The following is a 144,179-nucleotide window of genomic DNA, read 5'->3' as shown; positions in this document are numbered from 1 at the left end:
CAGTCCCTGCTGTGGGTTGGACTCCCCGGTCAGACTTGGTTTCCCCTGACGCTTTGTGGCCATGTGACTGCTGTGAAGCACCCCTTCCCCTCACACAGGGCAGGGGCTGTGGCCCAGCATGGCAGACGGAGTCTAAGCCGGGAGCCTGGCATCTCGAGGAGACTGGAAGCCTGCAGCGCTGTGGCTGCCTGTCAGATTCCAAACTTTTTTGGTTTTCAGCCGAAAAAATTCAGGTTTTGATTTTTTGTTTCTGCCAAAAACTCAAAATGTCCCCTGGGGGTGTAACTCCCTTTTCCAACCAGCTCTCACACCAGGGTCTTTGTCTCCCGAGTGTCCAGGCTTGTTTTATGAACCATGTGCAATGCCGCAGTCGAATTTTTGTCTCCCACCTTTTATTCCTGGTTTTCAGCATCCCTCTGTCTCCTAAACCTGCAGAAATGGAGGTGGAGCTGGAAGGGAAGGAGGAAGAGGAGGAGATGACAGCGGAGGAAGAGGAGGAAGCCAAAATCTCAGAGGAAGAGAAACCACGGTTGGAAAACGGAGACAACCCCGAGGATAACGAGTCAGGGGGCACAGACTCCGGGCAGGAGAACTCCGGGGAAGCCAGGCTGCTGCGATCAGGCACCTACAGCGACAGGACTGAGTCGAAAGCCTACGGCTCGGTGACTCACAAGTGTGAGGTAAGGCGAGAGCAGCTTCCTCCGGGGCCTCAGTTCCCCTGGACCACTGCGGGGCTGGTTCTTTACTTCGTGTGTCTTTGTCCATAGGACTGCGGAAAGGAATTCACGCACACCGGTAACTTCAAGCGGCACATCCGGATCCACACCGGAGAAAAGCCTTTTTCTTGCAGGGAATGTAACAAAGCGTTCTCCGACCCGGCGGCCTGCAAAGCCCACGAGAAGACACACAGGTACGGCTTGCTGCCAACCGAGAACAACGTGCCAGTGAGCGCCTGCTCTTCGCTGCAGCTGAGGTCAGTGCCGGCCTGCACTGCAGCCAGGTGTGTGAGCTGCAGCTCATGTAGACGTACCCGTGCTAGCTTTAATCTAGCTAGCTCAGTGAAAACAGAAGTGTGCTGTGGGCTGCCCAAGCCCACCTGATGCCCCCCACATACGTACTGGCTGGGCAGCCTGCACTGCTGCATTCTCACTTTTATTTTTATCAAGTTAGCTAGATTCACCCTAGCTTGGGGATGCCTGGACGGGCTGCAGATCCCATCACTGCGTGCCAGCAGCTGGGAGGTTGAAAGGGCTTAGTAGGTGGAGTGAGGGGCTGCTAACGGAGTGAACTCCGCTCCAGCCAGGTTGATGCACTGTCTAATTCTTCCTCTGCCTGCTTTCGCCCCTGGCTCACTATAATGCTTCTAAAGGGGTGAAGTCTCTTTGACCCAGGGAACAATCCATCTCTGCTGCCTGGCTACAGCAGAGCTCACCCATTACTGCCCACTGGAGTCCTAGTTTCTGGTGCTGACGTCTTGATGCAGGGAGGTATTCCAGAACATGCCTATGTTGACTCTCTAGGCAGGTGTCTTGTGTGAGAGTTGATCTTAGAGCTCCCAAAAGGAGAAGGATCAGAAAAGTCTGTCCTGAACAGACAAGTCACCTGGCTGCCGTGTGGAGTCCCTCAGTCCCTTCTGAATCTCTCTTTCAGCCCTCTGAAGCCCTATGGCTGCGAAGAGTGCGGCAAGAGCTACCGGCTCATCAGCCTGCTGAACCTGCACAAGAAGCGGCATACGGGAGAGGCCAAGTACCGGTGTGACGACTGCGGCAAGCTCTTCACCACCTCGGGCAACCTCAAACGGCACCAGCTGGTGCACAGCGGGGAAAAGCCCTACCAGTGTGACTACTGCGGGCGCTCCTTCTCTGATCCCACCTCCAAGATGCGCCACCTGGAGACCCACGACACAGACAAGGAGCACAAGTGTCCTCACTGTGACAAGAAATTCAATCAGGTGAGTGGACGGTGGCTGGGGAGCTTCTCCGGCAGCTTGCCAGGACCTCCAGGGGCACCCCCAGCGCCTGGGGGCAGCAAGCACCCCCACCACAGACTTGCTTGTCCTTCTGTCTGTTAGGGGGCTTATTCCTTCACCCACTTACTTCCCTGGTCCTTCTCGCATGAACAGAGAGCAACAATACCCGAAGTCCAAAGGTGCAAACAATTTGATGTTTATTGGGGTGAACTTCCAGCAAGCATGATTCCAGTTTCCTTCCTTAGTATCCTCCTTCCCAGCTCTGACACCACAGAGCCTTACATCTGTGTCCCTGTTCCCATTCCTGCCCTTAGCCAAACATGATTCCAACTTCCTCACTCCCATTCCCTGTTCCCATTTCCCCCTTTAGCAAAACATGATTCCAATTTTCTTACCCCCATTCCCTGTTCCCATTTCCCTCACCCGCATGCCCACCCCCACCCCCCTAATTCCTGATTGACTGCAGACTATATAGTAAAACTTGAGTTCTGCTTTGCTATACCTTAACCAATCATGTTCCTGAAATTTAACTAACCAATCCTAACATATTGTAACATGATTATGTACCCAATTATATCCCACCACCTTAATTAGTTTACACCCAGCAAAATTAATTATACAGCAGACAGAAACAATCACAGAACCAGACAGAGATTATACAGACAAACAACAGCAAAGTGGGAACTATAATGACAAAACAATACAAAAGTGAAAAGAAAAGGAGTACTTGTGGCACCTTAGAGACTAACCAATTTATTTGAGCATGAGCTTTCGTGAGCTACAGCTCACTTCATCGGATGCATACCGTGGAAACTGCAGCAGACTTTATATATACACAGAGAATATGAAACAATACCTCCTCCCACCCCACTGTCCTGCTGGTAATATTACCAGCAGGACAGTGGGGTGGGAGGAGGTATTGTTTCATATTCTCTGTGTATATATAAAGTCTGCTGCAGTTTCCACGGTATGCATCCGATGAAGTGAGCTGTAGCTCACGAAAGCTCATGCTCAAATAAATTGGTTAGTCTCTAAGGTGCCACAAGTACTCCTTTTCTTTTTGCGAATACAGACTAACACGGCTGTTACTCTGAATACAGAAGTGAGGATTTCACATCCCAGCTATTGATAAGTGAGTTCTTGCCAGACAGGATGCTATCAAACTAAGTTTCCTTTTACATTTTCTAGGCACTTCCCTTTCTCTGGAGGTGATAGGAATACAATCCTGTCCTGATAGTGCCTAACAGCCCAATAACACCTTATTTCAATGTGGCTGGTTTGGAATGTGAGGATGTGACTGTTCGCTTCCTAGCTTATGGCTGCCTCTGCTGCTTAGCCAAAGGCCTTAGCCTAAGAACAGGGCCTCAGATTGTCACAGTAAGAGAAGGCCCTTACACCAGCAGACAGTGATTTTGATTCTTCTTTTATACTTCTAGAACTAGCCAAGTGATAAGAATACACCTAAATTCTTAAAGTACAGGCCTTTGCAGATAGGCCTGAATATCTTTATCCTAACACTGTCTGCCAGAGAAGTTGCTGGTTGGGTTGCATTCACCAGCCTCGAATCCAGAGCCGCTGGAGGGAGGCCGATCGCGGTAAATGGGTCTCTCTGGGGTGCATCTCCTGTTTGCTATGGGGTCTGAAGTGAGCTGTAGTCTCTAAGGTGCCACAAGTACTCCTTTTCTTTCTATGGTGCCAGCTTCTGATTTCAGCACAGGCTAGTGCCCCGTGTCTGGGTGGCTTCTGGTTTTGACATCGGACTGCCTGAGCTCAGCCAGAACCAAAGACAATCAGCCCCTTGATGTTTCCTCTCGGACCAGGATGATGGTTCTTGATATCCTGCCAAGTCTGTGTGAAGGAAGCACCGTACCAAAGCGGGCACCTTTGCCAGGCTTTGGTCTAGGTAGCAATGCTGGATTGCTGGGCTGCACTGGCTCACAGCTGTGCGGACACCTTAACCAGACCTCCAGGGGTATTTTATTATGGAGCTGATATTTCAGCGTCCTCTTTGATATCAGGTTCTCTTCGCCATGCCCTTGAGTTTCCTGAGTACAGGAGGTGAAGATTCAGCTTCTAGTTAGGTGCTGAGTGGGGCTGGATGTGCTGGGCACCCAGTGTGTTCCTAGGGAGCCAGTCCCCTGCTCAGGTCGGTCGTACGTCAGGACTAGCAACGGGATCGTTTCCAGCGAACGCTGCATCCTCTGCCTTTCTCCATCTCGCTCCCGAAGCTGTTGCTGTCCGCGAGGCCGCAGCACCCTCTTCTCGAGAGAGCTGGAGCTGAACCTGTGCCCCCGGTCCAGCACCTGAACCCCAAGGCCAGATTTGGGTACAGCACGAATGCCGGTTTCCCACGAGTATGCAGCACAAACCCAGGACGAAGCAGTGGCGGATTAACAGATTTCACACATCTGTGCTACGCTAACATTGTCACTGCAGTGCTGCTAGGGTCACCAGGCGTCTGGTTTTTGACCGGAACGCCCAGTCGAAAAGGGACTCTGGCAGCTCCTATCAGCACCGCTGACTGGGCCATTGAAAGTCCGGTTGGCGGCGCAGTGGGGCTAAAGCAGGCTCCCTGTCTGCCCTGATTCCGCGTGGCTTCCGGAAGTGGCTGGCGTGTCCAACTCCTAGGCGCAGGGGCCAGGGAGGCTCCGTAGCTCCCACTGGCCAGGAACTACAGCCAATGGGAGCTGAGGGGGTGGTGTCTAGTTTCCTGGCCCCCTGCCTAGGAACCGGACATGGCGCTCACTTCCGGGAACGACCTGAGGTAAGCTCCACCCGGCCAGAACACGCACCCCTCCCACACCCCAACTCCCTACCCTAGCTTGGAACCCGCACCCAAACTCCCTCCCGGAGCCCACATCCCAACCCCCTGCCCCAGCCCAGAGCCCCCTCCTGCACCCCAAACCGCTCATCCCCGGTCCCACTCCAGAACCCAAACCCCCAGCCGGAATCTGCACCCCCAGCCAGAACCCGCACCCCAACCCTCTACCCCACGCCTGAGTCCCCTCCTGTACCCCAAACCCCTCATCCCTGGCCCCACCCCAGAGTCTACACCCCCAGCTGGAGCCTGCACCTCAACCCCTGTCCCCAGCCCTGAGTCCCCTCCTGCACCCCAAAGCCCTCATCTCCGGCCCCACTCCAAATTCTGCACCCCCAGCTAGAGCCCTAAGCGCCCCCCCCACACACATCCCTGCACTCCAACCCTCTGAGCCAGCCTGGTGAGAGTGAGTGGGGGAGAGGGTGCGGGAGAGTGAGTGACAGAGGGGAGATGGAGTGAGCTGGAGGTGGGGCCTTAGGGAAAGGGTGGGGCAAGGGCAGGGCCTCTGGGAAGAGGCAGGGCAGGGGGAAAGGGTGTTCGGTTTTGTGTGATTAGAAAGTTGGCAACCCTAAATGCTGCCCACCTACGTGCTTCTAATGTACACGGGGCTGCCCACAGCAATCCCTCTGTTCCCAGAGGGCAGCAAGGCTCAAAGGAGCTGTTTTGTCTCCCTGCAGGTGGGGAATTTAAAGGCGCACTTGAAGATTCACATCGCGGACGGGCCACTGAAGTGCCGGGAATGCGGCAAGCAGTTCACCACGTCAGGTACCACACGGGGCACAGGTGGTTGGGTACAAGCGTGTTCACGCTTGGCTGTCTCCTGGCATTTGCAGACAGCGCCACCTAGAGTAGAGGCCGCGGCTTTGCATGCTTAGGCCAGCTTGGGAAGAAGCATTAGGGGTGGGGTGAGCTACTCCTCAGTGAGACACCAGATACTCAGCATGGGCGCAGCATCCCTGAGGTCAAGATTTCCCAGGGGCACCCCCTGCTTGGAAAGAAAGCACTGCTTAGGTTAGCAAAAGGAACTTCTGGCACTGCTAGAAGCAAGCCTAGCTCCCTTGTAAGGTGGCAGAGGGACAGCTGGTACCCTATTCACTATCATCAGCCCCAAGACTTCAAGGATCATGAGTCAGGCCCCAAAAGATCATGAATTGGGCTTAAGACATGCATGATTTAAACAGAAATAAATAATGAAATTGTGGTGGTGGTTTGCCCTCAGGTGTCTGAGCCTTTAGGGGTCAGAGCTCCAGGCTTTTCTCTGTAGCCATGAAGGCTAGAAAATTTCTGGTTTTTAAAATGGAAGCCAAGATTCTTGTGTAATCACCTGACTCCAGGAGCTGGGGCTTTAAGAAGAACACCAAATATGGCGAGACCTGTGCTGCCAACCTGAGAGCTGACAACGCTGCCCATTAGCATTTAATACAGTGGGGGAGTTAAATCTAAAATCCTCTAAAGCCACTGCTAGGGTCAGGCAGTGAGAGTCACTTCTTGATCTGAGCCATTTCTGCCGCCCTGGATTGCTGTTTGCCAACGCAAAGCACCCCTCATGGCATAACATGGATCCCTCGCTTCCTGCTGCATTGCGTGTGGCTGAGAGCACACTAGCCAGTGTGTATTTGTGAAACAGGCTAGAAATCCCGGGGCCTCCCCGAATGTTGCACTCAGTAACTGAACAAAGCCCTGGCTGGGATGATTTAGTCGGGGATCGGTCCTGCTTTGAGCAGGGGGTTGGACTAGATGACCTCCTGAGGTTCCTTCCAACCCTGATATTCTATGATTCTATGAACAATACCCGTCCCTGTGGCCTCAGCAGAAATGGAAAGCTAAGGAGGCATGAGGCCATGGAAAGTGCCCGCTCTCGTTTGGTGCCGGCTGCTAGCTGGGCCCGTGGGCGTGGAGCAAGAGGATTTCTCACCGGCTGAGCACATACCGAGCGAGCCAGTCTGGAGGGGGTGCGGGGAGCGCTCATGCACGCAGAGCCCTCTGGGCTACTGACTCCCTCTTGTCTGGTCCTCCAAGGGAACTTGAAGAGGCACCTGCGGATCCACAGTGGAGAGAAGCCGTACGTGTGTGTGCATTGCCAGAGGCAGTTTGCAGACCCTGGGGCCCTGCAGCGGCACGTTCGCATTCACACAGGTAGGGAACCCCAGCCTGGGCCAGCGAGAGACCAGGCCCCGAGACCCCCATCCTCTTGCTCCGGGGGCTAGACTCAGCTCCAGCTCTGCTGATGAGACAGCAGGGGCTGGTGGGAAGCAAAGCAAGAAGCAGGACTGGGGCCGGGCTGACTTTGCAGGGCCACATTCCTCTCTGACCTCTGCCAAGTGCCAGCAGTAGCTGCCAAGAGGCTTTGGTTTTGCGTGTCTGTTGTGCAACAAACAGTGGGGTCTCCTGTGTGCACAAACACAACAGCTGTGTGTTTCCAGCCCTTCAGAACACTCCCCCTCCCGCCCCACGCCCAGGGGCCTGTGCTACCCCCTCCCGGGATTCCAGAGCATATGTATGTACTCGGCGTACCCCAGTGTAGTGGGACACCCAGGCCCGGGTCCTTCGGAGACCTGGTCTGCTGCCCATCATCGCAGTATCTGGGCGCTCTCCGTGTAAAATCAACAGCAAAAGCGAAATCTCTGGTGGATTCTTGGGGTCTCTGACACTCACCCCATTTTGGTGCCAGAGCTCTATTTGGGAGAGCGTAGAGCCGACCTGCCCAGCCAGGCTGTAACTCACCAGAGCACAAACTGGTGGCTGCCCAGGGTCAAGCAAGTGGCATAAGAAGCTGATGTGCTCAGTGTGACCGTAGTAATGACACACTGCTGATGAGCAACGCAACAGTGCTGTTGTGACAGACATGCCGAGGGCCTGGTCTCCTCTTTATACCCCTCCTGCCATACACTGGCCCATTCCTTTAGCTCGTTAAAATGACTCCAGATAATTAAGTCCAGAGCAGACTGCGAGGAGTTACAAAGGGATCTCACAAAACTGGGTGACAAAATGGCAGATTAAATTCAGTGTTGATAAATGCAAAGTAATGCACATTGGAAAACATCATCCCAACCATACATATAAAATGATGGAGTCTGAATTAGCTGTTCCCACTCAGGAAAGAGATCTTGGAGTCATCGTGGATAGTTTCCGAAAACATCCACACACTGTGCAGCGGCCGTCAAAAAAGCAAACAGATTATTAGGAAACATTAGGAAAGGGATAGATAATAAGACAAAAAATATCATATTGCCTCTGTATAAATCCATAGCATGCCCACGTCTGGAATACTGCGTGTAGATCTCCAAACAGAGATATTAGAATTGGAAAAGGTTCTGAGAAGGGCAACAGAAATGATTCAGGGTGTGGAACAGCTTCCGTGTGAGGGGAGAGTAAAAAGACGGGGACTTTTCAGCTTGGACAAGAGAGGACTAAGGGGGGAGTTGATTGAGGCCTATAAAATCATGACTGGAGTGGAAAAAGCGAATCAGGAAGTGTTATTTACCCACTCTCATAACACAAGAAGTAGGGGTCACCCAATGAAATTAAGAGACAGCAGGTTTAAAACAGACAAAAGGAAGTATTGTTTCACACAACGCACAGTCGATCTGTTGAACTCATTGCCAGAGGATGTTGTGAAGGCCAAGACTATAACAGGGTTCAAAAAAGCACTAGATAAGTTCATGGAGGATAGGTCCATCAATGGCTATTAACCAGGATGGGCAGAGATGCCCCTAGGCTCTTTTTGCCAGAAGCTGGGAATGGGTGACAGGGGATGGATCACTTGATGATTATCTGTTCTGTTCATTCCCTCTGGGGCACCTGGCATTGGCCACTGTCGGTAGACAGGACACTGGGCTAGATGGACCTTGGGTTTGACCCAGTCTGGCTATTCTTATGTTGTGCCATGTCTGAATGAGAGTCGGCTCCTCGGAGCGACTCATGTGTCCCTTTGGGCCTCCCAAGCACGTGTGAAGCGCCCATGTCCGTCCATCCCAGAGCTCTTCATTTCAGGCCCCTAGGGGTCAAGTGAGCTGCCTCTTTCCACCAGCTTGGGAAAGGCCTGAAGCAGCAGAGCCCCCAGGATCTCTAGACCGCTGCCCCTATGGCCATGTGTGGGACAGCTGGATGGGGTAGCACCCCACTGGCCGTAGGCATGGGTGGGGTTGGGGGCTGCTGCGTCTGGCTGCTGAGCTGTGTGAGCTCTCCCCGTCTCTCCCCAGGCGAGAAGCCCTGCCAATGCCTGATCTGTGGCAAGGCCTTCACGCAGGCCAGCTCCCTCATCGCCCACGTGCGCCAGCACACCGGAGAGAAACCCTACGTGTGTGAGCGCTGCGGCAAGAGGTGAGGCCCCGCCCCCCTTCCCAGGCTCCTGGCTGGGCCCCGCCTCCCTCCCAGGCAGCCCTGGATCTTAGCCCAGCAAATACAGCAATGGGGCTCAATTCTTGCCGCCCCGTGGGGATCCCCTGCTACCCACGTGTGCTCCTGCTTCCCTGCAGCCTGGGCACCTCGCCCGCTGCACAGGATCTAGCTCCGGCCTGGCAGAGGAACAGTTGCTTTCGTTGGTTTGGCGCTTTCTTTCCCTTATGGTCCTGGGGAGGAGCGGGGTGAGCGCCAGACTAGTCTGGGGAATCGCCAGTGAAGCACAAGGGTTGTTGTGCCCAGCTGAGGATGGGAGGGGTCTGCCAGTCTGGTGCCAAGGGACTGCTTCCATTCCCAGGGGGTGCCCGCAGTGGGGGAGAGCAGAGCTCTATGGTTGGGCCCTGGTTCTCTGGGAGCTGGTCTCCTCTCAGCCTTGCTGGTACCCCTTGGTCCTGAGATCAGCTGCGGGGTTGGGCTGCACATGGCAGGGGACGCAGGCGAAGGGTTCTCAGTGGGGCTCTTAGCTCCGAGGGACTAACCTTCAGAGCACAGTCCAGGCCCATCTCTGCTTGTGCCAGGACGTGCGCCACTTGGCACTGGACAAAATGCGGGGTGGGGGGGGTGTGATTTTGCCATTTCTTGGCCTGGCCCATGCTTGACTGCATGTTGTCAGAATGATTCTCTGTCCAGGGCTGGGGATTGTTACGATGGGGCTCCGCATTCGGGGGCCATTTGATGGGAGCCGAGCATGTGAGCTTATCCCGTCTCTTTCTGGTTTAAAGGGGCAGGGCTGGCGATGGGAACCTGGGGGCACAAGGTGCCCACCTGCCGCATGCTCCCAGCCGTTGCAGGCTGCACTGGGTCAGCTCAGTGAAGAGGCTGTAGGCTCTGAACCAGGCCTTCTCTCTGCTTTCAGGGGAGGCCCATGCGTCAGACTGATCTCTGTGCTGGGATCCTAGGACTGCACCCAGCTCCCTCGGCTCCCCACTAATGGCCTCCCCCTTCCTCCCCACTAGGTTCGTCCAGTCCAGTCAGCTGGCCAACCACATCCGTCACCACGACAACATCCGACCGCACAAATGCAACGTGTGCAACAAGGCCTTTGTGAATGTGGGCGACCTCTCCAAGCACATCATCATCCACACCGGTGGGTCCCACCTCCCCCTTCCGGCAGACACAGCATCTTCACCCACCTGGAAACTGCTGGGCCCCGCAGCCTGGAAAACCCATGGGGAGAAGGCCCTTCTTGCCGGGCACCTGCTTGCGACCCGACTGGAAAAGAATCATGTCCCACTCATTAGCAGCTCTGCCCCTGCACAGCCATGGGGAGATACCATGGGTCAGAGCCAGGCACACGCTGGGTTGGGAGAGGGAGGGGAGGGGGATCCCGGCAGTCCTGTTCCGCACCCATGTTTGGGGTCTTGATTATTCTGTGCTCTTGAAACGACCTGGGCGTCCATCCAACAGGCTGTGACCGACCCCCTGGCCCTGCCCCTGAGCCGTCTCCGCTCCCACCTCCTGTAGCGTTTCCCTGCAGAGTTAACCCAGGCCGGGGCTTGGTTCCGTGCAGGAGAGAAGCCGTTCCTCTGCGACAAGTGTGGCCGCGGCTTCAACCGCGTGGACAACCTGCGCTCCCACGTGAAAACCGTGCACCAGGGCAAGGCCGGCATCAAGATCCTGGAGCCGGAGGAAGGCGACGAGGTCAACATCGTCACCGTGGCCTCAGACGACATGGTCACCTTGGCCACGGAGGCGCTGGCAGCCACGGCGGTCACGCAGCTGACAGGTGAGCCTGGGAGTCTCCCTGCACGGTTAGCAGAGTGGGAGCCACCCTCCCTGCACTGGGCGTGGGGCGGGAGGGGCCTGCTGCACCAAAGGGAAACCTGGCTACGGGTCTCCGAGGATCTCGCCTCCCCCTGGGGTCCCAGGGCCCTTCCCCTTCTCGGTCTCTGGCTCAAGTCTGCTGCGCTGTGGAGCATGGCTGGGGGTCGTTACCATCTGAACACAGCTCGGCTGCCCTGTAGGTCCTTTGGCCAATTCACCCCCCGCATTGGCACTAACTGCCCACCTGTTGGCAGGCTCAGCAGCAGCCAAAGTCAGAACCGCCTGCCGAGGGAGTGCCGCTCTTGCTCCTAGGGCTGGCTCCATGCTCGTTGGCATGGGGCGGGACACCCGCCCTGCTGCTGAACCAGCTGCCCCTGCTCTCTAGGCCGGTGGAGCTGTCCCCTTCCGCCAGCACCTGCATGGAACAGGGGACTGGACTGGCAGGGACTGGACTGTACTTGTGGGCCCCACGTGGGCTCTTGAGCTAGATCAGCCGGCAGCCTGGCTGGAGAAGGGGGTGGCTGAGCACCGAGGTTCATTCAAGCCAAATCACCCTCCTTCTCCCCTCCTCAAACTGCAGTGGTCCCCGTGACAGCCGCCGTGACGGCAGACGAGACCGAAGCACTTAAGGCAGAGATAACCAAGGCTGTGAAGCAGGTGCAGGAAGCAGGTGAGGAGCAGCTGAAGGGCTGCGTTCTGGGGGAGGGGAGACGCCAGTCTGTGCACATGGGGGCTCCCCACTCCTGAGCCTATAGGGGGCATTTCCCGGCCACGTACCGATTGTTCCAAGGGGAGCAAACCTGGGACCTGCTTCAGTCCCAGAGAGGAGATACTGAACTCCAGTGGTCTAGTGGCGTTCTAGGAGCAGCCCATACGTTTGGGGAGCGTCCGTCAATGCACCCTCCCCACGCTGGCCGGGAGCCTCTGGGCTGACTCACTGCAGGGGTTTGCAGGGCTCCCTTTGTTCTCGGAGCAGGTCCTCGCAGCTTGGCGTTGCAGCTGTTCTCACTGATGCAGGGCTTAATGCTCCAGCACAGAGATGCCTGATCCCTCTGCAACATCCTTCCGCCTGCGCCTCATGTCTCCAGCCCCTCTCTGCTGGCCCCGCTCGTGCCAGGAGGCAGCCGCAGTTATTTCCCCGCTGAGCTCAGCAAAGTGAAGGCAGCTGTTTGCAGATCTGGGGTGACACAGAGCCCCACGCGGGCCGTTAAAGGATCAGAAGACTCAGGGTTCTCCACTCTCCTGTCTGCTGGGCCCATGGGGATGGGGTCCAGAGCAGAGCAAGTTGGCGCCTTCTGCCCTTGGAGTCTAGGCTTGATGGTGATGGAGGCTGGGCAACACCTTGGGCTGCACGGGATCCTCACAGGGTTTTTAACAGTTGGGGGGTAGGGGGGGCAAGCAATGCAGCACTCCTGCTGTCAAGGGTTCGTGGGGAACCCTGGCCTCTGGTTGGCTGGATTTGAACACTCTCCTCAGTCCTTCCATCCCTGCTAACTGTTTAGCCCATCCCCTGGGGACCGGGCAGGGTGGTTCCCTGGAGATTTCCAGGGCTATGGCCGGGCTAGTGTGTAAAGAACTCAGCCCTTTGGGTCCCTCCTGCACTCCCTGGATGGGGACTGTTCCCCTGGTAGGTGGATTTCTTCGTGAGAGGGTCGTGCTGTGTGTGAGCAGGGGCAGGGTCCCAGCCCTAGCTCCCAGGGCATCTGTCCGTCTGCACGGCCTTTGGGTGAGTCACTTCCCCCCTTTGTTACAGACCCCAACACCCAGATCCTCTACGCCTGCGACTCGTGTGGGGAGAAGTTCCTGGATGCCAACAGCCTGGCCCAGCACGTGCGGATCCACACGGCGCAGGCCCTGGTGATGTTCCAGGCAGACACGGACTTTTACCAGCAGTACGGAGCCGCCACCACGTGGCAGGCTGAGCAAGTGATTCAGTCAGGGGAGCTGCTCTTCCGAGCCCGTGATGGGGCGGAGGTGCAGACCCCCATGGCTGAGGAGTGCCAGAACCCTGCAGAGTGAATCAGCAGCACCGGGCCAGTCAGGATGCCCCCGGGAGTGGGGACCAGGAGAGGAGACCGATCATGCTACAGCATTTGGCTACTAATGGTCTGAAAAAGAAGCAGGAGCGCACATGGGGGCGCTGCCGAGTCAGCTGCTGGTCACGTCCTGACCAGTTATTTAAAGACAGATCCATGGAATGATGTAAAAAATGTATTTCTGTAATGAGAGAATCCGCACTAAGTTGTGTAATATCTAGAGAAAAATAAATCCCTTATTTTCTAAATCCTATTTAAAACCAACCCCTCTCCCCGGCCGATTGGTGCCGTCTCTGCTTTCTGCCTTTTGCACTCAAACCTCCCCGAGCACTTAGGGCCAGCTGCAGAGCTACACTTCTGCTTCCAGCCTCGGGCGAAGCCCGTGGCCCGGGGCTGAGCCATGTCCTGTGGCCAGGGGCCGTGCTACCCTCCTGAGACTGCCGGATGTTACTGGGTGTTTCTGGCCCAACAAAGGGGGATTGTAGGGTGAGAACTGTAGAAAAAGCTCTCTGCTCGGGTGGCTAGAGTTGGCCCAGCTTCACTGCAGCATAGCTGGGCTGAGAGAAGCTTGCGCAGCCCGAGAAGACGCTGGCCAGACAAAACTTCATCCCCATCTGCTGCCCACAAGCTCATTCGGTGTCGTGACACCTCCCATGGAGCCAGTTTCAGGCCCATCCGGATCGAAGGGCCGTCTAGGGGAGCCCCTGCTGCTGCGCCTTAGAATCATAGAAATGTGGGGCTGGGAGGGACCTCGATAGGCCATCTAGTCCAGCCCCTGCACTGCTGCGGGACAAGTATCCTCTAGACCAGTGGTTCTCAACATCTTTACCATTGTGGGCCACACATACAACCCTCTGTGTGTTATGTGGGCCGCATCCACACAATATATATACTATTTGTATGGCCCTGAGGATGTCACATGGGCCACAGCTGTGTGCTGATTGGGCCACCTGCAGGCTGTGGGTTGAGAACCACTGATCTAGCCCATCCCTGACTGGGGTTTGCTTTCCTGTTCTTAAAACCCTCCAGTGATGGGGATTCCACATCATCCCTCGGTGATTTGTACCTGTGGGTCACTGGCCCTACAAACTGGGCCTCGGGCAGGGCAGGGAGGGCTGATCACAAGGCAGTTAAATGGGGGGGGCTGAGCTAATTCATGGAATGAGAAACAGTGGAGAGGTGAAAGGGGGAACCAGCTGCTCAGCTGGCCCCCTCCCTGTGCAGGTGCATTCGCTCTGGCCAGTGACACTTGTTCAAGGACCCAGCAGCTAAGGCGAGGTACAGGGGGACGAGCGACCTGTCTGAGAGCCCAGGAAGAGGAAGGACGTTGTTATAAAACAACTTAGTTTGGGAGCGACTGCAGTGATCTCGCTCCGGAGCTATAGGGAGGCCTGTGCTGTCTCCCTTGTGCTGGGCTGTGTCCACCCTGGGTATTGCAGGTTCTGAAACCTGCTCCAGGGGGAGCTGTCTCAGCACAGGGGGCCCAGGTGAGATTGGGCCCTGCAGCTTGGCCTCCTCTCCAGCTGCCCTTTGCTTCCCCAAGGTGGGCACTGGCAGTTCACTGCCTCCACCTGGGCTGTGGAGTTTCATGCTGCAGGCCCATCGAGCCAGCACCTTCCCCCAGTAGGAAACCAGCTCCCCCTACTCCAGGCCCACCAGCCACACTTGATACCTACCTGCTCTCCAAGGGTTTCTGCCCAATCAGCGTGCAGCCCCCTGGCAAACTGCTCCAGTGATGGGGATTTCACGGGCGGGGCCCTGCCAGCCCCAGCTTCAACACTGCACAGCAAGGGCATGTGTCTGGCTGGGAGGGTTTCTGCACAAACTCAACCGCTGGCCCTGGCAGCTAGAGGGAGATGCATTAGCAGCAACGTATGTTCCCAATGCACCACTCCTCCCAAAGGGGCCCCGACAGGCACAGGGACGCGCCCTGTACAGTGCAGAATGGGACCCTGGGCCATGGATGTGGCCCCTGCTCTCAGGCACAGCACAATGTGTGCATGAGTAACGGGGCCATTGTCTGGCACCTACAGGAGCCCAGAGTCCCCTAAGGCCGTGCAAGGGCCAGTAAGCACAGACACCAAGGGCGAAGTGTGACCCTGGCTCCTTAGTAGTTTCCCATCCCCCACCTAGCTTGATGCCACTGAGTCGGTCAGCTAGTGTAGGAGGCTCAGTATCACGGGTGGGCAAAGCTGGGTTGGCGGCTCTCAGCATTTCAGCCTTGCAGGGCTGGCCTGTCACCTGCCCCCGCGAGTGGTGGTGGCAGGGAGCAGTTTGCACCAAACAACTGACCTGCCTGTGGCCAAGGTGCCAATCCCCAACCTGCCAGCTCGTCTCTGCAAGCAAATCAGGCAGTCAGTGCCTGCAGTTCCCTGTCTGTCCAGTAGGCTGCAGTACAGCACATGCAATCCCACTGCTGGGTCCAACCTCAGAGAGGGGCTAAATTGCAGGAACCTGATGCTACAACCGCAAATCTGGGTGCAGGAGCAAAGCCAGGTCTATTACTGGAGATAAGGCTGTGGGAGCAGGGGGCTGGCTGTGGTCCAGGCGCTCATGGGGACGGGGTGCAGAGAAGAGAGCAGCCCTCAGGGACACGCCTGTGGTTACCTGCACCGAGCTGTACAGGGGGCTCTAGTCCAAGATCAGCAGGGGGGCTTTGTAGGATTTGTAGGACGGGCTGAAGCAGGCAGGGGCCTTGTCTGCCATGACCTGGGGAGGGGGGTTCCACTGGTTGGCAGCAGAGGTAACAGTGCTGCAAAGGTCAATTGGAGATTTGCGGGGGAGGTAGGTGCTAGGGTGCAACCCGCCATTAAGGCGCTGGGCCCTGGCTGCAGGGGCATGGGAGGGAAGGTGTTGAGGCAAACGTGGCCTGTAGGATTGTACCCTGTGGGGCCTGGCTCACATGGGTGGGCTGCTCTGCTGCACGGGGCTCCAGTGGGCTACGGCTGCTGTTGGCTCTGGCCCGCGCACCTCTCAGTGCGCAGAGGAGGCCTGGCGAAGGGCAGGGACGTGTCCAGGAACACACAAGCTGGGCAGAGCAGAGCAGAGCGCTGCACATGGGGGTTGCTACCGAGGACCCTAACCACTGACTGCACCATTTGGCCTCCCTCCCCTGCAGGGCTAAGGTAAGACACCTCCACGGGGCCCTGGCCAGGATCGGGGGACTGAGAAAGAGCTTGGTTGGGGCAATGGGGAAGGCAGGGGGCTGAGAGCCCAGCCCCGGCCAGGACTGTAGCACCCCCCCAGCTCTTGGCCCCTCTCCATTCCGGCTCTGCCCCTAGACACATGAGCCAAAACCTGGGTGAAAAACCAGACAAGTGGCAACCCTCTTGAGCCAGCTAACAGCCCTGCTACAGACACGCTGGCAACTCAGCCGCTGTGCAAAAGTTCTCCAAAGACCCTGCACCGGGACGCTGTCACACAGAGCCCCCCACTTAGCTGCTCTAGGGTATTAAGTCCCTCAGCATTAACTCAACCGTCTTCATTCTAGCAGAAACGAGTGAGGATTTTATTTTTTTGTTAACATGGTAAAGATGCGCCACCCCCCACGTATCTTTTCACAACTAGCTCCCAGCCCAGCCCCACCTCACTCTGAGTCAGGGCACATGGACTGCCCAGAGCTGGCACCGGGCACTTCGCTGTCTGGGTAGGAGGGTGGCTGCATTGCTGGGATTGGGAACTATCAGAGAAGCAACTTTAATTCAGCCCCAGTAAAATCCCTCATCATTCAAGCTATTTTAAAAAGCTGACACAAGCAACCCCGTTAGGGTGGCTAGGAAGACGTATCAAGCAACTGTGTGAATTAAGCCTTTGATCTTCTGTCTATAGGGTGTGGGGGGGGCAGCTTTCCAGACAGATCATGTCTCAGCACTATGAACAAATCTCTTTAGAGCCCTGTAGCTGAGAGACGCTCCCCTCCCCGCAGCGGAACCAGCTGGTATTTGTGGGATATACATTTTGCAGCTTAAGTAGATTAGCCATGCTTTTTTACAGAACAAGTCCAAGGCACCTAGGGATTTTGCTGTTCACAGTACTGGCTGGGGGCTCTCGCTCTCACACACAAATTGCAGTTGGACCCTACTGCACGATCACATGCAGGCAGGGCTAGGGGAAACAATGGCCCAAGCACTCCAAAGAGCAGCTGCACAGGGCACTGGTTTCGGAATGATTCTCACTAAACCAATATCCACAAGGCAGATCAGAGGAGCTACTGGACTGGCCAATCCTGTTCTCTAAGGGATGCGCTGATATTCCTAGGCATTTAAATACAGCCGTGAGGGGGGTCACCCAGGAACCAAGACCGGCAGCTCAGTGGATTTTATGAGAGCTCTCCGGCCAAGTGGACCGTTTCAAGCTCGATGGAAGGTTGACGACGCCCACAAGAACTGAAATACAAATTTCTATTTAATTCCAGTGTAAAACTGACCAAAACCAGCCCTGGGATCGCTGCCCAGGGCATTACTGTTGTGCTGTGTAGGGAGAGCAAATCCCAAGGGCTGCGAGCTACGTTCTGACTGGCAGCAGGTCGGGTGAGCCATGGTGCACCCTCCTGCAAGGTGCGAGGGGTTGGCTGATGTAATGGAAGGGCTTTTTCCATCTTGCTGGGTGAAATTTACCCTGCTCCAGCAGGCCCCTGCACTGCTGCCACCTGCAGCTCCTTGGGGCAGGACCTCTCTCTGTTCTGGGGCAACGCAGAGCCTAGCCCAAGTGGGTCCTGGTCCACAACTGCAGCTCTTGGCTGCTACTTCGATAGCTGTAAGACTCACCGACGTTGCTCGCTGACCTGGATTTTCACAAGCACCTCCTCCCCCTTTTCAAAGGGCACCCTAATGAACTCCTGCTGGCACCGAGGCCCGAGAAGATTCTTCCCAGTTCTTTCACTGGAAAGATCCAGCAGCTTGAACAAGGAAGAGGCTGATTAGCAGCAAAGCCCAGGGTGAGCTAATGCTCAGGGACCCATTGCTGCTTTGCAGCAGCTTAGCGCAATCATCTCTGACAGGGTCTGTCAAGGGATTCTGGGGGTCTGATCATGGCCTGCTGTCCCTGAAAGCAGGGAAAAGCCAATGGCCCTGTTGGAGAGACAGGTGTCTCCAAGGCCCATCTAGGAGCTGACACTTCACCAGAATCGTACCAGGGGAATCCCACTCTGCTGAGCAAGAGAAACAGCATGCTGGAGAAAGGGGCTTGAGATAAAGGGGACCTTGCCTGGCCTCAACCTGGCACATTTTAAACAAGGATCTCAAGGCTCTTTATATCCACAGCTATTCATTGAGCAGGGCTTGCACCCTCCGGTTACCACACACCCTCCTTGTAAGACAACATGTGGAATAGTGCACAGCCCAGGACAGCACATGTAAGAGGACACATTCTGGGAGCAGCTCATGGGGTCAAACCAGGTCAGGAGTCAAAGCTAGTTCAGCAGAGGATAAGATGATGGTAGGAGCAGAGCCTTGCATTGCTGGATCACAATCCTAATCCACAGCATGGCAGAAGGGGGCCAGCGTGAGGCCTAGCCTAGTGGGTTTAAGTGATGCATGGGCCTAACTCCGGCCTAGGATAGACATGTGCGTGGCTGTCTTGGGCCAGCCATTCTTGAACCCAGCGAGCTGGGACACCAGCCGAAGTTTCAAAGAGGAGGGGTTTTTAAAAAAGCAAAGCCAAGATTTTACATTTAAAAAAATACATAGAAAATTCAGATGGCCCTTGCAGTGCTTCTGTATCTAATTTAGAGGATAAATTCAATCTTCACATGGGATACAAAGGAATTTTAATCCTGATGCAAATGTAAACTTCTCCATGGTGCTGGCTTCCTCCATTATCCACACCCCCCTCAACTCGCAGCTGAACCATAGCACCAAATTGTAATTTCTCCAAATTCCTTTATATGGATTATCTTGAATCAGGTTCTTTTTTCCCTTGGGTGTGAGTTAAATCACAAATCACTGAGCCTCTGTGTTCAGGGAGCCAAGTCTTCTGCTGCCTGTGTAATCAGGGTCAAAGTCTCAGGTTTCTTCTGTTTTCTAAGGAGAAACCAAATCCCAACCCCGCTTGTCTGCTGGGTTTCAACAAACAAAACACCTTTGACTTCCTCTTTGATCAGGCACAGACCCAGGGGAAAGCCCCAAACAGGCTTTGAGCAAATCTAGTCTTTGGAACAGCCTTTAAACAAACTCTTGTCACTGGCAGAGTTGTGGAGCTGTCCCTCTCAAGAGGTTAGAGAGACAGGGTGGGTGGGGTAAAAATCTTTTATTGGACCCACTTCTTGTGGTGAGAGAGAGAAGTTGGAGGCTTGTCTGTCTCACCAACAGCCGTGGGTTCAATAAAATATCACCTCACCCACCTTGTCTCTCCCCGATAGTAAGGTCAGTTAAGGGGGCAGGGGATTTTTTTTTTTATGATGTTTTTATAGCCACAACAGTCCTAGTGCAGATGCAATTATACCGGTTTAAAAATCCTTTTACCAGTGTAGTTTATTTCATTCAGGGAACTGGTATAAGTTAGAGCATCAAAATCACGTGTATGCTAGAAATTGGCCAATATAACTATATGGCAAAATTCACAGTATAGACCAGGCCTTCTTCTTCCCTTTACCCCCTCCACGCTGGTTTCCTGTGGGTCTAGTGGCCTCCAGCTGTTTCTGGGTCCTTTGCTGCCTAGAACTCTAGCTTGGAATCCTGGGGCTTTCTAACCCCCCCATGCTCCGAAGTGGGCAGGAGACAGCTGTCAGTCACGTCACTGAATTCATGAATGGAAGGAACTCGGCTACTCTTGTGTGAGCGCGGTCTAAGTACCCGAGTAGAACAGAAGATACCCCTCACACCTACCCCGAGCCCACAGCCTCTCTCCGCCCTGCAGCCTGCTGATATTACACCCACTAGAGCAGCAGCGCTCCAACGTTTGTCCTGGTGACCCCTTTCACACAGCAAGCCTCTGAGTGCGGACCCCCCCTATAAATTAAAAACATTTTTCTATATTTAACACCATTATAAATGCTGGAGGAAAAGCAGGGTTTGGGGTGCAAGAAAGTGCACGAAAGCTGTATGGCCCACAGCCCATAACATTGCATTTGGCTAGAGAAGAGAGCAGGTCACAGACCATCCAGGGAGCATGACAATTCCCACAGCCCCTCTCCCCTCTGCACAACAGATACTCCACTTCCTTCTTGTTAAACCCAATTATGGCTTTAAAAGGGCTGGTGAATCCCAGAAGCACCTGTGTACGGGGCAGGGTTCACACATCAGCAACATTCCCTCAGCCGTGCACTGGTTCTGGCTACAGGATCTTTCCATGCAACAGCCACAGCAGGAAAGCTCAGTCTCAAGAATTCTCAGCAAGGGGCTCAGCACAAGCAAACCCAAGGATGCAGAGATGCATGGATAGGCAGAGTCACAAAGCACCTCTAGCCACTTCTGCCCCAAAGATCAGCCAGCCAGCTAGCCCTTTGGCAGCGGTTTAGTTCTCAAGCAGATGAGGCTGGGAAACTGGCTACATCTAAGGCTCTGTCTAAAGTGGATAATGCAACGTAACTCACTTCTCTGCTGCCAGTTTCCCACCAAAAGCTTGAGCTAGGAACCTGCAGCAGACAGGGTGAAAGACAGTCAGTTTCAACCAGAATTGCATGACAGCAATGGGCCAAGGGAAGAACCAGGGTGCAGGCACCGGGACGGCCTGAAGGGAGGAAGTAGGCTGACTTGGGAGAATGCAGGGAGGGAAGGATTGGGTTTAAGGAGAGAAGATTGAGGAATTTAAACACAGAATTTGGGGTAGGACAGGAGAGAAAGTGGGTACTCATGTGGGGGTATTTTAATCCCTCCTCCAATGAATGCAAGTTCTGTCATGCGTATGCCAACTGCAATGCTGCATTACCATCAGACAGGCTCTAGTCACATGCTACCTCTGTGATGCTGGGTGTTCCCAGCCCCACTCTCTACCCTGTGCTGGGATGGCCTGGATTTCCCACTCCAGGGATCACGGTGTTTCACTCGGTTCCCATGCTAGGTTTAAAGAATCCGTCTTTTTATGCTTGTTGCCCATGGTGACTGTGGACTGGCAAAAGACATGTTGCCTACCCGTAGGCACAGAGGTCATTTAAACATCTGCTCTTCTCCCCAGATTCCTGCCTTGGGCATTGGTGGCACCTGGGCCTCCCCTGTCCTCTGCCTGTGCCCTGTGGCACAAAGACTAAAAATTTATAGTCCACAGGAGAGCTAACTAAAGTCCTTGGGTTTTATAGAGATATCAGATTAGATTTAATAGCCTATAATATACAGATAAGACTGGAGGACCTAATGGTCCTTTCTGGCCTTGAATGCTATGAAACCATAAATAAAGGGCAGTATCTGCCCCATTTCTCAGCAAAGGTTTGATAGTAGCTGCTTTAGTGAGGTCTCCTGATTCCATTATCTTTACAACATTATTACAGCATGTTCAGTAGTACATGATAAAATCGAATAATTTAAACCAAACTAAGGCTCCACGCCTATGACTGAACCCAGTGGTGCTATTCCTATAGGATCAGGGCTTAGTGTTATCAAACTAAACAGGGTACATTTCTCCTGTACATACACCCAAAGTACATTGATTGTAAGCTCTTCAGGGCAGGAGGGGTCTGTATTTTGTGACTTGTACAGTGTTAACACTGTCAGTGCTTCAGAAGTGCTACATAATTTGTAATGGATTATCCAATTTTTGAACAGTGCGCTCCATTTGCAAGATGCAGTCCTGCACACTGGGCCTCCCGGTCATTTGGGGGAATGAGCAAGCTATAGAGAATAGTATTAAGTGCAGTCGCAATGTCACAGTGGTGCTGCAAGAGTGGAAGGGGGCACAATGAAGTGAATACTCGTCTGAACGTGTTTACCTGCTTGTTACACACAAAACTACTACTCGTACAAACAGCACCCAAGAAACTGGAGAAAGAACATGTACTGTCTGCTTTCCTCCTGTTTGCTTTGTGCATGTGACAGCACCTTCACTGCTTCTCCTGTTTAGGCATCAGCCCCTGCTTGTGTGGGTCTTTCACGCAGCAATAAGGGGTGAAAACCATTTTTGAAAACTAAGGAAAGTGTGATTGCAAAACTACAATTGTCACAGGGGACTCGGGCCAATCACACTGAAAATACTTTTCACTAAAAACTATTATGTAGATTTCAAGCTGATTGTGCTACTTCAGAAGGAATTTGGGTTTCCCATTATGAAGTATTGCTGAAATTATCTCAGGATGTTTTGGATCACATCAGGAAAGCATTAGTGTGTGACATCCAATATACCTTGTCTCGTAAATGAGATTTCTGGTATTTATTAGGTTGCCGACTGAAGCATTCTGGGACCTCTTCTACCTAAGGAGACACACTCAATTGAGCAGTGCCCTGTGCCCTTGGATTGCTTTTTAACTGGGAAGGAGAGTACCAACTTTGTCCCCTTTCTATCACATCTGCAGGAGGTGAAAGAGCTGACTGCATTTCCCCACTCTCCTGAGGGTCCTTTGGGGTGAGAGAAAGGATAAATCTGGAAGCGGAACTGAATAGATCCAGTGCACACCCTTGCTGGAAAATTTGAGCCAACACTCTGCAAATGGTTGGGGATGATCACCTACACGCTGACAGCATGTTGGAGCCCCTGGTTCTTGCTGATTCCTGAAAGGCATCCCAAGAAGAGTCATAAATAAAGGGAGATATTTCTGAGCATGGCCTCCAACAAAGGCATTTCCAGTATTCGAAGGATAGGCCATCCGTACAGGCCAGTACTGCTTAGGCTAAGCATGTGGATGCATCAAGAGCTCACAGGGATGGAGGAAGCAAAGTTTCTCCTGAGTGTTGTGTCCCATCTCCTGTCTATGCAGCCCTTTGGTATCTCTGTGTCCTTAACTAAGGACATCATTGTCACACTGGCTTTTGGGAAACAAAATCTGATCAGGACTAGTGCACCTGGTGACACTTCTTAGCCACCTGGCTCTCCTGCTTTCCTGGGAACTCCCCTTCTCTCGTTGATCACATCCACTGTGGCTGAGTCCAGAGGAATTCCAAGTTCCACGTTTTATCCTGCGGGATACTACTAGGTGGCATCATTGCTCTTCTCAGCTGGTGCCTCTTCTCTGATCAAGAGGGTCCTCAGGAGGGGACTGTGAACTGGATACTCCACTCTGAAGCATGGATTCAAAGAATTCCAACTAGAGTTTTTCCTCCTATTCCTGCTTCCTGTTCGGAATCTGAAAGTTGCCCCTCCTCCCAGGGAGAGACAGAGACTCCTGGGCCTGCAGGGTCTGGATTTGTGCTTTGTGCCCCTTCCTGGAGTATCAGCATCAGAAGACAAACAAATGGAGATGAAGGACTTCTGTACCTGGGTTTAGCCTTCCTGAGTACTGCAACCTTTGTAGGGGTCTTTGCTTTTCCCATGAGGATATGGAGAAAAAGCACAAGTCCAATGACCACAGGAACTGGTACCTGTTCCTCCTTCCCCTATCTCTTCTCTCTATTTTGCCCCATGGATGCTTGCCATCAGATTCTCACAAGATCTCTTGTTGGGAGAGCTAAGGGGATCTCTTGACTGTGGGGGAACAACCAGATATCCTGGTCCTGACCCATCTGCTGCCCAGCATTGAATCCCTTGCCTGCACTTCCTGAGAGGAAGGCTTTGACCAAGTGTGCACAAAGGGACTATCCCTGGAGAAAAATCGCTGCCAGGTCTGGGTCCATGATAGTAAATCCTAGGATTCAACACACTGACTCCTCTGCTCAGGTGAAAACTTCCCAGAGAGATCAAGCTCCAGAGGCATGAAGCTCTGGAACAGCCTTCCAAGGGGAGCAGTGGGGGCACAAAACCTAGCTGGCTTCATGACTGAGCTTGGTAAGTTTATGGAGATGAGTTTGCCTGCAATGGCATGTAGCCGACCTGCAACTGCTAGTAGCAAATATCCTCAATGGCCAGTGATGGGAGGCTAGATGGGGAGGCTCTGAGTTATTACAGAGAATTCTTTCCCAGGTGTCTGGCTGGTGGGTTTGTCTATGTGCTCAGGACAACTGATAGCCATATTTGGGGTTGGGAAGGAATTTTTCCCTGGGTCAGATCAGCAGAGATCCTGGGTTTTTTTGTTTGTTTGTTTTTTGCCTTCCTCTGCAGCATAGAGCACGGGTCACTTGCAGGTTTAAAACTAGTGTAAATGGTGGATTCTCTGCAACATGAAGTCTTTAAATCATCATTTAAGGACTTCAGTGACTTAGCCAGAGGTTAGGAGTCAGTTACAGGAGTGGGTGGGTGAGGTTCTGTGGCCTGCAGTCTGCAGGAGGTCGGACTAGATGATCATGATGGTCTCTTCTGATTGAGTCTATATGCTGGGACTGAACACTGGAGGGGAAGCCCCATGGCAGTGGGCTGGGAACACAGGGGCTGAGGTATCCCATGCACAAACTAATAGCATGCTGCTGGGGAAGCCCACAGGGGGTTCAATGCTGTCTGGCCCCTGAGTCCTCTTCAGCCTTTTCTGCTTCTGAGGAGGAGAGGGAAGGACGGGAGGGGCTGTGTGGGCTACAGTGGAGCCACACTCACACACGCTGCGTGCGTGTTGTCCCATTCCTCAGAAGGGGAGCCTTCCTCCCTCCCTCTTTGTTTTGGGAGAAGGAACTGAAGCCTGCTTCAGGACTCTCCGTTCTTGCAGGTCTGGGTCCAGATTTGCTGCTCCTAGTTTGGCAAAGGGACTCCATCAAAGTCCCTGGCCCAGCTGAGATGTGCAGGGCTCCTGATCACAGAATAGGCAGAGATCCCATCCAGGCACTCCACAAGTGGGGTGGAGCAGATAGCACACATCTGTGCCTTTGCCTTCTCCTCCACGCTGCACTCTGCGAGGGAGAGCAGGGCCACCAATGAGGTCTCAGCAGAAGAGAGGAACTGGACCCTTAAATCCTCAGCATGGGGAAGGCTGGAGAAGGCAAACTTACAGCCAAAACCTCTTTCTTCTCTTTATAATGCTTTTGCTAGTAAGGTCCAAGAAAGCTTTCTGCAGCTGTTGAGGCAGAACAAAAAGTCAGCAGGCTCCTTAGTGTGGCTGGCCATGCCCTCTTCTATCAGTGACTTGCAGGTCTGGTTCTGCCTCATCAGCTGCATGCACACCAATAGTGCATTGATTAACAAATCTGAGGCTCATGTAGATTTAAAAATACCCTCATTTTATAGGTGATAAACTGAGACACAAAGACATTGGTTGTCTTGCCCAAGGTCACCCAAGAAACCTGCAGCAGAGCAGGGAATTGGAGCAGGATCTCCAGAGCCCCAGACTATCATCATAACCACTGGGCCAGCCTTCCTCGTTCCTCCGTGAGCCAGGAAGCACCGAGCAGGATTTCAGACACAGGAAAAATCAAATTTTAAAAAGCTCAGTTAAAATTTATTCCTGTGCTGAACACCCATCACCACCTGATTATTGGGAGATTTAGCACATAAATCTATGCTTAACTCAAAGGAGACGCAAGCTCCCTTTATCTTTTTTAAAGCAGACAAAACTGGAGCAGGCAATGGCAGTCCAGTCTGCATTTGTGGGCTGCTAACCATGTAGTGTGATCCTTTTCATAGCACTGGCTGCAATGCTCTCCACAGATTTTTCTTTTTAAACTGACCGTGCAACTGCAATGTTATTTCCATCATCAATTAGCTCGCCACCAGCACAAAGTTTAAAGGAAGACTCCAGCGCTTAATGATGATCTCTTCGAGAACTACAGAATTATTGAAAGAGACATTTGTGAAACTGTTTGCACAAGTCTGTCACTTGTCTTTATTTCCATTCTGTGGAATTGCTGTCTCACACTGGGACTGCTGTTGTAAAGAGACTTCCCAGGAAGGGCCTACTGATGCTAAGTAGGAATCAGAGAAGCAATGTCCCCATTAGAAAAGTATTGAAAACAGAAGTTCTATTTTTTTTTTATTTGAGTTAACGTTAAGAGTTGTTTAACCATTTAAAACATGGTCTGGGTTAATTTAACAGCTGGCTTTAAAGACTTGAATGCAGTTAGAAAAACACATTTAAAAACAGTTGCTTTAGAATGTCAAAGTGGCACCTTCCCTGCTTGATGGTTAAATACAATTCAACACTTTCTTTTAGTGCTTTCTTTTTAATAAGATGTCATGATTAAAATGTCTTATATCACACTGGAGTTTTCCTTTAACAAGACCAGTTCAGCTGAGGTTCGTCACATTGGAGAGAATCCAAACAGACAGTTTCTTACTGATGGGTTTCACAAATAGGAAGCCACATATAAATCTCATCACTGAAATCAGTTGTCCCAGCAGCCACTTTCCACTTAGGCCTTGATCCTGCAATTGGACACAGCCCCCACCAACCCAGTGCAGCTGGATCTGATGGCAGGATCAGAACCCTCGGCATCAGCTGTTTAAACCACTAAGGACTTTCTAGCTACAACTCCCGACACAAGTCTTCAAAAGTATTTCAGTGATGTGTGTTCTGAACACACACAAGATACAGTTGCTTAAAACAATAAACCAAGGCTTTTCTTAGAATGTGCTCATTTGTGCTGTTGAAGGTTTTGTAGTTTATTCTGTGTATCAAAATTAAAAGTGCCTTCGACATTACCCAGAAAAAAACCCATACTTTGGAGTTTTACAAATATTTACACCACAAAAAACAAAGGCTAAAGTTTGATTTGATCTTTGATAAAATTCTTTTTTTAAACAAGATAAACTCACCAACAAAAAAGAAAAATTTTAAAAAGCTCCTATGTACAAACACTTGGGAAACAGCAAATATCTGTAGGAGGAGACGTGACTTATTAGCAATGCTGGCTGGCCCAAACTTGCACACAAATTCTCAATCTCCTTGTGTTCTCCCTCCCCCTCCGGAGCAACTGATGGATCACATCCAGGCTCAACATGTTTTGTATTTTTTAATAAAGTTTGTAATCCAATGGACACACAAAACAAAACTGCGTTGAGAAAACAGTTCCATAAATTAATAAGTGTTAGGGTAGGTGAGGAGGAGGAAGGAAGGTAAAAAGTCTTTGTACAAGTGTATAACACTTCCACTTATTGTGAGACGAGGGACAAGGAAAGGTAATGTTTAAATGAAGCGCACTTACAAATGAGTGACAATACAAAGTCTGAGTATGAAAATAAGATTTTCTCTGAAAACACATTTTTGGCACAGATTAAAAAAAAATGTATGTTGTGGGGATTTGATTTTTTTAAAGTCAGTATTATATATATTTATATATATTATATATATATATTTATATATACACACACGCCCACTCAGTTCTGCATATCCCACTAGGAAGGAAAATAGCTCTCCCTTTTGTTTTATTTTTTTCAGTGTAAACTGTACATCCCAGATGAAGAGAAGATGACTGCAGCAGAGGGAAGTGGAGGAGAGGAAGGGTCACATCCAAAAAAAAAAAAAAAAGATAATGTGTGAAATGATCCTTGACCCACAGATTTCAGCAGAAGTTCCCAGGTCCTGCGTTTAGTCCACAACGCATGTTAATGTGTGTCAAGACATCCATAACGTCACAGCATGTCTTCAACTGTGCAAAGGTCCAAGTCACTAATTTAGTGCAAAGGCAGTTCAGGTTCTTTTTTTTTTTCTTTTCTTTTTTGATAAAAAATATAGCCATCCTTTATTTTCCCCAAAAGGAGGCACAGAAACCCAATACCAGTCCGCCTGTTGAGTGCATCAGTTGTCCATAACCTAAAGCAATATGTAAACATACAAGGTAGCAGAATCACTACCCAGCAACAGTTTGATCGAGGCCGGTTAGGGCAGGAGGCTGGTAGTCTGGCAGCATTTTCTTGTGTCATTAATTTCTCTCTCTCTTTTTTGCTGCAGGGCCTTGGAAAAGTCAGTAACCAACAAACAGCTCATACCGATGCGATGACAATCATAAGGTGAGGAGAGATGTTGGAGATGCTGGCTAGGAGGTCTGGAGCTAGACGGGACAGGTGGCTTTCAGAGAATTCACAGGGTGGGAATATCTGCAGAACATAGGCAGGCTGGGAAAGAATGAAAAAATAAAGACAAGGATGAAAAAACAGCTAGGAACCCCTGTATTTATTTGTTTTTCCTGTGAGCTCATTGGCAAGCACCCAGACAACTTATTTGGCACCATAATGAGGAAATCCTACCAAACAATGCCAAAAGTTTGGAAGGTGAACTGTGAATCGCAAATAGTGTGACAGAGAAAGCTTTGCCTTTTAAAAGCTTATATCCATTTTTAAAAAAGCCATCTTAAATACAGTTCTTACTTCCCTCTCTTTGCTGGATCTTTAGAGGACCTAGGTTGTGATATCACACAGTGATGTTACCTGAGCTGCAGCTCTTCATCCCTAAAACTGAGCTTCAGACATTCTAGGAATCAATATCACCCATCAATCTTAGGCTGTATTCACTAGCTGCATTGCTGGAACACTTCCTTGTAGACACTCACTACTGTGGTGGGAGAGGTTATCCCATCACTGTAGTTAATCCACCTCTCCAGGAAGCAGAAGTTGGAAGAATATGTCCATTGATCTATCGAGCTAGCGCTGGCTACACCAGGGGTAAGGTCAGCTTAACTACATCGCTCAGAGGTTTGGATGTTTCACATCCCTGAGTGACACAGCTAAGTGAGCTGTAGCTCATGAAAGCTTATGCTCAAATAAATTTGTTGGTCTCTAAGGCGCCACAAACACTCCTTTTCTTTTTTGCTAACTTTTTAGTGTAAACCTGACCTCAGTTGGTGGAGGATGGGGGAAGAGATATGAGAAGCTGCAGCTTAAGGTTACAGAGCCTTATGTAAAGTGATCAAAAACTGGGACACTGGTGGCAACATTTTCTAGGGTTGCAGAATAGTCACACAAAAGGGTATTTTTTGAAAGCACATGCTCACATTACTAAAGCCAGCTTCTGACACAGTAGCAACACGTCTCAGAGGGGAGGATTTTTTTCCCAGTAACCGAGTGTCTGAATGGGTTTATCATGAAACACTAAGCAAGTGTCATTGATATTCATTTTGAACAAAGGAGCAGCTATGTGTCTATATTTATCCGACTTTCCTCTTCCACATTGTTCACATTGAACACTCATTCTAATGGACAGTTTGTTCCTGTTAAACACAGAGCAAATCTAACTCAGTGCAGCAATACAAGCGTTTTGTAGTTATACAAAACACACTTTTTGATTGATGTAATGAAAACCATATTTCAGGTGTCCTGAAAAAAAGTTCCTGGGACATCACATGAAAAACAGGGAAGTGAGGACTTCAGATTTCTAATGTTCAAAAAGAGCAAAGATCAGTTTTGTTTTTAAAAAAACAGAAATTTATGAATCAAAGAAGCATGAAAGGGCAAAACAAACTTTTTTCTTTTGTCTTAGCAGTTCACCGATAAGAATTAAATGATTTACTCCATTATATTTTCACCAAAGAAATAAAAGGCTAGCATTTCACATGCTAATTCTTTCAAAGACACAAGCATGCACCTTGACAGTAACCACAAAAGGATTTTTTTGGTTTATATCCCATAACCATATAATGGTGTCATTTTAATTTCATTTTTAACTGCAAAGTTTCACTGTTTCCATGCAAATACCTGATTAGAGCCAGGGTTGGGAACATTGATGATTCCTGCAGCTTGTTTAGCCTGCAGGTAGCTGATGAATGCAGCCTTAAGTGACTCAGTCTGATTCACCACATCTTCCTGGTCTCGTCCACAAGGCAAGGCCAGTAATAGGCAGTAATCACTCTCCACCTGGGAAGAAAAGAGGACAATTAACAGTCAAGCATTTGCTAGGGACATGCCTGTTCTTGACACACATTCATTATCTTTAAACCTTTACTGGAAAATCCTTTCTTTGAACTCCTCGGGAATTAATTGGCTGTGGGTGTTGCGAAAGGCCACTGTAGACTTCTCAGCCAATTAAAAAAATAGAAGAGACGAGACTATGGAAACTTCTCAGCTTCCAATGTACAAACCTAACAACTTCCACTTCCCATGTTGCTTAGACACTTCTGAGCTAGTAAAAGTCTGTTACATTGGCAAAAGACAGGTTAGTTCCAAGTACTCTTAAGGGTAATGTCTGACAAGTCTGCTATTGCCATTCTACCTTTCCGTACAGTGCAGAGTAACGTAAGAGGTGTATGATCCCAAATCCACACCACTCCCTCACCTGAGCTAAGTGAAGACTAGACACCCATTAATGTTTGCATTTAATTCTTATGTCAAAGGAGACATATTTGCCCCTAGCAATATTTCAGAGGCCCCATCACTTTCTGCAGACCACAAGGCAGTATGAATATTACCCCTTACCATCATTCTGCGTGCCACACCCTCCAACTGCGAAGCCTCCAGTCGCATGCGCTGAGCAATTCTTAGTGGAGGTCCTCCTTCAGGTGCTGGCAGGGACCGGTGCGCCAAGACGTTGTTACCAGAGACAAAATGGAGCTGAACTGCAGCTGTGTCATTCTTTAGAGCCAAAAGGCCCTGCCACACGATTGGGTATTTCTGAAAATAAAGGATGAAAAAATCTTAATACAAACAAATGAAGGAGTCAAATAAAGATATAATGAAACATTGACAGGAAAGTGCTTCTACTTGTATTCAAAAGTGATCTTAATTGTGAGGCAAATCACATCTGTGCTGCTCATATGCTTTCAGCAGCAATTATGACACCAAGTATAGTGTTTTAAGAATGCAGTACATTTAATGCCTTCTCATAGTTGGTTCCCAACAAGGACTGATTTGGGCCACATCCTGCCAAATCATCAGTGCAACCCTTATTTCATCAAAGTGGCCATCTGTCTGTCTATCCAAGGTCCCCATTACCTTAATATCGGAGAACCCAAAAACTTTAATATTATTTACCCTCATAGACGTCCTGTGCAGCAGGACACTATATTACCCTCTTGTTACACTTAGTCTCTCTGTGCTCAGATCTCTAAGTGACTTGCCCAAGGACAAACAGGAAGTCTGTGGCTGAGCAGGGACTTGAACCTGGATTTCCCAATTCCCAGGCTGGCACTCTAACCACATCACCATTCTTCCTCTACCCACCTCTCTCTTCTCCTCATGCTCCAGAATCTAACATTTTTTTAAATAAATCATCTCTAGCCTTCATGGTTTGCAAAGATAATATTCCAAAATGTGAACAGAATGGAAAACAAGGCAGTGATGCCTGCCTGAGTCTATAGACAGTCAAACACTAACTCAGACTCATGGACTCTTCTCATTCATCTCAATGAGGTGGTAACTCTCATCACTGGACTCTAGGAACATCCATATAAATGGCAACATTGTTAACTAATTTCACTAGTGTCAAGGTTCCTCCCCCACTCTGAACTCTAGGGTACAGATGTGGGGACCTGCATGAAAAACCTCCTAAGCTTATCTTTACCAGCTTAGGTCAAAACTTCCCCAAGGTACAAAATATTCCACCCTTTGTCCTTGGATTGGCTGCTACCACCACCAAACTAATACTGGTTACTGGGGAAGAGCTGTTTGGACACGTCTTTCCCCCCAAAATACTTCCCAAAACCTTGCACCCCACTTCCTGGACAAGGTTTGGTAAAAAGCCTCACCAATTTGCCTAGGTGACTACAGACCCAGACCCTTGGATCTTAAGAACAATGAACAATCCTCCAAACACTTGCACCCGCCCTTTCCTGGGAAATGTTGGATAAAAAGCCTCACCAATTTGCATAGGTGACCACAGACCCAAACCCTTGGATCTGAGAACAATGAAAAAGCATTCAGTTTTCTTACAAGAAGACTTTTAATAAAAATAGAAGTAAATAGAAATAAAGAAATCCCCCCTGTAAAATCAGGATGGTAGATACCTTACAGGGTAATTAGATTCAAAACATAGAGAACCCCTCTAGGCAAAACCTTAAGTTACAAAAAAGATACACAGACAGAAATAGTTATTCTATTCAGCACAGTTCTTTTCTCAACCATTTAAAGAAATCATAATCTAACATGTACCTAAGGTAGATTACTTACTAAAAGTTCTAAGACTCCATTCCTGGTCTATCCCCGGCAAAGACAGAATATAGACAGACACACAGACCCTTTGTTTCTCTCCCTCCTCCCAGCTTTTGAAAGTATCTTGTCTCCTCATTGGTCATTTTGGTCAGGTGCCAGTGAGGTTACCTTTAGCTTCTTAACCCTTTACAGGTGAGAGGATTTTTTTCTCTGGCCAGGAGGGATTTTAAAGGGGTTTTAAAGGGGATATATTTATGACAACTAGTGATAGAAGCACCCAAGAAAGTAGAGGGATGGTCACATTATGAAGAGCTGCACTACCTAATGTGAGTGGCACACTACATTTTGGTGTCACAAGTGGGAGGAGCTTGGCAGAAGACTACTGCTTATTTTTCTCCTTGCCCTAGTCCTGGTTCAGGCATTAAAAAAACAAGCAGCACACAGCAGCTCAAGGAGAAAGAGTGTGATACTTACTGTTAGAAGCTGAACCATATCCACAGGTCTCTGAGAAACAGAGTGAGGAGATGGATCTTGTATTAGAGCAGACTGAGGTTCGGAGCGAGACAATGGCAGCCCCAGTGGGGCCCCAGGGCCTGAAGTTGTAGGGATAAACAAAGATTGCTTCTGAACTGCCTGAGGCTGGTGAGGTGATGGAAGCTCCTGTTTCATTGAAATGGCAACAGGGGAAGGATACGAAGTCTGGCCCGTATCTGCCTGTGTCCTCTGAAGATGTACATGAGGGTCTATCTGTGCTGCATGCCTATTTACAGTGGTGTGGTGGGTTTGTTCAGGTCCTACTGCCTGTGACCCCTTGGAGTCCTGGGAAATCTGAGGAGTTTTGCTGCGCACTGGCTGACTGGTATGTGAATGTTCACCTTCTGGCAGACCCTACAAAGCAATAATGGGAGAGAAAGGGAAAACTTTGGAGAATTCATGAATGGCACAAAACTTTCTCATTTAACAATTAGACTGTTGGGAAACAGTCAAATGATTTCTCCTGCTTAAATCCTTCTAGACAGCTATTTGGCTCTCAGTATGTTCCCTATCACTGTACTATCTGACTTCCTCATACCTGTTAATAAATTTATCCTCACCACAGTAATGGGAGTTATCACCCGTATTTTATAGATGAAGGAGGAGAAGCACAGAGACTATCAAGCACAGCTGGAAACTGAATCCAGACCTCCCAAGTCCCAATTCAGGACCTCAAACTGCAGGACCACACCATCCACCCAGTGGATCTCTCTCTCACTTCCATGCCATTGGTCTGTATAATACAGTAATTACTGGAGAGGAAAATAGCTACAAGTGAGATTAACTCAAACCATGTTCCAGCTTGCCTATGTCGGGAATTGTTCCTCTCTTATATCACTACAACTAGGAATTTATAAAAGATTTCAAGCACTCCCAGAATGGAGCCCTGTTATGATAAAAAGAAAATAAATTAGGGGATCCTCCCCCTTAATTCCTTCCCAGTAGCTTCAAAAAGGTGTTTATCCCATATGTCTCAAACAAAAATAACTGATTTTTAGCATTGTAGTACTTTAAAACACAACCCTAAATGGAGAGGGCACAGTGTATGAGGAATGAGCCAAACTCATCCCAGCTGTAACTCCCACTGCAGTCAAATGCAATTGCATTAGGACTATATTTATCATAGTATGTTTTAAACTCAGGTAAAGAAAACCAAACAGAGGAAATCATAATTTTCTCACCTGAGATGGGGTCATACTCCGTGAAGACAGACCAATTGGCGATGCTCCAGGGAACTGAGGATGACCAAGCTGGGCTGCTGCATGGTAATTTCTCATGTCGCCATACACAGATCTATAATCATGAAAGGAACTCCCTGCAGGATGCATGATCTGTACTCCATGAGGTACAACCACAGGCTGTGTCAAAGGCAGTCCAGGAAGCTGGCTGCTGGGAGGGACGCTGAGGAGCCGGGGCTCACTGTGGGGAGAGTGCGCCATTTTGACTTCAGAAGACTTGGGCGCCTCTTTTCCAGGTTGTGGAGTCTTGCTGACTGGGGGAGTTTTCACAGACCCTTCTGGTGTTCTGGATTGTCTAGTTTCAGGGTGGTGGTCACCCACTGCTGCCATGTGTGGGTGCATCATCATCCTCACATCTCGAGGCACATTGTACTGGTCGAGTCTTATACCTGTAGCATGCATGCGATAATCTGTCTGCATTACTAACACGTCGGACTGTACAGGGGCTGACCCTCTACACACAGTATGATGGTAATGCATCTCATCTTCTGGGGGATGCTGAGAAGATAACGGAGGCATGACTATGTCTCTTATTGGAGCTGGCTGAGGTGTGCTGGATCTCTGAGGTCTAATTTCTAACTGAGGTTGTAGAGCTGCTCTGGGAGAGTGGAGCGCTTCTGGGCGGATGCCATAAGGAATACCAGGCAAAGGAGGGGTATTCATTCTCACTTCACCTTGTGACAGATGGCCAAGGGATACAGTCTGTGTTACACTATGGGGGGGCATTATAACAGACTGCTCAGGATGCATACTGGATATGTATTGAGGCACAGGAATTCCCGGAGCCAGCATGACAGAGGTATTACTAGATAAAGCTGGAGATGAGGTACTGCCAGGATGACAAGCCCTTGGAAATGGAGAGGGAGAATGCCCACTTGTACGTGGGGAATGTGGCTCCTGTTTTGTAACCCCCAAATGAGAAATAGCCCGATCTGTTGGGGTGTTGGGTCCTGAGCTGACATGGTTTGCTTCTGAATGCATTTTACCAGATAGGGAAGGGTGATGAGGACTGACCCCAGGGCTCAAGTTTGATGGCTGAAGAGCCTTAGTCTCCACTTTCAGAGCAGTCAGATCAGGAAGTTTTTTGTTGACGGAAGCTACACTTTGAGAGAGTACCATCTGGTTGTGAACTAGTACAGGTGGAGTGTTTACCGTCTGGGAGAGGACTTTAACAGGCCCCGACTGAGAAGCAGGAGTCTGGACAGAAAGGTGGCCTGATTCAGATTTCTCTAAGGTAGTCCGTTCTTGTTTAACGGAGGAGATCACAGGTGATGTATTGTAAGGTTGGGTTCCTAGTACCAAAGAATGGGTGGACACATTCCCATATCCTGTGGGAGTTTGAGAGCCTTTGGGTGCTGGCTGCGATGGAGTAATAGGTTCTTGTTTAATTTGTGACTTGGACACAGACTGCTGAAACTCTATATCAACAGCACTTGCTGGGGGAATCTGACTGATCTTTGCACTAATTCGTTGAGGGCCCTCTGTCTTCTGTCCTGAATAACTCAAAAGTACAACACCCTCTGAAGTGTTTACTCGCAGACCTGGGCTGGATCCAGTCTCCACTGGCCTATCTTCAATAACAGACATAGATCCTGGATGAAACCTGCTGTTATCATTTGTGCTAGGTCTCTGCTTGTATTTTGGTGAAGGGGCATTAACTAGACATGTCTGGGTCTGGGGGACTTGCTTCATCAATGTTATCCTTGGAGTTTCCTCTAGATCAATGCTATGGGGCATTCTGCTTATAACGGAAGTAGCTTTGGGGGCAATAACTGTACTTAATTTTTCTTTCTCACTGAAAACTGGCGCCTCTGCTACTGGGGGATCCAAAGCATTAGTGATAGGAACTGCTGGTTTTTCCTCTGACACTGGTTTTATGGCCTCTACTGGAGGATGAGGTGCCTCCTCCAAACGAGGTGCACTAAGTGGTTCAGCAACAGAAGTTGTGACATTCGTAGAAGCAAGGCTAGTTGCTGAAACGTATTTGGGCTCCATAAGTATCTTCCTCAGAGTACTGGAGTTTGTATCAATATCAGATGCTTTAGTATCTGGGGGAAGAGCTGGTGGTGGGGTGGAACGAGCACGGGTGTCATCATGCCTTACAATCCATTCGGTCACGCTGGTGGTGCTGGAATGAAGGGGGACTATCCCAGCTGGTGCAGGAGTGGGTAATTTTGTCGCAGTTGCAGAAGAAACTGCAGGAACGGTCGTATTTGAAACACTCGGTGGAGTAACGGGTGCATTTTCAATAGCTGACCGTAGCTTGAATCCAGTTTGGCTCACATCATCCACAGGAACGGGCTGGGAAGGTAGATCCAGAGCAGGAGGAGCTTTAGGAGGGACACTGCTCTCAGAAACAGCTTCATGAGAAATTCTCTCAGTGGTTGCAGCCTTGCTTGCATCAGTAATATTCAATTCAGTAGAAACCTGAACAGAGTTTTTATTTTGCTTTTCATCTTTCAAGGTTTCTTCTGGTTTTGCCTTAACTTCATTGGCATTAGGAGACTTACTTTGTACCCTTTCAGGCTCAAAAGCACTAACTTCGGCAGTATCCCCTTTCTTGCTCATGCTCCTTTTACGTCTTTGCCGCGTGCTCTTTTGACGGCCTTTTTCCTTCCGAGAAACTTCGGTTTCCTGTAATGTTTCCGCTTCCTGTGCAGAATTTGAAGATTCACTGAAGCTCACTTCAGCCTCCTTATTTTCTGCCTCTACTGTTGATGGGGTAGTGCCAGTTACTTGTTGCACAGAGGGTCCAACAGCAGCTTCTGTTTCCAAGATATTGTTAACTGCCTGATCAGTTTCAGGCTCCATTTCTTCCCTAGGGGATGGTAACACCACTGGTTCTGGAGGTATCTCAGATTCTGATTCTGCAGGATAAGTTGGAGGAGCAGGAAAGCTTTCTGTTTCTCCAGAAATATCATTTATGATGGATCCAATAGCTGCTGCCAGTTCTGTTTCACTAGCCTGATGTGCAGGTTTGTCTCCCTCCTCCTCCTGACGAACTTCAGACACATCAGTTGCCTGTTCTTTGTAGGCAGCAACTGATGGTGTTTCAGTGAGCTTTGCAATGTTTTCCACAGCCTGTTCAAGTTCAATCTGCTTTGCTAACTGGGCAGCTTCTGGTGATTGGTTTGGTTCATGCATAATTTCTTTTTCTGTTTCCTGGAATGGATCTTCTGGCTCATTCTTTACAAAATGGGGTGACAAACTGTCCTCTTTTTGTGGACTTTTGATTTTTGCTGGTGACATTGCCACAGGCTCTGCTTCCTCTTCACTTGGTCGAAGGGCACCTTTGACTTCATCAACATTGAGACGTATTTCCACATTTTTCAGACACAAGGATGCTTTATCTACAACTGTCTTGGCATTTCTAGATCTTCCTCGTTTGGATTTAGTAGCTTTTTCTGAGGGATTTTTTTTCTCTACAATCTCAACTGTGGGGGTTTCTGGAAGATTTTTGTCCATATCAAGTTCTTTTCTGTCACGTTTCTGTTCGCTTGCTGCTGCTTCTTTGTCTGTAGCCTTTAATTTATTACTGTTCTCACTAATATTTGGTTCTTGACCAGCTGTTTCAGTGGCCTCTTCACATTCTACAGTGATATCTGCTTTCGGTTCATTTTTCCCTTTTTTTCCCTGCTGACTGCTTGCAGCTAATGAATGACCATGTGTTAGTTTTTGGGATCTAGGAGATCTCCATCCCTCTGCAGGTTTAGGGGTTTCCACTGTTTCTTTAGTCTCAGTCTCTTCTGCTTCTTGTTGTACTGGTTCTGTCTTAATAGGAGAGATTTCTTCCTCAGGCTTACGGCGTGACTTTGGAGGCCTTCCTCTTCTTGGTGTGGTAGGAACAGTTGTTGCAGTCTCCTGAGGCTCCTTCTCTCCTCTTTTTCTGGTAGATCTAGTTACCTCTGCCGAGTCCTTCACTGGAGATGGGCCTTCATTGTCTCCTGTGGTAGCATAAACTGATCTTACATTTCTGCGTCTAGTTCGACCTACTGGCAAACTTGGCTCTATGTTTTCTGGCTCTGTTGCAGCACTAGGAGATTTAGCAGCATTTCTTGAAACTTTTTCTGCTTCTACTTTCAATTCTAAAAGTTTCTGTGCTTCCCCACGAGGAGAGCTCGATCTTTTAAGTTTTTCACGGTCAATCCTTTCACTCTTCCTTGTAACAGGTTTCTCTGTGACATTTGCTGTGGCTGATTGAACAGGAGTCTTGGAACGTTTACTTTTGTATGATTTTTTATCTTTTACAACTGGGGGTTCAACTTCCATGTCATTGTCAGAAACAGGAGGCAGAATATCAGCAACTACCTCTGCTTTCTGACTTGAATTAGGATCAGTGTCAGCAGCAGGTAGGGCATTTTCCTCTTTAGATTTGCTAGATTCATCAGACTTTTGAACTGATTTGGGAGGTGGTGGGATCAACTGTGTGTTTTCAGGTTCCGGGTCTACGTTGATATCTGTTTGTGAAAACGAAGCTCCTGGTGTAGGCGGCTTTGTATCCAAATATGAAGGATGCTCCGTAGATACCGAGTCTTCTTCAGAAGCCAGAGTTGCAGGAATGACATCTTTATTGGCTTCTACTACTTGGGGAGGTTCAAGTTGCTCAGGCGGTTCTACTTTGACAGGAGCAACAAGTTCAGGAAGAGGTTTTGGTTCTTCTGTTATTGAAGCAAGTTCAGATGGCCTTTCTTCTCTTGCAGACGTTATATCCACAACTGTTTTTTCATTTGCTACCTTCTCAGATATGACTGCTGCCGATTCTTGAGTTACAACTGTGACTGAAGAAGGCCCAACTAATGACGACTTATGTTCCGGTTCTTTATTATCAGGAACAGTTTCTGGAGTCTTAGGCTGATTGTCTTCCTGCTTTTCCACTTCTTTTGGTTTTTGATCCTTCTCCTTTTCTTTTTGCTGCATTCTGGTTAGCTCAATAAATCTACTGTGAAAAAGAACAACTGGTTCTTGCACCAACTCAGATGCACTGTTACTCCCATCAGAAGAAGTCTGTCTCCCATATATTCGACCAGAAATGAAGTCCAGGTCATCATCTTTTCTTTCTAAATGCTGTAGACGCTTGGAATCTTGTTCAAAGATTGAGCTATGTAAAAATCGAGAAGCAAACAATTCCTGTCTCTCTTGCTCCTCCTCTTTATGATCCTCTTTCTTATCATCTAGTTTTCCTTCTGAATCAGTCCTGATTTTTTTCTTTTTCATATACCAAGATGGAATAGGTCTTGGAGCAGAGTCAACTTTCTCTTTGTCTTTATTGTTTCTAAAACTAGCAAATCTTGAGTCCCAATCCAGAAAAGACCAGTTTTCTTCTCTAGATGAAGAGAGAGATTTAGCTCTTTCAAGCAAGGCTTTTGTGTCTGGTGTGATTGTCTTATCCAATGCAAAGGAGTAAAATTTGTTTCTTTCTAAAGAAGTTGACAGCCTTTCCTCTCTTTCTCTGTCCCTTAATAAAAAAGATAACCTGGAACTCTCTAATAATGATGAGGCTTTAGGAGAATGGGGTTTATTTTCATTGTCATCATCAGAATCTGAAGGCACCTCCCCTGGTTCCAGGTCCCGTACAGACCGTTTTCGTATGCTGTCTCTTTTAACTATACTACTTGGGAAGCTAATATCAACTTTACCAGGCTCTTGTTTCACTTGAGATTCCCATCGACTTGATTCATCTTCAGAACTAAGTACCGATAGCTTTATTTTGGCCATTTCTGCCATCTGCTCCCTTCTGCTGGAATCGTAGGGATTAAATTTTAGGGAATCCTCCCTCACAGTCATATTGGAATATGAAAGACCCTTTTCTTCTATTTTAGGCGATTCTTTGGTTTCTTTTAACGGCATTAGCCTTGGGGAATCTAGGGTGTCATCATCCTCATGAAAAGGAAAGTGTCTGATACTAGGTGAACAGGCAGTCCTTTCAGAATCTTCGCTCACCTGGCGAGAGCTTCTGTAGTTCCTCTCTCTTTTAGTGCTAATTTCAAAATCAAAATGGTCAGTCTTTTTCTTTTTACTTGGTGGAGAGTCATCTGTGACATCTTGTGGGGGTTTGCCCACCTCATGAACCAGGCTACGCCTTTCATATTCGTCTACTTCTTTTTTTGGACTGCCAAACTTCTCAGACTTTGCTATCTCCATTTCCATCTGCTGTTTTAATCTGCGACTTTGCTCCATTTGTTTTCTGTAACTTTGTGTGTAATCAATGTCAATACCAATTTTCTCTTCTGTATCAGCTGACTGAGGTTTCTCCTGGCCAAGTTTATGGTCAGGCATCTCTTCGGGAAGACCACAGAAATTTTTCTTCATGTCCTCGCTCTCTGTTCCTTGATCATCTAACAGCTGCATTTGCTTGTGCTGTGGTTTTATTGGATTAAGTTTTTTAGAAAGGATTTCTTGAGTTTCCACTGGTTCATCAACAGGTTCTCCTAGCCTAGGCTGCAGTTCTAAACAGGGACGCAAGCCAATCCCAACGGAAACGTTAGCAGGCTCCTGTGTATCTTTGGGGCTGGTAACAGTAATAAGTCTTTCCAGTTTAATTTTTTTAGATTCCCTTTTAAGCATCTCTTTCCTCAAGGGCTTTCTTTCCAATTCTCCTTCCCTTAACACTGTAACTTCTCTAGATGAAGTTGTCACATCAAGTTGCTTTTTCAAGACCATGCGTGCAGCATCTTCCTCGTCTTGGCTGCTTCTTTTAACGTCCAGTTTTTGCCTGTCAGGTTTCAAGTTTGCATCAGCAAAACGTCTTTTACGAGCCTCTAACTTGTCGAGATCTACTGCATTTGTCCCTTCTGTAGTCTGCTCTGTCTTCAAGTGTTTCTTGGACTTTAGTTTTCCCTCTTTATCAACTACTTCTACATGACTGGCAAGAACCTTCTCTTTTGGCACCTTAGTTCTAACAGGTTCCAGTTTAGACTGGTCAGATTTTGTTTGCTCAACTTGAGATGTCTGGACTTTTTGTTCAAGAAGTGGAGATTTAATAGTGTCATTATCAAGCTTTGCTCTCAGTTTCTCCAAAGCAGGCTGATCAATAACTTTCCCTTCCTTTTCTTTTACTCGAGTCAGCACCACACATGGCATTAGTTCTAGACGGTTTTTAGCTGTCCCTTCTTTATCAGCTCTCTCTTTACTCTGTTTACTATTGCCCTTTAATTTTTCAGGGCTGGGTTCTCTCTCATTTTCTTGGTCTGTTTCAGAAGACTGAGAGCTTGGTGAATGAATTTTTGCTTTTCGTTTCTGCTTATCAGTTTTATCCTTTTCTAGTTTTTCTGGCTTCTCCTTCCTCACCAAACGTTTGTCTTTGTCTATTCTCTCTTGGTCAAATGCACGTTCTTTATCATTTTTCTCATTTTTTGCATAACGCTCTGGACGCGTCTTGTCAAGTTTGTCATATCTTGGAGGAGAAAGTGAGCTGCAGCTCCCACTACGATCTGAAGACCTGCTGTAGATCCTCCTTTCAGAATCACTTTGAAGCCTTTCTGACTGTGAGGGAGACGCTCCAGGGCTCTGTGGACGTCTGGAATGAGTTGGACTTTGACTGCGTTCAATTGGCCGCCTTTCATGATCTCTGTCCCGATCCGATTCAAACCGCTCTCTTTCCCTCTCTCTCTCTCGTTGTCTGTAACTGTATTCCCTTATATCTTGTTCATAAGGATCTCCTCTGTAATCCCTGTATTCACGTGGATCGTCATAATATCGCGGGTCATAGTAATCTCCTTGATAAGGATCCCATTCTGCATAAAATTCTCTGCTTCGTGCAGGATATTCTCTCCTAGGATCTTCAGGATACGTCCCTGGAGTTCTAACAGTCTCATAGTAAGTACGATCAGGTGCATATTCATAAGATCCTCTTCTTTCATCTCTGCCAAAAACAAGAACAATACAGTGGTTCGTTTTCCCTGTTAACCAAAAAGTGTTGAATTATGAAACTCTTCTACATGAAAAATTATTTTATGATAGTTTATTTATTTAGTTATATATCCTGGCAGATATTCATAGCTGTACCCATAGACTTAACAAAAATGAATAAGTGCATAGTGGATGAATCAATGTGTTAGTCTCAGATACATAGTAAATCAGTCATTTTGTTAAACAGATAGCTTAGGTGAACACCTTTGAATCAATCCAATTATCTTTTTTTTTTTTTTTTTTTTGGCTAAACGAGTATTTATGTCCTTATTTGGGGAACAAATATAAACCAATTTAATGAAAGTGCGCCCTAGAGCGCAAAAGCTTCAGCGTGTGTGTGTGGACCCCACACTTTCAAAAGTTGTTATTAACGAGAGAGCAGTAGTTAGCTCTGAAAACATACATCAGATCAAACATCAAGCTTTCCATCTCTCAGCTAGTAAGTTGTAACCAGTAAGAGGGAACTGTGTCAACATTTCAAAACTCCAAAAATAAATAAGACCAGTTCCTTGGCAGATTTTTTTTTTTTTTTTTTGGTATCTTTGTTACATTAGAAGTGCATGCAGTACTGATTCCCCAACCATTTAAAAGTACGTTTTACACCCTCTCTTTCACACATTTGCACACAGTGCTAAAAGTGGAATGTTTCTACCTTGTAAGTAGTATACAAAAGTAAAACAACCCCACCCCCCTAAAAGTAATACACACTTCCATTCTGCAAAAGATCACAGAATATTATGAATTGCAACTGTCAGGAGACCGCTAATGGGGACAGGTGGAGTCATGCTAATGAGCTTGAGTCCACCATTGGAAGGTTTAGGCCAAATTCATACAGGACCAAAACCTGTCTCTTTAAAATCAAAAAGTTAATCTGAAAAAAAATGGCTACCCTTTGCACTGCAGACTGTCACCTAAGTGGGTCTGTCCAACTAGCAAAATGCTTTATAAATGATAAACTGCATTTATCATATGCCTTAGATTGCCTCACTTGCACTCTGCCCCTAACCCGTCTCCTTTGGGCCAGTGTCTAACAACTGCAATAGCTCAGGCAGCTTTGATCAGCTGCCATTTTAAAAAAGTCAACCTGACACAGATGTTCCCAAAGAACTTACACAAGACCGAGAATGTGCAATACACAAAAATTCTGAATCATTAACAGGTTTAGGGTCAAATATTTCATGACCCTAAAGACTTAAAACAGGTGCTCTGTACTATTTGAAAGAAGATTCCTGGTTTTTCAAAAGGGCACATATCACTTGCTTCTCATCCTAGGAAGTTCTGATATGTGGGGCCTTAAAATTGTGACATTTTTATGTAGAAAAGTTATCTAAGGTATTTGTAGAATTTGATAAAATGCATTAGTTCTAATTTCTCTCTCCCCCTGAGTAGCGTACACTTAGACTCATAATACTAAGAAAAAAGACGCTCACTCACCTTTGTAACTGTTGTTCTTTGAGATGTGTTGCTCATATCCACTCCAGTTAGGTGACTGCGTGCTGCGTGCACGATTGTCGGAAGATTTTTACCCCAGCAATACTCGGTGGGTCAGCTGAGGCGCCCCCTGGAGTGGCGCCTTCCTGGCGCCGGATATATGCCCCAGCTGACCCAGTGCCCCTTCAGTTCCTTCTTGCCGGCTACTCCGATAGAGGGGAAGGAGGGCGGGTTTGGAATGGATATGAGCAACACATCTCAAAGAACAACAGTTACAAAGGTGAGTAACTATCTTTTCTTCTTCAAGTGCTTGCTCATATCGATTCCAATTAGGTGACTTTCAAGCCTTACCTAAGCTGTGGGGTTGGAGTGAGATGTCGCGGAGTGAAGGACCGCTGAACCAAATGCAGCATCACCCTTGGACTGCTGAATTATTGCATAGTGGGCAGCGAAGGTATGCACCGATGACCAAGTCGCTGCCCTACATATCTCCAGTATGGGTACGTGTGCCAGGAAAGCAGAAGATGAAGCCTGAGCCAGCGTAGAGTGGGCGGTAAGGTGTGTAGTTGGGACACCAGCCAAGTTATCGTACGCATGATGGAATTGGAGTGTCTACCGACAGCTCTAGGAGAATTGTATACCAACCAGTGCTGCCTGGGCCACACTGGGGTGACCAAAATCAGACAGGCTCTGTCCCTGCGCAGCTTGAGCAGGACCCTGTGGACTAGTGGGAATGGAGGGAAGGCGTAGCACGGGTGATCCTCCCACTGTACGAGGAAGGCGTTTGACAGGGAACCTGGAGAGCGTCCTTGTAGAGAGCAGAACACTTGGCATTTCCAATTCTCATGAGAGGCGAATAGGTCTATCAGGGGAAAGCCCCACTTCAGGAAGACAGAGTGGATGACGTCCAGGCGAACCGACCACTCGTGAGTCTGAAATGATCTGCTGAGGTGGTCCGCTAAGGTGTTCTGGACTCCTGGGAGAAATAACGCCAACAGATGGATCGAGTGGGCTATACAGAATTCCCACAGACAAGTGGCCTCCTGACATGGGGGGACAACCGGGCTCCCCCTTGCTTGTTGATGTAAAACATGGCCATTGTGTTGTCTGTGAGGACTGCAACACAACGGCCTTGAATGCACACTCGGAATGCCTGACACGCCAGGCGCACAGCTCTGAGTTCCCGTACATTGATGTGCAGGGATAACTCTCCTGCCGACCTTAGCCCCTGTGTACAGAGGACCCCGAGGTGGGCTCCCCATCCCAGGGATGATGCTTCCATGACTAGGGACACGGAGGGCTGCGAAGCGTGAAATGGCACCCCTTCGCACACTGATTTGGGGTCCAGCCACCAGTCTAGAGAGGCCAGTATCCCTGGTGGGATGGTAACCACCGTGCTCAAGCTGTCCTGACCTGGGCGGTATACTGTTGATAGCCACGCTTGGAGTGGAAGTAGCCGCAGCCTGGCGTGCATGGTCACATATGTGCAAAAGGCCATATGTCCCTGGAGGCATAGGCATGTTTTCACGGTCGAGGTTGGGAAGTTTTGCAGGCTATGGACGATGTTTACCAGGGATTGGAAGTGTGCTTCTGGCAGAAGTGCTCGGGCTAGGCCTGAGTCTAAGACTGCTCCTATGAATTCTACCCTCTGGGTTGGTACCAGAGTAGATTTCACGACACTGAGCAGGAGGCCCAGTCGATTGAACATGTTCATGATGAGCTGAACATGTTCATGATGAGCTGAACACGAGACTGCACCTGATCACAGAATCATAGAATATCAGGGTTGGAAGGGACCTCAGGAGGTCATCTAGTCCAACCCCCTGCTCAAACCAGGACCAATCCCCAATTAAATCATCCCAGCCAGGGCTTTGTCAAGCCCGACCTTAAAAATATCTAAGGAAGGAAATTCCACCACCTCCTTAGGTAACGCATTCCAGTGTTTCACCACCCTCCTAGTGAAAAAGTTTTTCCTAATATCCAACCTAAACCTCCCCAACTGCAACTTGAGACCATTACTCCTTGTTCTATCATCAGCTACCACTGAGAACAGTCTAGATCCATCCTCTTTGGAACCCCCCTTCAGGTAGTTGAAAGCAGCTATCAAATCCCCCCTCCTTCTTCTCTTCCGCAGACTAAACAATCCCAGTTCCCTCAGCCTCTCCTCATAACTCATGTGTTCCAGTCCCCTAATATTTTTGTTGCCCTCCTCTGGACGTTTTCCAGTTTTTCCACATCCTTCTTGTAGTGTGGGGCCCAAAACTGGACACAGTACTCCAGATGAGGGGAGTGTCGAATAGAGGGGAATGATCACATCCCTTGATCTGCTGGCAATGCCCCTACTCATACATCCCAAAATGCCATTGGCCTTCTTGACAACAAGGGCATACTGTTGACTCATATCCAACTTCTCGTCCACTGTAACCCCTAGGTCCTTTTCTGCAGAACTGCTACCGAGCCATTCGGTCCCTAGTCTGTAGCGGTGCATGGTGTTCTTCCGTCCTAAGTGCAGGACTCTGCACTTGTCCTTGTTGAACCTCATCACATTTCTTTTGGCCCAATCCTCTAATTCGTCTAGGGCCCTCTGTATCCTATCCCTACCCTCCAGAGTATCTACCTCTCCTCCCACTTTAGTGTCATCTGCAAACTTGCTGAGGGTGCAATCCACACCATCCTCCAGATCATTTATGAAGATATTGAACAAAACCGGCCCCAGGACAGACCCTTGGGGCACTCCACTTGATACCGGCTGCCAACTAGACATGGAGCCATTGATCACTACCCGTTGAGCCCGACAATCTAGCCAACTTTCTATTCACCTTATAGTCCATTCATCCAGCCCATACTACTTTAACTTGCTGGCAAGAATACTGTGGGAGACTGTGTCAAAAGCTTTGCTAAAGTCAAGGAACAACACGTCCACCGCTTTCCCCTCATCCACAGAGCCAGTTATCTCGCCATAGAAGGCAATTAGATTAGTCAGGCATACCTTGCCCTTCGTGAATCCATGCTGACTGTTCCTGATCACTTTCCTCTCCTCTAAGTGCTTCAGAATTGATTCCTGGAGGACCTGATTCCTGGAGCGGCCTCGAATAAGCCAGTTGTCGAGATATGGGAACACTTGGATCCGTTGTCAATGAAGGATGGCAGCCACAACAGCCATGCACTTGGTAAACACCCTGGGGGCCGTAGATAGGCCAAAAGGAAGGACGGTGAATTGAAAGTGCTGCTGATTGACCACAAAGCGAAGGAAGCGTCTCTGCGCTGGGTAGATCGCAATGTGGAAGTATGCGTCCTTCATGTCGAGGGCGGCATACCAGTCTCCAGGATCTAAGGAATGAATAATGGTCCCGAGAGAGACCATGCGGAACTTCAACTTTACCATGAATTTGTTGAGTCCGTGTAGGTTCAAGATGGGCCGAAGCCTGCCGCTGGCCTTGGGGATTAGGAAGTAGCGGGAGTAAAAACCGCTGCCCCTTGACTCTCTTGGAACCTCCTCTATTGCCCGCACAGCTAGGAGTGATTGGACCTCCTGTAGAAGGAGGTGCTCGTGAGAAGGGTCCCTGAAGAGGGTCGGGGTGGGGGGGGGGAATTGAAGGGAGTAACCCCTTTCCACCATGCGAAGGACCCAACGGTCTGATGTTATGTGAGACCACGCACGGAGGAAACGGGAGAGAAGATCTTGGAAAGGCAGAAAAGGATCCTGAATGGAGACTGGTGCTCCGTCCTTGGGCGCACCTTCAAAAGTTCTGCTTAGGCCCAGCCAATGGCTTGGTGGCCAGTTTGTCTTCTTCTACCACCTCGGCAGAGTTTTCTAAAGAAGTCCTGTCTTGGCCGAGGGGGAGGGTAGGACCTCTGAGGCTGCTGTCTGAAGGTTCTTCTCTGCGTTACTGGGGTATGCATTCCCAGAAAGCACATAATAGTTCGAGTCCTTCAGACTCTGCAGCCTTGAGTCTGTTTTGTCTGAGAATAGGCCCTGGCCATCAAAGGGTAGGTCCTGGAGGGTCTGCTGCAACTCTGGTGGTAAGCCAGAGACCTGCAGCCACGAGATGCGGCGCATGGCTATGCCTGAGGCCAGGGTCCTAGCCTCCAAGTCCAGAGAGGCTTGCAGGGAGGTTCTGGCCACTTTCTTGCTCTCCTCCACTAGAGCTCCAAATTCCTCTCTGGACTCCTGTGGAACCAACTCTTTGAATTTCTCCATAGAGTGCCACGAATTATAATCGTATCTGCTCAGGAGTGCCTGCTGGTTGGCCACCCTGAGCTGCAAGCCTCCTGCTGAGTACACCTTGCACCCAAACAAGTCTAGGCGTCTAGCGTCCTTTGATTTGGGCGCCAGGGCCTGCTGACCGTGCCGCTCCTTCTCGTTGACCGAAACCACGACAAGGGAACACGGTTGGGGGTGCATGTAGAGGTACTCATACTCCTTTGAGGGGGACAAAGTACTTCCTTTCCACCCCCTTGGCCGTAGGTGGAATGGAGGCTGGCGATTGCCAGATTATCTTGGCTTTGGCCTTTATAGTCCATACGACTGGGAGGGCCACCCTGGACGGTGCCTCCGTGGACAGAATATCAACCATGGGTCCTCTACCTCCACCACCTCCTCTACCTGGAGGTTCATATTGCACGCCACCCTGCGGAGCAGCTCCTGGTGGGCGCGGAAGTCCATAGGAAGAGGGCCTGAAACCGTAGTCCCTGCCACTGCCTCATCAGGCGAGGATGAGGAAGATACCCCCAGGACTAAGGGATCCTGTGTGGGGTCTTCATGTGGAAGAACTTGTTGCCCAAGGTCCACCACGCTAGCGGCAAGAGCCTGTTGGTGCTGGAGCAGTCCCCTCAGAACCCCAGGGGGGCGGGGGGGGAAGACGACAGTGGCCTCCGGTACTCGGGGCTCCAAAGGGGTGGAATGGGAAGCTCCTGAAGGAACCCATTGGGCCTGATAGTATGCCCAGGGGGTCCAAAAAGACCACTGTGGAGGTCCTTGGCCCGGGTCCTGGCCTTCATCCAGCCACTGTCCTGCACCATCCTCACCCTGGGCGTGGTGGCCACCCTGTCAGTCTGACGACAGGGAGGCGGAGCGAGATGGCACCGAACATGTCGGCGCGGAGTCCCCCGGTGCTGTACGGTGCTGGGGACTGGTGGCGAGATGTAGAACGGTACCGAGATGTCTATTGGTGCCTGCGGTTGTATCAGTACCATGAGCCTGATCTGGATCTCGACGGTGACCTTCAGCGAGACCGGCGCTGGGATCAGCTCCAGGTCAAGTGCTGCTCTGACAGGTACTGGGAGTGTACCGCGATTCGGATCTTCGCGAGCTGGAGCAGCGTCGTGAGTACGACCGGTGTCGAGAACAGGATCTGTGCCGGGACCAAGATCAGGACTGGGACGAGTGCTGCCCTGCTTCACTCGGTGATGGCGGTCGTATCAGAGATGCCTCTGTTCTGTAGGGGAGTCGGCTCTGTGAGCGCAATCAAGTCTCTGGCGTGGAGGGCAACCTTAGCTCAACTGTGGTGTGCACGGGGAAGCTAACATGCACCGGAGTCGACGGCCCTTGCAACTCCGGAGTCAATGGCGCAGGAGCTGTTACTTGTCCTGTACACTCCAGCAATGGATGTGGCTCCAGCTGCGGTGCAGGAAGCGTCAGTGGCTGTCGAACTGACAAAGAAGAAGCAGTCGGCACTTTCTTGGGCTGCTTCTTCTGGCCCGAAGACAGGGACCGGCGCTGCCGTGGTAGAGGTGCTGGGGGAGGCCTGACGCTGCGAGTCTTTAGCAGAGTCCGAACGCGATGCCGGATCAGTCGGTGCCGCAGGGGCACTGCACACGGAAGACAACGCTGAGTCCCAGTGCACGGAGGAAGGGACTGGGCTAAGTGCCGCCTCCATAAGGAGCTGCTTAAGTCTAAAGTCCCGCTCCTTTTTGGTCCTCGGCTTGAAGGCTTTGCAAATGTGGTGCTTGTCCACTTGGCGGGATTCCCCCAGACACCTTAGGCAAGAGTCGCGGGGGTCTCCCGCTGGCATCGGCTTCAGGAACACTGAGCAAGGTTTGAAGCCCAGAGACCCTGGCATGGGCCCCGGTACCAGGACGGGGAGAGAGGAGAAGACCCCGCTCCACCCTACTAAGTACACTAATCTAACTAACTACTAACAACTGTAAACAATGATTAACAACTATTAACAGGTACCAAGAGAGAAAGCTAGGGAGAGTGGAGATCAGCTACACTGCGCTCCACGGTAAGAAGGAACTGAGGGGGCGGCTGGGGCGGCTCGGGCATATATCCGGCGCCATGAAGGCGCCACTCCAGGGGGCGCCTCAGCCGACCCACCGAGTGTTGCTGGGGTAAAAATCTTCCAACGATTGTGCACGCGGCGCACACACACCTAATTGGAATCAATATGAGCAAGCACTCAAAGAAGAACCTGGCTTTACAGCTAGAAGGATACAGTCCCAATAAAACGTTTAGAAATTATCTGTAGCATTTAAAAAAGATTTTCTGTAAAATGCATGTCACATGCAGATTATATAATAATGTGGTAGATAGTTGTTACACAAAATGGTGTCTTGCATAATTTAAGTCGTGGCTTTATTATTCATGAGTAACACGCTCACCCCAACCTCACACCAACAGACATCTATGCTTCCTGGTTCACTACTCCCAAGTAAAGATTATGTGAACACTCAAATCAGACACTAGTTTTGATAATGATAGTGATTTTTTTTAAAAAAAGAAAGAAAAACAGATGCCTAACTTTCATCTTGTTCTAGAAAATTGTGTTTGAGTCAGAAGTATTTCACAGCAAAGATCAGCTCAAATGACGTATATAGAATCATAGAATATCAGGGTTGGAAGGGACCCCAGAAGGTCATCTAGTCCAACCCCCTGCTCGAAGCAGGACCAATTCCCAGTTAAATCATCCCAGCCAGGGCTTTGTCAAGCCTGACCTTAAAAACCTCTAAGGAAGGAGATTCTACCACCTCCCTAGGTAACGCATTCCAGTGTTTCACCACCCTCTTAGTGAAAAAGTTTTTCCTAATATCCAATCTAAACTTCCCCCACTGCAACTTGAGACCATTACTAAATGGTCTATACTAAATGCAATTCTCTTTTTCTAATTCAGTGTAGCTCAGCCAGAGGAAAAATTGTCAGTGTCTGCCTGATGGCAGATCACAATTCTTGGCAATGATTTGGGAACACATCAATTCATTTCCATTATGCAAATTATGATTTCCAATTTTCAAACTAATCTTCACTTTTTAAAAGCTGGCAACATTACATATGTTATTTTGATCTACTTTGATCTAAAGAGCAGCACGTTTTGAGATAATGTGTAGCTTATTAGTGCAAACGATACCATGCTGGACTCATTTACAAGAAATTCAGAATCTTAACAAATAAGCCAGTTTTTTTTTTTTAAACAGTCATAAAAATTTACCAACTCATATGGACTTGCCCATCCTTTACCACAATCACTGGTAATGAAAAAATTGGTAGGTTTTTTAACCATCCAAAAAAATTTTGCATGGAACTCTGTTAAGCTGCATTAAACCAGGGTCTAGAGAAATGAGTGACCCTTCTGCAACCCCATGTACAATCCCTACACACCATGACGACAGATGCTATAGAAAAATATCTAGATAGAAGATATTTGTCATGACAAATAGCAAGAGAAATTGAAGTCCTGCTCAGAGCTTTTACTATTTTAGCAATACTAGAAATCATACTACTGGGGAAGTGGTGGTCTGAGTGTAAACTTCACTTTCAGCTCAATAGATTAGAAAAATATCTGACTGTTGTAATAGCACGTGTTGCTTGTTAATTTATATACTATTTTGAGGGTGGGGAGAGGAGTTACAAAAAGCACTCTTTCCATTCCCTAGCTATTTATAGATGAAGCAGCAAGTCAGCCGGGTAGCTGAGCATATATACAAACTAGATGACCAAAACTTTGTCAAATTTTTCACATACACCTTAATTTTTTTGTACTCCATATAAGAATTTTAGTATGCGATGGAGGAGTTCAGAGCCATAATCCATTGCCTAGCTTTTATCTGCCAATTTGTGTAGCTCAAGGCTGATCATTCGCATCTGTGAAAAAAAGTTTAAAAAGCTAAAAATTAAAACTAAGATACTGAAATATATACAAAAAACTACAGCACATTCCATGAGAGCAACCTGTCTGCTTCAATGCATCATTTGTGTCAATTATGACCACAGGAAGAGTTTGAACTTGGTGCAGAAAGCTAACAGTGACTTTTCAATGAAACTTACATCTTAAAAAGGAGGGAGAGCCAACAAGATAAAGAGTACTGCAGTGGGAGAGAGTAGGCTTATGTGAGAATTTTTTATTTTAAAGATTACTTTAATTATTATTTGGGTGTTATGTCCTGGAATTTTAACTACATTTAAAATCCTATTTGAAAAGCAAGAGAATGGAATCACTGTATTAGATACATGCCTTCTTTCTGCTAGCATTTCATAGAAGTCTCTGATATCTTGACCTGTTTTCTCCATGGAATGATAAAACGCCAACTGACTCTCTCGGTTTGCAAAATCCACCTGAAAAATAAAGGATAATACATGTTCAGTAAAAGAAATATTCCATTTTGACAGGTTTTCAATGTCTCCTGCAGTTCTTCAAGATGGAAGCAGAAGGGAAAGAGTGGGTGCAATATAGTTTAAAAAAAAAAACAAAAAAAAAACCACACCAATCCTCAGGACTGGAATTACTCCTGCTGAGATGAAAGACCTTTCCCTTATAATAAGTGTGCTGCAAAGCACAATGTATTTTTATGGAGCTACACACAAATTCTGGTCAGGATATTTTCTTTCAGCTAGTGAAGAAAAGTCAACTGAAATAATTTTGTTTCAAGGAACAAAAGCAAAATGATTAAATACTAATAGTACCACCACTTTGCAGCTATATAGTGCCTTTCATTCCAGGATATCAAAGCACTTTACGAAGGTTGGATCAACGTTATTAATCCCCTTTACAGATGGGAGTATAAATGACTTGCCCAAGGTTATATAGAAAGGCAACGGTAGGGATGGGAACAGAATCCAGAAATCCTGACTCCCAGCTCTTTGCTCTAATCACGACATGCTGTTTCCCAACTGCTTGCTACAACACTGAGAAAATAAGGGCAAAATTTACAGGGGAAAAAATAAAAAATTAAGATTTAGAATGGATTTGTCAAAATGCATTTGACACAATGCAACAGTTTTTACATAAAAAAGGAATTTTAAATAATCTGTTTAAAAGAAAACTGGTATAACCACAGTAGCAGAGCACAAACACATAATAAGGGTGTTTTTTGTGTCAAAATCACTAAGGAGTAAGACCTACAAACACAAGATACATATTCTTTAATGACCATATCTTTTATTCCATATAAAGGCTACTTATTATATTCAACCACCACACTTAGAAAACTATATAACGTATTCAAAACTTCTAACCACCACGAACATCCAATTTCTAGCTGAATACACCTGATGAAAGATCATGCTAGAAGTGATTACCCACTCTTTAGGAGAGGAGGAAAAGGAGGAGAAAGATAATTCAGAGATTGGGCTAACACCTCAAACTCCTGGATTAGCTTGGTGCCTTTGTAGTATTGCTTCTCAGTCACTAGCAACTGATTAATAATAATATAGACACCAACACCCAGAAGCTTAGAGATGCAAGTTCAGTGAAAAAAAAATGACAGAACACTGGAGAAGGCTTTCCGAGTAACAGTTCAAAATGTCCTAACAGCTTAAGCCGAGTGTAAAAAGTTAGTTTAACCCTTAGAGATTTGGGACATATATGTCCCCCTATATATTCTTTTGGCTGGCAGTTTGCAAAATGCCAGCATTTTAAGGGGTAAGACCTGAATACAATTTTTTTTTCTTTTTTTAGAGGTCATTCTGCACACCTTAATTTTATTCCCACCGATTTTCCTCCCCTTGGTCTCTTTTACAGCTGCTTGTGCATATTCAATTTCATTGTAGAGAACCAGGGCCATGCCTTTTAAGCGGTCAAACACCACCTGTAAAAAACAAAAAAACAAAACAAAAACCAAATAAGAGCCTCATCCACAGGACTTAATGTCAGTCCCAACAAAATCCTAAATCATGAGGACACCGGTAAGAAAATAATTTTTCATCAAGGAAAATAATTTTCAGGCTTTTTTGATGAGACACATTGTAATGAAGAGACAGTAAAAGGACAAGGGACTGCTTTGAATTGTGGATATTGTGGCTTGAGGTATATTATGCCTTTATTTTGTTTTTCTGTATTTTACTTGTATTATTTTCTTTGGTGACTGAGTATGGCTGTGTCATAGTTTACTTAAATATTTTTGAAAAATTTCCAATAAATTATAGGGGGGGAAAAAAGGTAAGAGGAACATTTAATCACAAAATGAAAACAAGTTTTTATTGTTACAAACTGTAGTACCATTCTTCAATTGCTAAATGTGCACAATTTAGAAACACCTTTTGTCTTTGCAACACATACATTCAAACAACAAAAGCTACATTAAAAGAATGTCAAAGCTGCAACATGTACCCACAGAAATCTTAAGGTGTTAAGGCCCCAATCCTGCAAACATTTACACAAGTTTAACTTTAAACACATGAATAGTCCCACTGAAGTCAATTGGACAACTCACGTGCTTAAAGTTAAGCAAGTGCTCAAAAGCTTGCAATGTCATGGCCTAAATCTCAAATACCTATATGCAATGGGACCTGGTAGTTCACAGTTCAAGTGCCCCACTATGTTGTGCAACTCTGACATTTTTATGTACCTTTTCTTGTGTGAATTTGCTGCAGGTTTTTTTCAGAGTCATTTCTGGTCTATTTGCAAAAAACATAATGTCTAATTATGTAATTAACACGCATAAATATAATCATATAATTAGACTGCATTGTTCCAACATGAAACAACTTCAGAAACCTAAAGAAACTTTGTCGTGGGAGAGACTGTACTGCACAAGAGCTGCAGACTAGTTCTAAAGTTCATTATCTCGGCTCATTCAAAATATCGTCATCAAAATACCAAAAGCAACTAGTCTATGTTTTGGACCAACAGGCTGAAAAGCTACAGCACCTTGTAGGCCAAATTTCAACCAAGAGAGAAATTCTGTGTCTGAGCTATAAAACCCTGGAAGTCAGGGTTGAAAGGACAGGATGTAAAGAAAGGAAGACAGTAAACTTCAAACCACACACCAAAGCCTCCCACCTACCTTTACCACAGGCCCGTATCGGCAGAAATGTCGCGTTAAATACTGATCCGTTACGTTTGTAGAAAGACCATCTAACCACACGCAGTTTGTAGGCATGCTCTTTCCAAAACCCAGCTGAACACAAAAGGGCAAAACTTCCATCAGTACAATTCACAATTATTAAACTAATTTAACAGAGCATGCCTAATTTAGAATTATCTGAAGAAAACTATTAATTGGTATAGTGTTTTTAAATTAGCATCTCACGCAGGTGAAAGCACCTCAAAAATCATAAGAATAATTCTGCATGCTTAAAAAAATACAAAGTTCATTTAAAATATTTGGGTTTTCTGCAAATTTAGTGCTTCTGAAAGGTGTCAGATTGACAACTCCGGGGACTGAAATCTTCTTCTTTTCCCCAGAACAGGTGCAGCACTGGCAGGAGCAGTACAATCTTTCTACACTGCCCCACCAAACACTGACCTGGAGGGACTACCTTTAAAAATGAGAAGATGAATCAGCCTCCATGTCCATTCAATCCTTGGCCTCTCTGCTGCAATTGCCAATAAAGTTACCAAATAATGTCTGTCGTGGTGGTGGTTGAAAATATATCACTATCTAATCTGACCTACAAAGTAGCAGCAAGAAAGGCAAAAGTAGTACAAAAAAACCTGATTCACTTCCACAGTCTAAGCTGACACACAGAATTATATAACACTGAAAACAAAATTAACCAGAAGGATAATGTGTTTATAGGAGGATTTCTTTACCTTGAGACGGTTATTTCCAAGATATTCCCCATCCATCTTCTTAATTGCTTTACATACACTTGCAATATCACAGTACTGCAGGAATGCATACTGAGGAACTCCATTCACTTTCTTAATGTCAATATCCTGAAAAAAAGCAGGCAATGCTCAGCAATATGCCAGCAAGTAAACAGATTCAGCTGTATAAACTAGATCTAAATGGATATTTTTTCTAAAAAAGCCACGTACCATAGCAAGCATTGCTTAATTAACATTTTAATCACAGAGCTGATTTAAACATTAGCAGATAGTGAGGTGCATTGCTTTATTGCTTCGCGTTCCAGTGGTATAACCAAACCCTTCTTGATGCAACAAAAGCTCTTCACAGTGAAAATTTAAAGCTAAAAAGGGATGTTGCTGAATACCCAAGACTGTTAATGTGATCTTCTCACAGAATAGCAGCTTTTGTTTGTTAATACTGTGTCAAATGGAGGTATTCAGAACGGTAACACACACAGAAATACAACTTAGTTTTCACCTGGGAAGGCCTAAAGGGAAACAACCTGCCTCAAACCAATAACTGGTTTGTGAGGGAAGAGCCAAACAGGCTTCCTTTTCCAAATAAACTCTATCCATCCATCCTGTTCCTATAAATAGACAATACTGAACTATTCTCTTAAAACTAGTTGGCACCGATTAGATGAAGGCAAAAAAAGATGAACTACATCCCGCTGCTGACACATTACCCAAGAGACCTCAGGCATGTTCAAAAACTGATACAATCAGAGGAAAACAATTTATGCATAACAAAACCTGGTTTTAATTAACTTAAATAATAGCAGGTCCAGAACTGACATTTGGTCAGCATTCAGGCTTACTGTACTGGCATACATACTCAAGTCTCAGAACAAACCCATCATATTATGATTCATTCCACGCTGAAAATAGAAGGTAGAGATTTGATCTGATCTTTTAAATAGCACAAGCTTCCCTTGTGAGCCATACGCCAATGCTAGCACACTAATTTGAGTATAAATGTTCAAATGCTCAAGATAGACTAATTTCATAGTTAATAAATTTAGGGACAAGGCCATAGTTTAACATGAGACTCATCTTGAAGCCCTTAGTAGCTCATGAAAGCTTATGCTCAAATAAATTGGTTAGTCTCTAAGGTGCCACAAGTACTCCTTTTCTTTTTGCGGATACAGACTAACACGGCTGCTACTCTGAAACTTAAGTAAACTGTAAGAGATTTACTCAAGAATGGGAGTTCTACAAATGCAACCTAATGATTAAAGTGGAATACTAATAAAGGGCTATATTTCCAAGTGTCTAGAGTAGCACTACTGCAGCCCTGGCAAATTATATTTGTCCACTCAACTTTGGCAAGCAATTTATTTTGACAGGAGAATAAAATTTCGTGTATATTCCTAATGCACTGAAAAGGGTAAAAAACAAGTCTACTTTGTGCCTAGGCTGCTACATTTTCATGACACTTTTGCAAGGTTGCATTGTTACTAGAATTTTGGCCTGCTAATAACACTGATAATATGGCACTATATCACATAAAACCACTTTACAAGACATCATAGATTCACAGATTCCAAGGATTCACAGAAGTGATCATCTAGTCTGACCTCCTGTATAACACAGGCTATAGGACTTCCCCACAATAATTCCTAGAGCAGATCTTTTAGGAAAACATACACTCTTAATTTTAAAAGGGTCAGTGATAGACACACCACCATGACCCTTAGTACATTGCTCCAATGGTTAATTATTCTCACTGTTAAAAAAAAAAGTTACTATTTTTCTAGCTTCAACTTCTAGCATTGGATCATGTTCTACCTTTCTGCTAAACTGGAGCTTATTATTGAATATTTGTTCCCCTGTAGGTACTTAGTCCCCTGTAGATTTATAATCAAGTCGCCCCTTAGTCTTCTCTTAGTTAAGTTAAATAGATTGAGATCACTATAAGGCAGGTTTTCCGATCCTTTACTCATTTTCGTGGCTCTTCTCTGAACCCTCTCCAATATATCAACATCCTTCTTGAACTGTGGACAAGAGAACTGGACATAGTATTCCAGCAGTGGTCACACCAGTGCCAAATAACCTCTCTACTCTCACCTGAGAATCCTCGTTTCCAAAACCAAGGACTGCATTAGCCCTTTTGGCTACAACATTGCATTGGGAGCTCATGTTCAGCTGATTATCTACCATGACCTTCAAATCTTTTTCAGTCACTACTTCACAGTAAGTATGGCCTACATTCTTTGTTCCTATATGTACACATTTAGCCATATTAAAACACATATGGTCATTTTACCATGCAATCTACATTGCATATTCTCAGGAATCTGTCCTCTTCATTATTTACCACCCCCGTCCCCCGCATCTGCAAACTTTATCAGTGATGATTTTATGTTTCACACTACTATTATTGACTACCCATACTAATTTTTGTTTCCTCAGGGCAGCTCAGATGGTATAACATGAAATTCTGCATCAGAAAAGGGTCTGAGCTTCATACAGTGTGCAGATTCATAAATCAGTCTTCAGAGTTTATAAAGGTGTTGCAATACACAGAGCTGCCATGCAATCTCACAATAAAATGTAAGTCATATTTGTGCATATCAGATAGAAAAAGTATGGCATTTTGCATAAGTATGAGATCTCCTCCTCCAAATCTGAAAGACTAATACCTCAAATGCCAATAACTGAAATATTTCTAGACAGATTGAAAACAGTACTGAATGTACAGCAACAGCAAGAGTTACTAAAATAATGTTGTAAACAAAATATGCTATCAATACAGAAAGTCTGATACTGCAGACCATATATTATTGTCTGTACTGTAGACGGATATTTGATTCATCAGGAAAATATCTCTTAAATCTTAACATTGCTATTACTCTACAGAGAGTGCACAATGTGGGAGAAAGAAGGGAATTAACGTTCCTGTGACTGTCTCACTCAGATAAGCTTGTTCAACTCCCTCATGTCATCTCTAACTCATTGTCTCACTCTGCCCCATTGTTACAGAACAGAGAGTCATAGCTGATGACTGATTTCATAAGCAGCAGTTAAACTTTTTGTTTAAAAAAATCAACAAGAAACTAACTTCATAACAGTAATGCTGACATGAAAATGGAATTGAACATGTTTACATCCATGATGACCATTAATAACTTTTCTGCCGCACTCCTATCCTGCAGAATATCCTTAACCGTTTCTTGTAACTGCACCTAACGTACTTCTTGTAATCACACACAAGGGCCATTTTCATCCCAAGGTTATTTCCACTGCAATACAAGTGTGCTAAAACCACATCAAACTCGAAACAATGCCTCTGGAGTACATTCTGGCAAGAAAAATAACTTATGTCAATAACTATATTTCACATGCTCAAAGTGATCATCATTACATTTTACTGCTTCTTACATCATTCAATAATCTGATGCGCAGTTTTTGTACTGAGGCAACGGTCAAAAGTAACTTATACCAAAGAGAATTCACATACCACTATCCCTCCAAAGCGCTGAAAGATGTTGCGAAGATCATGATAAGTGGTTGTTTTTTCAAGGTTACCAATGAAGAGAGTTCTTGTTGCTTTCGGGTGAAATTCATCTATCCTTTCATCCAAAGGGCGAAACTCATTCTCGCTTTCCGTTTCTAGACACCGTAGAGATGAAAAGCATATTGTAACATACTGAGGTGTTCTGAGTTTCTTGGAAAACCTATTTTTGGAATATTAGAAATTGTCTGAAGTGCTATCACTGCCTTTGACAAAAATACAGCTGTGCCCTCTTAGATATCTGTGAACTCCATTAATGCTAGGGGTTTGAAATCTGTAAGTCATGCTACTATACTAATGCCAAGGAAATGGGACCTTTAGATGCCCCTAAGTTTAAAAGTTATGGCATTCTACCTTTGCTGCTCTATAAATTTATTCTTTTAACAAAATGTCTTCTACTACCAGGAATTAAATCAACAGGCTTCACTGTATTCGTGTATGTGTTGATTCGGTACATGGAAAAATGTTTTGATGGATCTATTTCTTTAACAATTAACTTCAAGTACAGTAGATTCCACTGCACTTGCTAAAGGCAAATAAATAAAAGCACAAATTTGTGTACCCAAAGTTATGGCTTTCATAAGTTGTATCATTTACTTCATATTTCTCAGGGCCTTAAGGATTCTGTCCTCCTTTCACAGCAACACTTGCCATTTAAGGCAGAAAATAAATCCGTGAGGATTCAAACAGACATCTGAACTGTTTTGGCTGGGAGACAGGCAACTTCAAGTACTACTATCCAAATTCCATTTTGTACTGTACCTATCACCTTCTAACCATGCAGTAATCATGCCATAACGCCTACTTAGTAAAATGAAAAAGCTACACAGTTGGGGAAAGGGAGGCTAATGATATTTTTATGGAAAGGATAGCTGAAAGCCACACACCAATTAATTAATTAGAACATAGAAAGAAAATAAATATAGATAAATTACTCTAAAAAAGTAATGCCGTTTTACCAAGTTTGAAATCATACAAGTTATTCTGTGTAACCAAAAAGTGTTTATACTTCATAGGAAGTTAAACATGTAAGATATCCCTTAAGAAGCATGGACTATGCTAACTAAACTGTGTGTTGCCCTATGTTTCGCTGTGGAAATGAAGAGTAGCAGAACACAATGTATGGGCACTACAAGAAACGATCTAGCAAGGATGGAAGGCTTCCTTCACTGAGGGTTTGCGACTGTAGAATTTTCTTCTTGTCTGATGTACCTAGAGTAGATCAGTGGCATTCACAGTTCCTGCTCTGGGATTTATTCGGTCATGTTTACCAGTTAATTTAAATTATAGCTTTGCAGCAAGGCAGAGTAATTACAATGTTTCTTTTACTCAATTTGCTACCATCTTACAACAGTTACTATATATACACTACTCTTATAATGACTATACCCCTAGAGGAAAGTTAAGAAGTCAACATATTTTCCCTTACCTGGTCCTATCCAGGCTGTCACTTCAATTTGCATTCCAAAGAATAATTTTCCTTTTGATGCATTCAATGCTTTTTCCTGATCCTCCTGCTGTCGGAAGAACACCAGTCCATACCGCTCCTCAGAGGCCCCATGAATCTGCACTGATGTCACCTTTCCATATTTCTTGAACTCATGGAAAAGTCCATCCTTAAGGCTTGTATCTAAACCCACACAGAAACAAGTAAAATACAAATATTATTTCCCAACATTATAATGCTACAATGCTATCAAAGCCACAAACAGGTTTTGATCTTCTATCCAAATTGTGACTTCACTTTGTTTTTATCCGACCTTCAATTTTCACTGAAATTACAATAATATTTTAAAAACATATATTTTATGTTAATTTTGCATATTTAGGAGCCTCCAACTGGCCCTCATGTTTCTCTTTAGAGTTGAGGCCTCACCCATATAGATTTCCACATCTCTGCAGCCAGTGGAGCAGCTACTTGAAGAGGGTACAACTACTGCTAATGGCATCAGCCCTAAGACAATGAGTATGGGGACATGTAAAATATCACTGTTTATCTCATTAACATCCTTGCTGTTCTCAATATGAGTGAGTAGATATTACTAACAGCAATCCTGCAAAACTGGGTTGAACACATATCTATGAATACCACTGTTTGCATCACTTGTGCTAATCTTCTTGGAAAGACATTTGAGGCTCATCCAGTGTTGGCAAAAACAACTGATCTGGGATTTCACAAGCTGCCTATGCATTGGGGGGGTGGGGGGGAAGAATGCTAAACAAAGGGCATTTTAGCAGCCTTTACTCAGAATGCCTTGATTTGCATATCGCTTCCTTAGGATATATATTACTCAAACAAATACATTCAAAGAATATTAAAACTGCAAAGTCAAGCACTCAAAAGGTCAGAAAATGCCAAAATGTCTGTGCCACTTTAATTCAGCTTCCTCGTATTAAGATATAGTCTGTAATCACATACTACTTTTTCACCGAATCCCTCCCTCATTCAGGTGCAGGATGGATGGTGATCATGTAATGAGCAAATATTCAATATTTCACTTCGTCCTCTTTGCTCAATGTGTGATCACATGCCTTATTTAATGTACACTATTCAAACCCCACTCTGAATACAGAATTATTTATTTCCTCATGGGCTTTTCTATGGTGCTCATCACTATAGCAGCTGAGTGCTTGACAAACATTAATGAATGTATTTTCACAACAACCTTGTGAGGTAAGGTGGTATTATTATCCTTTTACAGATGAGGAACTGAGGCAGAGAGATACAGTTGTCAGAGCTCACCACTAATTTCCAGTGACCAATTTGAGATGCTTATATAGCCTGATTTTTCAGATAATTTAATACTTCAGATCTTCAAAGTACAGCTCCCAGTGACTTCAGCTGCAGCTACTAGTGGTCGCAGCCACAGAGTTTCAAGTTGGGCAGCCATAAAATGAGCAACACACAATTAGTGGCCACCCAAGAAAAATATGCTTTAAGTGACTTGTCCAGCAACACAGAACTCTGACAGAAACAGGGATAGAATCCAGTTGTCCAGGGCAACATTCAACTGCCCTAACCACGAGACTCTCTCCTCTCTTCCCCTAGCCCTCTGCTTCATTCACTATACACCTTCCAAGTGCTGCAACATGAGGCGTGATCCTCAAGATAACAGTCTCATTAACTTGACAACCCCATATTCATTCCCAGAGCACCATTCATCATGTGCACTTAATAAGTCAGGGGTTCTATGGTAAAAAAAAGTGTGATGTCTTGTTATTAAATGCTGAATGAATGCATACGTAGGAGGCCAAATTAATATGGTCCAAGCCCTCCTCCTCCAGGCTCCTTGCTGCATCTATTCCCTCTATCCCACCCCTTTTGCATTTTAGTCAGTTTTCTTCCTCCTCCTCCATATTGCCTGGGGGCCAGCAGGAGCACTGAGAACAGAGGAGAGAGCCTATCTGCTCTCAGTTCCAGTACCTGGCATCACAGTGGCTCAGAGCAGCAGACAACAGCAATTGCAAGGAAAGTCCTGCTCCGTGAGTGAGGCCTTGGGCTGGTGCATATTCCATACAGACAGAATCTTCAGAGAATTTAGCTGACAAACTCTAAAGTTTATTCAGCATATACAAGCTGAGAATTTTTTTCAAAGGCTTATAACTTGGTCAAATTTGGGCAGTTTTTCCAGAGACAGCAAAGGACACATCCCTGACACAGGAGCAACCCAGGGTCCTATAATGGGAAGTGTTGGGCAAACTTCTTTCTATGCTACCAGCTCTGCCAATAGTATGTTAGGCTATATCCACAAAAACAACGAGGAGTCCGGTGGCACCTTAAAAACTAACAGATTTATTTGGACAAAAGCTTTCGTTAGTAGAAAAACCCACTTTTTCAGATGCATCATGCCCAAATAAAGTGCCACCAGACTCCTCGTTTATATGTTAGGCTATGTCTACACTACCGCCCTAAGTTCCCTCTAAGCTGCGCAGCTGCCTATTAAGACCCGCGCAAGGATGCAGAGCTGCGCTGCGGCGGGGAGAGGTGCCTCTTCCCGCCCCCCACCCCCCACGACCTGCCACGATTGGGGGAGAGGAGCCCTTCCCCCGGCCCAGCCCAGGCCAGTGGGAGCTGCCAGGGAGAGGTGCCGCTCCCGCAGCCTGGAGCTGCTGCGGCGAGAGAGGGCTGGGGGGAGTCCTCTCTCCCTACCACAGCCCCGGGCCAGCCTGCACCCCAAACCCTCATCCCCAGCCCCACCCCAGAGCCCACACCCCAAACCTCTGCCCCCTCCCGCACCCCTCATCCCCAGCCCCACCTCAGAACCCACACCTCCAGCCAGAGCCCTCCTTGCCCCGCACACTCGAACCTCTGGCCCAGCCCTGAGCCCCCTCCCATACTCCGAACCCCTCAGCCCCACCCCCAACACATGAATTTTGTTATGTGCACCAATATGGAGGTGATGTGTCACATCACCTCCATATTGGTGCACATAACAAAATTCATTCCACACATGGATGTAAAAAATTAGAGGAAACACTGCTACCGCTTATGTTAGCAAAAGTTATGTTGCCTCAGAGGCATGAATATTCCGCTCCTCAAAGCGACGTAAGTGCTAGTGTACACACCGCTACGTCAGCGGGAGAGCTTCTCCTGCTCGCACAGCTTTTGCTGCTCACAGGGGTGGTTTATTCAGGCTGACGGGAAAGCTCTCTCCTGTCAGCATAGAGCATCTTCTCCAGATACACTGCAGCGGTATCAGTACAGCTGTGCCACTGCAGCACGGTACATATTTTCATTTTCAATGATGCAAGGAGCAGATGGAATCCTGATATTCAAAGGCCACATAAGGGCCACTCCCTTGACTGGCCAGAGGCACTCAAACGTTAAACTGAATGAAAAATTATACAACATCTTACCCCTCTGAATCTCTATCTCCAACAGAAGATAACTGAAGTCTCCTGAATGTATCTTTGTTCAAAACTAAAGGCTTTTCACATATTATCTGACAATTTTATTATAACATTATTATAGCAATAACCTTGGAACTAAATTTCCTAAAGCATGGCTCATTAAACTGCACTTATATTTTCCCATTCACTATTAAATGATACTGGCAAATATTATGAGAGTAATTAATAAATTGCATTTACTTAATATCAGGTATGCATGATAAAGACAATTTTTTCTGATCAGCCTGCTCCCATCCCTCTTTTCTTCTCCCTTACTGGCAACTCTGAAGAGACACTCTTTCACATAAGGATTTTTTTACCTGTTGAGCGCACTGGAAGATTTTGAACCTTGATCCCAAAACTTTTACGGGGCTCATCTTTCTCCAGAGATGGAAGCAGCTGGGATGTGGGTGCTGGAATTGCTGTAGACTGAACTGATCGTGCTGGAGACTCATCACTTGAGCTGCTGCTGGAGTCACTGCTGTGAAACAGGTAAAAGAAATAGCAACTCAGTGTGAAAAGAAAAGGACAGACAGACAATGAGTGGAGGCTGATGGTTTTAAAATTAAAAACATAAATCAGTTTATTTTTTCTTTTTACTACTGAACAGTCGTACATGCTCACCATCAAAAGCCATAAGTGCATGCTACTAAATACTAAGGTACTATTCATATCCACATACCATCTCATAGCAGCAGACAAAAGCATGAAGACAGTAACAATTCATTTCCCATATATAAATTATTTTATATTTTAAAATAGCAATCATCAATACCAGTGATTCTCAAACTTTTGTACTGGTGTCCCCTTTCATACAGCAAGCCTCTGAGTGCAACCCCACCCTTATAAATTAAAAATACTTTTTTATATATTTAACACCATTATAAATGCTGGAGGCAAAGCAGGGTTTGGGGTGGAGGCTGACAGCTCACGACCCCCACATAATAACCTCACCATCCACTGAGGGGTCCTGACCCCCAGTTTGAGAACCCCTGATCAATACTAAACTGTGCTAATGAAGAAAACTACTTGGACTGGATTCTTTAAAAGTTTTCTTTTTCCTCGCTGATGCAGAAAACCCAGTTTCCCGAGTACACCCCTGCTTATACAAAAACTCATACTCATCTTCCAAATATTCTCTTACAAAATCCTCAGAGGAGACAGTCAAGGAAACAGAATATGGGTAAAATGTCAAATAGATCCTGTTACACTTAATTCAATCTTCTGCATTATGATGGAATGTAACACAAAGTTTCATCAGCTTAGGAGTTGTGTGGGAAGACTGGAAAAATATACAGGTCTGCTGAGGCCTTAAAAATCCCTTTCAGCATTCTCACGCATAAAAGGAAATGCTATGGCACTGCCAGGTGCTTCTGTCAGTTTGAAAATTGGCTTCATAGTCTCTCCCCAATGTGGCAGCCACATCTTTAAAAGAGCCCCACCTCTAAACAGATGATACTGGAAACTAACGTCCCTTGTGAGAAAACTAACGCACGTTTTTGCCAACTGTTCAACAATTAGCTAAATGTACGTGACCCATCAAACACTGTTCACAGCCCCTACATGGAAGCCTCCATCTCAAAAGTAAACTTCAGGGTAAAGGACTTTGGTCCCAAGAACATTTGTATAAGCAGTGGAACAGGAATTGCAGATCAAACCAGTAATCTATTTAGTCCAGTATCCTGACTGACAGTGACTACTATTAGATGCTCCACAGAAGAATGCAAGGAATCCACCATAGTGGACAACTGTGTTAGAACTTGCTCACGTTGGAAGTGTCGTCTTACTCCCTCTTGGCCATTGGTTTATGCTCTAAACCAGTGCTTCTCAAAGCGGGTCCGCCACTTGTTCAGGGAAAGCCCCTGGCGAGCCGGACCGGTTTGTTTACCTGCCATGTCAACAGGTTCGGCCAATTGCGGCTCCCACTGGCAAACTGGTCCGGCCCGCCAGGGGCTTTCCCTGAACAAGTGGCGGACTGGCTTTGAGAACCACTGCTCTAAACTGAAGCATGAGAGTTTATATCCCTGGGAAAAAAATTATTCTACGTTCTCATTTCCTAACAAACACCTAACTCCTTTTTCTGAATTCTGCTGAGCACTAAATCAAAATATCATCTTCAAGTTAACATATTATGTACAAAAGTACTTGAATCAGTTTTAAATTTGTTGCTTTTTAATTTCACTTACTATTCCTTTATTTTTATATTGTGAAAAATGATAAATAAGAGCACGTCATTTACCTTCTCTACACCATTAAAGCTCCAGTTAGGGCTGAGGTCCCATCTTGCTAGGCATCATACAAAACACAGAAGAGAGTCTCTGCCCCAAAGTGCTTAATTACAATTTAAAAGACAAGACAGAAAAACAAACAAAAAAAAAACTTACCAGAAGTTCACACCTTGTAAATTAATTTCTTCCCAATTTTCCCTTTACATAACAGCTCCCCACCCCTGCCAACCTCCCATGTCTGGCAGCCAGCCAAACTTCTTCACAGTCCTTGCTCCTCCCAAGTATCCTCCTCCTACTCTCCCCTGGGTCCACAGAAAGACAGTCTCATTCTGGGAGACAGAAGGAATAATAAACTATCAAGAGTGAGTGAATGGCTGCTTGCAGTCACTTCCATTCCCTGTGATGGGAGCCGTGCCCCATGCTCATCCCTAGGGGCAGGTGGCCCATATGATCCAAGCCCTGATCCCCCAAGTGTCCCATGGATCAAAGGATTTCATTGAGGTATCCACAATGATGCCCAGGTCTTTTTTCCAAGCAATGCAAAGAACTAGTTAAAATTATTTCTTCCAGTACACATTACTTTGCACTTATCTACCCTCTGAATTTTATATCCGTGTTGCCCATTCACCTAGCTTTGTTATTTCCCCTCAGAAGTTTCTCACTGTCTATACTAGTCTTGACTAAATGCAGTTTTTTGCCACCTTACCATTTCACTCCCTTTTTTTCCAGACTATTAAAAAATTGAAAAAATTCCCTCCTAAAAATAAACCATATGGCAACCCACTGGTAATCTTTTGCCCTGTGATCTTTTATTCCTTCTTGGCATGGTGCAAATAAGTTTCTATTAGTCTAAAAGGGAATGCTGCTAATATAAATTATTACAGAACAAATTGGCAAAAAATGTGGGGAACTTCTTTGAAAGATGAGGCAGCACTTAATATCATATTGTTCCCTTTTAGAAGTGAGAATGCTGAAAGGGATTTTATATATTTTCAGGTTTCAGAGTAACAGCCGTGTTAGTCTGTATTCGCAAAAAGAAAAGGAGTACTTGTGGCACCTTAGAGACTAACCAATTTATTTGAGCATAAGCTTTCGTGAGCTACAGCTCACTTCATCGGATGCATACTGTGGAAACTGCAGAAGACATTATATACACAGAGACCATGAAACAATACCTCCTCCCACCCCACTCTCCTGCTGGTAATAGCTTATCTAAAGTGATCACTCTCCTTACAATGGGTATGATAATCAAGGTGGGTCATTTCCAGCACAAATCCAAGTTCTCTCACCTTGATTATCATGCACATTGTAGGGAGAGTGGTCACTTTGGATAAGCTATTACCAGCAGGAGAGTAAGTTTGTGTGTGTGTGTGTTTTTGTTTTTTTTTTTTTTTTTTTTTTGGGGGGGGGTGAGAAAACCTGGATTTGTGCTGGAAATGGCCCACCTTGATCATCATACACATTGTAAGGAGAGTGATCACTTTAGATAAGCTATTACCAGCAGGAGAGTGGGGTGGGAGGAGGTATTGTTTCATGGTCTCTGTGTATATAATGTCTTCTGCAGTTTCCACAGTATGCATCCGATGAAGTGAGCTGTAGCTCACGAAAGCTTATGCTCAAATAAATTGGTTAGTCTCTAAGGTGCCACAAGTACTCCTTTTCTTTTTATATATTTTCAATCCTCCTAAACTGTTAAAGCTCTGTATTACACTTAATTAAATCTTCCACACAGTTAAACAGCACAATTTTTGCATTTTACACTTAGCTCTACTAAAATTTTACCCGAGTGATATGAGAGATACTTGTTTTTGTTTTTTTTAAAGGAATCAGAGGACATCAAGTATTATCCACAATAGCACTTAATTCATATTTTATTTTATTTTTTTATTTTTTTTTTAACTGGATTAGCCACATATAGCATTTTTGGACAGATTGTTTAAATACAGACCATTCTGATTTTAGTAGAGTGTTCCATTAAGAGAAAGAACCTCAGCACTCAGGAACCTGGGGCATCCTTAGCAGAAGAACTAATGCAAATGTCTGAACTATTGAGAAGAATTTTTCAGAGATGGTCATCATGCCCACAAACTTCCACTCATTTTTTGGGAGCGGAGTATGCGTCTTCCTCTGCAAATTAGGCCACTGGTCTTTAAAAATATATTGAAAAAGATAAACCCACTCATGCATAATCCTGAGACATGCCAGAAATGGAAGTTTTATCATCATTTCCTTAGTTTTTAAAGAGAAAAAATACTAGAAATGATCCAGTATGCAGAAGATTATGTATTTTTGTTTTGTTTTTTAAAGAGAGAGAGAGAGAATTTTTCGAGCTGAAGAAACAGAGGTAAGCATGGAAAATATTTGCATGCCTGAATTTTCAACCTCTGAGAGTTGGGGTATGATGGAATGCTTAATTACAGCTGTGTTCCAGGAGAGACATGGAAAACAAAATTAAAATAAGGCATTTGATAGCAAATAATACATATAATCTCAAAAAGGAAAAACAGATATCCTTTTAAGCCATCCCTCAAAACTGAATTGTGCAAGCTATATAGAAATGTGCCCTATGCAGCTAAGATTAGAATTTGGCTGTTAGTTTTCTAGCAAACAGTATGTAAAATTTCTTCATTTCTAAGCTGACAACAAAAAGGTATTTTACTAAGATTTCTTCCAACAAAACTTGTTTAACAGCAGCAATTCACAGCTTTATAGTTAAAGCAATTACAAAAATAACTATTTCAGAACCTAGGAAGTTTAATAAAAGACAAAAACAGATGACCTTAAAGAATCCTTCCCATCACGCTCCTTGACAAATTTTTCACAGTTAATCAGTGACTTGTGTCAAGCCAAAAAGATAGAGAAAATGGTTCCAAAACGTATAACTTTGTTTTCCCCCAGCAACTAGAAAGCAAAAATCAGAATGTACATGTTTAATTTTTTCATAAACTAAAATAAAATGTGCTCTGGCACACAGCCTTTCCTCAGGATGAGAAGATCTACTCTTCAGCATCTATGTAAACTTACTGGTACATAATGCTACCAAAAAACAGTAGCCAATGTTCTGAAATGTAGCGCGGGGGGTGGGGGGGTGGTGGTGGTGGGGTTTCCGTGCTGCCAAAAATGAATGAAAAAAGGTTACTGATCACAAAATTGCCCCCTTTTTTTTTTTTTTTAAACTTTTCATTCTTCAAGCTGGTTCTAGTGTAAAAGTCCTTAAAATAATAATTTGCCTTACAAAACTGGCTGGTGCTCATAACTAAACAACACTGAAAACATACCTGAAAATAAACAAGATAAACTTCTCCATTGTCCTTATGTTCTATTAAATCAAGGGGGAAAAAATCTAAAAAAGGAGCCCAATACTGCAATCTTATTCATGGTGGGTAGACTCCTGCACCCGTACAGAACCCCACAGGCTTTATGGGATTCTGTCACTGTGTAATGGTCTAGCTGTGGGGATCAGATTACAGAATTGGAGGCCAAAACTTACTTGCATCACTGGTTTAAGTACCTACAACATTTTTGTTTACACAAAATCTAAAGCCTTTTTTTTCTTGTTTAAAATTGTGAGTGGGAAATCCCAAGTCATTACAGTATCATAACATATATTCAGGTCTCACTCTATTCTTTCAATGACTTGAGAGAAAAGGTTTATACCCATATTTCCATGAAAATACCATCTTCTTGAGTAATTGTATTTTTTCAGTTCTGGCAACAAATTATAAAATTATACTATAATTTATATTTATGTATGAAAAATGAATGCGTTTGAAAAAAAAATGAACACAAAGAAAGTTATTCTCTTTGTTCCCCAGCAAAAAGGAGATAAGAGAGAGACTCCAAACCAGTCAATGTAACAAGGATACCTGCTGTTTCTTGTCAATGGCAGGCTGCGCTAATCAAGGGATCTCACAACCTGCCATACCCTTTTGCAATTTTAAAATGTGGGACAATTGTCGTGTCTGCGAATTGATTTCAGAACTCTGAGTCAGCTGCTGTTGTTACAGCTACAGCAATGAGGAAACACTGCAGCCATTCATGTAAAATAAATTACAAAGAAGCATTAATGCATGCTGAAGGCAACATACCGACAAACTTCAGGTTTTAAAATCTAGTCTCATGAAGTCAGATTGGGTAAGAAACCCATCTGAAATCCTTGTGATTTTTTTCAGGGGGAAATTTATGCCAAATTTCAAAACAATAAATATTAAAATGACTTTCTTATAACTCCCTTTAAAAAGGGCTTATAAGGATAATTTATAACTTATCCTTAATTCTTTTACCAGTACTCAGACATTAATTTTTCTCCAAAACTAACTGACTTCTAGCTGATCTAGGCAGAGCTGCTGATTTCAATCAGTCTTTTCCCATAAATTATCCTGACTGCTATCTCCTTCCAAGATCTATTAAGGACAATAAGACAGGACAACCCTTATCAGCATAAAGCCCAATTTACTAAATAGGTTATTCACTAAGGTTGGTGTCAGCAGAAGATTTCCAATTTTAGTCAGGAAAGCACAAGTAGCTCGAACATGAAAACAATTTTTTCCTTATCACGTGACCAGTGTTAAATAGTGGTAGATTATTTGTATGCAAAATATACCAGCTAATGATTTACTCATATGTCACTGATTTTCACCATTAGGAAGTTTACCCCTTTTAATTCCCCTGATGATACACAACATGCTTTTGAAGAATTCTCAGTTTGCTCCATGGACCTAACATGGTAGATTTCAAGAAAACACCGCCAGAAAGCTTGACATACAGTTCTGAAAAGTTTAATTTATTGCTTATAAAAATAAACAGTTACTGCTAAACGGGTAGGGGAGAAAGGTTACTACTAACTGCAGAAGAAAAAATGTTCCCAATTATTTAGTACTGCTGGCTCAGAGATGTGTCATATTCCATGCCAGAAGTAGAGTAAGTCATCCCTTACACATTTTGTAAAGCACTCTGGGATCTTTTCTGGATGAAAAATTATGTATTTAAATAGGCAGACAGATAAGTTATTCAGATTTCTTTTAATACTCTAGAAATGCACAATTTACACTACAATACACAAATTAAAATGACATTTAATCGTCCGCACAAACAATAGCTCGTCAAGCTCCTCCTTCCTCAGTGCCAGATTAAAGAGATACACCTTTCTGCACATGCCTGCAAAGTCAACAAGTTCAGATTATATCGGACCAAAATAGGGAATAAGTTCCAAAACTGAGGGCTTCTCTAGCTCAAATGCCTCTGTTGATTATAACTGCCATACATATACTATTACAGATATTTGTGTATCTCCTGTACACCTCTAGTAGGAGCCACCCCTTGAAACCTACTCGAACTCAGATCTATTGTTCTATTTAAGTCTCTCTCCAATAAACTGTAAGACGATTAAGTACAGGATTTGCAACAAGACAAAACTCAGTCACCATCGGTCCCTAGTAACCCATGCTTCTGTTTTGCCATAACCAGATAGAAATTATTACAACTAGATTTCAACTGTTGAAAAGAGTAGCTCCTGTAATCTCAAGAGGTGTGGTGTGGAGGGTTAACATTTCTCTTCTTCAGAGATGATTCACTTTGCTCTAATAACACTGACCTAAATAAGAGAGGATCGGCCACTGGTGGCTCTGTATATACTAAATGCCCTGTAAGGCAACACTAGCAGATGTCTAAGAATAACCTCTCCCTCAAGTCTGTGACAAAGAATGGCTTTTTACTGGTTAAGATAAGAAGTCATTTAACCTAAACTGAATGCCAACAGAAACTGAGTCAAGCTATTAATGATTCTCCTAATTTTGAGACCAAAATGTTAGACTTTCTTACTCTATTTTTAGATTAGAGGGTAATAGTTGAGGTAGGTTCAGCACACTAATGCATAACAGAGTGTTTGAACCCTGATCTTCCATTTCATAAACAAACAGTTTTAATACGAGTACATAAGTAGATTTGGCATGTACAAATGTCTGGAGGACCCAGGATTTGAAATAGATGGGGTGCTACATTTAATCCTCTTTCCACATAGTTCACTATGTCCACAATCTTGGCCTTACAGCACTTTAATGTTTGTATTCAAAAGGATGCTGGGATGCAAATATGGCATTCTTGTGTCTCTGAAAACTTGCCGCCCAAGGAATTTTGGTCTGTAAATGTTACACTTATATATCTATAGAATAAAGTAATAAAGCACAGATGTGCAAAATCTGAAAGTATTGACAAAATCAGACTGTGCATAAGCAGGGAATCATCAAGCAACTCTGGTGCATACAAAAAAATTGTATACTGTTCAAGGGAAAAAATAATTAAAACAAATCTATAAAAATGCTACAATCACATAAAAGATGGTTAACCTTTTTGTAACTGTTGTTCTTTGAGATGTGTTGCAATCCACATTAGGTGCATGTATGCCCTGTGCACAGTCAAGACATTTTCCCTCAGTGGTACCCATCGGGCAGGCTCTAGTACCTTCTGGTGCTGCATGCTTACAGTGCAGCATAAGGGGACCAGCTGACTTAGCTGGCAAGAAGGAACTGAGAGCGTGCGAATTCTGACAGAGGGGTAGAAAGGTGAGTCATGGAATGGACATGTGCAACACATCTCGAAGAGTAATAGTTACAGAAGTGATGAAGTGAGCTGTAGCTCACGAAAGCTCATGCTCAAATAAATTGGTTAGTCTCTAAGGTGCCACAAGTACTCCTTTTCTAGTTACAGAAGAGTTAGTAATTGTCTTTTCTTCAAGTGCTTGCAGAAGTCCATTCCACATAGGTGGCTCCCAAGCTGTATCCTAGAAAGTGGGTTCAGAATACATGAAGATGCGGATTGCAACACTGACCTACCAAACCCAGCATCATCTCAAGCTTGCTGGGTGATGACATAGTAGGAAAAAAAAAAGAATGCACCAACAACCAGGTCACCACTGAGGAGGCTTGTGCTCTCACAGAATAGGCAGTCAGGATGGCAGGCGGTGGGACACCTGCCTGCTCATAGCATCTGTGAATGCAAGAAGTGATCCACGATGAAATTCTGAGCCAAAATGCATAGGCCTTTCATCCTATCTGCTCCTGCCACGAAGAGCTGCATGGATTTACGGAACAGCTTGATCCTTTCAATATAGAAAGCTAAGGCATGCCTAACATCCAGCACGTGGAGACACTGCTCCCCCGCTATTCTTGTGCGGTTTCGGGAAGAAAACTAGCAGGAAAATAGCCTGATTACTATGTAACCATCTTTGGGAAGAACATAGGGTGTTGTACCTTGTCCTTAAAAACACCGTGTATGGGGGTTCTGAAGTAAGGGCCCTGATCTCTGAGACCCTCCTGGCCAAGGTAATTGCTATCAGAAAGAAAAGCTTCCAGGAAAAGGATGACAGATGCCAGTGGCTCAAAGGGAATGCCCGTAAGTCTTGTCAGGACCAGGTTTAAGTCCCACAAAGGAATGGGTTCCCGAATCTGCCAGTATAGCCTTTCTAAGTTCATAAGGAAGCAAACAGACATTTCATGTGAAAAACTTGACCGACCATCTAATGGAAGGTGGAAAACTGAGATGGCTCCTAGGTGTACTTTAACACATGAAATAGTTAGGCCTTACTAAAAAAAGAAAAGGAGTACTTGTGGCACCTTAGAGACTAACAAATGTATTTGAGCATAAGCTTTTGTGAGCTACAGCTCACTTCATCAGATGAGGCAGATACTCCAGCACAGTCTGGAGAGGTGGCCTAGTGGGTGAGAGGTTTCAATGGCATGATCCAATGGCGAAACGCTTCCATTTGGCAAGGTAAGTAGCTCCAGTAGATTGTTTTCTGCTGCCTAGCAAAACTTGGTGGACTTGCTCCGAACAGTCCGGCTCCACAGGATTTAACCATGGAGCTTCTATGAGGCCAGGTGGTGGGCACTGAGGTTTGGGTGGAGCATTCGACCATGATCTTGCAAAATCAGGTTGGGGGTGGGGAGGCACCTTGGGGTTGCTCCTGACAGGTCTAGTAACATGCTGAACCAGTATTGGGGGCTATAAGAATAACCCTCACCCTGTCCCTCTTGACCTTTAGTAAGATTTTGTACATGAAAGGAACGGGGGAGGAAGGCATAGAACAGGTGCTTTGTCAAAGGGAATTGGAAGGCATCTGTGAGCAAGCCCAGGCTGTGGCCGCACAGGGAGCAAAACTGATATTTCCTGTTCTGCCTGGTCACAAACAGGTCTATAAGGGGAATCCCCCATTGCGGGAAAATGGTCCTTGCTACATTGGAGCAAAGGGACCGCTCGTTGTGAGAGGAGAAAGACCTGCTGAGGTGATCTGCCAGCTTCTTCTGGGCTCCCAGAAGGGGAGAAGCTTCAAGGTGGATTGAGTGCTTCATGCAGAACTCACACAAGTGAATGGGCTCTTGACACGGGGAAAGAGCGGGCCCCTCCCTGCCTGATGACATAAAACATGGCTGCTATGTTGTCCATAAGGCCTCATACAAGCTTGCTTGCGATGTGGGGTAAAAAAGTCTGGAATGCTAGGCAGACCACTCTGAGCTCTCTGACGTTTATATGCAAGGAGAGCTCTTCCTGGAAGCACAGACCTTGTCTCCTGAGGTGCCCCAGGTGAGCCCTCTAACCTCGCTCGGATGCATGTGAGATTAGGGATACCAATGGTTGGGGTCTGACGAAGGGAATGCCAAACCTGCCTACAAGGGATCCCTCCACGATTCGAGGGAGGCAAGGACTGGAGTGGGAACTGTAAGCACTGCGTCCAAATGATGACTGTTCAGTAAATACACCAAGGCCAGCCAAGCCCGAAGGGGTCTAAGGCACAGTCCTACATGCTGCACCATATATGTGTACACAGCCATATGACCCAATAGCCTGAGGCAGAAATGGGCTGTCATGACAGGGTGGGCCTTGACCTGTGATATCAGTGACAATTGTTTGGAAGGGGGCTTCCAAACAAGCCCACTGGGAGGAAGGCCCTGACCTGGGTACAATCAAGCACCGCTTCAATAAACTCTATCCTCTGTACTGGGATGAGTGTTGACTTCTGCTTGTTTAATCAGCAAAACCAGTGCTCAAAAGGTTGCTTGAACGAGATGGATGCTGGCTTCCACCTCGGCCTGGGACCAGCCCTTGATCAGCCAGTCATCGAGGTAAGGGTATACTTGCACCCCTCGCCATCTCAGGAAGGCCCCACTATCACCATGCATTTCATGAAGACCCGAGGGGCTGCTGACAAGCCGAACTGGAGGACAGTAAACTAGTAATGGGTCTGGTTCGCAACAAACACGAGAAACCTTCTGTGGCCTCGGAAAATGGAGACGTGGAAATAGGCGTCTTTCAAATCGAGGGCAGTATACCAGTCCCCTGGATCCAGGGAGGGAATGATGGAGGCCAGGGAGACCATGTGGAACTTCAGCTTTTTGAGATAACAGTTGAGGCAATGCAGGTCTAGGATAGACTGAAGACCCCCCTTGGCCTTCAGGATTAGGAAACAACAGGAGTAAAACCCTTTCCCCCTCAGGTTCTGAGGTACCTCCTCGATGGCTCCTATCATGAGGAGGGTTAGCACCTCTTAGAATAAACATTGCTCACGAGAAGGGTCCCTGAAGAGGGACAGGGATGGTGGGGTTGGAGGGAGAGGTGGAAATAAACTTAAGCATATAACCTTCCTCCACTGAACTCAGCACCCAACAGTCTTTGGTGATAAGGGACCAAGAGGAAGGATGGTGATGTGGTTAGAGCGCCAGCCTGGGAATTGGGAGATCCAGGTTCAAGTCCCTGCTCAGCCACAGACTTCCTGTTTGACCTTGGGCAAGTCACTTAGAGAACTGAGCACAGAAAGACTAAGTGTAACAAGAGGGTAATATAGTGTCCTGCTGCACAGGATGTCTATGAGGGTAAATGTATTAAAGTTTTTGGAGCAGGGAGGGATAGCTCAGTGGTTTGAGCATTGGCCAGGGTTGTGAGTTCAATCCTTGAGGGTGTCATTTAGGGATGTAGGGCAAAAATTGGGGATTGGTCCTGCTTTGAGCAGGGGGTTGGACTAGATGACCTCCTGAGGTCCCTTCCAACCCTGATATTCTATGACTTTATGACCACGCCAAGGATCTGGTATAATGCCTTTGGGCGCCCCTATCCAAAGTTCTGCTTGGAGCCTCCTGAGTATCAGGAGGGCCAGGTAGCAAGGCTGAAGCAGACAGGGACAAGTAGTCTGCACCTATAACCTCTGCTTTGCTTTTTGACTAGGTCCTGACAGGGTGGCAGAGCCAAGAAGCAGGCCGGTTGTTCAGGCCTGACATGCTTCCTTGAAGGAATTGGGGCAGACGCACCCAAGGACTTGAGGGTGGCTCTGGAGTCCTTCAGACCATGGAGCCTTGGATCTGTTTGCTCTGAGAAGAGCAAAGCTCTCTCATATGGAAAGTCCTAAAGGGACTGTTGAACCTCCAGTCGGTAGGCCTGGAGCCAAGAGCACCTTTGCATGGCTACCACTGATGTCATGGCTTTGGCTAACATATCCGCTGCCTCCAGGGCAGCTTGAAGGGAAACCCTAGCTATAGCCTTCCTTTCTTCCACCAGAGCGGAGAACTCCTGCCTGGATTCTTGGGCGAACAAGTCTGTAAACTCTGACATAAGAGTCCCAGACACTGAAATTGTACCTCACTAGCAATGCCTGCAGAACTGTAAACCACCAGTAGAATACACCTTTCTACCAAAAAAGTGCAGATTCTTTGAGTCTTTCACTATGGAGATCTCCCCTTGCAGCCCCTGCCTGTCTCTTTCATTGGCCTACGAGACCACAAGGGACTTGGGAGGGGAGTTGGAGTATAAGTATTCGTACCCCTTTGCGAGAACAAAGTACTTCTTCTCTACCCTCTTCAAAGTGGGGTGCAGAAAGGATGGTGTTTGCCACAGGGTTTTGATTGGACCTATGATGGCCTCATTGAGAAGTAGAGGCACCTTTGATGGGGCTACTGCGGCCAAGATGTCAACCAGACTGTGGTAGGACTAACTACCTCCACTTCCAGCCATAGGTTTGAGGCCACTCTCTTCAATAGCTCCTGGTGACTGATGCCCCAGGATGATTACAAACTGCCCATCCTCAACACTGCCTCTTGTAGGCAGGAGGCGGCAGCGGCAGCCTGAACTGGCACAAGGCCCTCCTCTCCTTCTGTACCGACTAAAACCCACAGCTCCAGGTCCCGAGGATCTGTACTGGGTTCGGTACCAGAGTCCGGGTCGGGCCCTGTTTGGTGCAACAGATGAGCCCTTCTCTCTGACACCACAGAGTAGGAATGGCTAGAAGGAGGGTCAGGCACCAGAGTAAAATCCCAGGGGTTCCAAAAAGGCCATTGCATTTGTATGGGCCAATGCACACTGTGCCGGGCACTCAGAGGTATAGGCACTGACTTTCTAATGTGCCAGGGGTACTCAGTCTTGGCTCTGATCCAGGCCCCATCCCCACTCCAACCCTTCCTCCAAAGGGCCACCCCTGCCCTCCAGGGTAGACAGCATCACAAGCCTGCTGGCACCATGATGTCCCCCCAGTGCCAACAGTTGGTCCAGCACTGGACTCAATGGAGCCTGCGAACAGTGCAACCTGAGGAGCAGGGGTAGGGAATGGCCTGACACAGGTCACATGCCACTGCACTCCCTGTGCTTGTATCCTCTTGGATCTGGAGAATGGTCCCTCTCGGATCGCTGCTTCTTATGCTTCTCTCTCAGCCCTGGTGATGGGGAACATTGCTGAGAGTCTCCTGCAGCAGAAGCAGCACTCTGCACTGACACCAAGGTACTCTGAGCCAAGTCTGACCAGCTCAGCTCCAAAACCAGTCTGAGCAATGCTTCCATCAGGAGGAACTTCAACTTGGCCTCCCTGTTCTTTTCTGTACATGGCTTGAACTGGCAGCAGATACAAGTCTCACCCAAGCACTTTAGACAGCTGGAGTACAGGTTGCTCAGAGGCATGGGCTTGCCACAGGAGACATACGGTTTAAAGCACGGAGACTGAGTCATGCCCCACTCTGGGAGTAGAGGAAACTCCATTAACAGTTGTGAGAGTCCAACGGACTATTTACACCCATGAACTAAAGTCCAAAACTTAGAAAAACAACAAGTGGCTGAGAAAGAAAAGAAACAGATGGAAAAACAATGCAAACCACTGAGAATTGTCTGCCAAAGCAAGAAGAGCAGTTCCAGTGACCATCACAGGCGGTAAGAAGGAACTGAGAGGGTGCGGAGTCGGCTGGTCCCCTTATGCTGCGCCATGAGCACACGACACTAAAGCCGACCGAATGGGGTAACACCGAGGGACGAATTTCCAGCAACTATGCACAGGGCATGCATGCAACCTGATGTGGAATGGGTATGTGCAAGTACTTGAAGAAAACTAGGATACCTTCTAGCCCTCAACTTTTCCTGTCTTCACATAACTGGAAAGGAATCCTATAGTAATCTCATGTTAGATTTCAAATTATGAAGCACTCCAACTAAACACACACAAACTTGTTTAAACACCAGGAGAAACTGGCATGTTGATTTTTGTAATTTCTTGGCACTACTGAAGCACCCAATGTATTTCATTTTTTAAATTAGTAGTCCCTTCCTTCACAGTCCCTGGTCAGAAGGCCCAGGGTGCACTTGCCAGGCTGAGAATGGCAATATTTTTTAACCCTAGATGACTAGGGTTTTACAATGTTATCTTTTAGTTTCATTCCGGGACACTATGAATATCCTGTTTCAGAGTAGCAGTCATGTTAGTCTGTATTTGCAAAAAGAAAAGGAGGACTTGTGGCACCTTAGAAATTAACAAATTTATTTGAGCATAAGCTTTCATGAGCTACAGCTCACTTCATCGGATGCATTCAGTGGAAAATACAGTGGGAAGATTTATATACGTAGAGAACATGAAACAATGGGTGTTACCATACACACTGTAATGAGAGTGATCACTTAAGGTGAGCTATTACCGGAGGGGGAGGGGGGGGACGGGGACGGGACACGACCCCGGGCCATTTCCAGAAGTTGACAAGAACGTCTGAGGAACAGTGGGGGGTGGAGGGGGGGAAATAAACATGGGGAAATAGTTTTACTTTGTGTAATGACCCATCCACTCCCAGTCTCTATTCAAGCCTCAGTTAATTGTATCCAGTTTGCAAATTAATTCCAATTCAGCAGTCTCTCGTTGGAGTCGGTTTTTGAAGGTTTTTTTGTTGAAGAATTGCAACTTTTAGGTCTGTAATCGAGTGACCAAAGAGATTGAAGTGATCTCCGACTAGTTTTTGAATGTTATAATTCTTGACGTCTGATTTGTGTCCATTTATTTTTTTACGTAGAGACTGTCTAGTTTGACCAATGTACATGGCATAGGGGCATTGCTGGCACATGATGGCATATATCACATTGGTAGATGTGCAGGTGAATGAGCCTCTGATAGTGTGGCTGATGTGATTAGGCCCTATGATGGTGTCCTCTGAATAGATATGTGGACAGAGTTGGCAACGGGTTTTGTTGCAAGGATAGGTTCCTGGCTTAGTGGTTCTGTTGTGTGGTTGCCGGTGAGTATTTGCTTCAGGTTGGGGAGCTGTCTGTAAGAACGACTGGCCTGTCTCCCAAGATCTGTGAGAGTGATGGGTTGTCCTTCAGGATAGGCTGTAGATCCTTGATGCATTGGAGGGGCTGAAGGTGATGGCTAGTGGCGTTCTGTTATTTTCTTTGTTGGGACTGTCCTGTATGAGTCCAACGAGAGTGCTGAATTGGAATTAATTTGCAAACTGGATACAATTAACTTAGGCTTGAATAGAGACTGGGAGTGGATGGGTCATTACACAAAGTAAAACTATTTCCCCATGTTTATTCCACCCCCCCCCCCCACTGTTCCTCAGACTTTCTTGTCAACTGCTGGAAATGGCCCACCTTGATTATCACTACAAAAGGTTCCCCCCTCCCCCGCTGGTAATAGCTCACCTTAAGTGATCACTCTCGCGACTGTGTTTATGGTAATACTCTTTGTTTCATGTTCTCTATGTATATAAATCTTCCCACTGTATTTTCCACTGCATGCATCCGATGAAGTGAGCTGTAGCTCACGAAAGCTTATGCTCAAATAAATTTGTTAGTCTCTAAGGTGCCACAAGTACTTTTTTTTTTTTTAATATCCTTTTTACTAATTATATTGATATGGTTAGGAAATATCAAAAATAATGAAAAAACAGCTGGCTGAAGCCAATCATGGGACAGATGAAAGTGATGCTGATGGGACAGAGGAAATCACTTCAAAGAATTTGCCACTTCCAAAATATCCCATCCATAAAGCCACCAGCTTAAAATTTCCAGTTGGTTGAAAATGCAGCAGGCTACGTCTGCGCTACAAAGCCTATGTCTGCATAGCCTCCTATTGTAGATACACCCTACAGCAACATAAAGGAGTTTTTCTACCAGTGTAGAAACACCACCTCCCTGAGCAACATTAGCTATGCTGACAGAATCCTCTTCTGTCAGAAATACCTCTATCTACACTGTGGGTTTTGTCGGTATAGCTATGTTGACAAGGAGTTTGCGGGTTTTTTTTTTTTTTGTATTAATCTTCAAAGCCCTTTATAAGTGGTTTAAGTTCCCTGAGAAACCACTGCTGCAATCATGGCCTTTTAAAACATGTATGTTACTTCGGAACAACGGAACTAACAAAGCTCAAAAATAAAACTCATGAAATCAGGAAAGAGAGCTCTCTCAACAACTGGCCACAACCACAGAATTGAATGCTAGGGAAACAAAGTAATGTTGAAGCTCACCACTTTCCAAATGAAGCATAAACTCCACTTCTTGACAGAACTTGTCCACAACTAAAGTAAACTCCCACCAACACAAGGGGCAAAGGGGTGAGGGCAACCCACAATCCTCCTCTTTCACCACTAACTTCAGTGGAAGCAGAATTAGACCAGGGCTGAGCACTTGTGAAAACCATCCTGTAAGTATAACTTTCAAAAGTCCGAGGTACTTGGATATCAAAATAATGGAGAACACATGATAAACGGATATGGTCTATGTAATTTCTAATGTACATGACCTTGATTTTCACTCGCATAAAAAGTATTTTTATGAAACTGTTGTTTTTAATCTGATTAAGTTAAAGTAACAGGCCCTATTTGTGAATAACCACCAGTGACAGATACACACTATGGCATTGCCTATACCGGCTTTAAAAAAAAAAAAATCCACCATTGCCTTACAAATATCTCCACACAGGTGCATCTCTACTGGTGCTTACAACCACACACTGGAGCACTAAGGCAGACAGGCTGCTGGCATCTTAACCACAGTGTTTAAACCTGCTCTGACCAGGTTTACGTGACAAAGGGTGGTAGCTTGGCCCTACTGAAGTCTATGGCAAAACTCTCATTGACGTTTATGGGACTATGATTTCATTCAGTGTTTAAAATGTTGGTGGACTGATCTCCACTAGTCCTCCCTCTCTCAGTTGCTCACCTTTGTGATAATTCAATTATGGGAAATATTAAGAAAAATGCTTGAAAAGAGATAGCATAATTCACTAGAGGGCGGCCCTATTCCATTTAGGATAATTGCTTCCAACCCCTCGGGTTGAAATGAACAAACTAGCAAACAAACAACTTTTATCAAGTATCTGTACACAACCTGAATTGATATTTTGCAATTTCCCCTTAAAAATGGATTAAATCTTCAAAATGATTCAAGTTCAACAGCCGTGAGAGGCATGTGTGTGTTATGATCCTTATTTTTCCAGTGGAAAAACTGAGGCAGAAAGGCTAAATGATCTGCCATCTCTCACTCGTGTTCTAATCACTAGACTACAATCCCTTTAAAAAGTAAAGGAAGCAAATTCTGAGAATTAAAAATATAACTCTAGAGTGCTTTCACTAAAAGATGTATTAATTTATTGTAAAAAGATGTGTGTTACAAGAATTATACACAAATTAGGGGGTTGCATTTTTTTCAAAGAAAGAATTTCTGCTTTTAAGTATTTTATTGTCTGTTGAGTCAAGGAGTAAGTGGAGATTGGGGGAATTCCCCCCCAATTCAGTCAGTTCCCTGGAGAGCCAATATTTCTTAAAAACAGTTATAAAAACATTTTGGTTAAACTATATTGTCTATGTCAAACATAGTACCTTTGTCTAGAAGCACTGCTGATTATACTTCAGGGAGAAAGTGTTTTTCATACGTACATTAAAAATATGAAGAGATCAAAAAGTGAACTTTATTACTGTATCATTTTAAAAACATCCTTTAGTCTCTTAAAAATGCAGGATGTGATTTCACCACTAAGATATTTCAGTCTTATGCTGGTGTAGCTTCATTTCAAGGTAAAACTCCAATAATGCAGTGGTGAATCAGGCCTAAAGATGGCAGAATTCATATTTATCTCTATCTTCAAGATGCTGTTCTAACAACTGAACAAAATATCACTTGTTTAATTTCTAGTTTGCTAGGGTTTAAAGTGATTGTGAAATCATGTATCCTCTCTGGCATAAACACAATTGTTCTTCAGATGGGAGTTGCATTTAAAACCAATGCCAAGATAAACAGCTGATAAACAAATGCCTACTAAGTAAAATTTGGAACATGCAAAGGGCTTAATATAGAAATTCCATTTATGGCAGATATCACTTTGTGTAAGTTTAGCATTTCTAAAAATGGTAGTCTTTGTCAAAACATTGAAATGGAAAAGAAAAATGGACAAAATAACTTTCATAATCACAATGAGAATTAATACATATGTAAGGGATATTTCTGACCCCAGAAACATGGGTTCTGATTCTCCATTGCCTTGCACCTTGTGTAGTCATTTAAACTAATGGAGTACTGTGGCACCTTAGAAACTAACCAATTTATTTGAGTATAAGCTTTCATGAACTACAGCTCACTTCATCAGTGAAGTGAGCTATAGCTCACCAAAGCCTATGCTCAAATAAATTGGTTAGTCTCTAAGGTGCCACAAGTACACCTTTTCTTTTTGCGAATACAGACTAACATGGCTGCTACTCTGAGACTTTTGTCAGTAAACTAAGCAGTAAATTCAGATCCCTTACCACAGCAAAACTAGAACAGCTCCATTTTGCCAAACGGGGGTGAGAGGTGGGGGGGCATGATTCGGAGCCTACACAGTAGAATTTATAGAGGTGGGACTTATGTATCCACAGCTACACTGATTCACTGGCTTTTCCTTCTCACTCTTCAAACCATATGGCACTGGTAGCATGGAGTTAGCAAAAGCTACTCAACCCATGAACATGAAGTAGAAGCCATGAAGAAGCTAACCAGACACACTGTGGGCTATGGGATGGAAGGAGATTTCTTCCCCAACTCCCAAGGAACTCCTGAATACAAAGCCCACCTGCTCAGGGTGTATACTGGTACAGCATTTATAGCTTATGTAGAATAGACTTTAAAACAGCTACTATATATTGCAATAGGAAATATTTTACAAGACAGACAAATAATAAAAATAATTTGACTTCAGCCTTCTATTTCATGTAATCTTTTTGATTTGTACAAATTAAGGGAAACCAGAACATATAAAAAAACTTAACTCTAGAGCCTTTTGAAGCTATCCTTAAATACTTCTAATTAGTTACCACCTTCAGTGTATATCCCAGGTAATTTCCCCCTCAAAAAAAAATCCAACATGCTGTTATTTACACATTTTTTAAAGGAGTGCCTGAGGAAATGGGTGATAAATTCCATGACTCTGAAAGGGAAAAAGAAAAGGAGTACTTGTGGCACCTTAGAGACTAACCAATTTATTTGAGTATAAGCTTTCTTGAGCTACAGCTCACTTCATCGGATGCATAATTAAAGTGGAAAATGCAGTGAGGATGTTTTTATACACACAATGAAAAAATGGGTGTTTATCACTTCAAAAGGTTTTCTCCCCCCACCCCACTCTCCTGCTGGTAATAGCTTATCTAAAATGATCACTCTCCTTACAATGTGTATGATAATCAAGGTGGGCCATTTCCAGCGCAAATCCAGGGTTTAACAAGAACTTCTGAGGAAGGGGGGGAAGGAGAGGGGGGGAGGAAAAATCAAAGGGGAAATAGGCTTGAATAGAGACTGGGAGTGGCTAAGTCATTATGCAAGGTAACTTAAGTAAATTGTATCCAATTTGCAAATGAATTCCAATTCAGCAGTCTCTCGCTGGACTCTGGTTTTGAAGTTTTTCTGTTGTAATATCGCAACTTTCATGTCTGTAATCGCATGACCAGAGAGACTGAAGTGTTCTCCGACTGGTTTATGAATGTTATAATTCTTGACATCTGATTTATGTCCATTTATTCTTTTACGTAGAGACTGTCCAGTTTGACCAATGTATACGGCAGAGGGGCATTGCTTGCACATGACGACATATATCACATTGGTAGATGTGCAGGTGAATGAGCCTCCGATAGTGTGGCTGATGTTATTAGGCCCTGTGATGGTGTCCCCTGAATAGATATATGGGCACAGCTGGCAATGGACTTTGTTGCAAGGATAGGTTCCTGGGTTAGTAGTTCTGTTGTGTGGTATGTAGTTGCTGGTGAGTATTTGCTTCAGGTTGGGGGGCTGTTTGTAGGCAAGGACTGGCCATTTTTTCATGGTCTGTAGTGGGTGGCTTCTGGGAGCATTTCTGGCTCTATCGATCTGTTTCTTCACTTCCGCAGTATGCATTTGATGAAGTGAGCTGTAGTTCACGAAAGCTTATGCTCAAATAAATTGGTTAGTCTCTAAGGTGCCACAAGTCCTCCGTTTCTTTTTGCGAATACAGACTTACACGGCTGTTACTCTGAAACCTTTGAAAGGGAAGACAACCTTAAGAAGAGCTCTGTAGAGCTTCAAAACTTGCCTCTTTCACCAGCAGAAGTTTGTCCAGTAAAAGTTACTACTGCATCCACTTTGTCTCTCGTACCCTGAACCAACACAGCTACATCTCTGCAAACAACCACTGTTCATTTACCTTAGCTATATCAGGAATAGTAAATCCAGTCTCCCCTATTTTTGCTCCAGGATTCCTTGCAGGACTAGAGACTCTGTCACGAAGAGAGCTTTACTACTAAACAACAGGAGCATTAATAGTGCCAATTAACAAGAAACCCAGAGCTTTAAAAAGTGTGGCTAAAAATCCCTTCTCAATTACTCAGATCTCAGCCTCTTGTGATGACTGGAAAATTAATGTGGTTTTGACATCTACAAAGTTAAACGGGGGAAAAAAAGGTTAAAGCAAGACCTGGTATTTCCAGTATTAAAAAAAAGTTTAAAAATACTTTCACACCCTCTTTTTAAATTGTAAAGGTGCAAAAATAGGGTAAAACTCTTTTCTCTCCTCTGCAGGTTCCCAGTATCAATGTTGAAACTTCGTCCAGATTCCAACATACGACAGAGTGGTACGCTTCCCTTCTGGTTGCTAGAAGGGTCTCCAATGGTCTAAGAGCCCTTCTTCAACAGAAGCTTCCATCAATTTCCATGCAGTCAATGTCAGTTCAGCTGAATGTGGATACACAAGAGTCCCTGTCTGAGAAGGTTCTTGTGAACTGACAGATTAACTTTCTTTCATCTGGATTAGTTTAAAAACAACATTCTACAAGATCAATATGGTGTTACAGAATTACAAATACTGTATTTACCATGGCATCTTCTCTCTGATTTTTGTTTATTACTATTATCTTCAGGAGGAATGGAATAGATGGAAAAGCAGACAGATACTACTCGGGTTATGTCTGGACTGATGCTCATGTTATCAGAGCCAATGAATTCCTTCTCCTGCAGGGGAATACATGTCATTGGGTTTGCTCTGTGTACAAGAGAGTTTAGTACTCAGTCCCCATACAGCTGTAGCGTAGAACAGAAGCTCAATTTCACTTGCTCGTTTCTGGGGCAGAGTAACCAGCCAACTCTGCACTTGTCTCTTGTTTTTATGAGGAAAAACTTTTATGGACTATTCTACTTCCTTGTGAAACGGAAATGATTTTTGTTCCCCACATCACACTCACATGTTGCCATTGTATTTTCTGTCATACCAGTATGTGCCTGATTTGTCTCTTCCTGGCCATTATAAGTGCCAAATGATCTGACCGGAGCTCTAACCAGCTGGTGCTTTTTGATGTCCATGAGGAATTGGTTTTGGACTTCTTAGGTAGGTGGATTCCCATGTGAACAGATTCAGGTCTGTTGGTTTAGACAACAAATCCTGCATTTTGGCGGGGGGTTAGACTAAATTACCCTTGCAGTCCCATCAAATGCTATGATTCTATGTCCACAGTTATCATAATTCTCTCTACTTCCAGGAGAGAGCTTTCAGATAAACTTGTGCGGGAGTAGCCATCATTTGTAGGATGAGATTATGACCTGTATAACCACCACCTTTGTGGCTGATGTTGGAGTATATCTACGGATGAAGAGGCAAGAGACATCTGAAGCAGTTTCATGTGGAACTGGAGCCATGTCAATACAGAAAACAAAACTTCCTGAAGAGAGTCACATTAGATATCTATTGGCGACTACTAAATCATCTGAACAGTTGATATAATTATGAGTGGTCTCTCCTTGGAGGTAAAGATTTTCTCCATTACTATGTTAGAAGACTTGAAATAGGACAATATAGTAATAAGGGGATTCTTTGAGGTGATGTTCAGGAATCTGCAAATAGGAAGACAGACAACTGGGCTGGCTGGTATTTGGTTTAGCAATCTTCTCCAGGTGGAATCAGACAAGCATGTAGAAGGGATGTGAATCCTCTTCTTTCCACTAGTTGCCAAAGATAAGAACTTTGTATTGGAAGTGTGGAAAGATTTGAAGAATTTTTTGTGGATATCCACATTCATTTCTTTCACATCTACTGAGGTTAAGAAATCTGGAGGAAATGGCTACAACAGACTTCAGTTTCCATGTGTAACTTGACCTTGTTGATTGTTTAAAGATTTGACTCCAGTATAATTCTGATCCCTTTTTTGGGGTGCACTACAAAAATATAGCACATAATCAAGATCTGGCAGTGGTATCTTTTTGGAAAAAAATGTGATGTTGCTTCTTTTGAACATCGCTGCTTTCATTATTTTCTTGATATCTGAGATGTTAAGAATCTGCCCTAGGGGACAAGGCTGTGATTTTCTATTGATGTTTATGTTACAACCTCCACTCAGAATGGTTGCATCAGTGCACAGTTACACAGAATTCTTCTGAGTGGAGGCAGATTTATTTGTGTACCAAAGAAATGACCTCTTCCAAATCTGTTTTCTTTTCCTCTCCCATCGTTGGAGTCTCTCTGCAGAAATTGAGAGTACGGTTAGTTCTGAAATGGCTACCTACTCAAATAGATTGGTCTGACATTCCGTCTGATGTTCTGTAGAGGGATATCTAGTGGCACACTAAAAGCTGTACCACTAAATACTTTGATGCAATCATTAGTACTTTCATCTCTTGAGAATTTGCATTCCCGGAGCTAACTCAGATGTGTCTTCTATAGCATAGTGATTTGAAGTAACCAGCAAATCTGATCCAATGAAACATCCAAATTGAAGGATAACGCCTGTAAGATCTTTTGGGAGATGGTTTTCAGCTTTTTTTCATTGCAGGTTGATTGCCATCAGTTCATGTCCAGGCCAGAACAGCTTGAGCATAGCATGTTGTTTTTAAGATGAGTGCTACAGCCTCATAGCCCTGGCTCACAGAGAACTCTACCTTCCTGTACCTTAGTTCTTTAAGGAGGAAGTTCTCCTATGGAAGGTATTACAGTGCCTAACTAGGAATGTCCACTACTACATCTATATCTTCAGGGAAATCAAAAAATTGTTTTATTTTTGGGGACAACACAGACTCTAAATTTGCAATTTTAATCCAAGATTTACAGGGATGTTCCATCTCTGTTTTAGTTGCATCGTTTAAGGCAAGATGGACACGGAATGAGAATTTTCCCTTTAATTGTAATGGCTCGTATTTTCCAGGAAGTTTTTAAGTAGGCCTTTCTTCTTTTCTTTTTAATTCTTCCATTTGAATATCAAATGTGAACTACTATGCTGCCAACTCTTTCAAAAACTTCACAGCCTACCCTGTACTTCTTCCTTCTCCAGATGGGAATATCCCTCCTGAAAGAGAAGGAAAGATGTTCTTTTACTCATTTTTTCTACCTAGATATGGATTTCTTCTCTTTTGTTCTTTAGAAAACGAATCAGAAGAACCAGATCTCTTCCTGCCTTTGAGTACCGGTCCCAGAGAGTGATGATGTTCACTTCTAGAGCATAGCAGAAGCTCTTCATCACGCAAATAAGACCTCAGTTAATTATCTCCCTTTTCTTGGCCTTGTCTAGATCCTTTGTGCAAGACTTCTTGGACCAAAACTTGAAGCCAGAAGACTGCAGTAAAAATAATAATAAAATCCACCCACGTGCTCAACATATCATTTGTAGAAAATACAATTCCAGTAGCTTCATGATTCACAGAAGGAAATTTCCATTCCATGGCTTGAACAGAAAGATAAACATGGGACCTGTAACTCACTAGATGTGCAGCCCCAATGAAGGCAGTTGTGGAAGTTGTAGCACAGAGTTCAATTGGTTTTGCCATTGTAGCAGAATTACTGGAAAGGTGGCAGCTATAAAGGATAAAACTACAGAAAGAGGAATTGCTTACCCCCGTAAGACAGCCAGAATTTGCAGACTGCTGAACTCCATGTCAGATACCAATTCCCACTTCTTTAGAACAGCTGCTGCCTGCAGGTGAGCAAGAAGTGGTGTCTTACTGATGAACCTGAGGCACCAACCTCTGTGGTGCTTCCTCTTAAAGGAGGGGGACCAATGAAGATGAAGGAATCTCATGTGAAGGGCCTAGGTGATAAAACAGGGGGCTTAACTATCAGGAACAAAGCACCATGTCCCAAAGAAGTCTGAACTCCTGACAGTCCTCAGAGCCAAATAAATAGGTCTATCCCCAACACAAGGATGCCCTCAGAGGGTACAGAATAGCCCAAAGCCCATTCAAATATCTACATAATTTTAATAAGATACACACATATAAACTTAGGACTCCCTAAATGATGCATTCGTTAAACTCCAAACTTTAAATTTAGGTAAGAAAAGGGCTCTGCACAAAGAGAGGTCTGGCTTTGTCTGTATGCAATCCTTTGGAGGCAAAGAATTCTGGGAATGTTTTTTGAAAAGGAGCCTTAAGTCCCAACAGGAGCTGTAAAGTTCTGGTCTCTGTTACCAAGTACAGGTGCAGAAGGGAAATCCAGTGTAAAGACTTATGGTCATGAATAAGATAAATTTCTACAGTTACAGATTTAGAAAGTGACAGATAAAGGTAACAAAAACAGAGCTAACACTTAGTGTAACGTACAAACTATGTTTGGGTAACAACCCAGTTTTTAAACTACAGAAAGTGTCCACCCCCTTCTGAAATTATAACTAATCCAAGCAGAGAATATTAAGAGAATATGCACACTAACGTAAATTTAAATACAAAAAAAGACCATAGTAAGGATGACTTAAACTGACAATATGAATAACAAAGTGATCTAGACTTTTATCAATACAGAAAAGTCCTAACACGTTTTTCAAAAGAGAGAAGCCAGCGCTAGATTACATAAAATCACTTGTACTCCTTTGCAACTGTGTGTTGGCAGCTTTCCACTACTACTGAGTAAGAACTACTGGGGGTTACCATAAAATAGGGCAAAGTGCTTTGAAGTTGTCCCTTTTTTGTGGTTTCATATTGTGCTATGTTTATAACTTGCATGTCTATAAATTTGGGAAGTTCTTCTCTTGTCGAGAGTCTGCTTTTGGTCAGACGTGAAAGAGATACTTCGTTTATTTAACACAGCGAATGCTAGATAACCAAGAGATACTTCAACCAAAAATGAAATAATCCATTATAGTTAAAAAGTCTGATACAAATGTAAAGATTTCAGTATTGTTACCATAGTTAAATTTATTACACAGCTTTACCTTCAAATATTAACATTTCACAGTACAATGATGATACTTTATTTGAATTGTATAGTCATTACAATCCTCATAGGATGCTAAATACCTAGGCATAACAAGGATATGTTTAATACCAAATTTCATCTTTTGTTCTGAGTTTCCTTGCTTTTGACTTATATCAGACCCTCAAATTTTTTAAATAGGGTGTTGTATAAAACTGAAAGGTATTCAGTTTATTTTTAAAAAAGTAATTTTGAAATGAATTGCTTCCAAGCCAAAAATGTATATAGGAAATTTTTAGTCCAAAGCACAATTTAACAGCAACATTTAAACCCTAACAAAAATAAGGGAATTGATTAAAACAAATTACTCAGACCCAACTACAAAGGCAGGTTTCAGAGTAACAGCCGTGTTAGTCTGTATTCGCAAAAAGAAAAGGAGTACTTGAGGCACCTTAGAGACTAACCAATTTATCTGAGCATAAGCTTTCGTGAGCTCACGAAAGTTTATGCTCAAATAAATTGGTTAGTCTCTAAGGTGCCGCAAGTACTCCTTTTCTTCTAACTATAAAGGCCCTACTGGGGCAGCTATAATTAATTTCTGATGTTCTAATTACACATTCAACACACTGCAATGCGCATGCAACATATGGCAGAAGGAAAATTTCAGTGTGAAGGGGGTTTACAAGTTTAACTTTTTCATTCAAAAAGAAGGTAAGGTGGGAGGCTTCTGAAGTAACTTCTGCTTATTTTTGTATCCCACGCTCATCACTGCTGTTAACTAAAATGCCACCTTCCCAGTAACATATCCGGGTTAATTGGCTACCATTTCACTTAGCATTTGTAAGCACATCCCTTCCCCCACAATGCAAACCACAAGACTCCTGCTTGTCACATGGCTGGAACCCTGCTGGCTCTCTCCCTGCCCTTCCCCCTCCTGCTCTGTAGAAGTTAGGCAGAAGGAGGAAGCACAGCTCACATACAGCCTCTGGGAGGTGGCATTCAGCCAAATCAAACTGGATGATTCCAGTTCAGACTGGTTCTGGAGACAAGCAAGCAGTTCCTTGCTTCCCCAATCCCCACTATTCAAATGCAGAAAACTCTCTCAGCATACAATCCTCTCTGCTTATATACTCTGAAAACTGCTGTCTGACTTGTTCTCATTTTATTCCCAGAAAAATCATAGCTCTCTAAAGTGCATATTAAGAGACTGGGAAATTCCCAACACAGGTATACCTTCCTCTACCCACATGCACTGAAGTAACCAGTTCAAGAAATTGTAGCAAAGCTTCACATGAATTCTATCAGAAAAGAGGCTGAACAGTCATTCAGTCCCCGTTTTGATTGCAAATATACCTTTGGGAGGTTTAAATCCAGAAAACAATTAAAAATGGGGTACTTTTAATCACAAATGAAGATGTGTCACAAATATGGGTAATGATGTTGAATATACCACTTAACAGAGCTAAATAAAGGCTGCACTATATAAGAATAAATGCCAGCAATCCCCAGAATAACAAATCCAAAATGCTGTTTATTCAGCACTTGAACATCAATAATATACTATTTGCAATAAAAGTGATTAATACTGCTGTATTTTTGACCAAAAACGCCCCAAAGTAGCTACACCATTTTGCTGACTAGTTCACAGTAGGGTATAAACACAATAAATGATTATGTCTCTGGAAAGTGTCAGGCAACTAAAAGAAGCAGATTTTCAGAAAAAGGTAAAACCTATTATGCAATATTTATTTTTAATTGATTACTCTAAAGGGATCCAGACGAACTAATACAATGTGCATGTTTTCTCCCGTCTTCTCTGTAAACAGCCAACAGTTTTAGTGTCAAATTTATGTATTTCTGAACGAGAAAGAAATAGTCATCACCCTCATACAATGAGATGGCGAATAGCCTTATCCTGGTTTCTATCCCAGAGAAGAGCCTAAACCTCAACATTTAGTCTATGTCTACACTAGAGAGCTTACAGAGGCACAGCTATACCAATGCAGCTGCGCCACTGTAAGATGTCTCATGTAGCCACTCTACGCCGATGAACCATCCCCAACGAGTGGCGGCACACTACCGCTTTTGCGGATGAAACTTATGTCACTCAGAGGGATGGTTTTTTCACACCCTTGAGCGACATAAGTTTTGCTGACATAAGTGATAGTGTAGACATGGCTTTAGAATTAGTTTACCAGCTAGGAGGAAATCATATAATGGTCATGTAATGTATTTTGCATATGTCAACATCAGCATTATTGACCATCTGTGTAAATCATATAGCAAACTATTTTGTGTATACACAAACACACAAAAAATACATATATATACATATAGACTTATACAGACTACAGGCAGGAAATTTTCAGATGTCTTTAAAAGAAGGAAGAGATGTCTTACTCTCTCTATTTCTGTCTCTCAAGAGCAAGGCACCTCTTCCTTCTTTAAAGCCATCTGAAAAATTTCTGCTTGTAGTTCAATTTGAAGAAATTTGATATACTCCCGAGGGTGACATTTTTTAAGAGGATGATCTGGTTATATTTAGATTAGACATAGCACAGACACAGAAACATGAACAAAAGCACAGGGAAGAAAAAAATGAGACTGTTGGATGGCTGCTACAAAACTGAAGACACGAGAGTTGGATTTCTTATAGTTAATATTTCTTTCCATAATTCACATTTCCTAAGTCTAAGATAACATCAAAGTGATATGCATATGGCTTTATCTGAACAAAAAGGTGAAGATCAGAAATTTTCATCCTCCGGATAATTATTGCCTTTGCTATAAATACTTAAAATGAAAGCAATTTAAAAAAAAAATTCTCTGCCCCAGTCTCTCTCCACTACTATAGGAATATACACTAAATTAATGTAAACAGCCATGACCTACTTTTCATGTATTAAAGAAAGAGATACAAAAGTACCATTCAGCTGAACTCTTCATTCAAGTAAAGTTCTTCATTCCATATAACTTATCTGTATGGAATTCTTTTACTCAGTGATCACCATAACCAGCCCAAAAGTATCCAAGTATCTACATTTGCAGTTAGCCTAAATCCCAAATAATTTTTCAACTGTCCCATGCAGAGACATCTCCTAACCCACTCAAAAATCATAAATCCCATTTTAAATCAACGATTCATCACTAGCTGGAAGACAAACTAAGCAGAAGAGAAGGAGAAGGGGACAATGATAGGGAAAAGTTGGTATTATGTAACGAAACTAAATTTGCTAATTTCTGCATTCACCAAACAAACAAAACAGAATGTATTCTAGACCAGTGGTTCTCAAAGCTGGTCTGCCACTTGTTCGGGGAAAGCCCCGGCGCGCCAGACCGGTTTGTTTAAGTGCCATGTCCGCAGGTTCGGCTGATCGCGGCTTCCACTGGCCGCAGTTCGCCACTCCCACTGGCCGTGGCGTGGGCCAAGGGACATGAGGGCCGCTGCTTCCCAGAGCCCCCATTGGCCTGGAGCGGCGAACCACGGACAGTGGGAGCCGTGACTGGCCGAAACTGCGGACGTGGCACGTAAACAAACCGGTCTGGCGCGCCAGGGCTTTCCCTGAACAAGCGGTGGACCGGCTTTGAGAACCACTGGTCTAGACTCCATGCTCCCCAACTTTTTGTTGCACTTGTTTTTCCTGTGATTAAAATGCATTAGTTCTTGATTTTGTTTGCATATTTTGTGTTAAAGTATCATAAGCAACATTAATGCTTTTATTTTCTACAGTTTCTGATGCTCTGCAAAGAGGAACTTCAATACTGATCAATTCAAGTAAATTTTTTAACAACTTAATTAATCTATAAATTCCCTGTTATTACAACTTTGGGAACACCTTATAAATGGCATAATACTCAAATTCACTTTCAGACACTAAGTAGAATTTCCTGCTGTACATTTCATTCAGTGCTACAAAAACGAATTATACAGATGCTTTCTGAGAATGAATCATAGAATATCAGGGTTGGAAGGGACCTCAGGAGGTCATCTAGTCCAACCCCCTGCTCAAAGCAGGACCAATCCCCAACTAAATCATCCCAGACAGGGCTTTGTCAAGCATGACCTTAAAAACCTCAAAGGAAGGAGATTCCACCACCTCCCTGGGCAACCCACTCCAGTGCTTCACCACCCTCCTAGTGAAAAAGTTTTTCCTAATATCCAACCTAAACCTCCTGCACTGCAACTTGAGACTATTACTCCTCATTTTGCCATCTGGTACCACTGAGAACAGTCTAGATCCATTCTCTTTGGAACCCCCTTTCAGGTAGTTGAAAGCAGCTATCAAATCCCCCCTCATTCTTCTCTTCTGCAGACTAAATAATCCCAGTTCCCTCAGCCTCTCCTCAGAAGTCATGTGTTCCAATCCCCTAATCATTTTTGTTGCCCTCCTCCGGACGTTTTCCAATTTTTCCACATCCTTCTTTGTAGTGTGGGGCCCAAAACCGAGCACAGTACTCCAGATGAGGCCTCACCAGTGTCAAATAGAGGGGAACAATCACGTCCCTCGATCTGCTGGCAATGCCCCTACTTATACAGCCCAAAATGCCATTAGCAGTCTTGGCAACAAGGGCACACTGTTGACTCATATCCAGCTTCTCGTCCACTGTAACCCCTAGGTCCTTTTCTGAAGAACTGCTGCCTAGCCGCTCGGTCCCTATTCTGTAGCAGAGGATGGTAGAATCCCATGCAAAGAATCTGCACTTGTCCTTGTTGAACCTCATCAGATTTCTTTTGGCCCAATCCTCTAATTTGTCTAGGTCCCTCTATATCCTATCCCTATGAACATAACTACTTTGCATATATGCCGAGTCTGGTGCTATAATATTTGGACAGGAGCTTGCAGCTTATGGTGCGAATCACAGCTAATTATGCAACTAGCTAATAAACCAAAAAACAACCACTGTACCTTGAACTTAAAACACTGACCAAACATTCTTGCAAAAAAGAAGTGGAAGGAACTCTAGTTACTTTATATGTGTGCACACAATATTCTGAATGATTTCTCTTACGTTTTTAGTCTCTGCCATGAAAGCTCCCTCACTGAACTGAAGTATCATAGGAGATCTAAAACACTTCTACCAGAATTTGGGAAGACATTTAAGCCCTGATTGAAAAGGTATTTCCACATTTTAAACACAAGCAGTGGCACGGACCTCAATGCCACGTGCTTCAATATGTTGTTAAATGAAGATTTTAAAATCAATGACATAACACATGCAACTACAAGAAATGTGCTAACTCATTTGACTTTACAAAATTACTACTTAAAAAAACGGAATCATTCAGAGATTTTCACATAAGTCAGCTTTCCTCTCTGATATTCTGAAAGAGAATAATGTCCTTTTTGGTCTTTTATGTTCTAATTTACTTATTTGCAGTTCTCATCACAAAACCCTAAAGAAAGCATCCAACGGTAACAAAAGACCTCTTAAAATATATACATAAAACTAAGCTTAACTGAAGTGGAATCAACACACTCCAAACCTACGTAAGACAAAATGTTTACATTTTGAAAATATGCAGAGCATCTTTCCTCACAACTTTGTCCAATTAGGGAAAATCTTCTAATCTTAACATTATATTTAGTCTGTATGACCCTTGCTATAGTTTATGTCTTTCAAAGAATGAAACTAAAATACACCATATTTTGATTCAGTTAGTTTTCTGCTCATTTTTCCATGGTAGCTTTCGGAAAACTACCTAAAACCCCCCCCCTTTTTTTTTTCCAGTAGCTCCCAAAATTTGACCCTAAATACGTACATTTGGGTCTAGAAGTGACCTACCGCTGTACAAAAATACAGTTAACTTCACAACTGACAATGGAGAAAGTGAGAGACAGACATGAAAAAGAGGCTTGATGTAGAGAATTATCTTGAGCGCTACTGGTGATTTTAACTAGTTATTGCCAATTAACCACAGAATTCATAGTGTTTCTATAAATTTCCAAATATTTTTAAAAGATCACATCTTTCACTATTAACCAAGCCATAAAAGAATCTCAAGTATTCCAAAAGCACTGAGACACCCTACTATAGTTTCAGAGTTTAATTTCTGAGTCAACCAATGGCATCTATGTTTATTGCAGGAGAAATTCTGTGTTTAGTTACATCTCTACAATCCCATTGAAAACAATGGGAAATGCATTTGGAACTTGGTAAACAATTCTATAGATTATACAAACCATAACAGGATGCATTTCATTCTCCATAGCTCTGCATTGTTAACAGGAATAAAAAAAAGTAACAAGAGGTCTACTGAGTAAGAAGGTGCTTTTTCTTTTTAAAAAGTAAAAAGAAAAAGGAGTACTAGTGGCACCTTAGAGACTAAACCAATTTATTTGAGCATAAGCTTTCATGAGCTACAGCTCACTTCATCCGATGCTCAAATAAATTGGTTAGTCTCTAAGGTGCCACTAGTACTCCTTTTCTTTTTGCGAATACAGACTAACACGGCTGCTACTCTGAAACCCTTTAAAAAGTAGTTATTCTTGAAATGTAATGTTATGATGTAATGTACATGTTTTATTATGCAAATGATATAATGTTTATTATTTTCTATTCCACAGTTTGTAAAGTGTGTAAAAAGCATTGTGTGTTCTTTCAGGATGTAAGGCACTACCCTTAAAACTTACTAGTACTTCACTGAGTCTAAATTCACTGCTCTGGTTAATAAGATCAGAGCATCAACATTTCTTTTCCAGAGACACATCTAATCTTGCAACATTAAGATAAAAGTTACAGGGAAAATGAACTACCAAAACATAACTGATATTGATAGTTTCTTATTAAAAATATCATTTTGTTCCATTGGAGCAATACTTAGTGTTATGAATTTCTGAATTCTTCACCCCAGGTTGGAGATTTTAATGCCTCAACACTTGTATCCAGTAAATATGTAGGTGAGCTGGGCTTCTGCTGTTTCTTTTCTTTTTTTATGATGGATAAAACTCACCCAAAAGTACAGATATTTTTCTTGCTTATATTTTAAGCCTAAGAGAGATCAGGCATGTCACATTTGATCTTCTCTAGTTTTGCTGGAGACCTCTGAGAGGTCTCAGTGATGTTTATTTCAAGTTCTAACATGTCTGAAGGTGTTAAATATTTAACAAAATGTTTCCTTTATTTAAAATGTTAATTTGTCGCTGAAAAATAGGAGATAGGATACTAAATGAGGCTGTTTTATGGTTGGCTTGTCTCTTTCTCTTCTTAATTGCTCTTGTGATGTCACCATTTCACTAATTCTCCACTCATCATAGTCTTCCAGCCTAGATAATATCTGAATTTCTCAATTAAAAAAAAAAAAAAAACAGCAAAAACTCCTTAAAATAAATTAGAAAAACACAAGGAAAGAAACCCTCTTGGGGCCTTTTCATACATCATAAAGAAGCCAAAAGGAGCAGAAACTCAGTTGTTTTCTTTCCCTTTACAGGTTCCCTTCAAAATCATTCTATCTTCTGGAATGAGTTCAAACCGTTATGTAATTATTTTGATTAGAGAGTTACCAGTTGTAAGATTCTGTTCACTAAGAGATAATCAGACTATCCAAATTAATATTATGGTCATAACGAATGTCTTAAAAATAAGAGTTTTCAGTATTTTTGAATTTGGAAAATAATTGCCCAGCAAGAGAAATATTTTCAGCTCTAAACCTGCCTTACTTACTCAGCAACTGAGCTCTTTACCGAACAGTTCAGTTACATTTTGCAATACCATCATTGTGGAATCCCTGTCACTGAAGGATTTTAAGAACAGGCTAGACAATCATCACTCAGGGACTGTCTAGGTCAGTGGTCCCCAATGCGGTGCCCGCAGGCGCCTGAGCACCCACTGGGGCCCGCAGGACACCGCACTGCCGAAATGCCACCGAGAAGCGTTGCTGTTTCTCAGCAGCATTTCGGTGGCAGTGCTTCTTGCCGCTGCTGCTTCTCAGTGGCATGGTGTCTGGCGCCCGCCACAGTCATCTGGGAATAGCAATATGCTATTCCCACAGAAAGGCTGAGGACCGCTGGTCTAAGTACATTTGGTCCTGCTTCAGCACAGAAGGATAGACTGACTAGATGACCTCTCAGGGTCCTTTCCAGCCCTACTTTTCTATGATTACTTTTCTGTTAGGCTGTTAAGTCTCTAAATCCATTTACAGTGTTGATCACAATTCAAGAAGGTGAACAAGAAGGAGTTCAACAGGATATTTCAGCTTGTTGAAAGAAATTCAGCTCCTTGATAGGTTTGTTATTATTACTCTAATTTTGACCACATACACTTTATACTGCAATACTGAAATAGCAGAAATATTGAAGCAATCATGCAGCTGACTATATGAAGTTCCTAGGAATTGAATATTAAAGATTTTTTGACAAGCACGCTCTTCTAGAAGTATAAGGTTTTCTTGTAAAGAAATTGATAAAACTTCTCAAAGGACTGTAGTTACATCTCATTAATATGACTTAATTATTTTTACACAGTATACTACAGAAAATTCACTAGTGTTTGAAGAATCAGTAACTATTACACTCCATTTTTGTCTAATAATACAAGTCTGTTTTACAATGTATTGTCCTTATGTTTCATGCCTGTTCACTTCTACATTCATGCACAAAATTCAGAATAATCTGTAGTGGACCTCCCCAGATATTACTGGGGATTAGTGCCACATTTTGATAGCTGAGGTTTCTGTTCCTCATGTTTGCTTACTACGGATGCTGTCCAGAGAAAAGGATTACTGTACTGTAGCAATTTTCTTCACACCGAGCTGATCACTGTTTGGTTTCATTTAACAATGCACCCATGATAACCAAAAGCTGTTAACCTACCTGTCGCTGCTGGTACTACTGCTGCTGCTGATTGAATCACTACTTGACGATCTACTTCTAGAGCCACTGCCGCTAGGGGACCTGGTGGGTCTAGATGCTTGACTAGCCAGCCTCTGGGGAGACTGGGTCCTAGACTGGGACGAATGTGGTGACCGACTCCTGCTGTGCTGGTAATTCCGTTCTGGCCTTCTGCCTCGTACCTCCCGCGTAATATCATCCCTGTAGATATCCCTGTGTACCACACTGGGCAATGTAAACTGCTCCCGGGCCCTAGATTCATAACGGGGGTCATGAGCATCAAAACGGTTTGGACTTCGACTCCGGGAAGTATAATAGAGCCCATGTTGTAATGTCCGCTCTCGAGGGTCTCTATAGTAATCCTGATCGTAATGTCTTGTCCGATCAAATCCTCCCGTCCCCCGTTCATGGTGTCCATAGGCACTATGTTCATAAGCACGCTCCCTGTTATCTGAAGCCCTGTATTTATAAGGGGGAAAAATATTTAATCAATCAGAGAAGGGTAAGCAAAACAAAAGGCAAGTCATGCAAACATTTACTTCAGCACTGACTTTATTTTTGCAACTGGTTCTCCACTAAACAGCAATAACCTATTAAGCAAACACTGACACACTTAAACGTTTTACTTGATTCCAAAGTTATATTTATACACAGTAGAGCTGAGCAACCATTTTGCTTTAATCATAAACTGGGCTTTCATGACCAGTGTCCTTCAAAGCACAATATATCGATTTTTTTCACATTTTCATGTGGAATTTGAATTTTTTTTTTAAAGTAAGCCTTTATAACTTAAGTGAAACCATTTTTTTCCGCATCTTTCGTCTAATTTTTAAAAATATTAATGAACTTTAACATTTATTTTCCATTTTATGATTATGTTTCTGCAGAAATATCATTACAAATTAGGCTACAGCCATGAAAGCCTCAGTGCAAAGCATGACCCGGAAGTAAGAAGCTGCTTTCAAAAGGGGTTATATCTAAGGTCCTACTTCATTCGTGATATTGTGGACATTGCAGATTCAGCAATATTAGGCTTCCACCGCAATTTTGTTTTAAATTCGCTTGCTCTGCAGTCCCCAATTTTGCAAACATTTTAAGGTTTGCACCACACACTTTTCCCACCCCATTAGTACATTAAATGATCTTGGAGCATTTTGGGCAGGGCTTTTAACCAGGGTGGGGTGAGCAGGGCAGCCACCCAGGCACAAAGTGGGGGGAAGAGAATGGGCAGAAAAATTATGGAAAAAAAAACAGTAAGGGGTAGAGCAGCACAGAAGTAAGGTGGGCATTACCATGCCCGCTGCAGGGCTCTGCCCCCTACCAGTTTCCTTCCTCATTTTTATGCTCTCTGCCCTTCTCCCCACACCCCCGGCAGCTTGCCCTGCCCTCATTACAGCCCTGTACTTGCAGCAAATTGTCTGGTTATCAAAAAATTCACAAGTATAACAACAGTTGAGTGTTTATATTGTTCCAGCAAATTTTTTTTTAAACAAATAGGTCTACTGTGGCTTTTCCAAATTATTGCTGTTAATAAAGGCCCATTATTACTTTTCCACAATTGTCCATGTCTTGTCCACAAATCAGCCACAATTATTTGAAGATCATTCCGTGATTCAGATACGGTCTTAGTTAGCTCCCACAGAGAAACCCAGAAAATTAGGTTTTCTTTAAAACGTTTCCATCCTCATTACAAGGAGTTTTGATATTATCAGAATTCTACACCTAGAGTCCTGGGTATATTGCTCCTCCTAAACAAATATTTTGATTGCTAATATCAGAAAAAATAAATGGCTAAATCTCAAGGATAACTAACTATCAAAGAGGATGGAAGTCCCAAAAAGTATTAAAACCTCACATGAAGAGATATAAACATACCCAAAAAAGCTAATTTAATTAAGATTTTGAATTCGTTATTGCAGTCAAAGGATTTATATATCCTCCCTCTGCCACTGAAACACATTGGTTTAAAGTAGCTAAGGCCCATTCTGTGTTTCAATATTAAAAACATTTTGTACATCATTGGAGGAGAGTTGTATGTTCTATGAATGTTAGTGTGCTATCTCAATTAAGGGTATAACAAAAATTGAAAGATGAAGTTAACAGAATATTTCAGATAGCTTAGTATTCTACTTTAGTCAGGTACCAGGACGGTACGTCTTCAAGACATGTCTACAAAATGACAGATTAAGAATGATAGAGAACACATCAAATGATTGAAAAACATATTTTCACAATTATAAATATGCCAGTGTCCATGTTAACTTCAAACTCTAATTATCCATTTTATGAGGAACATTTTAACCTCTCCCCTCTACCGTCTCAGATTCTTCCTGGAGAACCAATTAATTATCAATTCCCTGGATCTTAATAACCCAACTCACTCCATAGTTCCTCCTCTTCTGCCACATTATAGGATTTGTCTTCTATCAAAAATCAAGGAAATATTTCAGTTTTTTCAAACTGGTAGTTGGATTAGAATCTTCCTTGATGAATATCTTCAAAAGTTACCTCAGTAATTTACAAATATGCCCCACGGAAGCCCTGGATCCATAATTCCTACACTATACCTATCCTATATTTCTTACACTCTGCCTCACCTTAAGGTTGCATACCAGTAAGTGCCTGCCTAGACTGCATTTTTTCCTCCCAACTCTCTTTAAAAAAAAGCTAACCACGCTAACAAAATGTAAAATAAAATTCCAATAACTTCTGTCCTATTTAAAATTCATTACATATTCTTCTACTTACATGTCTGTTGCTTGTAACTATGGATTAGAACACTATTTCCAGGCCTAACAAATAAGAGTTTCTCTTTCTTTCACCCTTTTGAAGGAACAAGATCAACAATTTTATCAATGATTGCATTTAGCATCCTATCAAATGTTAGCCAGTGAAAGATAATTTAATGATGTAACAGAAAAAGCAATACTGCTAGAAGGTTACTGTTATAGCTGACATAAAAGAACAAAGTCCTTATCCATTAAAAGGACACAGAAGACAGACAAGAGCTAGCAGAGCTGAACATCTAATGGCTACAGTGCTTTTCTGATTTATCTATTAGTACAAAGAACTACTGGAGTTAGTGGAAAGAGAGGGTTTGACTTGGGTTAGGAGAGGGGCTAATATACACAGGGCAGGGCATACCAACCTTTTCCAAGTGTGGAAACACGACCTATATTCCCAATTAAATCTAGGGAGAGAATTGTGACCATAACTTCCCCAATTTTGGCCCCTCTTATAGGGGTAATCCACCTTCTTAATGGGTAAGGGTGTCAAATGATATTTTAGATGAACCAACAAGAAAAACATCTGAGTGACAAGATAAAAAAAAATCCACAGGAAGCAAGTAGTCCCAAACTGAAACCATAACTCTGAAACCCCCAGACTTCTTTCTTGAGACAGTTGACACTTAGAAATGCATCCATTATTTTAATTTCCAGCCCTAAGTCTGAATCAAGCAGCTGGTAGAAGTACACCCAATGTTTGAGGGAATGCATCATGGCTGGCCAGCCGGTATCCTCTATCCATCTTTGTAACCATCCAGCCCAGTCAATTTTGATTGATGTATCCACAAACTGATAATTAGCACCATGTCCTTAAAACTAAAGTACCTTTAACTGTGCAGTAGCAAATGGCTTTTTAAGATACTAGATAGTAATCCACTCCCCTTGGCTGTACACCATCATATACATCTTGGCTGTAAAGCATCCCATAAATTCAAGGCAGTGGTTCTTATTCCAGTACTTTTAGAATGACTATAATTTCCAAATTTTAGAAATGTCCATTTTTTTTTTTTTTTTTTTTTTTTGACAATACCATCAGGAAGAATAATCCCAAAAATCTGGAACTGATGTAGATCCAAAATGGAAACATCAAAAGCTGCCTTCAATCTTCTTCATCCAATACATATTTCCATGCCTAAATGTTGTTTGTAGAATCCAAGATGCTGCATCACTGAAGTCTACTAGAAATTTTTGGTGACAATCCAATTAATATATAAAAACTGTATATAGTAAAAACTGAGGGCTAAGCATCAAGCTTTCAAATAATCTTATTTTCTAATATTCCGAAGATACTCCATATAGAACTTGTGCTGCAGCAATAGAGTTCCATCTGGTAGCCGGGATACATCCGAATAAGGCCTGAATTTTATCCAAAAAAATGTAATCATTACTTCTAGAAGAATAACTCCAATATCGATGCTGGCCACAGGAAATCTTCGATCTTAAGATCACCTTATTTCAAGAGTAGATATCCAACCAACTGCAGAAAACATCCTCTATGGATCCACAAGATACCAGCCACTGGGATAGGAATCACTTCCGTTTCCAACCCAAAATAGGAAACATAGATAATTCCCAAACTTTTAAATCCATCTGGGGGCCCTATATATGAGTTTGCGTTTCTCACCATATCAAATACAAAATACCTGCCTAGAGAAACCTTGGAACTTACCCATCAAGTCTCCGCTCATAACGTCCTTCCCGTGCATGAAGTGATGGTGGGGGGCCATAAGTGGGGCCCCCCCCACCTCCTCTGAACCCAGAAACCTCTCTACTACGAGATGCTATGGAAACTGTATCATCCAATCCCCGAGCAGCACTCGGAATGGTTCCTGGTTCATTATAATCCGTCCGTAGGTCTCTATCTCCCATTTTGTTGACAGAATTGTGTGCCTTCTGTGCACTTTTGATGTCCACAAAATCCACAAAGGCCGCCACTCCACCTTCTGACCCCCTTTTGGGGAGAATTTTGACACTTTCAACACGTCCATATCTGCAAAAAAACAAAGCAAAGCAAATATATTAATGCTAATACAAAAGATCACATTAAAAATACTGAAGTGTAAAAAAAATACATATTCAAACAATTGAGTCTTCTAAATAGTAAGTAAACTAATTTCAAAATAAGGATTTGTTTGTTTTTCTAGGTGGCTGTTTAAGAGGAAAATTACCATTTATACTTTCAGTAACTATTTTCAGGCTTCTTTCCTTTTTGATCAGAGAAGCATTTCTGGTTAGGCTACTAAGAGATCCATCTTAATAGAATATATTCCCAAACAACAACATCCTAAGAAATAAAAAGGCATTTATAGTTACAATCGTACTCCTAATTTTTAATCTGATTTGACAATCTCGACATAATTAACCTTCCAAAACTGCAAAAATAATTACAAATAAAGTTGTAACACTAAGAAAAAACTTGACAGCTATTTTACTACTCTGATCTAAATTTAGATAATTCAGTGTTAAAATAATGTTGTTAATTCTGATACTGATTTCTGATCTCAAACTTATTTACAATAGCTTCTCAGTTTGATTTTAAAGTGTGACCTACAAATTCACCACTGAACTATGCTACTAGAATTCAACTTTAAACTCCCCACTATGAAACAACAACACACCAGTTACATTCATGAAAGCTTTAAGTAATATGACATGACCCTGATGTTAAGTAACTGCAACGCAGTATAAGTTGTAACCATGGCTTATTAATAATAGCAAGGATTTAATCAATTATGGATATGAATTCACCTCCTTGCAAAAAAACTACAAGCAACATACTACAATAACTTGTATAAACTGATAAACAAAAAAATTTAAAAGACAGGAAGATGAAGACTATCTAGTGTTAAGTATATTTTTGAAACAGTTTAGAGGCACTATGTATGCCAAGCTCCACATTAAAATTTTGAACAGCCAATTCACTCAGTCAAGACGTTTCTAAAAAGCAGATAATGGCATTTTATTGCATACGTTAATCAGTTACAAAAAATAAAAGAGTTCCAAAATGTAAAATGTAGAATTTGGAAGCTCTTGACAAACTGGGTTGGAATATGCAAGAGAAAGAGTAAGAAATATTTATAAATCGTAAAGACAAGGATTACAAAAATTAGTATGACTGATTCATGAGGATACAGTAAGTTGTTATAAAATTTGTGATCAAAAGGTAAAATTACACACAGTTAAACCTTAAGCAATATCAAAACTGTTCTCAGCTACTTGCTCCAGGAGGAAAAAGAGGTCACAATCAATAGCAAGCATCTCATGGGAGAAGATTATTTCAGGAGCTATGTTTAACTGCGTTACATGCATGAATTTCATTAACAGTTTAAATAAAATTGCAAAAGCTACTCCACGAGTGGACTTCCCAATCATATGCTATTGAAATCTAGATGTAGATTCTATCTTCCTCTGTTTCATACAGTACCAAACATACTATTCACTATTCAGTAAATAGTACATGTAGTTAACAAAAGCATCTTTAAAATTAAGTGAACAGATTGCTGGTTAAACATAAAAGCTTTGGGCAGCACTGTGAATGAAAAGCAGCATGGAGGAGACAGAACTTAGGGTATGTCTACACTGCCCACATTACAGCACTGCCACAGCAGCGCCAGCACTGTGAGAAGGGCAGTATAGTCACGCTTTATCACCGGAGGAGAGCTCTCCCAGCAATTTAAAAACAAAAAACAAAAACACCACACCACACACCCCAAATGAATGGTGGTAGTGTCTATAATGGCGCTTTTCAGAGCTAAAACTTTTGTTGCTCAAGGGGGTGTTTTTTCACACCCCTGAACGACGAAAGTTTTAGCGCTGAAATTGGCAGTGTAGACTGCCTAAGTGTGAAAATAGAGCTTCCAGTGTCTGGCACTTTAAAACAGATACAGGTACTGCCATTTGCCTTAAATTAAAGGAAAAGTAACAGTCTGTACCTTGATGTTCACCCCTTTTACAAGACTATGAAGTTTTGTACAAAGTATGCCTTGTGAGGTATCATTTGAAAACACAATTTGCCACACACATTTTACCAGAACAATAATGATCAGCAGCACTATATGTAAAATTATAAAATTCTACTTTATGACATTACTGAGACATAGTCCAAGTTTAGAAAAGCAGCCACAAACCAGTTCCTCAGAGACAAAAGGCAAACTGATGCCTTAGCCAGGGGTCAACAAAATCCAAGGGACCACCACCTGGTTTAGTGATAATTCTTTGGCAGGAAAAACGGTGAGAGAGAAATTTACACCTTGGCAAACAAACAGCTGGAGGTTCCTATCCCCACAATCTGTCGTCTCCTGAACCCTCACTGAAGAAGATTCTCAAAGAATAAGAATAAATTCTTCAAGTATAAGAATGAGGGTCAGACCTCAAGTTATATCTCTGCTTCTCTATCTACCCACATGACATCAACAAGATCTGAAGAACAAAGGCGGCAGCACTGAATTGGGAGAAGAGATCCTGACCGAAAAGAGTCCAGCCAGTAAGACTGCTAAAACATGTGGTGAGAGACCTTTGCTTTGAATTCACTTAGCGTGTTAAGTTAGATATTAGTTACATTTTACTTTTCATTTTCTTATACAAATTCTGACTTTTAGGCCTCATTTCTTGTAATCACTTAAAAATCTAACTTGTTTTATTTAAACCAGTGTGCTTGGATTGAAGTGCTTGGGAAACTCCATTTGAGATAACAGGATTTGTGCATATCATTTTCTATTAATAAAAAGACAGACTTTATATGCGCTTGTGTTGTACTACCCAGCCCTCTCCTGGCCAAGACACACATTTCTTGGGGAAAGTCTGGGACTGGGAATTTGCTGGTGTTACTCTGCAGTGTAATTCAAGAGTGGCTGGCCACAGAACTCATACAACGTAGCTGGGAGTAATTTACATGCTAGATATTGTCAGAGCAGATCAGGAATGGTTGCTCTCGCAGCATAAAAGGAACCCTCGGTCGGAGAACTGACGGGACACAGCTGTTCAACAGTCCAGATGGCACCCTGGGGGGGGTATCACAGATATTAATATTACAATTTAAAAGCACTTTACAAAAACCCTCAGAAGGTTATACCAAAATCACTAGAAAAATTGCACTGGAATAAATTCTCAAAATCCACAATTTTCACTCTCAGTTTTTCTGTATTTACAGAATACTCGAAGGCTACTTTCAGAAGGAGGGGCTTCTCAAAGTTTCCCACCAGCTCAGAGGTTGTGGTACGTGGGATAGTTGTATTAGGACTTGCATTTAAAACAATATTTGCAGAGACCAGAAGAAAAAGGAATATGGTAGAGAAATAGTGAGGGGGATAATAAGAACGTACAAAGAAACAAGATGTTTAAGAGTAAAAAGGAGAGGATGGAAGGAAAAAAGTGAGCAGAGGCCCTTTGGGTAAAGTGAGATTAACTGTCCTCATGGTCATTTATGGTAATCTAGTATTTCAGTCACACCAGTCAATATCATCTGATTCCCACCAGAACATTTAAACAAACAAAAAAAACCCACCACACTGGTCCCCTACAAGACTAAAAAAGGAAAAGATGAGACAGCGCTGAGTGTTTCGATTTTGTTTTCCTTTGAGTTTATGAATTCAGCGTGTAGTACTTCGTGTATCAATTTGCATTTTTATTTTCTCAACATTCACAAATCCAAATTGGGAGTGTTTTTCCATACTTTGTTTTCAGCAACAACTGAATCATGAACTCCTCACAAAAAATATAATCCCAAGGACCTTTGTGAGTACAATTATATATAGCCTAGCTAACAATGAAGTAATGCCATCTGTCAGTTACATTTCACACAACTGCTCTTAAAATACTGGTTTCCACTTACTATCCTGACAAACTTTTTATTTTCCCATTTTGCTAGTTATGGCACTTTCAAGTTTATAAAAATTTATTTAAAAAAAAATCCAGGAGCTGCTTGTACTCACCATAGGATAAACTGAGATCTAGTAATCTACCAAATGTTCATCTATGCTTTTATTTAAGTTATGGGAGAACAAGAAGTGCAGTACATGCCGTACATCAACAGAATTTGATCCTCATGCACACCAAAGAAGCAAAGAACAATACTATGTCTTTTATACCCAAATCCCAAATGATCTATTAGCAAGTTTTATACTAAAAATGGCATGCTCAAACAACAATTTTCTTGACAAATGGTTTTAATTCTTGTGTAAAAAACTACTTTGAGTGCTGTGAAATGCAGAATCATAATTTTATTTATTTCAAACAAAAAAATACTTTGTTCAATCTCTTGTATCTTAGATTACAAATTTACAGGAGATTTAGTGCAATACTTTTAAATAGTCTGATAATACAATTGATCTTTGCTGAATGCCTGAAATAGTCTTCCTTAAATGTTAGAGGAACAGATAACTTCACTGCACAAAAACCCATGGATTTTCCCAGTGGGCTGTTTAGGCAGGCAAAAGCATGAGCAATTTAAATTACTCTGGTATCCTACTTCTATGGCAGCAATAGTCCTAAATAATCCAACTTTAATTGAGATGATTCATTTTAATCTCTCCACCATCTAGATGCTAAAATGTATGTGCAGCTTGAGTATGCTGCACTATAGCCGTGACGTGCAATGGGGATGACTTATGATAATCGCCTTTCTTGGAGGGGGCCGGGGGTGGACAAGCAAGCAAGGGGAGAAGAAAAAAGAAAGAAAAAAAAAAGAGGAGAGAGAGCGCTAAGCGTCCAAAGCCAGTTGCTGACACAGGAAGATTTGCATTTTCCTTGCCCCAACGCGGTCTATGCCCTTTGATTACACACATTCTATAGTACCCCATCGTGAAGATTAATCTGTCTAGTGATCTGATCCAGCCCCACCCATTGGCTGCTCTCCGGGCTGCTCCTGGTTTTGCAGTTGCTGATAGAAGGGGAACTGCATTGCTCCATGCTATTTGATCCTAAAGGGAGAGGAGGGGAGATCTGCAATGCTGCATCACAAGGCAGGTTACTGCAGCAGAACAATACATTACAAGAAAATGATACTTTCTAGAGCGTTGGGGGAAGAGAAGCAGCACTAAGGATACATTTCAATATTGTGGTCGCAAGTTAATGCAAGATGGCGGGAGATACACTGCAAGGAGCAGCAGCAGAGCAAACAGGGACTTCGTGTGGTGCAACCTTTGTCCACAATCGGAAGGGCTGGGAAGAGGGGACAAGAGGACAACAAAAGCCGTCACGACCTTCGGTAACGTTGGCAGAGGGAGGGGCTCCTCTGAAACCTTCAGGTCGTGTATTTATATTTATGCGTCAGTCCTTTCCAATAAGTCTGTTTCACAATCACAGGCAGACAGATCTGAAAACAAAGAAGATCGTTTGCTGTGCTCTAAACTCTACCAACCCTAAAGAAAACAAGGCTTTTTAATGCCTCTTCCCATGTCTACCTCATGCTGATTAATCAGTAACTACCAGGGTGTCGACGGGCAGTTATTAATCTCGCTATACAATGCAGCATTTCAGTGACTCGCAGCAGGAAGCTGAAACTTCAGGAACTGTTGTTTTCTGATTATTCTGTAAAGAAGAATGCAGAGGCCATATCTTTCTCTGTCTGGAGAAGCAAACTAGAATTCTAAAATACAGAGATGGAAGAGACCGATTAGGTCACTGAGTCCCCCTCGCTGTCAGTGCAGGATTGCAACAAGGGGCTGTAAACAAAAGTGGGGTGCCCTTTTTTTTTTATTGCTAGATCATTATTGTTCAATCCGACTAAGCTCCACCTACACTAATCCAGCTTTTCAAACGCGGAAGAGGAATTAATGATTTAAACTCTGTTGTATTCATTGTACAGCCAGCATCTCTATAATCAAGCAACTAAAATGTCTCTGGACTCTCGATATGGCTGGTGTGCGCTCCCGTTTCTCCGTCCCTCAACATCATCCCCCCCCCGCATCTCTGCCTCACAATCAGGCAAACAATGGCCAGTCTGGGAAACACTTCCCTCCACCAATCCAAAGCCAGCCTCTCTCCTCCTCCCTAGGACCAACGTGTCACTGAGACAAAGCCCTGCTGACTGGGGAGGAGACAGAAGAGACAAGGCAGCAGTTTGCCAAAGTCATCTCTCCCTAAACAACTTTCTTTAAGCAAATCAGTAACAAGGAAATTAAAAAGCTAAAGGCTATAGCCATTGCTGGGTCAGAAGGGTACCTTTGCATGGCTGACGTTTTTCACTGCAACAATTAGCCACTTGGTTTCACCACAAATTAGATATTTATCACAACTATTCACTCTTCTGAACAGTTTCAACTATTCCTTAAGTAAATATTTTTAAACACAGGGCTACTGTAAAGGAGCTGGATGGCAAAAGATTTAAACAAATATTTTAATTTGGTTTTACTCATATAAATTAGTTAGGCTCTCAAATCTTATTACCTGTATTTCAGGCAAATTCTGCTTTAAGAAATAGAAGGCAAAGAACCAGTTTTTACTGACATTTCAAAAAAAACAACAACATTTCTTGAATTAGACATATTATAGAAATAAAATAAAATGTCCTGCCTCCCTTATCCCCTTAACTCCTGTAATCTCAAGAGGAGCTCTCAGCAAGTACACCAGCCCCATATGCAGATATTTTCAACACCACAAAAATGTGTAATTTCAATCCCAGGTGCAGAAAAGCCTCTTTACATTTTGCTTCAATCTCATTATCAGTTAGCATAATAAAAATCCTACTTACAGAAACAAGACACAACAGCAAACAAAAAACTAATTTATCATTTCCACGTATTTCTCCAACACTAGATATTGACCATGACACATCACAAGGTGTGCTGTTACAGCAGGACACCTGCACATCTGAAATTCATTTGTAAGGTACAAAATGAAAAGGCAAATACCTTCAGCCTCCTGAGAAATGCAGCTATTCTACCTGTGCAATGCCCAAACTCTCCCTCTTTTTAAATTATGATATAACTGAAGGACACAGATCCTGACTTGTTAGAGTGCTCTCACAGTCTGAAGCTTTGTTGACCAATCATTCTTCTTTTCCCACTGATATTTTTTATAATAAAACAACATTAACTGATATAATCATTATCCAGATGGCTAGATCAGCCTGACCCATTTTATAACTTTAGACTAGTCCAAAAATTAGATGCCAGGGACTATTCTAAATCTGTGCTCTCTTTCATGTTAAAGAAAACTTTACTGGTTAAAAGGCACAGCAATGTAAAATATACACATGCTATATTGTAACACAGGCTTATAGATTCATTCCTTTGGATTTTTTTTAGCTAGCCTAGCAGAGCTTTTTTAATCCAGAGCTTCTATTCACTTGAGTTCTAGAGTATTCCGCTATTCAGGACACATCAGTTTTATACTCCTAAATCCTTTGTGACATTTTTTTGCCTCGCAGAACAGGACAATAAGGAACTACTGTTGATCAATGTAAATGCTCCTTACATGCCAGAGGAATAACAGAATTTCCAGTTGAATCACTGCACACCCTAGCTTAGTCTATAACCTAGTACAGAGTCAGGAATCACTTTTGACAACAGCTGTCACGAACAAATCCCAAGGAAGCAGTGCTTAAAAGGTTTAACTATGGTTTATGGTTTAAAAGTCTAACAATGTAGAAGGGACAAAACCATCTTCCGCACCATTACATGAACTGTACCAAAAACGGTCTTGTCGACACAATCTGTAAAAGTTTTCAACACCCACAGCTGAAGACAAAGGCCATGAGACTACAACATGAAGAGACTTAGAGTATGCGTAGAACAATGTAAAAAATAATACCATAGCGAGTCTCAGAGCATGGGTCAACTGATTTGGACTCATTAAGGGTCTAAAAATAGCAGTGTAGACGTTCCAGCTGAGTCTGGAGCCCAGAATTGGAGAGCCTCCCCACTTACCAAGTTTCCAAGCCTCGGCTCCAGCCCCAGCAGCAACAGCTACACTGCTATTTTTAGCCCCATAGTGCTAGCCCAAGTCAGTATGGGCTCTGAGATTCGGGGGGAGGGGAGAGAGAAAGGTGTCAGTGTAGCTGTGACTTGTGTCTGAACATGGTCTAGCACTATATGGCCCTGATCTTGATGAGGGCCTTTGGGCATTAATATAAATATGAAATAAAAATACACCACAGAATAAAAAGTAATAACATGCCTGACCTGATACTTGTGTATATTTTTATCTTCATCTGTATTAATTGCTGCATACATTTACTTGTCCTATATACTACATATCTCAAAGTATTTTTCTGTTTGTAATTTTATTATTTTCTGCATCAACAGTTACATTATGCCAAAAGTGGCACAAAACTTACAAGACCCTGCACACATTTAGTCACCCTGAGACCAGAGGAGCATCAGAAATACAAGTGTTGTGAATTCCACTCTGCTAAGTCCAGTGCTCCCCTTGAAATCTGACAAAATGTTTGGTAATGCACTGGTAGGAAAGAAAAAAGAGAAGAGAGCTTATAAATAGATACAGAAAAAGACCTGAAGCAAATCTGAAACAAACAGAAGCTTGAAAGAGGCACTGATAGAAATACTGGAAAATATTGAATCTGGAAGAAAACTTTTAAAATATGGATACAAAAAGCAGCAAACAGAAGAAAACAAGAACTCTAAAATAATCAAGGTGACTTGAAAAAAAAAGTGAAAAAGTTGAAAATGGTAAAAAAAGGAAGGAAAAATAAATTTTAAAAATGGCTTTACAAGATTTTCAGGGTAGGGAGAAGCAAGATAATATAAAAATATTTTAAAAATTGAGTGTACTTCCTTTCCATCCCAGAAGTGGCTGCATTTCAGTGGTGTGGAAGCAATTTACATAGTAATTATCAGATACATATAGGCTGCGTAACACTTAGGGATACTCTGAGATGAAAGATGGCATGAAAATAAATGTATCAACTTCAGTTATGTTGCCCAGGGCCAAAACTGAAAAGTTTGCCGTTAAGACAGAGTAGCCTGGGAGGCAAATAGTAAACAAAAATATAACCTTGGTCCCCATCCTTTGCAGGCTACCCAGGTTATTGGTGTAAAATTCAGAACAGGCAGGAGGGAAAAAGAAAAGCTTCAACTCTAGATGCCCTAATTTACAAACTCCATAATTCACATGAAAAATGGCAGATGCACTCTACTTCTTAGTAAGGACTTAACAGATGCTGTAGTGAGATCTATTATTAAGGCTTCATTACTCTACCAAATTACCCACCATACTACACTATGAAGTTTCCAGTTGCAGTCCAATAATTAAGGTTGAGTTTTGCATTTACGTACATCAAGTACTACATGTCAAATGAACAAGACACAGTGGATTCTTTTTTTAAATTGTGTCCTTGTCTATTTGCAAAGGATGTCTTTGATTGAATGATTAGCAGCTGAGTTCATCAGTTTACCCTTCTTTGAATGTTTATTTAAACTTGGCTTGAAATGTACATTTTAGTGGATGTAGTGAATTCAGTTTTGTATCTCTGATAATGTAGACAGAATTGAATTGTTAAAATTTGTGTATTTACAAGCTTGGGAATATAGTTCTGATTAACTTGTTGGGTTTTTTCCCCTTACGAATGAAAACGCCATGGAAATATTTTTTCACCACATGGCTCAATTTGAAGTAAAGCAGAAAACAAATATTAGGCAATTTTCCTAGGCAATTAGGAAATTTTGGATTTCCATTTGTTAGAAACACCGGATTCCTTGTTAGAAACCAGATAAGCCTAATGGCCTGTGATGGGATGTTAGATGGGGTGGGATCTGAGTTACCCAGGAAAGAATTTTCTGTAGTATCTGGCAGGTGAATCTTGCCCATATGCTCAGGGTTTAGCGGATCGCCATATTTGGGGTCAGGAAGAAATTTTCCTCCAGGGCAGATTGGAAGAGGCCCTGGAGGTTTTTCGCCTTCCTCTGTAGCATGGGGTACGGGTCACTTGCTGGAGGATTCTCTGCTCCTTGAAGTCTTTAAACCACAATTTGAGGACTTCAATAGCTCAGATATAGGTGAGAGGTTTTTCCACAGGAGTGGGTGGGTGAAATTCTGTGGCCTGCATTGTGCAGGAGGTCAGACTAGATGATCATAATGGACCCTTCTGACCTTAGTATCTATGAATCTATGAATAAGCATATTTCATTCAATTTCCAAAATATCTATATGCAAAGTTTTGCACAGTGCTCTACAGACAACACTATATAAAGATAAGTATCATTATGCAATTTCCATTAGCCTGGTGAAAAATACAGCCCAACAAAATACCTCTGCATTTTTATATTGGGACTTCTGAAATTACATAAAAAGAGAACAAAGAGGTTAAGAGTTCTTTTCCTGCTAGAATCAGCTTTTCTTTGGTCTCCAAATTAATCCTGCAGTGCATATTCATAATTGTTAATCTGACCCTAAGCAACCTGAAAACTGTCTGATGTTATAAATACAAAGTGCAGGTTATTAAATACAAAAGGACTGACTGCTGAGTTTTACAGTTAAAGCCCGCATAAAACTTTAGTTGGCACTTTCATTAGACCAACAGGATATTTTACATTTCTTTGCACCACACAAATGCCAACTTCTTTCAATTTTCAGAGAACCCCAAATTAAGGTGGTTGATTTTAGCTGTGCAACTCCTTCAATATTAATAGCTGGTGAATAGCTACAGAACACTCCATCAGATATTTTGGAAATTGAATGAAATATGCTTATCTGGTTTCTAACAAATGGAAATCCAAAATTTTCCATTTTAAATATCAGGCCTAAAATTTGATTTCTGCTTTACTTCAAATTGAGCCATGTGGTGAAAAAATATTTCCATGGCGTTTTCATTCATAAGGGAAAAAAAACAACAAGTTAACCAGAACTATATTCCCAAGCTTGTAAATATACAAATTTTAACAATTCAATTCTGTCTACATTATCATAAATACAAAACTGAATTCACTACATCCACTAAAATGTACATTTCAAGCCAAGTTTAAATAAACATTCAAAGAAAAGTAACCTGATGAATTCAGCTGCTAATCATTACTGCACCGCCACTCAAAACAACCTCAGAGAGAGTGTTATAATTTGTTAAATTAGATCTCAAAAGCTGATTTACAAATACAGAAACTTACATACGGCTGCTGAACCCGCCAAGCAGCTGAACTTAAAAGAAGCCAAGAGCACTATCTACTATAAACATCTCTATCCAAATCTTAATTACTACAGGCCTCATCCAAAGTCCACGGAAGTCAATAAGTGACCTTCCATTGAATTCAATGACCTTTGGATCAGGTTCTATATTGGTTCTTGACATCACAGAAATACCAAAAACAGCTTGATTTAATGACTACTTGTAGCAGACTACTAACCTCATTCATGCTGCTGTCCCTTCAAGATTAATCTGCCTACTTTGGAAATGTGGAAAATATCTTTAATGTAACCATTTCTGCTTATTACAAATATCAAATGATACCCTTTGATATCCTTGATCTGATCTACTGAACAAGTTTTTATTTTCTTTTGAAATGTAACAAAATACTGCAGGATTGAAATGATGTTAAAACGTTCTTGTAAAACAAATATAGATGTTAAGAGGCAAGCAACCAGCAAGGCCAGTTTATACCACTGATCCAAATACTGTATCTTTCTCAACACCAGAAGTCCAAAGTGGAGCAGATTTCTGGACCAACACCTTGTAAAGAGAAACTTGGGGTGTAAAATTAAAGCACTATGTTTAAAGTAAAGGTAACAGAGGCAACCAGTAATCTATGGAGTACTTGCTGAAAGGCTCTGTACAGCAGACTGGTCTCATGGTGCTGGCTTTCCATGTTTCCAAGATGGTATATCACATTAAAGACAGCTAAAATATATATCAAAGACTTTTCTAATATTACTTTTCCCTGTAAGCAGCTGTAGTTGCCATAGGGATGTTAAAGCAATTGTGAGTGAGAGGGGAGGTGGTCTGCATGATTATGAATGGGAGAGTTCTCTTTAGATCTGGTTCACTCTATACAAAAGTTTGAGAAATTTTATATTAGCTTCATCAGCATACCATGCAAGAATTAAGCTACTGACATCATGGGAACGCTAGCATCCTGATTTTACTATGGGAATAGACAGTATGAAGGCAATGATTCAGAAAAGTGCCTTAATTATCCCACTCCTACTGTTTTCCAGTAGCAGTGCTTCTGGATAGCAATATTCTTCCAGTTCTGCTTCTCCAACATTTATTTACAGAGGCTTTTATTGAGCTTCCAGCCGCCAAGGTGGATACATATTAATGATTTAAATAAAGAAAATTTGTTTTATTTAAATTGTTTATTTTAAGTTATAATAAATTTTTACAAATAAACTTGCTTAAAATGAAATCTGAATACAATACAAAATAGAAGGCCTAAAATTATAAACTCTTAAAACATTTAAACAAAAAAATAAATCCATAAGTCCATGAGCCTCTATCAAAAAAGCTTTGAGTTAAAGGCTACTTTTCTATATAAAGAAAGAATCAGGAAAAGAAACATCCAACTTTTGAGGTCATGCTTCACCAATTGGCACAATAGCTCATGTACTGTATTAAGGGCTTATTTTGTTCAATAAAAATAAAATTTATTTGAACATACAAAACATATAAATTCCAGTTACCATCCTAATACAACTTGACACAAATCATGAGCAAAAAGTTAATCTAGTAAATAAGCAATATATTCTTCACCATTTTCTAACATACCAAAAATGAAAAATTGATAGAATCTGAAAATATTAAACTATATAATTGCTTAAATATATACTTATAGTGTACCCTCCTAGGTAGTAAAAAGATGTACCAAATATAATGTGAAGGCTCTTAGTTGCAAATCGACATGCTTATCTCAACCAATGAGAATGCATCTTTCTTTAGAAATTAAGTACAAATGGAAAAGTTGATTAAAATATATTATTTAAACCAAGGCTTTCAATTTGATTATTTAAATTATTATTTAAATTTCCCTGATTTAAATCAATCTCCCCCCCCCCCCCCCGTGTAGACGGAACTATTTCGTCAGGAGAGCTTTTCCCATCAACATAGCTACTGCTTTACAGGGAGGTCAAATAACTACGCCAAGAGGAGAAGCTCTCCCGGCAGCATAGGATCATCCTCACTAAAGTGCTGCACTGTTGCACTGTTGTAGCGCTGTACATGAAGACAAGCCCTGTGATTGAGTGAACAGACGTTCACTTATCCCCAATCCCCTAGAACTGAAGGAGTGCTGTCTCAGCCATTTTAAAAAGCTATTCTAATCTTTCTGTGCAGAGTTTTACTATTAGACCATTAGCCACTATTAATAAATTAAAGTTTGTAAGTTAGTTCTTAAGCTAGGGCCTTTTTCAGGAGAGGGAAGAGGAAAAAGAGGAGCGTTAGAACAAACAGTAGGAGTAAATGGAGTTGTTACTGCAGATGCGAAGTTCATAGACTCAGACTTTAAAGCCAGAAGGGACCGTTGTGATCATCTAGTCCAGTGATCCCCAAACTGTGGGACGCAACCTGGTATGGGGATGTAGCCCAGGCCAGCCCCCATGGGCAGCCCCAGCCCCACTCCCAGCCACAGTTCTGGCCCCCATTCCTTCAGTGTAATGTTCTTAGCGCACACAGAAAATATAGCATGGCTCTGCAGGCATACACATGCACACAAACCTGCTCTGAGCCACTGAACATTTCCAGTGCAGTAGTGATTCACATGTGAGGAAAGGTTGATAAAGACCGAACACAAAGGATTCTTGGAAATACTGCAATACGACTTGAAATGAAGAGGCTCTGAAGCAAATTCCATTAATGTTTGTCTTTTTAAAAAAAGGCAGGATTAACTTAAGTTTGTATCAAAACTTTTAAAGCTAACAAGTAACACAAACAAGGAGTCCTTTTAGCACCCACATTTTCATGTAACCTTAACACTCTGCTATATCTAGTTTAACAATGTGATAGATCATTACTTGTATAAATTGCACTTCAATTGTTTCAGAATTTTTACTGAATTCACAATACATTCAGAATACTGATGCTGCAGGGGTAAAACCAAAATTTTGACTGTGTGGTAACCGAGAGCTTGTCTACACGCAAAAGTTGTACTGCTTTAACTATACAAGTATAGTTAAGCAGTACAATCCCCTACTAAAGACACTTATATCTGTATTAAAGGTGCTATATACTATACATCTATTCCCATACAGTAAAAGAAATAAACAATACCAGCATACCTGCACTCAAACAAGAGGTTTTAGCAGCATATACATTTCGGGGCGGGGGAAGAAATCACATCCTAAATTATACCAGTATAACTGCATGCAGACAAGACCTGACAATCCCAATGAATTTTTCTTAGGATTAGAGGTGCATTGGCTTTATTCTAGTTTTTAGAATTAGATTATCAACTTGAATTGGCCCTGTAATCTAAAAGAGATACTCAGCTGTTTAGGTTAGAAATAATAATGTAACACTGCAATTCTGTGTACAAGAAAAAGAGCCATCACATTCAGATGTGGTTTCATTAGTGTAAATTCTGAATGTACTCTATAGAAGTTTAAATTAGTAATGTGCATAAAACATCTTCTAAATAAAAAAACTTCCATAAATTAATTTTTCCTTTTTGTAGTATATGCTAGGATTTGTCTGAATTACATTTAAAGACACAGTACATCATAATGAAGTTTTCATTGCTGCACTCCTTATCTGGTAAGTCTGATTCTCCAAGACCTCCAGCCAAGTGGGTTTACATCCATTCAGTAGTAGACTGAGGAAAGAACACAGTTGTAATTCTTCTCCAGTCTCTCTAAATTAACAGCCATGAAACATACATCAACGGTGAAATCTGGTCTTTTGTGTGCTTTTACTCTATATTTTGCAGATTCCAAGGGGGAGACCAGCATTTCTCAAATTGGGGTCCTGACCCAAAAGGGAGTTGCAGAGGAGTCAAGGTTATTTTAGGGGGTCATGATATTACCACCATTACTTCTGTGCTGATTTCAGAGCTGGGCAGCCAGAGAGCTGTTACCCAGGCTGCCAGCTCAGAAGGTAGCGCCCCGCCGGCAGCAGCACAGACGTAAGGGTGGCAACACCATAGCATGCCATCCTTACTTCTGCGCTGCTGCTGGTGGTAGTTCTGCCTTAAAAGCTGGGCTCCTGTCCAGCAGCAGCAGCTCTCCAGCTGCTCAGCTTTGAAGGCAGTGCCACCACCAGCAGCAGTGAAGTAGTCAGGGTAGCAGTAGTGCAACCCCCCCCCACACACAATAACCTTGCGACCACCTCACAACTCCTTTTTGGGTCAGGACCCCTACAATTACAAACATTATGAAATTTCAGACTTAAATAACTGAAATCATGAAATTTACTATTTTTAAAATCCTATGGCCATGAAATTGACCAAAATGGACCTGGATGTGGTAGGGCCCTAGCTATAGGGAAGATTTCACATGGACCTATTAAAATAAATAGTTTCCTCCCAGCAACTGCTCATTGCTGTTGAGAGGCTACCCATTCCTGTTATCTTTGTAAAGTGGTCTTTATAGGAAAAGTTAATCAACTGCCTTGTAACCAAGATAGTTTGGTAGCCTCCATGCCATTTCCGAGTATTCTTAAGTAGGAAAAGCTACAACATATCACAGGACTTGCAGGCATAGTCACGAATTCTGGAAGTTCACCTACTCCTGGAATTTCACTAATTTTCAATTCAAAGAGGAAAACTTCCCCTATCACCCTGAAACTTAAGAGTTATTTCTCAGTTCACAGCCACTGTGTGTTTGGTAATTCTGGAAATCCCACCTAAATATGGGATTATGAGCCTATTTAAGTAGGATTTGCAAAACAACCTAAGTGACTTAAAAGAACAAGTCCCACTGACTACAAACCCAGGAGGAGCAGTATAGCCTGGTTAAAGTATTTCAGCTTTGTTGACTTATGAAAATTCAATCAGAAGGTAGATTGCAAATATAATAGAGGGTAGTTGCCTATCAATTTTGTTTGAGTTGGTGTTGGTCTCACAGTAAGGAGGTTAATGAGAACTTTTACATATCTTTTGTAGCATGGATGAGCATTTTAAATGTGAAACTTCTTAGAAAACAATTATGTAAAATCTGAAATTCTGCCAACAAGAATCAAGTACAAAACATCCATGTTTGTCATTTACAACTATAGAACAGGAAGAAACAGCAACGTATAAATAAAAAAAATCTCAATTAAAATATTATGTTGATTCAAATACAGTCATTTTTCCTAAATTATTTTCGTCCACCCTGTGGTGGAGACATTAATATTAGCTCAATCTCATGTTTGGTTGAAAGCAATATACTTTTACCTATCTAGAGGGAATGAATCTCTCACTCAAATTTACACCACTCCAAAACCAACATATGCTAAATGAAATTATAAATTTGAAATCACTGATGTTTTTTGAGGTAGCTAAAGGAGGATCCATTTCAGAAAGGAGAACTTATTAGCTACCCATGATATTAAATGATGAAAACCCGGCTGGCATCCAGATCTGACTCCCAATTATGTACTTTATATGCCTACCATCATCCTCCGTAACTCATGGAGGAGAGGTCCCTACAACCAATTTGGTACTGTCTCCAGCTATGGGTATACGGAAGTAAACCCACTTGGTGTAGTATAAGATGATGCTGGAGATCAATTATTATTCTGCCAAAACAGCTCTGCCACTATTTAATCTTCTGGCTTTGAAATGGTTTATGCTGAGCAGTTCCAATATTGCTTTGATAAGATTTAGAAGTTCATGCTTTGTGACTAGGCACACATTTAGTACATCACATCAAAAATGAGACTAAGAAAGTTTTAGCATTAGTTTACAGAATTAAAATATTTTTCAAAGTTGTCTTTGTCATACTGTTCCTTTTTAAAAAAAATGCGAACAAAAGCATAGTTTCCTTTGCCTTTAACACAAAAGTCTGTATCTTTAAACAGAAGCTAACATTGTTGATGAAGGCTCTTAGATCACATGCAAGTCAAATACCATCTTGCCTATGTGGTGAGCTTTTGTAGCTAGTTTTTAAGAGAAGAAACTTTTCCAATTCAAACACACTACATATTTCATAATTCCCCACTCTTCTCAGTGTATGCACAACGTGCCTTAGGTGGCACATGACCAGGATTTGGTCTACTGGATGGATCATTAGCTTCCCCGGCTTGGGCCAGGTCACAACCTACCTTTAGGTTGACATTGAAGACTTGGGTCTTTGCTAATGTAGGAGCCAGAGAAAAGTATAGCAGATGCCAACAATATAATTTTACACAGAGTGCATTTCCAAGAGTTCTGTTTTATGAAATATGTTTCAGATTACTTCATACACAGTCTTCATATTATCAATTTTATTCTGTTACCAGGTTAGTTACCAGTTGTCCTTTATACTTTGGTACATGGGAGTTTATTCTTTAAAAAGAAGCAAATATCTACAGTGGCTGATGAAGGGACACTACAGAACTCTTTCCCAGATGGTCTGGCTGTTGGGTCTTGCCGACATACTCAGGGTCTAACTCAGGGGTCTCAAACATGCGGCCCGTGCACGTGGTTATTTTCTGTGGCCCGCCAGCTCCCCGCGACCCCCTTGCCCCCCCCCAGCATTTACTAGAGCGGCTCCGGCCCTGTGCACACCAGGGGCAGGGCAGGCTCCCTCCCTGCCTGCCTGCCCCGCCCCTGCACCGCTCCGGGAAGCAGCTGAGACCTGCGGGAAGGGGGGCATAGGGGTCTGTGTGTTGCCCTGGCCGCTCCTCCAGGTACCTCCCCCGAAGCTCCCATTGGCAGAGCAGCAGCCAGGGCAACACACAGACCCCTGTGCCCCTCTCTCCCAGGTCCCAGCCGCTTCCCGGAGAGGGGGCAGGGCGGGGCAGGGTGGAGAGGGAGAGTGCCCTGCCCCTGGTGTGCGCTGGTCCAGACCCACCCCCCGAACCCCTCTTGCAGCTGAACCCCCTGCCCTGAGCCCCCTGCTGTACCTCGACCCCCTGCCCTAAGCCCCTTGCCTCACCCCTCCTGCACCCTGACGCCCTGCCCTGAGCCCCCTCCTGCACCCCCTGGGGGCAGGGAGGGGGCAGAGTTGGGTGGGGAGTTCAGAAAAGGGGTTGGAATGGGGGCAGGGAAGGGGTGGGAAGAGGTGGAGCAGGGATGGGGCCTCACGGAAGGGGTGGAGTGGGGGCAGGGCTGGGGCAGCAGGGTGGGGGGTGTCAGTGGTGCGGCCCTCAGGCCAATGTACTAGTCCTCATGTGGCCCTCATTGTCATTTGAGTTTGAGACCCCTGGTCTAATTGATCAACCTATTTGGGGTTGGGAAGGAATTTTCCCCCAGGACAGATCGGCAGAAGCCTTGGTGGTCACTTGCAGATTTAAAGTAGTAAATGGTGGATTCTCTGTAACTTGGAGGTCTTTAAATCATTATTTGAGGACTTCAGTAACTCAGCCAGAGGTTATGGGTCTATTACTGGAGTGGGTGGGTGAGGTTCTGTGACCTGCAATGTGCAGGAGATCTGACTACATCATCATGATGGTCCTTTCTGACCTTGAAATCTAGGAGTAAGACTTTAATGTTGTGTTGTGTTTTTAAGGACCACTGTGTTTTTATTTGTTACATGGACAGGCCTCTCTAAAAAAGTTTACATTTTTATTCCTTCATTACAAGTTTTTAATATAACATGTGCTGCAATTATAGAGTACAGCAGATTGAATAAAAACCATCAAAATATTGAAGCTATGACACAATTAGCACTTTAAGTAAAGCCCTCACTCCACCCTAAGACATCACTGTAAAACATTAATGAAGTTTTAGTCATACTGGGGGAGCCCAATATTAAAGAAAACCCACAAACAGAATATTGAGAATACTTCAAACAAACAGGGAGGTGAAACACTTCTGTAGTTCCACTATTATCCCAGTAGGATCATTAGGTTTTAAAGATGACAAGCAAGCTATTTGTTAGTCCAGTTTACAAAACAGTGACCTTTGTCTAAAGCTAACCATTTACAATGACCAACAGAACAACACAAAGATCTTATGAATGTAAGCCATTAACTGGTTGCACAATGTTTGATTTTCCAGCTTCAGGATCACGTTTCCCAAGAGTTTTAAATTGGCATGCTGAAGAGGTGGCTAAACAAATCAGATTATAGTGATTAAATAATTATATTTTCAATTTATTCCTTAGTTCACTGTTTAAATATTTTCCTTTTTCTTCAATTATTGTCATCTAAGAACACCATGAAAGCTCACAATTAATCACCCTCCAATGAAGAATGCACTAAATAACTAACAAGACAGCTTTTGCTAGTGGGCACTTGGTAGCAAAAACAAAACTCAACCAACACAGCAGCAGCTTCACAAGGCAGCTTCTGAAATTCTCAGTTCCAAACTCCTCCTCCATGAACCAAGCAATCTGCTCTTCACTACAGTGCTGAAAGATAGTGGAGAAGGGACAGATATCTGTACAACTTTATTCTGACGTTTCCCCACTTCCTCAAGGATTCACCAAGGAATAATCTTTTTAAACTGATTATTTCTACTTTGGAAGTGGATTTAATGAGGCCAGTCCTTGTTTGCTGGGAAAACATGAAGGTGCTACAGCTATACGGATATATAATCATCTCAACCCTTGATGGATGCCACTTACGCTAAACAATCTGTTCCATCTTGTATGACACTGTGACTTGTATCTATATCACTGAGCAAGTTTCCCAGACCTGAAGAGGTGGTCAGTGTAAGTGCGAAAGCTTGTCTCTCTCATCAAAACAAGTTGGACCAATAAAAGAAATTATCTCACACATCTTCTCTATTTCTTAGAGAAAACAGTTGCACATTCTTAGAGAGACCGCTGCTATTTGGATAGATAGGATACAGACAGGTTTCTAGGAAATGAAATATGATCAACACCCTCAGCAGCCTCTTGTAATGCTGAAAGTCTGTAGGTCTCCCGGCATATACTCTACTCCTCTAGCATAAATTATACTGATCACAGTACCCTATTAGATGTTAGTTGAGTTTTCAATATTAAAAAAAATGTCCATGTTCACTCATGGACCAACTCTCTTACATGCTCTCTGACGTGGTTTAAGTAGATGGGTTACCTTATACCATATTACTGACAATCTAGCACTCTTCTTGGTTATATTCTTCCTTTTGCTGGTAGAATCAATGGTGGTGCAGGAAGTCACTGATCACCAACATGCAATCCAAAAATGTAAGATTACATTGTAAAGAATCCAGAGTAATCCATTATCACTGAGAGACATACATGCCTATTTCTCTAACATATCTAATGTAGTTCTGGGTTACTAAAATCTTAAATCTGACTTACCTTTTCCCCCTCCTGGCACGTTTAAGTCATCCACGTAACTGTCCGTCCCTGCTCCTTGAGTGTTTACTTCAAACTGAATGCGTTCACTAACACATGGTAAGAAAACACTATTTCAACAGTGCATCTTCAATAAGAAGCAAGGTGCATTCTTACGTTATGTTAGCCAACATATGTTAACTAACCCAAGGTAAAAATCATACACAAAGCTGTTTGTAGCTGCCATATGAAGTAAACACTGCAAATTATCCATCAACGGCAAATTACCTTACCTTCACTAGGATGTTACCTTGTGTTTACTACTTGTTAGTGGACCAGGTAAGAGCACACTTTTTTTTTCCCCCCATTAATGGAGCCAAGGCCCTTGTATGGATGCACCTTGGGATGACAGGATCACATGCCCAAAGAGCTTTACAGGAGTTTACACTGCATGTAAAATGACATGGCATCAGGATTCTGTTTGCACTGCAACGTTAAAACTTTGAAGTAAATAATATTCCACTACTGTAAATTGAGGAATGGATTTAATATCTGTGCATCTCCCAAGACACTCAAAATTATGAAATCTCCATAACCACAAATCAGCACGAGAATAAATCTTTAAGAAAGGATCCAAATGGAATCAGAGTCCAACAATTATCCCAACAGAACCAAAATTTAGCAGTTAATATGATCTAACCAAGTGCTCTTCACTATTTTTGAAGAGGGGGCCACTTCAGCAAAGAAACCTTCAATGTGAGAGTCACATCAACCTGACACAGACGGTTGAACACATAGTCGACACAGACAGTTGAGCATTCAGAGTTCTCTGTTGGTTGATATGGTAATATTACCATTATTGGTAATATTGCTTGGGGTGCAGGAGGGTGCATGGGGGGCTGGCTCTGGGAGGGGGCTCAGGGCTGGGGCTTCGGGGGCAAATTCTGGGAGGGAGTTTGGTGCAGGAGGGGACTTCAGGCTAGGGCAGAGTGTTCAGATGCAGGAGGGGGTTATGGGGTGCAGGCTCTGGGAGGGGGCTCAGTGCTGGGGCAAGGGCTTGGGGTGCAAGAGGGTATATGGGGGGCTGGCTCCAGGAGGCTGCTGGAAGAGCTATTCAGAACCTGCCCATTGAAGGGGGCGGCACCTACTTTGGGCAGCCCCACGCCACTCCTGGAAGGGGCCAACGTGCATCTGTGTGGGCATATGGCTCTGAGCACTGCCCCTCTCTGCAGGCACCACCCGCACAACTCCCATTGGCCACAGTTCCCCGTTCCCAGCCAATGGGAGCTGTGGGGGCAGTGTTTGCAGATAGGAGCAGTGCACAGAGACCTCTGCTCCCCCCTTTACCTCTCTAGGGCCACAGGGGCATGCTGGCCACTTCCAGGAGCGGCGTGGGGCCAGGGTAGGCAGGGAGCCTGCCTTAGCTGCAGCCTCACTGTGCCACTGGAGAGGGTGATCAACAGGGAGCCACACTTAGGGTCCATGGGAGCTGCCACTGGCTCACAGGCCTTGCAGTGAAGAACACTGTTCTAAACAGTTACTTCAAAAATGTCACCAAAAGAGGTGTGTACGATGCTTAGTTTTTGAATAAACCAAGCAACTTACACAATAAAGCATCAATAATAGCACAATCTGTCTGAAAAGCCGTTACGGAAACATTATGGAAACATGGGATTACTTTATAACAACATCAAAGGGAGCTGGAAGGACCCACAGAAATACTAAAATATGACATAACTTAGAAGTAGCCCTTGCAGTGATAACAGAAGCTATGCTAAATCAAATCAAATGTAACAAGGATCTGTGAAAATACTTCACTGAAGATATTAAAAAGGCCCACCAGATTACAGAAAACTGTAGTCCAGTGACACCACTTCATCTTTCTTAGACAGCTAATGATATAAAAATGCTTAATGGAAGCTCAGTCAAGATTTGTGTTTTTTGCAGTTTTTCATGAGTTTCTTGCTAATACAAATATACAGGAGTTTCCCAAACCAAAGTCTGGTCTCAACAAGCTGCAACACCTCATCTATATATGAGAAATAAAGTCTGAAGCAGCTGGAAGATTCATGGATCATAAGCTATTGAAATGACTAAGTCTTGGGGAAGAAGTGGGTGGTTGCAGACAACCACTTGCAACTCCAACACAGAAACCTAAAAGGATATTTAGAAATCTGTGCTCATGGCCTTCAGGGGATCAAGCTTAGTTAGGAACAGATGCACACCAAGTTTAGGAGATTAAGTCAAAATCATCAAGAAACAGGAGAAACTCCACTGGGACCAGTAACACTGACTGCCCCATGGATAGATATATTCAAATGAGGCTTCATTCAACACTTAAGGCACATACAGAGCTGCAGCACGTTTGGCAAAGATGCTCTATGCCGATGGGAGACAACTCTCTCCTCGGCATAATAAAATCACCTCTGTGAGCGGCAGAAGCCATGTCGATGGGAGAAGCTCTCCCACTGACATAGCGCTATCCACACCACCACCTACATCAGTGTTACTTATGTCCCTTTGGGGGTTGTTTATTCACACCTCTGAGCCACAAAAGTTCTGATGACATAGCCTTAGCAATGGGGAAACCTATTTGGGAAAAAGTAAGTCTTGTGGTTTAAGGCACTGGACTGAGACTCATGAGAGCTGGGTTCAATTCCTGTATGCCAGAGGTTTCCTGAATTACCTTGGGCAAGTCATTTAATCTTTCAGCTCCCCACCTGAAAAATGGGAATACTACTTCCTCTCCCACCTTTTTCTCCATCTTCCCTATCTAGATTTTAAATTCTTTGGATTTGGGACTGTCTTACTATGCATATGTACAGAGCTCAGCAAAAGTGGGCCCTGAAATTGACCAGAGACTCTAGGCACTACTGTAATAAAACACATCCTACCCTTAGCTTTATTCCTCCCTCCCTGCACCTTAAGAAAGCCCACCTTTAAATTAAGTGCTGAAGCATATTTTAAAATGTGCTTAATGGCTGCTTTCAACAAGGAAGTACAGCCATAAACTACTCACAAGTTTCACTGTTGATGAGGGGATTTGTTAATGAAATACAAAAGCACTTTTACTTGTTTGAAGTTAAAAACAAGCCACAAAATTCTGTGTTATTTCATTCAAAATAAGAGAACATAATCAGAATTCACTATGACCCCCTTTTTATAAAAAAATTCTCCCCAAATATTAAGCCTGGACAGGAATGTTCAGTTTTATTCTGACTATATAGTTGATTTAGTGAGGTCATCTTTATGTTTACATTTGAACTGACGTACCAAAGAACCATTGCTAATTATAAGTAACAAAACTTGTTTTGCAGACCTGGGAACATAGTACTTTGGTTGCATGGTTGGAGAGTTTTACTAGGAAAACTATTACTATTATTGTCCAAGCCGGTTCTCATTTAAATCAATGGCAAAGTCTGCCAATGCTATGTTCAGAAAAGCATCTCTGTTAAAAAAATGGTAATTTCTTAGTCAACAGTTCTGACCCCTGTACACGCTCCAGATCATATCTGCCTGGCTTTCTGACAAAGCAAAGTTTGCTCTGGTTAGCAGTATAGAGCCAATACAGTCATTGGAGACCACACTGGATTCTATTCTGCCCCTTACACCATTCACAGAATTGACGACCAACTTCAACTGTATAATCTTTATTTACCAGTGGCGACTCATAAGCCATAAAGCACACAGCTTGACTTTATGTTGCAAGGCTAGAATGAGTTTGCACTGTTGGCCATTAAAAAAAATTATTGTTTTTTTGTAAACTGAGCAAAATGAGATATGGAAGTAAATGAAAACAAACATGGAATTGCCACAATGCCACTTTTACGGACTGACTCTTCAAAGAGTAACCATATTTCAAAGTAGAATCTATTATTTAACAATTCATATTACTTCCACCTTGCCCTCAACAATGAAGTGAAGACAACCTGAAGCCAAAGAACACAAGGTTTCTAAAACGGGCTTAGAAGAACATTAACAGTTATGTAAAATATTTGCATTAGGCCTTTTTTTGAGCTGTAACCCTAAGAACTGAAATTTAAAATAGTATTTGTGTTTCTCAAACTCACAATATTGGCTCTGAGAACATCTTCCCTCTACACAGGCTAATATTTCGCACACAATAAAAGTCTGCATATCAAAATTACATGACTCCTAATGATTTAACAGGTCTCACTGGTCTTTTCCATTTAAAATGCAAATAGCTGAGGCAAAGCAACAGGTCTTTGGATAACCAAAGGGTAAAAACAAGGGAAAAGTATGGAAGAGTAGCATTTGTGCTATGGACAAATGTTACTATATTTAGTCTCCTTGTTCCACAAGCTGCTGTGCATCTGTTTCAGTAATGGTGAATGACTTTTTTCTACCATTCAAGAGTGCAATAATCTGGGCTCATTTTAATTATTGCAATGAAGAAACACCTTCACTCACAGCTAACTACTGTTTTAATGAAGACTGAATTCCAGCATCAGAGATCATAGCATGAAATATACTATTTTAAGAACAAGCTTCCCTGATTTCCTGTGCTAGTTTAAAGCCTTGCAAGAGTTTAAAGAAAAGGTCTGAGACACAATGGAAAACTAAATGTAATCGGTCAGTAATTGTATATTTTGAAACCTACATGAAAACTACACAAATACGACGTGCGCACACACAAGCTGACCCAAATATTTTTAAATTCACAACTGGTAATTTATCAGCAACCTCTTCAAAACAGCAAGACAGAAATATGATTTGAAAAAAGATTTTTAAAGATACCCTAGGCACAGAAGTCAACCATCAGTCACAATTCTTGACAACTCCACTATTCTCCAATTTAAAACCAGCATTTACCACCAAAGAATCTCACTTCAATTTATGCAAAAGAAAACTGAATTTAAAAAGAACAGTATAGATAAAATATTGGAAGAAACTGCTGCTACAAAGCACTTATATTTGTGCCTAGACAAACAACCCTCCCAAAATACGAAGACAGACTTCAAAACAAAGTGAGCAAATTTGGCTAAGTTACAATAAATAAAAATGAAAGTCTCTCACACGGGAGTACATTTACTGCGTCTTAAAGGGTGTATCAATTTTCTTCTTAAAACCAGCCATTTCAGTTACAGTACAGTATTGAAAATAAATATTTAGCATAAGATTGTAATCGCAAAGATTTAATTTGCACACATGCTTATATATGGAAATTGCAATATATTTTACAGGTATCAACTGGAAAAATTAGTATAAATATTGGTACACTGAAGTTACATATATAACTGACATTGGCTGTTCCTTGGCAAGCATTTATTGTAGTGATATATTTTTGACAAATTCTCTTTTCTGCTTCTGTAACTACAACTTTGTAATACTGCTTGGTCAGCTTCTTTGCATATTCTTTCCTGTTCTCAGACTGGGGGATGGGTGGGAACTTGATTTAGCCAAGATCAGCTAAATCTGAAAAGAGCTCCAAACTAAAGAGCTGGTCTTTCCAAGAAGCCAACCTTATACATTACATATCCAAGCTCAGGCAAGCTGCCTTTCATATGTATATGTCCAGCACAGCTAAGCTGCTGCCACAATAAAACAAGACTGCAATACAATTATTGGGTAACTTGGCCCTTCCCCCACTCAACTAACCAACATACAAAGAAAGGCTTGCTCCATTGTGCACATACAGTACCCTTGAAGATCCCGCTGCTAACTGAAACTTCATTCAACAGATATGTACTTAACCATTTTAAGCAACAAATATTTAGTAATTTAGAGAGCTAAACACAGCTCAAAACAATGTATTAAATAAAAATATTAAATACCTATATCAGTGACCAAATGTTTAGATTTTCACACCTCTTTTACTTATTTGGAGTGTGTACACATATATATAAATGCATGGTTTGGGAGTGGGATTTTTGTTTTTAAGAAACAGCTAAAAATCTAAATTGTAAAAAAGACTCAGGTTGTGCAGAAATGAAAGGTTTCGGCTAAGCGAACTTGCATTTCCTTCCAAAACCACTGATCAAAATTCAGAAAGGTAAAAACAAAAAAAAAAAAGCAATTAACAATTCAAATCCTGCCATTTTCTTGATCCCTCTCTAAGCAACAGTACCATGGCAGCTTTTTCCTGCTTTAAAAATGTCATGTGAAAAAAGGAAAAATACCAGAATGCCAAATTTTCCATTTCATTTGAGTACTCCTCATCTTTGCTATTTAAATTCAATCGTGCTTGGAACTAAGAGTTTTAGAGTATATATTCTAGAGTAATCCAAGTATTTATATATTCCCTGATCACCTACGTAACTAAAATTATGGTTAATACAGACTCTCACTACCCTGAAGAGAAATGTAAATGTTCTGTATGTAAAACTTAATCCCAGGAATATTAATTTCTGATTAATATTATCAATGTAATTAATGATCGGGATCCAAAGGCAGAGAAGGGTTGTTTCCTTTAATTTCATACAATGTTAACAGATCTGTATGGCTGTATTTCCTCCCTGCTCTGAGTAATTATTATGCTAGTACCTAGTTTTAAACCATTTTGATTAATTTTCTGCCCCATCCTAACACAATTTACACTACTCATACAATCCAAATTTGAACACTAAGTATGAATATATCAGGAATGAGCCTCTACCAAACCACCTAGTTGGTGCCTAAAAAGACCTGAAGGGACTCCTTTAGAGATCACATCCTTGTACACACACATACACACACAACTCTACTCATTTCTTGACGGTCTAAGATGTGCAAAGGAAAATAAAAGTAAGTCTTGCAACTAAATGCAGTTATGATCAGGGAGCCTAGCGAACCCTCTTGCTACGCAGCTCCTGCTGCCTCCTTTTGCAGTTTCCCCACCTCCTTCTGTGCAGTAGGAGATCTGCTCTGCTCTTTCCCACATAAACTGAGTCCTAGCCGCCATTTTAGAAAGTCATTCACACAAGCCAGACCACTGCACCATCCACCACTTGAAAAGAAATCTCTTTGAATGTTTCCTCCTTCCCTTTCCCTGCCTCTGCACTATAAAAGGGACACACCAAAAAGCATGCAAATGCCTCTCTCAGATAGGCAGAGCTGCCAAGGGACAAGGCTAGCAGCATGTCACCGATCAGCAAATGCTGCAATGCACGTGTTTGCACATTTATGCATGTGAATTTCCCATCCACTGAAAACAGTGCAATGACAAGACAGACATCCCTTATGAGGAAGATGATTGAGAGCAAAATACTAACACATTTCATTTACATATATCCACTCCAACAATATGCATTAAATCTGCTCATTCGCCTACAAATTAAATATTTCATATGCAAGGATTTTAAGGTAGCAAGCGGGGAAAGCCCAGCTAACGCTTCTTACTAAATAACCCTGCCTAATTCCTATTCAAATCACAATCCCTTGCTTTATTCACTTCCTAGTTTAAAATAATGGGGGACTGATTACAAATGGGCGCAGGCGCACACACACACACACTATGCCTAGTTTAAGTGGTTATGAATGAACTTACTATTCACAAACCCTGCTTTACATGCAGACATGTATGCTTCCAAGATGAAGATTTAATATCTTAGATCAAGCAACAACCAAAATAATCAGGCTTAAAAAAAGCCATAGGGCAGCTCTCCTGCTCCTTCTTCCATTTCCCTGTCCAAGCTCCTCATGTGTTAGTAACCAAGTCTATTTTTCCCATGGTGACTCACTATTAAGGACGCTCTATAATGTTCCTACACTAAGCAGTAGTAAGAAAGATTAAAAAGAAGCCTAAGAACCCTTTTGGAGCATGAGAGCAGACCCAATCCTGGCTATTTAATACACACCTAGAACTACTACTTTTTTCCTTACACTTTTAACAAGGTTCTAGTGCAATTTGTTCACCTTATAATGACCACATTTCCAAAGAGTGCTGTTTACTCTTTCACCCACTAAATGTAATCCCTCAAAACAGGTAAAAAAAATATTTGCGTAAATACCACTAAGAGACAGATGAACACAAACCTTTTTTTAAACTTTGATCATTTAAGAGAAAAATATGGAAGAGGTGAGGAAAAATATAAAATCATGCAAACTACTGTTCCATTATGGCCTATGTGATGGGGGTTACAGAACAGAGAGAGAGAGAGAGAGAGAATAAATACAGAATTTATAAATGTAAAAAACAACACCAGCTCTGAAGAGCTCTGTGTAAGCTTGATTCTTTCACCAACCGAAGTTGGTCCAATAAAAGGTATTACCTCACCCACCTTGTCTCTCTAAAACAATACCAGTCCACGCTCCAGTATTATAAATTCCAGAACACTGTTTCTTAGTGAAAGGATCCACTGGGAGTTGGCTTCTTCAAACACTTCCATGATCTTCAATTTCACCTTTGTATTTCCAAGCACTTAAGTTCCCACCATCCACTTTACAAACCTCTTAGTTAACTTCATTAAAAAGCATCTAACCAAAGATGCACCGCCGTTACAGTCACTTGCTCACACCTGAGTGCAGGGCATCCAGCTACCTTCATTAATGGAATGGGTTGATATGAAGAAAAAAAAAATGTAAAACAAAAACCCTTTTCATTTAAACACTGAGAAAGGATTTTTAAAATCATGGCACCAAGTAGGAAGATGACCAGCCTCGGAGGTTAAAAATTGTTTCCAATACATTGCACCTCACAAAACATCCAATCCATGTAGAAAATAGCGAATTCCCTCTTTTCACCTGGCTTTTCCATCCTTGGCTGTTTTTGCTCCTGCTAGTCCTTGGCTCTGCGAGGCTCCAATATTTCTCCATGAAGCTCCTTCCGCATTATAAACCTCCAGGATTTTATCTTACAGGAGACCACAAAGATCTTCACCGCGGTGCAGGGACGCGTACAGATATTTCTGTTCTCCTCTGACACCCACAACCCCCCCCCACACACACCTTCTTGCCTGGGATCAGAGCGATTTCCACACACAGTCCATGGGGTGAGTCTCCGCAGGAGTTGCTATGATACCCTGAGACAGATTTTCCCATCCCTTCACCGCTGGCTCCAGGCTGGGTGAGGGGAAGCCCTAGAAGATCCTGTTTTCTCCAAGCTGCTTGGGCTATTTTGGGGGGGGGGGGAGAGGGGGGCATGCACAGACCCTGCCCCCTCCCTTAACAGCTCCGTGGGCAGGAAGGGGGGGAGCCACACGCAGATCTCCCCCCAGCACATACACTGGGAGCGCAGCGCGCACAGAGCCTGGCGGAGATACCCCCTTGCGCTCCCCACCCCGGATTCAGGGCCCCTCCTGCCCCCCCAAGAGCAGCCCCCCCCCGGTCACTCACCGCTTGAAGTGCTCGATGATCTTCTCCTCGCGCACGTTCTCCGGTAAGTTGCCCACCCAGAGGTGCCTGGTTTCCCGGACCATGCTGCGCCGCGCCGGCCCCCCCGCGCCCCGGCCTGTGCCCTAGTGCCAGGAGCTGCCTCCCCTCGCGGCGGCGGCGGACACCATCCCTTGGGGCCCCTGCTCCGGGCCGGCGGGCTGCGGCTCCCCTCCTGGCTCCCCTCAGCGGCGGCGGCAGCGCGGCGCCCCCTCCCCCCTCGCGCTCTCTCGCGCTCTGTGGCGGCTCCGCTCTCCCCGCTCCCTCACACACGGCCGCCAAGCCCGGCGCAGGCGCACTCCCGGCCCAGAGTGGGGCGGGGGGGGGAGAGAACGGAGGGGGGAGCGCTCGCTCGCTCCCAACGCCCTGGGCCGCCAGCCTCCCGGCCCCACTGCGCACGCGCCGAGCTAGAATGACTCGTTTCCCGCACGGCTTGCTTCCTCACGCCACTGCGCCTGCGCAAAAAAAAAAAAAAAAAAGAGGGGGAAGGGAGCGAGGCGTCCCTGCTCCTCCCGCTCCCATTGGCGTCCAAGTGGGGCACTTGGTACCATGGAGTTCAGGAGGGCACTTGGGCCCTGGGAGTGGACTGGGGCCTCTGATGCTCTCTCTGCACCAGAGGGCTGCATCCAGGGGAGAAGGGGGGCAGGGAGCCCGCTTAACCCTTTATGACTTGGTGCCCTCCCTACTGCAGCACCACATCCCACTTTGGCTGGGTCTCCAGGGCCAGGGACACTAAGGGTCCGCACTTCCCGGAGAAGAGCTCTGTGTCGCTCCAGCGCTCCTCTCCTCTCGCCAGCAGGAGCCCTACCAATAAAAAAATATTACCTCACCCACCTGGCCTCTTGAATTTTCTGGCACCGACAAAGCCCTTGGAAGCAAATGCTGATCTCAGAAATGCCAGTTTGAAGCCGGGGTTACTCCACGGAAATGGAGGGAGTTAGCATTTACACCAGTGTAACAGCACAGCATCGGGCCCTTTTTTTATACATCTAGGAATAAATTATTAACACACACAGCAGCCAATCTCTGGCCATAGAGTAGAAAAGTGATAGCAGTATATGGTGCTTCAATACCAGCATGATACGTACCACAGGAATACCACAGAGTACAAATCAATCAGATTTTCATCCCAGGTGACATTTTAAATTAGATTTAGGAACACAGACAGAATCACATCCAAGACCCTCTAGTCCAGTGTCCTGTCTGACAGTAGCCAGTACCAAATGCTTCAGAGGAAGACAAAACATCCCCGCTCTAGGCAAATGTGGGATAATCTGTCCCTCATGTTAGGTCTCATCCTGATCTAATAGTTAGAGATTGGCTTAATCCCTAAAGCATCAGGTTTCAAACTGCACATATTTTAAAATATTTACATAGCAACTTTCACCCCCAAAGGCACTTTACGGTAATAACCCTGTGCAACATTACTGTCAATCACATTGACATTTTAAAAATTGTGCCTCACTAGAGGTGTAGATAGTTAGAACATAAGAACGGCCATGCTGGGTCAGACCAAAGGTCCACCTAGCAATGCCAGATGTCCCAGAGGGAATGAACAATTCTTACAGTCTTAGATCCCAGTCACAATTGGATCTTTACAGGAGACCCTTGCACACCCCACCCCACCCCACCCCACCCACTTCAAATGAAGCTGCATGGGCCCTAGGCCCCACCCATGGAGATGTTATTGCAGGATCAGGGCCATAAGAATCTTCCCAGCCTTAAGTCTTACATTCTCCCTGTAAAAGATATATGCAATATGTATAAGCAAAATTAAATTTAACTCAATTTAATTACATTGAGTATTCCATGTGAAAGCAAGCACAAGTTCATTTTATATTAGAGAAGTGTGATTTCCATGTTACACTCTATTTTACAATTCTATAGCTCTGGTCATCTCTATCTCCATCACATGCCGACAATACCACTATATAAAGCCTCATCTGGGGTTTGAGGGGAAGTTGACAACCAATCAGCACCTTTCACAAAAGTGGGAGGGAGAAGAAATGTTGGCAAAGGACATAACAGAGCAGACTCTTATGCAAACTGCCACAGGATCTTTAGTACTGAATCCTGCAGGCACCCAATCCTGGGAACCACTTGCAAGAGTAAAGCTACTCACATACTTAACTGTTTACAGGATTAGGCCCCTAGTGTTTACACAGATTAGACAGGACCTTCTTTTTAAAGGTCTCATCTAAATGAGCCACATTTAGAAACATGAAAAGGAGTACTTGTGGCAGCTTAGAGACCAACAAATTTATTTGAGCATAAGCTTTCGTGAGCTACAGCTCACTTCATCAGATGCATTATGAGCTGTAGCTCACAAAAGCTTATGCTCAAATAAATTTGTTAGTCTCTAAGGTGCCACAAGTACTCTTTTTGCCAATACAGACTAACACAGCTGCTACTCTGAAACCTGTCATTTAGCAACATGTAACTCAGTGTCCCAGTACAGAAGAAGGAAGAGCTGAATCAACCCTGCCTGGATATGAAGCTTTGGTTCCAGGGAGTCTAGTAGCTATTAAACACTCAATACTTATAAGGTCACTGTACTATCCTCTCCAGCATCTTGTCCCATCCTCTCCTTGGAAGGCAGCTTTTTAACAGCTGTGAAGGAAACTGGGTACGATTTTGCACTCAGAGAAGGTTATCCATTTAACAAAGAGCAACAATACAGATTTATCGACAGCAAGATCCAGCCGTCTCCCCTTTTCCAGGGGTGCTGGAACAATTTTTATAGTGGGGGTGCTGATGATGGAAGCCATGGAAACCATGTATTTGGTGTTTGTTATTACTACTTCAAGCCAGGGGGTGCGGCTGCATCACAGCCCCTTTCCACGTAGAATCAATTTATTTCATAGGAGTTTGGAAGAAGAGACGCTCAAGTTACTATTTTGCATTCAAACCCCAAGTGAACCAGTTCGAGGTTAGGGTAAAACTGAACACAAATCCAGAGACATCATTTCTTTTGGCGCCACATAAGCCTGGTTAGCTGCTTACAGCACAAAGAAAAAAAGACTAATATTTCAATGCATTTCCTTTGGCCAAAGCCTCCTGTTTGCTGACAATGCTTTTCTATTGATTGAAACCATATTCTTATTTGCTGGGATGAGCAAAGCTCAATGGCACTGGATTCATAGTCAATCCATGCTTGTTAATATCCACTGAGTGCCCAGTTATGCGCTCAGGGATGTATTGAGCACAAATTAAGAGGGTCCCTGCCCCAATGTGCTCACAATATTTTCATTTAACTTTATAGCTTGAAGGCTTTTACTTGCTGAGAAATTATTCCTCCCACCCAAGAGTTAAGTAAGACCCCGTTCACCACCCACTTACAAACATTCACTCAAGCCATGTGCACCAAAGCATTCAAAATGTTAAAGCAACAAAAGATATTACCAGCTCTCTTCAGTGATATGTTTACCACGTCAGTTTCTTTTCCATGGAATTGGGTTTTAGACTTTGACCAGCTACTTGTAAAGCAGAAATACATAGAGTAATCATTATAAATAAGCATTTACTATATATAGCATTTTACACCTTTAAAAAGCTCTACAAACATCCATTCCAGGATAAATGGTAAAAGATTCCAAGTTTTAAGTAAAGTTGCTTATTCATACACAGTTTTCCCAAGTTGTGATTTTCACTTTCCAGTTCAGAATGCAGTTTTCAGCTATGACGCTGCCTGCTTCTCCTCCCCTACTGTCACACAAGAGCTCTGAGGGGCAAAACCAAGGTTACGCCTATACTTTAACCACAGCAACACTGCCACAGTGCTTCAGTGTAAACACTCACTACAGCAACAGTAGGGGTTCTCCCATCACTGTAGTTAACCCACCTTCCTGAGAGGCGGTAGCTAAGTTGATGGAAGAATTGTTCCATCGACCTAGTGCTGTTTACACCCGGGGTAGGTCATCTTAACTATATCACACAGGGGTGTGGATTTTTCACACCCCTGGGTTGACTTAATTTTGTAGAGTAGGCGTGGCCTGTAAAAGGAGCCTCACTAATGTCAGTTTTCAGTGTAGACCAGCCATCGGCATAGCTACGTTTCTCAAGGGTGTGGATTCCTGCATGTTATGGGTAAAGAGGGGTGTCTGCAGATTAGAACCATCTAAAAATAAAAGCAAGTCAGCCAACTCTATTCAGTCAGCAGTGGAAAGGGAAATAGCTTAAGTCATGTTATTCAAAGGCCTAATTATCACTACAAACAGTAGGGATGGTACATAGCCATGTATGTGTACGTGGGGTAAAGTCTTGGACTGCCCAACACTTTAACCTGATTGTGGGGAAACAGTTCCTATCTACACTAAGACTACACAATATTGTGACAACTGCATTATAACTGAATCCCCTAACTCTGTTTTACAACAGGTGAGACGTATGCAGGACTTCCATGGAGGCTGGAGAGAGGAGGAGGAAAAAAAATCAGATTGGTGCTGAGATTCATGACTGGATCTAAGGCAGAGGTCAGTCGTACTCCAGAAAAAGCTCCAGCATCAGAGACATGACAACAAATTCACCCCTGGCGTAACTCTGCTGGCTTCAATAGAATGCTCCAGGGATTAATTTGGCCTGCATAGCCTGACAGCAATCAAACTCTCACACAAACTTTAATGGATTATAGTTGGCACCATAATTGATGCTAGCAAGATTGACCTGGTCTCCATTGTTCCAAAACGTATGGAATTCAGTGCAAGGTAATGCACATTGGAAGGAACCATTTAAATGACTTGTACACACTAATGGGTTCTGAAGTACACTTCACCTCTCAAGAAAATGATCTAGGAGCCCTTGTGGACAACTCACTGAAAACATCTGCTCAGTACACAGTAACAGCCACAAGGGAATAACTCGTCAAACCGCATATTAACAAGGGAGACGTATAAGACACTCTCATTCTCAGCCTGAACATTATGTTCAAGTTCATCTCAAGAAAAGAGATGCAGAAACCAGAAAGGTCAGAAAGAACGACAACAATTAGAGCCATGGGGAAGAGATGCCTCCATACATGGACCTATTAAAAAGTCTGGAACTATATAGTTCTGAAATCAGGAGAGTAAGAAAATATTCTTAGAAGTATATAAAATAAGAAATAGAACACAGAAGGCCGATTAGGTACTGTTATTTATGGTTTCCCTAACCCAAAAATAAAAGGCCACCCTATGTAATTAACAGGTAATATTGACAATGGTTAAGCAGTTCACTTTTATGCAACATATTAACCAATGCGTGGAACTTATTGCCACAGGTTATGGAGGCAAGGAGTTCATCCATTTCAAAAACAGATTAGACAGTGAATAAGAACAGCAACTGCAGTTACTTTTGCTAAAATTATCACTTCTCATACTGTTATTTAAGGGCATTTCAGGATTATCAGTCATTCTGTATTTCAGTCCTCCACAGGATAAAGTAAATGCACAGTTAGACGCATCAGAGGGCAGATGTTATGCCTTCCTCTGAAGCAGACATTGGCCAAATGTCAGAGTCTGCATAAAAGATTAGATGGAACATTGGTCATATCTAGTGAGATTATTATTATTATATTCTACCAGTGATCGTAAGTAACAGGCTTCTGTGCTTATTACACAGTCATGATCTGTTATGGTAGCTGAAGTATTCTCAGGAATACTTGATATAGAAATTCACTGAAGCTTCTCTTAATTTGAGTCTTCTGATTATGTCTGCCATCTTGCTAATAAATCAGTATTTTATATAGTATCCCTGCCCGTTGACTATATAAATTCGTTATTGACAATGACGATAGGGTAGTTGAATATCAGATTGGCAACCAGATTATATATCTGGTTTTAATAATGGCCTGGATTATTGCAAGAAATTTATCATTTAAATAAAAAGTTTAGTGCTTAAGCAATAATGATTTTTTTAAAAAAATTGATGAGTGAATATGAAAGGAAGATGAATACAGTTTCTAGTATTTGGCTGAGATCAGGGATTCGTTAATATTTTTATTTTTCTATAAACATGAAGTTCAGAGCCAGATCCCAATTTAGGAGTGGAGTTAGGACCCAATATATTGGTTCATCCTATCTTAAAAGTTAAGGACCAGCCATCAGTGTTCTGTCCTGCAAGTTTGGATCTGACTCCAGATCCAAAGTTTAGAGATGACAGATCTAAGTTATTCCACCCACTCCCTCCCCCCAGGCCTATCTTTAATTATCATCACCACTGATGATATGAAAATGGTAACCACCACCAAGAGGTTCAATATATGTCAATTTTGACAAACATTATTGTTGATTGCACTCCACAGTTTATACCAGACCTATCAAGAAAAGTGCTTGTAAACAGATTTTCAGACCACTACGCTGAATAAAATAGATATTGCTTGCTTTTAGCAGCAAAGTGTAAAGTGATTATTTGACACCCAAGAATACTGTATCAATGAATGGACTACAAAAAACTGCTGCTGAATGTCATTTTGATAACCTATTTTTTAAAGAATGATTAAAATTAATAGTTTTCAGACCATGGCCAAAGAAATAAGTGTTTCAGGAAAAAGTACCATTGAACTATGTTAATGGCAGATGTGAAATAAATCCCATTTCAACATAGTGCCTATTGGACATCCCAAATGGCACTCTTTTGGAGATGTTAGCAGAGCAGCATAGAGATTAGAATCAGAAATGTAAGGCTGAATGAGACTTTGAGAGCTCATCTAGTCCAGCCTTCTGTGCTGAGGCAGGACCAAGTATACCTAGACCCTCCCTGACAGGGCTTGTCTAACCTGCTCTTAAAAACCTCCAGTGATAAGGATTCTACAAATTCCCTTAGCAATCTATTCCAGTACATAACTATCCTTATAGTTAGAAAGTTTTTCCTAATATCTAGCCCAAATCTCCCTTGCTACACATTAAGCCGCTTACTTCTTGTCCTACCTTCACTGGAAATGGAAAACAATTGATCACTATCCTCTTTACAACAACCCTTCACATATTTGAAGACTTATCTGGTCCCCCCTAAGTCTTTTCTCAAGACTAAACAGGTCTACTTTTTAAACCTTTCCTCATAGGTCAGATTTTCTAAACCTTTAATCATTTCTGTTGTTCTGCTCTGGACTCTCTTCTATTTGTCCATCATTTTCTTAAAGTGTGTTTCCCAAAAACGACACGCTACTCCAGCTGAGCCTCACCACTGACCTGTAGAACAGCACAATTACCTCTTGTGTCTTACATACAACAAACCTGTTAATACACCCCAGAATAATAGCCTTTTTTCACAACTGTGTCATACTGTTGGTTCGTATTTCATTTGTGACCCACTGTAACCCACAGAGCCGTTTCTGCAGATTGAACTACTGTACTTGCTCATGTTGCAAAGGTTGTTCACGGGTGAGTCACACTGAAGTCTCCTATCAGCCTAGCCAATCTCCAAGGCAGCAAAAAAGCAGCACCTTTCACAAATGCTAGAGGCACCTCAAAAATAAATAATTATCGTCAAAGCAAGACCCCACAGGATACAAATAATTGCATGGGGACTGTAGAAACTTGCCTATCCTGCACATGGGATTAAAAATGCGATTTTCCTATAGCCAATACAGCAGAAAAATGCCACATATGGGGCCCAATCTTGCACATCATTTACGCTAGTGTGGAGTATCACTGAGCTCAAGGAGGCTGGCTTCCTTCTCACACTGACCAACTTGCAGGATCTGGGCTAGGATATGAAACACACTGTCCAAAGCTCCGAATCAAAGTTTTAAGTCTTCTGATGCTGCTTTCCCTTCAGCCCCACTATTTTGAAAGGATGTGGAGAAACTTTTTTTTTTTTTTTTAAATGGAACTTTATTTTACAAATATCCTTGCTTTTGCTTTTACAGAAATCTGATCTTTTGTACTAATGCTATTTCTATATTAAACTCAATTTACTACATTTTAATAAACACTGATTACACAAAAATTGGTGTAACTGCTTGTTAGATAAATGGATAATTAAAATTAAATTTCTTTGAACAAGACTTCAATAAATCAGAGGGCAACAGGAGTGAATTTCTGATCTTAATTGGGCTTTATTTTCACATTGTGAATACTCTGCAGTCTTCAGGATACAGAACATGCTCATGGAAGTTCAGGCATGCATATGCAAGCACAGTTGCGGGAAGCATCTGGGCACACAGGCTTATGCTTTGAATGCTGTTGCTTCTACTCTAGCAGATACAGTATGATCAATACAAAGATACTTTAGCATAGATACAGTTACTATCTAGTAAGCACATTTAAGGTCACATTGATTAAATTTTTGACTGATTTTTAAACACTGCCGAGAGGACAGCTATACAGTCCCTGAAATCCAGCCACCAGATAGTGATCCAAACCAGAGGACAAAGGGGGTGCCATCGTAGTTCTCAACCGTCCTCGTTGACATAGTCATCACAACTGACAACTCTCTGACACCGCATACTATAAAGAGCTCAAAAGACCCCACACCACAATTCACACTGGAATTTAAGAGCATCATCAAATCCTTCCCCAAAGAACACCAAGAGAAACCCTACACCTTCATCCCCCACAAACCCAACTCAGGGATCTTCTCCATGCTTCCCAAGACACACAAACATGGGAACCTAGGCAGTCCCATTGTATCTGGCCATGGCACTCAGTGAAAGAATCTAAGGACTCCAAGAAACCATCCTCAAACCACTCACCACACAGAGGGCCAGTTTCCTCCAGGATACAACCAATTTCCTCCAGAAACTCTGCAACACTAACCTCCCTCTGAACACTATGGATGTCCCCTCCCTGGACACCAACATCCCACACAATGACAGCATTGTGCTGCCTTCCTCAAATAGCTACAAAACCATGGACAACACTCCGATATCCATTCCAGACAAGTCACAGAACTCATCCATTTCATTTGTCCAAACCATGGGAACAACTACGAACACTAGAATGGCTCCCCCAATAGGCCATCCTCTTTCCAGGCTACCTTGAGGAAGAATTTCTGGACAAATGCACCACAAAACCAATAATATACCTGAGATACGTATTTTCAGCATCCTCTAGATAGACAACCTGAACTCCCTCAGATTTCCACCACAACTTCAACAACCACCTTCCATCCATCAAACTCTCTCTAGATCACTCCATCCCAGCATCAACTTTCTGGATACCACAATCAGCTTCAACAATGGAACCCTACGGACAATTATATACAAGACAACCACAGACCACCCCACTTACCTTCACAGATCAAGAAATCATCCCAAACACACCAAGAAATCTGTTATCTACAGCCAGCCACTCAGAACAGAATATGCTCAACAACGAAGTCTAAGATACACACTTCAACAAACGTAAAACCTCCTTCGTCAAACAAGGACACACCTCCGGAGAAGTAAATCACATCTTGGAATGGGCCACTCAAATACCACAAGAGAACCTGCTTTAATACAGAAAAAAAAAAATTCCCTCTGACCTCACATCCCTACTTGTCACCTACCATCCCACACTGGAACCCATACGGGGTATAAACAAATAATTACAACCATACAAATAGTTACAACCATTATGGGTGGAGGGATAGCTCAGTGGTTTGAGCATTGGCCTGCTAAACCCAAGGTTGTGAGTTCAATCCTTGAGGGGGCCATTTTGGGATCTGGGGCAAAAATTGGGGATTGGTCCTGCTTTGAGCAGGGGGTTGAACTAGATGACCTCCTGAGGTCCCTTCCAACCTTGATATTCTAGGAGTCTACTCATTGGAAAGAAATCTTCCCCAAACTCCCTCTTCTGGCCTTCAGACAATGCCCCCAACCTTGCCAACCTCATTGTCAGACGCAAGCTCCCCACAGACCCACCAACTCAAAGCGGCACCAGACACTGCCATAACAGATGCAAAACCTGCAGACATATCTCTACTGCTACAATGATCAACACACCTTTCAAGATGCACAAGTCCTACACAGACCAATCACACCATGTGTACCTCATCCTATGCACTAAATGCTTCAACAACCACTATGAGGGTGAAACCAGATAATCATAGAATATCAGGGTTAGAAGGGACCTCAGGAGGTCATCTAGTCCAACCCCCTGCTCAAAGCAGGACCAATCCCCAACTAAATCATCCCAGCCAGGGCTTTGTCAAGCCTGACCTTAAAAACCTCAAAGGAAGGAGATTCCACCACCTCCCTAGGTAACGCATTCTAGTGTTTCACCTCTCTCCTAGTGAAATAGTTTTTCCTAATATCCAACCTAAACCTCCCACACTGTAACCTGAGACCATTACTTTTTGTCCTGTCATCTGCTACCACTGAGAACAGTCTAGATCAGATCCATCCTCTTTGGAACCCCCTTTCAGGTAGTTGAAGGCAGCTATCAAATTCCCCCTCATTCTTCTCTTCTGCAGACTAAACAATCCCAGTTCACTCAGCCTCTCCCCATAAGTCATTCCAGTCCCCCATCCATAAGTGTTCCAGTCCCTTAATCATTTTTGTTGCCCTCCGCTGGACATTTTCCAATTTTTCCACATCCTTCTTGTAGTGTGGGGCCCAAAACCGGACACAGTACTCCAGACGAGGCCTCACCAATGTCGAATAGAGGGGAATGATCACATCCCTCAATCTGCTGGCAATGCCCCTACTTATACATCCCAAAATGCCATTGGCCTTCTTGGCAACAAGGGCACACTTTGACTCATATCCAGATTCTCGTCCACTGTAACCCCTAGGTCCTTTTCTGCAGAACTGCTGCCAAGCCTGGTCTGTGGCGGTGCATGGGTTTCTTCCGTCCTAAGTGCAGGACTCTGCACTTGTTCTTGTTGAACCTCATCAGATTTCTTTTGGCCCAATCCTCTAATTTGTTTAGGTCCCTCTGTATCCTACCCCTCCCCTCCAGTGTATCTACCTCTCCTCCCAGTTTAGTGTCATCTGCAAACTTGCTGAGGGTGCAATCCGCACCATCCTCCAGATCATTTATGAAGATATTGAACAAAACCGGCCCGAGGACCGACTCTTGGGGCACTCCACTTGATACGGCTGCCAACTAGACACGGAGCCATTGATCACTACCCGGTGAGCCCGACAATCTAGCCAACTTTCTATCCACCTTATAGTCCATTCATCCAGCCCATACTTCTTTAACTTGCTGGCAAGAATACGGTGGGAGACCGTGTCAAAAGCTTTGCTAAAGTCAAGGAACAACACGTCCACTGCTTTCCCCTCATCCACAGAGCCAGTTATCTCATCATAGAAGGCAATTAGATTAGTCAGGCATGACTTGCCCTTGGTGAATCCATGCTGACTGTTCCTGATCACTTTCCTCTCCTCTAAGTGCTTCAGAATTGATTCCTTGAGGACCTGCTCCATGATTTTTCCAGGGACTGAGGTGAGGCTGTCTGGCCATAATCAGTATGGTCTCAAAGGAACTCACATGGAAAAATAATAAAAAGACAAAAAAAAAAAACCCCTATCATCCGTGGG

The 144,179-nt window shown here is 43.4% G+C and overlaps 2 protein-coding genes across 7 annotated transcripts in view; one reads left to right on the top strand and one right to left on the bottom strand.

Annotated features, from left to right (window-relative positions):
• ZBTB17 (zinc finger and BTB domain containing 17) overlaps nt 1–13,252 on the top strand; it is a 38,675-nt gene extending 25,423 nt beyond the window's left edge. For 2 of the 3 annotated variants that reach the window (XM_077837319.1, XM_077837321.1), the window contains 10 exons: nt 436–680; nt 768–973; nt 1,651–1,951; nt 5,465–5,552; nt 6,807–6,923; nt 8,990–9,110; nt 10,145–10,275; nt 10,699–10,914; nt 11,533–11,622; nt 12,706–13,252. In XM_077837319.1, coding sequence (XP_077693445.1) covers nt 436–680; nt 768–973; nt 1,651–1,951; nt 5,465–5,552; nt 6,807–6,923; nt 8,990–9,110; nt 10,145–10,275; nt 10,699–10,914; nt 11,533–11,622; nt 12,706–12,971 — 1,781 coding nt within the window. In that variant the 3' untranslated portion in view covers nt 12,972–13,252. The remainder of the gene's footprint in view (nt 1–435; nt 681–767; nt 974–1,650; nt 1,952–5,464; nt 5,553–6,806; nt 6,924–8,989; nt 9,111–10,144; nt 10,276–10,698; nt 10,915–11,532; nt 11,623–12,705) is intronic. The other variant, XM_077837320.1, reaches the window with a different exon arrangement.
• A 13,612-nt stretch (nt 13,253–26,864) lies between these two features.
• Nucleotides 26,865–132,865, bottom strand: SPEN (spen family transcriptional repressor). Of its 4 annotated transcripts, XM_077837594.1 has the most exons (15): nt 132,701–132,865; nt 102,870–103,190; nt 98,397–98,873; nt 63,786–63,946; nt 60,005–60,205; nt 58,522–58,673; nt 55,023–55,148; nt 54,274–54,387; nt 52,963–53,076; nt 51,504–51,604; nt 33,658–41,575; nt 32,417–32,830; nt 30,272–30,466; nt 29,555–29,713; nt 26,865–27,979 (listed from the first exon to the last, which is right to left on the bottom strand). In XM_077837594.1, exons 1-15 carry the CDS (start codon nt 132,781–132,783, stop codon nt 27,848–27,850), a joined length of 10,668 nt encoding a protein of 3,555 aa, XP_077693720.1. In that variant the 5' UTR covers nt 132,784–132,865; the 3' UTR covers nt 26,865–27,847. The 4 variants fall into 4 exon arrangements, with proteins under 4 accessions (XP_077693720.1, XP_077693721.1, XP_077693724.1 ...); XM_077837595.1 differs by lacking the exon at nt 52,963–53,076; XM_077837598.1 differs by lacking the exon at nt 132,701–132,865 and having other exon boundaries at nt 101,563–102,997.
• Nucleotides 132,866–144,179: the final 11,314 nt, after the last annotated feature.

The sequence above is a fragment of the Eretmochelys imbricata genome, chromosome 18 (assembly GCF_965152235.1).
Source record: "Eretmochelys imbricata isolate rEreImb1 chromosome 18, rEreImb1.hap1, whole genome shotgun sequence".
In the NCBI taxonomy this organism is placed as follows: domain Eukaryota; kingdom Metazoa; phylum Chordata; order Testudines; family Cheloniidae; genus Eretmochelys; species Eretmochelys imbricata.
The sequence above is the reverse complement of the archived record's forward strand: the minus strand, read 5'-3'. Positions and strand labels throughout refer to the sequence as shown.

Coding starts and splice junctions, on each gene's coding strand:
- SPEN (XM_077837594.1), bottom strand. CDS start 132,783: ATGGTCCGGGAAACCAGGCACCTCTGGGTGGGCAACTTACCGGAGAAC. Junction 53,077..54,273: donor GATACGGGCCTGTGGTAAAG/GTAGGTGGGAGG, acceptor TGTTTTTTACAG/GTGGTGTTTGACCGCTTAAA. Junction 30,467..32,416: donor ATATGGTTCAGCTTCTAACA/GTAAGTATCACA, acceptor CTTTATTTTCAG/AAATACCCAATCGTGTGGCA.